The sequence below is a fragment of the Hoplias malabaricus genome, chromosome 13 (genome assembly GCF_029633855.1).
Source record: "Hoplias malabaricus isolate fHopMal1 chromosome 13, fHopMal1.hap1, whole genome shotgun sequence".
Taxonomy (NCBI): domain Eukaryota; kingdom Metazoa; phylum Chordata; class Actinopteri; order Characiformes; family Erythrinidae; genus Hoplias; species Hoplias malabaricus.
Window position 1 is genome coordinate 38,013,678 of NC_089812.1, and position 144,179 is coordinate 38,157,856.

The 144,179-nt window shown below is 41.7% G+C and overlaps 1 protein-coding gene across 2 annotated transcripts; it reads right to left on the reverse strand.

Moving 5' to 3' along the window:
* Positions 1-27,847: 27,847 nt before the first annotated feature.
* plppr2a (phospholipid phosphatase related 2a) lies at positions 27,848-115,833 on the reverse strand. 2 transcript variants are annotated; one of them, XM_066642147.1, is made up of 8 exons: positions 115,675-115,833; positions 108,941-109,068; positions 74,563-74,751; positions 41,222-41,342; positions 38,832-39,082; positions 37,422-37,598; positions 31,493-31,620; positions 27,848-30,542 (listed from the first exon to the last, which is right to left on the reverse strand). In XM_066642147.1, the coding sequence occupies exons 2-8, from the start codon at positions 109,007-109,009 to the stop codon at positions 30,434-30,436; spliced, it is 1,044 nt and encodes a 347-aa protein (XP_066498244.1). In that variant the 5' UTR covers positions 109,010-109,068; positions 115,675-115,833; the 3' UTR covers positions 27,848-30,433. The 2 variants fall into 2 exon arrangements, with proteins under 2 accessions (XP_066498244.1, XP_066498245.1); XM_066642148.1 differs by having other exon boundaries at positions 31,477-31,620.
* Positions 115,834-144,179: the final 28,346 nt, after the last annotated feature.

The following is a 144,179-nucleotide window of genomic DNA, read 5'->3' on the forward strand; positions in this document are numbered from 1 at the left end:
ATTACCCTTCTCTCTCTCTCTCTCACACACACACACCCTTGATCAATATGAATGTAATAGAGCAAGGAAGGAGTTCAGAGAGTTCATCTTCACCCTGCCATGCCTACAGGCACACACACCACCACACACTGTTCACAACATGTCGCCCTCTCCCTCTCTCTCTCTCTCTCTCTCTCTCTCTCACATTTTCATTTCCCTTCTCTCACACTCTCTCTCTGGATATTTCCACTATTCTGTTCTTTTGTGCTGTCTCTTCATCCAGAGTCCGGACGGAGCCTAGCAGGAAAACAGAAAAAATCAGACTAATTCAATACTACTCCGTCTCAGCGATCTGAACACACGCTTGACCATCTGCTCTGTATCCATGTCATAGGCCACCGGTAACATGATCCGTCCACCCTCTCTTCTGGACGCTTCCAGGCTCGGGCCCGCTGCCTTCCTTATCGCACAATCACACGCTCACACACTCGCTTACTGAGCTGGATTTTCAGAAACAGGCCATTGCTCAGAGCTCATTTAAATGACATTAACTGTATATAAACTCCTATCTGCTTACAGCAACCAACCAACTGCACCCCCCTACACACACACACACACACACACACACACAATAAATCTGTGAAGTAAATTAGTGGGAAAAATTACACAACCACTGAATATTTAAAAAAAAAACAAGGACACACACAGAACATGTACAACATTCAGTGGACACTGTATCTACACACGACAAAATGCCTTGATTATAGACGCAAACATGTGCCAAGACTTTATTCTGACACACACACACACACAACAGGAACCATGCGAGATACATTTGTCATTCAGCAGTGATTTGATAGTTCTGTCACTGAACCCTAGGAAGAACCACTTTGTTTTAGGGTGTAACTCTAAGGATGCACCACCGTGGGAAGTCTGGGCCGATACCGATTCATTTCCTGTTTGCGTTCGCTGATACTGATGCTTAAACAGTTAATACAGATGTGTAGTGTATAAAAATGTCGAATGTGTGAACAGATCCATCTGGAATAAAGAGAAATGTAACAGTGAAGTAAATACAACAGAGACGTTTCAGCACAGAACACTGTAAAACAGGAGTCACTGATCTCATCCACATAGAGCTGCTGTTTCTGCACCTTTTCATTCCAGTTAAAGCAGAAGCACCACTGATTCTACTCTTTAATCAACTGGTCTCAGTCTCTGAGCAGTTGTAGTGTGTGCTCCCCCTGTAACCACCAGCATTTCATGGATGTGATTGGTGACCCCTCTTTTACATCCATTAAAAATCATTTCACATTTTACAGTCGGTCACAGGGGGATATATTTATTCATTTTGACTGGACAGCGTTAGACAGCGGGTCCTGGTTCTGTTTAAAGCCATTCACATCTTTAAACACTGAACCCAGCCCTGTGCCGAACCTTCTGGAGGCCTTAGTCCACAGAGGTGACTGGACCCAGGCTTTGTTTCACACTGCCCCCCCCCCCCTCTGTGAATATGACAGGTGTCAACACCGTGTTCATCTCCCTATTCTTTCATTTCCACGTTAAAAAACTTGGATTTTGGACACTGGAGTTTGGCCGCGGGGGTAAATCTGAATCCTTTACGGCGTCTAAAGTGATTCCTAAACACTACAGAGCGGCACGGCTGGGAAAAGCAGTTAGAAAACGGAGAATGTGAGCGGGAAAAAAGAGAAGAATGAAAAGGCAGAAAAAACATCTCGCGCTTGACACACGGCGCGCGCTTCTTCCCACTTGATGGACGCTTTATCGCGATAAATGAAGTGTGAGCTCAAACCACGAAGCAGAAGCACACAACTGCACACACACACACACACACACCGTAGTAACAGAGGAACACAGTAAATGGTGGCCGAGTCTTTTTGTTCCGCACACATCTGGACCCACAGAAGAAGAGAGAGTTAAAGGATGGAGCCGGGATCAATCCCCGTGTTAGAAAACGTTTCATCATCTGGAGTCTTTTTTTTTCTTAAATGAAACACACGGCGGTCACGACTGCGTTTAAAATAGAAAACATTTACTCACCGCTCGGTTTTTAAAAGAAGAACCGCCGGAGACGAGAGGAAGGTGGATGGAGACCACAGAAAATCCACATAATAGCCATAGTGCGGGAAACGCCCCCTCCTACCAACTACAGCCTGCCTCTGCCTCTCTCTCTCTCTCTCTCTCTCTCTCTCTCTCACACACACACACACCCTGAAGAATACGAAAAGGAAGGAATGGGGGAGATCTGTGTGGCACGAGACTAACGCTTACACCCTTTAGCCCTTCATCCTCTCTCTCTCTCCCTCTCTCTCTCTCTCTGCCCATTGTTGAGTCTAACGTGGTCCAAAGGGGTGCGGTAGAGAGCGAGAGCGAGAGAGAGAGAGGGAGTGAGAGAGAGGGAGCGAGAGAGAGAGAGAGAGGGAGAGAGAGAGGGAGGGAGCGAGAGAGAGAGAGAGAGCGAGAGAGAGAGAGAGGGAGCGAGAGAGAGAGAGGGAGCGAGAGAGAGAGAGAGAGAGAGAGAGAGAGAGAGAGAGAGGGAGGGAGCGAGAGAGAGAGAGAGGGAGCGAGAGAGAGAGAGAGAGAGAGAGAGAGAGAGGGAGGGAGCGAGAGAGAGCGAGAGAGAGGGAGTGAGAGAGAGAGAGAGAGAGGGAGCGAGAGAGAGAGAGGGAGCGAGAGAGAGAGAGAGAGAGAGAGGGAGCGAGAGAGAGGGAGTGAGAGAGAGAGAGAGAGAGGGAGCGAGAGAGAGAGAGGGAGCGAGAGAGAGAGAGAGAGAGAGAGAGAGGGAGCGAGAGAGAGAGAGAGAGAGAGGGAGGGAGCGAGAGAGAGAGAGAGAGAGAGAGCGAGAGAGAGAGAGAGAGGGAGCGAGAGAGAGAGAGGGAGCGAGAGAGAGAGAGAGAGAGAGAGAGAGAGAGAGAGAGGGAGGGAGCGAGAGAGAGAGAGAGAGAGTGTATTGGTTGTTGGCACAAATTCGATTGAAAAAGCGAGAGGTAGAAGTCAAACCGATAGCATTTAATTGTCATGTGCCATGTCCAAAAAAAGTATTACTAATATTGATAGTATTCATCATAATATCACGTGCCAGCTGTCAATAATCACCACGGTGCATCCTCAAGAGTAAACAGATTACACATGTATTCAGCGTAGGGCAGAAGCTGTGTGAATGGAAAGTAATTAAACTGGAGTAATATTGTCAAGAGGCTCCCCCCTTAAAGCATGTGGCCCGTGACAAGACAGTTGTATGATTAATTAATTTTCTCATCATTATATTTCTAAAAATAGATCATGAGCCAAGTGGCCTTTTGGGCTGCTACAGGAGCTGAGCTATGGAAAAGATTGGAGGTGCTATTTTTGTCCATAAAAACTCATAATATTCCACCTTGCATCATGGCCCTTATCCCTAGGGTTAGCTCCTCGAAGCCTGGACGTTTGTTGAATTTCAAAATAAGGGTCAGGCCACGCAGGACGTTTTAAAATCCCCGCTAGAAACAACTACATGAGCTGTGTGGACATATACACTTAGTTAATTACACAGTGTAATCCCCGGTGTTGAATTCACTGTTGGGGCGCTCATCTGTGTCCGACTACAATTAAATGAACACTGTAGGTGTTAATTCAGCACTCGGGGCTTTGCTGTGTAATATGACGAATGTTCCCTAATGTCTTTAGCCAATTTGTGAAGATGTTTTAATGACCATTTAATGAAACTAAAGTGAAAAAAAATGTCCCATCTCTCTCATTTATAGATTAATTCCAAAATTAGCTCACTACTGGACTTCAAAAAAATCTCTGAAAAGTGAAGGTGGCTAACGGTGGAAAGTGCCTAGCAATAATTCAGCTAACGTAGCTAAGCTAAACTGTGTATTGCCCAGTAAACAAGGAACGTCTCTGGATGTCTGTCCGTCAAGTACATATTTTAAACGTCAATGGACGTCCAAAATCCATCTTAATAAGTTAGTTAAGTGGTGACCAATTAATAACGCCAATGGACGTCCAAAATACGTCTAATGGTCGTCTTTTCAATGTCTGTGTTTGGACGTCTTTTCAACTTTCATTTTCAACCTTAAGAGAACGTTGATTAGACAGCAGTCATTACGTTATTTCAACGTTGAATCAACGGCTAAATGTTTACTGGGGTTGAATTGGAAGCTTGTACTTGCTAGTTTTTGACCATTCTGAATACACATACAAGCACAATGCTGAAATGTGGTGTTAAAAACTGCAGTGAAATGGTATTTTTCCCAATAATTAACAAAAAAATAGAAAAAAATTATTCATTCATTCATCCATTATCTGTAGCCCTTATCCAGTTCAGGGTCGCGGTGGGTCCAGAGCCTACCTGGAATCATTGGGCGCAAGGCGGGAGTACACCCTGGGGTTTGTGTCTGTGTAGCCCTGCTAAAATAATACTGACTCTAGAAAGTCAAAGGCAATACACGCTCAGTGTCCACAGAGTCTCTCTCTCTCACTCGCGCTCTCACTCTCATTACCCCCCGTTTTCTTCCCTCGCTCAATTTTGGCAGCCTCTCATATCCCCGGCGACACAAACACATTTCTCATTCCCTCTCTATCTCTCGGTCTCTCCATTCAGACTTCTGTCTTATTAAACAGACTTTCTTAAACAGACTATCTTTCAGATGCTATCTTTTATCCTTCTCCCTGTGTTCTATTGCATTTACTGCTGTTCTATTGCACTCTCATCTTCCCCAGCTATCTCTCAAAAAACCTGAAACACACACACACACACACACACAGGACTACAAAAAGCTGGTGACAAATACAGCACGAAGAGGCACTGCCATTCATCTGCTATTTTACAGTAATAACCTGGAGTCTTGGAAAACCTCATGCAGCACAACTCCGTGATTTGAAATTCTGTGAGAAAACCACGGGCCAAAAGCCATCAGTTTTGTCCCAGTACACTTTCTCAGCGCCGTGTAGCACTGCATTCACTCTGTGATTTGTTGAAAACCAGATATTATAAAACTTCAGAATCCATAAACACCCTGGAGCCGATGCTGCACTTTAAAACACAGAGAAGGAGGGCAGAGGTGACGAGCGAGATTTGTACTGATGGAGAATATTGCTTTTTATTTATTGTTTTGCTTCACTTTATATATTCATTTGAATAAAAACACACATGAGAAAGAAACAGCGTCTGTTTATGAGAAAATAACTATTACATTAAAGTCCGTTTGAACCATTTCTTTGGTTACGTTTGAAAGGTTTTAAATTTTGACACGGTGTAAATAACAGATTGAAGACAAATGACAAAAATAAATATGATGTTTGTATTGTATCTGTTTATTGTAGTGATATTTTTTCAAAAGCCATTGGCTGAGATATTAATTCTTGCAAAAATTGCTCTAAAGTAAAGGACCTTAATATTATACAAATTTTCAAGGGAAATAAACAGGATCCTTTTTATTTCTCAGAATGAATACAATTTTATGTAATTTTTGTTTTCTTTTTCAGTTTATTTTTACAGAGTGCTCAGGTGCAGATGGACACTTATTACGAAGTTGTCCTATTGGAGCAAATGAGCAAATGTTCTAGAGAATCTACGATGAATTTGTGTGTTTATCACAGACACAGAGTTCTTTCATCCTTCCATCCCTTGCTCAGGCATATACAAGTCTCTCTCTCTCTCTCTCTCTCTCTCTCTCTGTAGCTATATTTAGTGGCAGGTTAACTGCCCTGTCAGAGGTGTGATTTGTATTCCTGGCATGGCTCAGTGTCTGAGCGTGCAGCGGGACTGAACAAAAGGAGCCGTTTGAATATGTGTGGCTCTGAAGGCCCAGAGAATCACCATCCTGTTCACTAGCCCCCCTCCACTCTACCGCCACCTGCTAATGGAGGAAGAGAGAGAGAGAGAGAGAGAGAGAGAAGTGGGGTTGGAGGTCCTTAAAGACATTCAATCCAAAAAAAAAAAGAAAAAACCCCACTGGAACACAAGACCTTGTGTGTTAGCACTTACAACTGTTCGAATCTTCTGCTCGCTCCACAGTGGGGGTTCATCAAAGGAAACGTAACTTTGATTAATCCCAACTCTCTCTGGGGTAAATTTCGCATTTGTAAGTCAACTCCAAGCAGCGAGCGATTCGCACAGGCGACCGGGCTGAATGTCAGTCGAATTACACATCATTTCCCCCCCAAAATCATGTTTGATTTCCAGATAATGAGTGGAATACTGATTAATATTCCTCTGCTGCATGTACAAATGAGGTACCCTGAGTTTCTGAGTATTGCGAGTAATCATCTACATGTTTCTGAAGGGAATTGTGGTGCACGAATGGCGCCTTTCAGTAATTGGATCTTCTGGAACATGATGCTTTTGAAAAACAGCAACATAATAATGTGGATGATTTGCCCTGGGGGGCTCTTATGGCAGTTCTGGAGACCCCTTGGCTTTGCACATTTTTCTATTTTACCTGCGTTAACACAGCAGCTACCACCACAGCTCATCGAGGGGGGGATCAATAGCTGATAAACTGAATCGCGTGAGCTGCAAACATGGACATTATATGGAGTTTTCTAGCTTTGGGACATATACAGCATTCTTGACATTGAAGTGTGGCACCAGAGAAATAACAGCGTGAGGAATCAGAGGAAACACGAGTGTGTTCATCTACACTCTTCATTTACCAAAAATAACCAAAGTGACTAAACCTATAAAATAACTAGAATGAACTGAAACACCACTTGGTGCTGCCAGACGATGCCTATGTGGACAGCTTTATACTGAATGTGAAGTTCAGTGTTACAGTTGAATCTGTTCTAACAGTTATCACACTTGAATGTAACAACAGCACAGTACGTGTGGGGATTAGTACCATGTCCCATATTGTGAGGCTGAAACTGCTATTAAAATGTAGTCTTTTTTTGCTCCTAAAAGTAAAGGTTCTTTTGCATGGTGGCTTAGTGGTTAGCATGTTCGCCTCTCAGCGCTGGGATCTTGGGTTCAAGTCCCATCTGGGTGGAGTTTCCATGTTCTCCCTGTGTCTGCGTGGGTTTCCTCCGGGGGCTCTGGTTTACTCCCACAGTCCAAAAACATGGAGGGTAGGTGAATTGGCTTCTCTAATAAATGTCCTGGTTTGTGAGTTAATGAGTGTGTATGTGAATGAATGTCTGTATGTGTGAGTGAATGTGTGTGTGCCCAGATATGGATCGGCGCTCTGTCCTGGGTGAAACCCTAGTGCCCGATGCAGTCCTCCAGGTGGACGGTCATTCCTGGTCGAGAGTACGCTGTGTGTGTTTGGCTGCCGCTTCTCGCCAGTGTGTGTGTGTGGATTGAGTGTTCTGAGAGTTCTGAGCAGTGTGGATTGTAAAGCGTCCTTTCTAGGTCTCTAGAAAGGTGCTATATAAGTGTAACGTTAGATAAAATCTAAATGTTGTGGTGATGCACATGAACATTGACCATTGCTAGCACTCATATCACAGCTTCCTAAAAATTTTTAGTACCCTTTCCATTCCTGTTCTGTGTTCTTAGCAATAAGAGGAGCTCAAAAGCTACGTTCACATTACCAGGCTGAAGTGAATTCATTTAAACGTGACACCAATCAGATTTTTCTCAGGACTGTGTGGACAAGTCAAATCCTATCTTTTCAAATTAGATTTCACTGTGTGCGTCCATTTAAAGCTGTCATCATCAGCCAGCACTGCGCAGGCGATGAAACTAAGACTGAAACCGCACCTAAATAATGCTCAAAATGATTTCAAAAAGAAAAAGGAGACGTGCGTGAGACAGCTGAATATAACTGGGTTTGTGTGTGGTACATTGCGTAGTACTTGGGTGTAGAAGCTGTTATTTAAAGGAACACTATGTAATGACAGCTTCAAACAGATTGTAAGGCTCCTCTGACCTGTAATAGGGAGAACAGTGCCTCTCTCACCGCTCCCAGGGCTTCTCCTCTAAAATAAATGTGGTCATGTAACTACAGAACCTGAGGGCAGACATGTCTCGCGAGAAGTGCGTGATGCTTTACGGCACATACCTCCTTGGTGTTTACCTCGCTACAAGAAGAATGTGGCTCAGTTTTCCCGTTACAGACATTACAGCAGAGAGAGAGCAAGGAGGGCAAAGCGTGAGAGTTAGTACTGGACGGACTTTACTCAGTAAAGTGAGCTCACTTTACATACAGAGTTACTCTTTATGTCAGTGGAACCCAAGCTATGTTAATGACATAGTGATAGAAGCCGGTTATTGAGAGTTACTGATAAACGAGGGCCAGTGGTAGCTCCTGATAACTTTAGCCAAATTAGCTCACTTTTTAGCATTGGACACTGAAGTGTTTTTCAGTCGGTTGCTGTGTGGTTGTCGGCTACAGAAATACCAAAGTTGCATTTTATGGTTGTAATAACATAATCCACTATATATTATGAGCGATATATGGGGTTTATCATGTAGTCCGCATCATTTTATTCGCTTGCACACGTTTCCCATTGAGGTAGTATGTGTCTGTCAGTGGAAACATATCAGTTATCTGTGCTTATCAGTTTAAGCCCAAGAGCTGTTGATGACCGATGTGAATATTCCTTGGCTCAGAAGGTGTGTGTGTGTGTTTGTCTGTAAGAAGTGAGAGAGAGGTGTTTGTGTGTGTGATACGTGAGACTTGTTTTTACGACTGTACTGTAACCGTTAATAACACCCAGCAATGGGTAGGGGGCAGTCAAGAGACAAAAACAGCCATTTCTTACATAGTATTTCTTTAAGACCTAAATTGTGTAATACACAAGGCTTAGGGACCCATTTGAGACAGTGTCACATACATTTACTCATGGTCGAATGTGCTTTTTTCAGGGACAGATTCATTCACATAACAAACAGATACTGAACCCTGTGAACCATTAAAACGGCTAAATCTAATCTGAGCAAAAAACTGAAAATGATTCATGAGGCTTGTAACGTGAAAATAGCATAAGAAGCTGTGAACAAGAAAGGGAAACGTTTTGTATTTTCCCACACTGCAAAAAAATGTTGGTAAAACTTTAAAGTACAGCCTGCTAATTACTGGGTAAGTACCTAATAAGTACGCCCTAAGGTAAAATGAGTACTCAGTAAGTAAGGGTATGACACTAGAAATATGTGGTTATTACTGAGTCTCTTACAAACACTTTACAAATAAAGAAGAGCAGAAGAGAAACACCCATGTCATCATTAGTCAGCTTTGTACATACAGTGTCTTCATACACAGAGGCTAAACAGTGTCAAATATCTCCAGAGTTTAAGATGACATCCTGAACCCAATGAGTACAAAGCACCATGAAACTCTGCTAGTGTCCGTGATGAAAGTAGCTGACCATGTCCTTCTCTGTAGGTGCGCTGTAAACAATTTTAAACATCTATAATTACCTTCAGAATTTATAGTCAAATCAAAAAAGAAGCTGATTCCTTATTTATAAAACAATGACCGTAACTATTAGTTACTAACAGTTACTGGGGTGTGGTGATGAGCTCTCGCCCCTCGCTGCCGTTATATTCTTAGCTGAACCTATGTGTGCTTTTAGCTTTTAGGTCCTTTACACCTTAATTCACTACACAAAACATGGGAATTTCTTTTTTAATTAATCCGAGAACTTACATTTACATTTCGGCATAGCTGCTCGAGATGAGGGTGGGTCCATGAGCTTTGCCTGACGTAAACAAGGACTACTGACGTGCAGACTGACCAATTAAATGTTTACAGAGAAGGTTACCGACCAATAACGGTAGCTCTACAGTCAGACCGTCCAATCAGAAGATTCTAGGCTACTTCACCACGCCCCCTTCTCACTCAAGCGAACCAATCGGAGTAGGGGAGGGCGGGACTAGTTTGTGAACGAAACTTCTCGAAGTTCTATGTAAGCTCTAGAAAAACAAAATCCCGGACGTTTGTGAAATTCCGCCCAGACATTTTTTTAAATCTAAAAAAGAGGACATGTCCGGGTAAAAGAGGACGTCTGGTCACACTACACAATGTTTAAGCTAACATAACTATTCTAAATCAATTGAACATATTCAGTACTTCTCCTTGCTAATTAAACGTTAACTAGGATTCCTCCGTATCACAGTGTTACCAAGCTATAAATGGTGAAGGTACACACTTGCACTTAGAAAATATAAAACCAAACACCCTTCTTTTCAGAATAACACTAGATAGTTCAGCATTGGAGGGGGGTTTAACTGCCCATAAATATTATGTTATCCGATGCCTCCATTTTGTTGCATCATGCTGAGATACAGAGGGAGAGGTAGCACCATCCAACCCACCTACAGAGAGTGCTGTGATAGAGAGTGCTCCCAGTCACAGACACCTGAGGAATCACTGAAGATCCAGTTACTCTCCCAATAATTGGGCCAATGCTTTGTTATAAGAATTTATCAGAAGCCACATTTATAAACTGTGATTTCAGACAGGCCACCTGTATTCCTTCATGTCATTTAGTAAATCAAGGCTCCTGAAGGTGTTCTCCATTAACAATGAACCATTACAATTTTTTTAACTCGTGCTAATTCTTGCTTAACAATGTGAGCAAACAAATATGAGGCAAAATATCTAAATTGTGTCTAACTAATGTGTCATTTTTTGTTGGCTTTATTGACTATCACTTATCAGTGGTGGACAAAGAACACAGACCATGTACTGAGTTAAAGCACAGATGCTGAAGATAAGATATTACTCCAGTAAAAGTAGACGTCCTCGTTGTTGATCTCCACTTGAGGAAAAGTATAAAAGTGTTTACCTTCAAATGCACTTAAGTATCAAAAGAAAAAGTACTATGACGTATTATGGCTCCAATGTTCTATTATAATATTCATTACAATGACTCTAGTGTCACTCTTGGTTCCTCAGTGTTTTAATAGAATGTTGTTAATGAGTCTGACACTGAACTCAGCAGAAACAGCCAAAGACTGAATACATTGAATGATGTTATTATCAACTATTACCTACACTCAAGGTGCTGCCCCTCCAAACCAACAGAGGGCGCTGTCTCCTGAGTATTAAGCCCATTTTAATCTTCTGTGTTGAACCCAGTTCTGGTTGAACCTGTGCATGGCCTGATGAGCGCTTCTCCAGAAATGTATTGAGTCAACACAAATGTATAAATTGGCCTTTAGTGTGTTCTCTTCACCAGGACACATTTATTAACTCATTAATGCCAGGATCAGTCTTCACAATATTTTTCACTATGTTCATTATGTCAGATTAGCGCTGTAAATTCGAGACGTGTGTTGGTCGGGAGACTGGCAACACTTCACGTTTGACACGGAACGTTTTTCATTCACGTCATTGCGTGAGTTCAGAGTTTCCCAGAGAGAAGAAACTGTCAGTCATGGCTACAGAAGCGCTGTGTGCTGCTGGCGGTTTTGTGTTCCAAAAAGAAGAAGAAGAAGAAGCAGAAGAAGAAGAAGAAGAAGAAAACACAAGTGTGGCCCCTTTCCTGTGTGTTTTAAAGAGGAAAGAATAGACTGTCTGTCCTGCAAAGAGAACTTGAGGTAATGTGTTAACATGTAAAGAGCATTTCCTCAGGTTCGTTTTTCCACCTGACAGCTGCAGTAGCAGCCTCCCTCTTTCTCTTCTCTGTGTTTACAGATGTGCGCCTCCTATTGGTCATCACCAAGGAACATGCTGTAGACTTGGTGAAAAGATTCAAAAAATTCTAACATGACTTTTTGTTGTGAGGTGTTTTAGACGCCACATCGCTGATCTTTGATTATGTCACACTACACTAATATTTGATCCCGACACTTGAAATTTGTTGGATGCGACAAAAATGGGCCAAAATCTGACTAAAATACTGTAGTCTGATCCTGCCATTAGAAACACTAGGTAATATTTATGTTTTTATTCCTGCTCCTGGGGCTCCCCTCTAGTGCAATTAACCTTTACAGCACTCTACTGAAATTGGCAGGGACAGAGAGGGAAGTGGTGGTTTCCTACCCATCTCCAAAAGTTACATAGTGCAGTTTCTGCAGTGGTAAGCAGAGAGGAGCAACGACAGAGGCACTGTTCTCCTGATTACAGGTCAGTGAAGCATCCCAATGATTTTGAAGCTGTAATTTTAAGGTCAAAATATTCCATAGTGTACCTTTAAGCTCTGTTTTGTCGACATAGTTGCAGAGTGTAGTTTGAGCTATTTCTGCAATTCTGAGACATCTATTTCTTAAACAGGTTATGGTTTTGGTTTTCTGACTTTTTTTTCCTGATTTTGGATTTGTACAAATCATTTTGAAATATTTTCACTTCTTTTAGTGCAGCGACTGTGTTCGTTCGTCTCCTACCAAAGGTGCCGCTGTGTGAGATTTGCTCAGACATGCCTTTGGGTGGCACGGTGGTGCACCAGGTAGTGTCTCTGTCAAAGCACCAGGGACCTGGAGATTGTGGGTTCGATTCACGCACCGGGTGACTGTCTGTGAGGAGTGTGTTCTCCCTGTGTCTGCGTGGGTTTCCTCCAGGTGACTGTCTGTGAGGAGTGTGGTGTGTTTTCCCTGTGTCTGCGTGGGTTTTCTCCAGGTGAATGTCTGTGAGGAGTGTGGTGTGTTCTCCCTGTGTCTGTGTGGGTTTTCTCCAGGTGACTGTCTGTGAGGAGTGTGGTGTGTTCTCCCTGTGTCTGTGTGGGTTTCCTCCAGGTGACTGTCTGTGAGGAGTGTGGTGTGAATTAATAATGTAGTGAAGTAAATTAGCAAGCAAATGATATTTGACTTTGAAATGTAGTGGAGTTAAAGTAAATAGTCGCCCAAAATGGAAATACTTCAGTAAAGTAAAGATAAACAAAAAAAGTACTTCAGTACAGTAATGCGTGAGTTCAGAGTTTCCCAGAGAGAAGAAACTGTCAGTCATTTACTTTGTTACTGTACACCACTGTCACTTATTCAGCTGACATCTATAGACAGCTGTGATTAACTAAAGAAGAGCTAGGCAACTAGAAATGTGTCATTGGTTTTCAAATTGAATTAAACCGGAGGACAAAGATTTATTCATTAGGATTTTTGTTACCTTGTAAACTTGACTTATATAAACTACACCCGATAGACATGTGTTCAACACAATGGCTGAACATTTCTGTTTCAAACTCCAGAAATGTATTGAGTCAACACAAATGTATAAATTGGCCTTTAGTGTGTTCTCTTCACCAGGACACATTTATTAACTCATTAATGCCAGGATCAGTCTTCACAATATTTTTCACTATGTTCATTATGTCAGATTAGCGCTGTAAATTCGAGACGTGTGTTGGTCGGGAGACTGGCAACACTTCACGTTTGACACGGAACGTTTTTCATTCACGTCATTGCGTGAGTTCAGAGTTTCCCAGAGAGAAGAAACTGTCAGTCATGGCTACAGAAGCGCTGTGTGCTGCTGGCGGTTTTGTGTTCCAAAAAGAAGAAGAAGAAGAAGCAGAAGAAGAAGAAGAAGAAGAAAACACAAGTGTGGCCCCTTTCCTGTGTGTTTTAAAGAGGAAAGAATAGACTGTCTGTCCTGCAAAGAGAACTTGAGGTAATGTGTTAACATGTAAAGAGCATTTCCTCAGGTTCGTTTTTCCACCTGACAGCTGCAGTAGCAGCCTCCCTCTTTCTCTTCTCTGTGTTTACAGATGTGCGCCTCCTATTGGTCATCACCAAGGAACATGCTGTAGACTTGGTGAAAAGATTCAAAAAATTCTAACATGACTTTTTGTTGTGAGGTGTTTTAGACGCCACATCGCTGATCTTTGATTATGTCACACTACACTAATATTTGATCCCGACACTTGAAATTTGTTGGATGCGACAAAAATGGGCCAAAATCTGACTAAAATACTGTAGTCTGATCCTGCCATTAGAAACACTAGGTAATATTTATGTTTTTATTCCTGCTCCTGGGGCTCCCCTCTAGTGCAATTAACCTTTACAGCACTCTACTGAAATTGGCAGGGACAGAGAGGGAAGTGGTGGTTTCCTACCCATCTCCAAAAGTTACATAGTGCAGTTTCTGCAGTGGTAAGCAGAGAGGAGCAACGACAGAGGCACTGTTCTCCTGATTACAGGTCAGTGAAGCATCCCAATGATTTTGAAGCTGTAATTTTAAGGTCAAAATATTCCATAGTGTACCTTTAAGCTCTGTTTTGTCGACATAGTTGCAGAGTGTAGTTTGAGCTATTTCTGCAATTCTGAGACATCTATTTCTTAAACAGGTTATGGTTTTGGTTTTCTGACTTTTTTTTCCTGATTTTGGATTTGTACAAATCATTTTGAAATATTTTCACTTCTTTTAGTGCAGCGACTGTGTTCGTTCGTCTCCTACCAAAGGTGCCGCTGTGTGAGATTTGCTCAGACATGCCTTTGGGTGGCACGGTGGTGCACCAGGTAGTGTCTCTGTCAAAGCACCAGGGACCTGGAGATTGTGGGTTCGATTCACGCACCGGGTGACTGTCTGTGAGGAGTGTGTTCTCCCTGTGTCTGCGTGGGTTTCCTCCAGGTGACTGTCTGTGAGGAGTGTGGTGTGTTTTCCCTGTGTCTGCGTGGGTTTTCTCCAGGTGAATGTCTGTGAGGAGTGTGGTGTGTTCTCCCTGTGTCTGTGTGGGTTTTCTCCAGGTGACTGTCTGTGAGGAGTGTGGTGTGTTCTCCCTGTGTCTGTGTGGGTTTCCTCCAGGTGACTGTCTGTGAGGAGTGTGGTGTGAATTAATAATGTAGTGAAGTAAATTAGCAAGCAAATGATATTTGACTTTGAAATGTAGTGGAGTTAAAGTAAATAGTCGCCCAAAATGGAAATACTTCAGTAAAGTAAAGATAAACAAAAAAAGTACTTCAGTACAGTAATGCGTGAGTTCAGAGTTTCCCAGAGAGAAGAAACTGTCAGTCATTTACTTTGTTACTGTACACCACTGTCACTTATTCAGCTGACATCTATAGACAGCTGTGATTAACTAAAGAAGAGCTAGGCAACTAGAAATGTGTCATTGGTTTTCAAATTGAATTAAACCGGAGGACAAAGATTTATTCATTAGGATTTTTGTTACCTTGTAAACTTGACTTATATAAACTACACCCGATAGACATGTGTTCAACACAATGGCTGAACATTTCTGTTTCAAACCTGCAGTGTTCCAAAGAAACAGTCTCAAACTGATGGATTCAGAGAGGGTTTTTTTTACATAATTAACCTAAGAAATCAATCCTTGTGATCAATCAACTTGCGAGTGGTGGCTGGGTGGGTGGAGACGGAGGTGGGGCCTAATTTTATGTTCATAGATCTGCACTTCTGAATGAAGGTGAAGATATCAAGTTAAATCTTAAACACATTACAGACTTTAGGGCGTTTTATTTTTTCAGAATAACCTCTACATCTGTCATTGAGACGATCAGACATGAGGTTTCAGGGAGTTCTTTGATGAATTTCCCTACACTTTTCTTTTATGGAAAATGGACCAAAAGATGTGGCCTAAAGGGGTATGTACTTACATCACTAACAACATACATTAAGGTAAAAAGGTTTTTGTCTTTGTCTAAAAAAGTCCAACATTTTGAAGCGTGATCTTTTTCCTGCTGCTGTTCACACAAAGTCACTGGACGGTTTGGAGGAAAGCAGTATGCGCTCCGTTGTGTTTACGTGACCCAGCAGATGCCCTTTATTGACCAGCAGCACAATGTATCGACAAGAAGAGGAACTAGCTCTCCGTGCCTCCATTTCCACACAAATAGACTATATCCAGTCAGACTCTGATGATGTCCCAGCCACAGACACTTGTGCTATAACTGGGAATCGATTTCAGATTTTGTTCATGTGGCAAAGAGTGGGATATTGTATTAGGGAGGAAACCATTTCAGCACTGTATCAAAAATCTGAAAATGAACACTGGGAGAAAAATGGAAATTTAAATCTACTGGTCTCTTCAGAGAGCCTTTTATTTTATGAAACCGGACACGACTGAAGAAACGTGGTCATGCATCGGTGACTCAAACAGCTCAGATAAAACATCTTCTGATCTCAAACGTAACGATGATTGGCTTGTCCCTTCTGTGCTGTAATTGCATCCTCTAATCCACTAGGGTTAGGCTTAATATAGACGTTGAAAATTTGTCTGTAAGGATTTGATGGCATTCAACCACAATAACATTAGAGAGTGGTCAGGTACTGCTGGGCGATTAGCTCTCAAAAAAAAACAACAATATGGCATCTCTCTACTAAATAAACACTGCTCAACAACACACACTCAGGACGTTTACAGCCCTCTAGCACATGCTTGGAGATGCCTTAAGTGACTGTCACAATGAGTGCATTATAAAGTAGCTAAATTAATTCATTCTAACATTAATCTAATATTTTGAGTGTATCATGGCAAGGCCTCATTCAGAGAAAGTTGTAAGAATGTTATACGATTATTAAACTGTTTGAAAATGTTTTTAGATTGAGTCATGTTGGTAGATATTAGGTGTGTAATTCAATTTTACAGCCTTTATTTTATTAACAAATTATTGTAATTAGAATTTCAGCCATTCTCCCGCTCTTTTGTCATATTTTGGTATCTGTTGCGTAGTATTAAAAATGACAATCATCATTTTACAAGTAAGAAATAAAAAAAATGTTCTAAACCTGAAGTAGCCTGAAAATAACAAGTGAGAAGAATTTATTCATCACTATATTTTTAATTAGTTCCATCATGGAAAAAACATTGCAAAAGCTTGTGCATGGATTTGTATATATATACAGGAGAGTTTTCAAGGTGGGTGGTGACAATGGCAGCCATTTTGAAGTCGGCCATTTTGGATCCAACTTTTGTTTTTCTCCTGCATTTCTCCTGTGGTGTTGCTATCAGTGTGTGAAGAGTGAGAGAAGAGGGTTGCATTGACAATCAACACAATGGGCAGCACATTGAACACATTTTATAAGTGGACAGAAACTTGTAAATAACTCATGAAAGAATAAAGTTACGTTAAAACCAAGCACACCATTGTTTTTCTTGTGAAATTCCCAATGAGTTTGATGTGTCACATGACCCTCTTCCCATTGAAAAAACAAAAGTTGGATCCAAAATGGCTGACTTCAAAATGGCCGCCACGGTCACCACCCATCTTGAAAAGTCTCCCCCCTCCCATATACTAATGTGCCACAAACAGGAAGTTAATATCACCAACCATTCCCATTTTATTAAGGTGTATCCATATAAATGACCCACTTTGTATTATATATATATAGTGAGAAACAATCAAACAATCAAAATTGAAACAATAAAAATGACATTTCAGATGGTTTTGTTTATTTATTTTTGTCAGTGTTTTGAAATAAATAATACATATAATGAAAATGTGTGTAGTTTCCCTCATATTTTATTGCTTTGTATGTACTGTGCATAGCGTGACTCCGAACAACTGGAGCAACTAAGTGCCTTGTCCTGACTTCAGCTTGTGAAATAGTTGAGAATAAACTGGTAATCTAGTCATCACGGCCAAACGACGAGCCAATGTCAGCAGGGCTAGCCCTGAAAAGTCAAAGCTGGCCTGACTCTAAAGACAAACTCATAAGTGTTTGGTGCCTGTAAATTTGCCTTTGGGTCAAACCTTAGTAATTCATTGTTTCTCTCTCTTATGTCTGCTACATAATGGCTGGCAACAGCAGAATGGCTTTGAGTTCTCATCGCACGAAGTGGGATAATTCCTCTCTAAACATGACATGACATTGGTGACACTTCACGTCAGTGCCTGACAAACTGCCTGCCAGCCTCTCCCTCAGTGAGAGCATGATGCAAGCCAAGCATCGCACACTGCAAGAGCGAGAGAGAGAGGGAGAGAGAGATATATATACACAGAGAGAGAGGGAGGGAGGATCAATCTCTCCATTAAAAGTCTCGTATTAAAATGGGCAAAAATAACCTGAACTGTACTTCTGTATTTTAGAATCCTGATGAATTGGCTCTTTACTGAGCCTTCATTCTTTGGCCCCCATTTACAGTAAACAGTTCAGAATGAACTTAGGGAGGTTTATGACATCTCAGGAAATCACGGGTGCCTTTTTGTATTGTCAGTATGTCTTACTGTTATTTACACTCACTCTCTCTCTCTCTCTCTCTCTCTCTCTCTTTCTCTCTCTCTCTGTGTGTGTGTAGCTGAGTGCCTGTATTCAGATGGACTCTTATGACATTTTGTGATGGTGATATCATGGTATTGATTTGAGAAAGACTTACTCTACACACACACACACACACAGAGAGAGAGAGAGAGAGAGAGAGAGAGAGAGAACACAAGATATTGCACATGAAGGTGATGTTTTGCATCAGTCAAAGTTGTACACAGGTGAGAGAAGGAAAGGCAGGTAAGAGGCTCATATGAACATTACACACGGTCTCTCTCTCTCTCTCTCTCTCTCTCTCTCTCTCTCTCTCTCTCTCTCTCCCCAGGTCAATTCAATTCAATATATTTTCCTGAAAATAAAGCTGAAAGAAAATGTCAGTCATTGACATGTGTTGTCATGCCTTTCACATAAAATATAGTGTGTGTGTGTGTGTGTGTGTTTGTGTGTATATATGTACTTTTCTCCAAATATGTATTTTGTGTCCATGTGCTCTTTTGCATTCCAGGTTTTCTTTGTTAGTGTGTGTGTGTGTGTGTGTTCAGTTCTCCACACTGGATTGGCTAGTAGTGTTTGTTCTGATTTCATCTGAGGTATTGATGTTTTTGTGTCTTGTTGAACCGTGTGTGTGTGTGTGTTTTGTGTGGGGACTGTTTACTCTCATTGATTCTCAGAGAGCAATGTTATACCTCTTTCCTCACTGACACTCCTCTCTTCTCATCTCACCTCTTCTCTTTTTCTTTTATACTCTCACCTCATCTTCTATTCTTACTTCTTTTCTTGTCTCTTGTCTTTTCTTCTCTGCTCTTTTCTTTCTCTATTCTTTTCTTCTCCTCTTTTCTCCTCTCCTCTCCTGTCCTCTCTATTTCTCTTCTCCTCTCCTCTCCTCAACACAAGAGCAGTTGGAGGCCAAGGGCCTACTGGAGAGCAGGGTAATGGTCAGTGTCGAGGAGGGCTAATAACATTATGGAGGCTTTAAAGAAAGAGGGAGGGGGCTGGTGGGGGGTAGGTGGAGGGGGTTGTTGGGTAACGGGGGAGGGGCAGGTGCAGCTCTAATGGCTTTTTAAAAAGGTTACAGCATGTCTCTCTGCTCTCATAATGGGGCCCTGGCTGCGCTGGAAATGCAATTTCCGGGAAAGATAATGTTGGAGTGAGAGGGGGGCCCTGAGTACTGAGAGAGAGAGAGAGAGAGAGAGAGAGAGAGAGAGAGAGAGAGAAATCAACAGAAAAAACTAAGAGCAGAGCAAGAAGTGAATAGATAGATACACAGACAGAGGGGCAGATAGATAGATAGATAGATAGATAGATAGATAGATAGGTAGAAAGACAGAATTGGAAATGGATCTGGAGTGAGCACAGTGAGGATATATGGTGGGTTTGAGGAGTGTGTAGCAGTGCAGCTGAGTGCAGTCGTGTTGTGGGTTTCTGTGTATTAATACTTAATGACATATTATCCTGGGCCCCTGCGCTTAAACGTCTAAACATATCTCAGAGGCGCTGAGGCACACGCAATCATTATCCTTCCACTAATATTTGAGAGAAGTGTAGACTCAGCCGCAACATGATTACATTTTTCATCCATTTTTAAGAGCCACTGTTACAATCACTTATATCAACTCGCCATTCGGGAGAGAGTTTTGGCTCCTGTGATTTATAATGGAGAGCATGCTCCTTGTGGATTAGAGAGAGAGAGAGAGAGAAGGATATATAAGGCTATATTTTCCTAATCAAAGCAAAAGATGATCAATAATGCAGTAGCAGTCTTGTGATCAACTGTCAAGTCCAATAAACAAATGTTCAGAAAAGAATGGCAACATTTTGTGGGATATTTTCCTCGGATACTGCGCTACACACCGCGCTACAGTTCCTACATTTGAAATCTCCCAGAATTCCTTTGTTCCCTGTATAGTTTGGCGAGGATGTGACGGTGTCTGCTACAACCAAAACAGAGCTGAGCACTTCTATCATTTACATACTCAATAATTCAACCCCCTTCTATGATAATATTCAGGCAGTGTTCAAGCAGCAAAGAGGCATCATGGCACACTGCTGGAGACTTTGGAAAAGGTAAAAAAATGAAAGGGTTTAGTAGATTTGAACTTTTCAAACAGCGAAAAGAGAAACATCACTGCACACAATGTACAACCCGGCTGTGGTAAGCTATCTGTAGATATTAAAGACGCCCTTCAAAGATGATTATTTTCAGAAGACAAAGGCAAATTCAGACAGCCTGGGATTTTAAAGTCGTAAACCTAAGAAACCAAACCTGTTTGTAGGGCAGGGCAGGGTGGAGAGAGCCAGATGTTGGGGCTAATTATGATGAACTATGAATTATGAAGGGCTTATCAGTGAACCGAGGGGGACTTTAAATTAGCATTGTTAACCTATGGTTCTTAACATTTTACACCAATTACCACCCATGATCAAACTAAAACATCAAAGAACAACACACACACACACTTCTACACTTTAGACACACAGAAGTATTTACCATGCCATGCAGGTGGATGGACTATGTCTCTGAGCTTTAAAAACAGATCTGGCTCCAGTTTGTTATGGACCTTGTCTTTGGCCGCTGGTTCTTCACCAGATTTGTGTGTCTTACCTGCTTTTGTAATCCACAAGCGAGCATTGTAAGATGTTTTAGACACTGGGTGGCGACATGCTTTATTGTGGATGTGCACTGCCTCTGATCTGTAAGTTGATGTTTGCCCACGATATGTTTTTAATCCAAACACACATTCATCTTGTTAAAACACAATTATGAAAAGTGCATGAAGAGACTGCTTAATTTACTCATGAATACTTTAGATTTTCAATTATTCAATAATTCCCCTTTCAGTGAATGTAGTAAATTTTCAGATGTCATCTGGTGTACCACCTCAGGATGCTTTACCACCAGTGATACACACACCACAGTTTGAAACCACTGAACTAGAGAAGGCATATATCTGACGATTTAGTGTCCAACAGTTTAGCACTGATCCTTTCATGCTGAAGTGATGAGGAGTGTTTCAACACTTGCTGCTTTTAAAATGACTGCCATTGTTTGTGCTTCAAAGAGTAATGAGCATATATACAAACTACTGTATGATTTAGTTTAATTTTAGGGCTACAATGACATTGAAAATGGTAATGATTACTTTGTGATATAAAACCGCATGGAATCTACCCAACTCAACTCAACTCGGCTCGGCTCGGTTCTTTTGCTTTTCCACTATCCATTCATTATCTGTAACCCTTATCCAGTTCTGGGTCGCGGTGGGTCCAGAGCCTACCTGGAATCATTGGGCGCAAGGCAGGAACACACCCTGGAGGGGGCGCCAGTCCTTCACAGGGCAAACCTTTCCACTAGCCAAATCTTACTTTTTAAATCCCTGCTTGCTTACTGTTCCAACCGATCCAAGTATGTACTAAGTTGTGACCTGTAAACCCTACAGAGTACTGATTGGCCAGAAAGACCTGTTGATCACCATGAAATGCAGCGCTCCACCACAAACTAAGTTCCTGAAGTTACAGGAACTTACACATTTCTGACTCACAATGGGGCGGCACGGTGGTGTAGCAGGTTAGTGTTGCAGTCACACGGCTCAAGGGACCTGGAGGTTGTGGGTTCGATACCAGCTCCGGGTGACTGTCTGTGACGAGTGTGGTGTGTTCTCCCTGTGTCTGTGTGGGTTTCCTCTGGGTGACTGTCTGTGAGGAGTGTGGTGTGTTCTCCCTGTGTCTGCGTGGGTTTCCTCCAGGTGACTGTCTGTGAGGAGTGTGGTGTGTTCTCCCTGTGTCTGTGTGGGTTTCCTCCGGGTGACTGTCTGTGAGGAGTGTGTAGTGTTCTCCCTGTGTCTGTGTGGGTTTCCTCCGGGTGACTGTCTGTGAGGAGTGTGTAGTGTTCTCCCTGTGTCTGTGTGGGTTTCCTCCGGGTGACTGTCTGTGAGGAGTGTGTAGTGTTCTCCCTGTGTCTGTGTGGGTTTCCTCCAGGTGACTGTCTGTGACGAGTGTGGTGTGTTCTCTCTGTGTCTGCGTGGGTTTCCTCCGGGTGACTGTCTGTGACGAGTGTGGTGTGTTCTCCCTGTGTCTGTGTGGGTTTCCTCTGGGTGACTGTCTGTGAGGAGTGTGGTGTGTTCTCCCTGTGTCTGCGTGGGTTTCCTCCAGGTGACTGTCTGTGAGGAGTGTGGTGTGTTCTCCCTGTGTCTGTGTGGGTTTCCTCCGGGTGACTGTCTGTGAGGAGTGTGTAGTGTTCTCCCTGTGTCTGTGTGGGTTTCCTCCGGGTGACTGTCTGTGAGGAGTGTGTAGTGTTCTCCCTGTGTCTGTGTGGGTTTCCTCCAGGTGACTGTCTGTGAAGAGTGTGGTGTGTTCTCTCTGTGTCTGCGTGGGTTTCCTCCGGTTTCCTCTCACGGTCCATCCACCCATAGATTGGCCACTCAAAAGTGGCTGTAGATGTGAGTGTGTGTGTGTGTGTGTCTGTAGGTGTGTGTGTGTGAGTGTCTGTGTTGCCCTGTGAAGGACTGGCGCCCCCTCCAGGGTGTGTTCCTGCCTTGTGCCCAATGATTCCAGGTAGGCTCTGGACCCACCGCGACCCTGAACTGGATAAGGGTTACAGATAATGAATGAATGACTCACAATGGCAGCACACGAATACCCAATGAGTAAACTGTGCCTAACTTACCTCATTGTTCTGGTTTTCAAAGCATGCGGTTCAAATTAGAGACAGGGTTTGGTGATATCATAGACTCCATTTTGTGGGAGGAGCTTTACTAGTGGAAGAGTGACCATCTAAAAGTGAGTAGAGCCAAGCTGAGCACACGCAGTGGAAAAGCACCATATTGCCGAAAGTGTTCGCTCACCATAAGAAACAAGTAGCTCTCCTAGCAACCGCCAAACCCAGACTAGCCCGGAGAAATGTGATTTGTCACTCCAGAGAACACATCTCTACTGCTCTAGAGTCCAGTGGTTGCATGCTTTACACCAGTGCATCCAACACTTTGCATTGTGCTTGGTGATGTAAGGATTGGATGCAGTTGCTGGGAAAAGAACGCTCTCTGCTCACTGTCCTTGAGCTAATCTGAAGGCCGGGTCTGAAGTATACACGTCTGTAGTGATTGACTCTGCAGAATGTTGTTGATCTCTGCACACTATGTGCCTCAGCATTTGCTGACCCCTCTCTGTCGTTTTACATGGACTACCACTTCATGCTGTTGTTTCCAATCGCTTCCACTTTGTTATAATACCACTGACAGTTGGCTGTGGAATAGTTGGTAGCGAGGAAGTTTCACGACTGGATTGTTGCACAGGTTGCATCCTATTACGGTGCCATGCTGGAATTCACCGAGCTCCTAAAACGACCCCTTCTTTCACAAATGTTTGTAAAAGCAGGCCTCATGCCTAGCTGCTTGATTTTATACACCTGTGGAGATGGAAGTGACTGGACCGTCTGAAGTCATTTGGATAGAGGAGTGAATACTTTGGCAACACAGTGTGTATACAGTTCTTTTCAGTACAGTAGAGTATGGGCTGGGGACACACTACGCACCTTGGTGAACGATTTGAGAAATTCAGGACTATGGAATGAAAGCATCTTGTTCAGATTACAGTGCATGTCCCCAGAAGGCATATTAAACACGTTACCTGCACTATTGGCTGCTAAACCCAGTCATAACCTCCAGCATAGAAGTGTGTGTGTGTGTGTGTGTGTGTGCACCTGCAGTGTAAATCAGTGTAAATGGAAGTGAGCACAGGCAGAGCAGGAGGGCTCAGTATTTGGACGGCGAGTGCTCTAGCGATGCAGCAAAACAAGTGCTTTATCAAAGCAGATGCAATGTCGATGACTCACACCAGCTTCACTTCTGCACCTCGCCCTAAATGTGAATGATGCTCATTAATTAGCTGTGAACTCACCTTCTTCAGCTGGGGTCATGACACTTACCAGGACAGGCACTTAGCTACTGACCCTTTCAGGAGGATCAGTGGACACACAGAGACATAATGTATGAATTTACAGTGTCTGACATTTGGAACTTCAAAGTCTCAGGAAGGAATTACAAGTGATGTTAAATTATTGAAATTAAAGGGAACATCCCTCAATGTCATTCCAAATTTAGCCGGTCAGACAAACCCTCTTTGATTTTCTTCATGTTTGGTTTGATAGTTTTCACTGGAGCTAATGCTAGTGCAGATAACAATGGACGATTCTATCCCTCCAATTAGCACAGCAAACAATGTACAAGGGGCATCAACTTTTTCTGATTTACTTCTCATTGCATCTGTTTGAACTGTTGCTGACATAACACTGGACATTTGGAGGAGAACTCTAACTGCCTGATAATGTTATATGGGTGAACAGATACGTGGGTACACATTGAGTACTCTTGGCCTAGGATGAGGCTCAATTAGTGATCTACCGTTTTTATAATTGAAAACAGAATCCAGTAAGTAGTAGCTATTGATGGATGTTTACACTAAGTTAATATCATTGAAGATATTAACACAGCAGGTTGATTTTGATGCAGTTTAATATCTGTCGGTTCTGCAGACTAAGGAAAGTGGCAGCTCTGACAAAGGCCAGTGGGGTGAGAATTGCTTGTGGCAGTGGAAGTAAACTATAAAGACCACCTGCTCTTTGACAATTTGAACATAAAGCCCTATATTTGATTGATTTTACTCTTACTGCTTCTGTAAATATTGATGATTTTTTGCTTCACATATTTTTCCCCCTAGACCCAGCTGAACAAGATAAAGTGATTAAATAAAATGAATAAACAAATGAATGCCTGTTAAAGGCTTAGTTCTCAATCCATAAAACACTAGTGAAACCCCTTATCACCACACACTCCTCACACTTTAAACCGACTTAAAGGAGCAGTCTGTAGGATATTTACTGGACTTAGACATAAAATGTCCAGGGTGTGATCATAGATTAAAGAAACAGTCAAAGCTAAAACACTGCTGCCTCTCACAGCTAAAGCAGTATATTCTCTTTGAGAAGTGCCCAGTCCGGAGTGGAGCTCCTATGACCCCCCCCCCCCCTTTTGTCCAATCATTTTACAGTCCACTGTGTGGCCAGGTCTACAAACAGAGTCTCACAGCCATGAAATGACCAAGTAATCAGAGTTAATGTTATATTTCACCAGACCCATAAAGCCTCACTGCCCTTCTACACATCTCCACGACCAGAGACAGAATAAAATGAGAGGAAACATTGGCCCTATGTTTGGAACAGAGCCAGCGCTGGCTCATTTCCTCCTGAAGGATAATTTCTGAAACATATATAGAAATACAGATGATTATGTATAGATTAAAAGGGGTAAAGGCCATAGGTTGTGTGTTTTATTTAAAGAAAGTGAGGCATAGCGACATTTGAAAAGTGTTAGGACTGTGTTTTGTGTGTTTTATTCGAAGAAGGTGAATAACAACACAGTTGAAAAGTGTAAATACCATTGTTTGTTTGTTTTAAAGAAAGAGGCAGATTCATGTGTGTGTCCCCATAGTGTGTGTGATTTAAACAAATTAAGGAGTAAGAATTGTGTTTGAAAGCCTCACATATTCACCTTTTTAAGGTGGAACGGAGAAATCAAGCCTGGTAGCACACAGCAAATATAAGTGTTTCACTAATAGGTAGATGTTTTAGTGACATGATGTACACTTGGTGGTGTGTTTTAAATGGATACAATGGGAAATTAGAAGTGCTTCAAATGAGTGTTGTTTATAAAAACTAGCGCTAGCTTTAGCTTCACGTAGCTGTTTAAGGTGGAAATGAGTATTCAAGAAGAAGCTGGACAAAAACGCAAATAAGACTCTTAAACTGACCCATTTAAGGTGGAATTAAACACTTGAAGACGAAAACTGTGAATAATTGATTGAATAATACAATTGTTGGAGTGTTTTAAATCCATAAAGTGGAATAACAGTTGCTTCAAAACGTTTCAAATGCTAGAACGCTAGCTTCAGCTCTTACGCAAGAACCAACTAAACGGACACGTAAGGTGGAACGAAATGTTTGACTATGAAAATTGTGAATAAGATCTGCCTCCTAAACATTTGTGGTAGAAAGGTAAATCGATGAGTAACACCAGCCTTGTCTAGTCTAAATATTTCAAGTGGATTTGGACAGTAAAGACTTGTAAATGCAGGGAAATGGCGGCCGCATGTTCACTTTTTGCGTAGATAGATGTTTTAGTGAAACGATGAACACATTTCTGTGTAAATGTGTTGATTATGGCACATTCTTCTTAGCGATTACGGCCCGAGTTCTTCAACTCGTCTCTTGTTCGTTCAGTTTTCCTCAAACCGGCACCTGCTCGAGCTTCACTTCCGGGAGGAGGCAGACAGCTCTCTCCACTGTTTTGAAACTGTATTGTAGTTCCGGTTTTAAACGCTTGGTGTCAGTATTACACATTGTTCAATTAACAGTTCAGCTGGAATTGGGGTAAAAAAGTAAGAGATTGTTGCTCAAGTAGGTTCTGTTCTGTTTGTTATCATTTAGCCTTGAAGACTTTAAAAACTAAAAAATGGAAAGGTTTGGAAACTGCATGTCTTTGATGGATTACATTTAAAACTAGAAGGAAAACCAAAGAATCATTTTTTGTCACAAAAAAACAACAACTGTTGAGCATTTAAATAAACAAAACGTATTTGATTTTTTGTGCTTTATTGTGCTACAGACTAGAGCCAAGGCTGAACAACCAGGCCTGATTTTTGCTTGGAATATTTTTTTACAAGATGTAAAAATGTGAAACTAGAGTAAGATTTACTAAATGGAAATAGGAGATGCGCACTGCTCCTTTTTTACTCACCCTTCTTCCAATTCTGAAGGTTTATTCCAAGAAGGGCAGGTTAATGCATATTCCAGGCCAAGCCCAACTCTGGATCAAAAGACTAGCGCCCTCTTGTGGCTGTCTCCGAGCACCTCCTTATTTCTACAATCACTGTCCTTTCTCTCAGCTCCACTGACCACACAGGAGCACTTTGTAACACTACGATTACACACTGTAGTCCATAAAAACAATACCTGTCTTGTGGTGAGACTGATCATTGAAGGACAGGGTGAAAGGGGACAAACAAAAGTATGCATAGCAACAGATGGACTGCAGTCTGTAACTGTCAAACTACACAGTGCTCCTCTGTGGTCAGTGGAGCTGATAAAATAGACGGTGAGTGTAGGAACAAGGAGATGGCCATGATGTCACGGCTGACTGCTGTTTCCAGTTCATTTGTGTTCCTGACATCAGTTGTGGCACTTTCACATTTCACTTTCTCATTTAATTTTTGCATCATTCTTCCCACCTACATCACTCAGCAGGTGAAGAGCTGATATCCATTGTCCTCAATGTTCTCACAGTTGTTCATCTTTTGTTTTTTAAAGTAGTATGAGAACTACAAGAACAAATGGTTTGAGATAAAAGGTTCCACTAGATATATATTTCACATTCTGCAGAACCACTGAACATTAATATACACCCCAATGACTTTGGTGAAACTATAGTTTTGCCTAAGCACTAAACAAAAAAAGAAAAAGAAAAACAGGGCCTTGATGTAAACGTTTAATCTTAGATTTTGTTCGATGACCACATGGTGTCGCTGTAACTCAGTTATTTTATTAAAAAACAAAACTAGCATCCATCCGTACTCACTCTACCTCGTCACTTGAGTGTTTTCAGTTTAAAAAAATGCAATGAACTCAAACAAAATTCTCTTTAATATTCTAAAAACTCTAATCAGTTCCTTTTAATGAGAAGCTGTGATGTAGAAACTGCGGAAAGAACTGGAGCCTGGAACAGGAAAATGCAGAAAACAGCCATTGTGTATTGCAATAACCATTTATTGTTCTCATCAGACAAATCTTTACAAAACATGGCGTACATACAACATGGGAGAAAAAGTGACACTTTCAAAACAGCTCAGCTGACCCTTGCCATCGCGTCTGACTTCTAACATCTGGACTAACTTCCCCATCCTGTAGAGAAATATAAACGTGTGCGACCCTTTCCACAAAAATAAATGTTCCTCTCACTGTTTTTGGACCCGTCTATGTTCCTAGGCGCCTGTGTTTCCCCCTCGAGTTGTAACTTGCACTGAACAGGACTTCAAATTAACCATGTCTTAGTTTGAACTTCACAATATTAGCAACATTGCATAGCTCACTGAGGCTAAGCTAACCACGGGCGGGTGCATTCCTACTGAAAAATCTCTTCCTCGGTCTCATCCGTACAGGCTCTAGGAACACATATGCTCTGTTCATCAGACTTGGGATGTACTGAGGACCTCTCAACACCAGTTGACTTTATAAAATGAGTTGTGGGAACATTGGCTGGTATTTTAAGGAATAGTTTTGTCAAACGTGACACCTGCTGTATGATGCCAGCTGAAGGATGCTCATTAAAACCTGCGCATTTAATTACAGACCTGTGTGTTTGATTCACAGCTGTGGTTTAAGATCACCCCGAGTTTAAAGACCAGTCCAATGGCCTTGACTAGGAGCAGTTTGAGAAAAATGACATTTCCTGGGTGACTTTCACAAATGCATCAGAAACCAAGCATTCAGGGCTGTCCACCTTTAATATCAAACCTTGATGGAAAGTTTGTCTGACTGAGGTCTCAGATCAGACGCGTCAGACACTATCATGTGTGTACAAGACATAGGAAATAGTCCAAAAGCCCTAAAATGGCCCCTTTTTCTGTTTTAATCTGAACTCTGATGTGATCATGAGTCCCAATGTAAGAATAAGTAGTGGGTCACTATGGTAACAACAGTGGGTGCACATAGGTGCCAGTGTAAAACACATTTCTTTTTCTTCTTGCTTTTTTTTTTAAATACAAAAAAAGACATATTTACAAAACTGTACAAACACGGTTCATGTACGAAAGTGGAGACGGTGAGGGGGGGGGAAAGAATTACAGAAATAAATGAGTACAACAGCACAGCTGAGAATATGAAGAAACTAAAAGAGGACCCACTGAAAGATGTTGGGGAAAGCAGTGGATGAAGCTTTGTGCAAATCAAAAGCAGCAAAACTGTCACTAGATGAAGACTAGTGCTGTTCAGTGAACACTTAATATCAATCACAAGTGAATTCAAACTTCTTTTTGAACCAAACCAAATAAGTAAAAAAATAAACAGGATTATGCATCAGAAACCTCATGAACCAAAAGCTAGAAAATGGCGTTAATCAGTTCCATAACAACCCAGAGTAACCACTGAGAAAGTTTAATTACATGACACTGGTTAAAAAATAGGATCAAAAAGTACAAACAGAATTAAAAACGGGAGAAAAAACCCTCCTCTAAACAAAATAATCCACATATGATTTGTAATGTCTGACAGATCCTGGCGTTTTTAACCACAGCACATGACACAAACAATGGGTTAATCGAGAACTATACGTCGTTGCTCTCGGGTTTGTTGTGTTCTTCTGAGGAACAAAGGGTTTTTTCCTCTGATCTTTGAAAACTGGCAGTGGGTGTTGTGTCTGACAGCGAACTGTTGTGTCTTAGAGAAGCTTTGTTTTTTTTCCCCCCTGGGAACAAGGCTGAGAGAAGAAGCCATTTTGCGTCAGAATGCTGTCACCGCTGCTAACGAGCTAAATCTGCCAAGCTCTTGGGGCTGCTGGAGAAATCCCTCTGAGGAGAACTGGGCCCGTGGTTGCTCCATATGCTGAGGTTCTTCCTGCACGTGTATGAGTGTCATATGTGCCTTTGAGCTGCCTGTCATCGATGGGGAGGAAAGTCTGGGCACTGATCTGTAAGCTATCAGCAAGTGCTCAAAAGCAACATACAGACCTAGTTCCTTTCGAAGTATTTGTCAGGTGTGTGAACTAAAAATAGTGTTCATTTGATGAGAGATCGGTGTCTCCAGGTATTCACACTAAGGATTGAGGAACACTCCAAATAGGGAGTTTTCCAATTCAAATATGCTGGCATGGTTGTTCAAATAATAATTACATTATGTACAATGACACAAAACAAGTTTGACTTTAAAAAACAAGACCTACAAGACACTGTCTTTATTTGGTTTGTATTTTTTTTTCAGGAGTCCAGCAGATGGACTCCATCGGTTCCCCTGGGAATAGGTCAGGTTGATCTAGACTGCGTTGAAGGTCTAAAAGCTTCTACACACTGCTCAGACAAACTAATGAACTCATATGACACGTCGAGCACTTACTGGCACATGCTGGTACGTTTCTGCCTACCGGACCGAGCTTGAGTGAAGCTCTTTAACTGAGCTTTCCATGGATTGTCACTTCTCGTTTGTTGGAGCAGTGCGCGGGAGCCCTGAGGGCGGCATGTAACAGAGGGGTTCATGGAGTGGAGTGAGGAGGAACGTGTCTAGACCTGTGTTGAGTAGGAGCGGTGGAGGGTGGCGTAGCGTCCGGCGGTGTGGGCAGCGCACTGGTGAGTGTGCGGCTCAGACGGCTGGTCTAGACTTCGCTGGAAATGGAGCGAGACGGTATGAGGACATCGGGGGTGGCGGGGAACCGATAGGGCTGATGGTCATGTGATCTCAGTGAATGAAGATCCCCTTGGAGTCTGTAAGGGTGAAGAGAGAGAGCGTGAGAAAGAATGAGAGAGAGGTAGAGGGAGAGACATAGAGAAAGACAGAGATCATGGCCGATAATAGAGGCGACCAACAGACAAATGAAATCGGTGAGAAAAGAGTGCGATGGCATTTGACAAGATGATCAAATCAAAGGCAAAACTGTGGGACAGAGACAGATGGCTTTATGTTCAGACAAAAAAAGGGCCATAGATAAAGAAGGAACAGAAAGAAAAGATGGTGGTGTCTGAACTGTGGACGACACTAATAGCCTCAGATCATTTTAATTAAAGCAGGCCACCTCCAGACACTCACTACTCCAGACTCTCAGGGGTGCTGCATCAAGATCAGCTGAAAAACGCTGACTCACCCTGCTCATACCAGAAAGCCAATCAGCAAAACAGTGCTGATTTACGCTAGCTGATGGCAGAAATGAATCAAGTCTCCATGCTTAAAGTCCTCCATGATTACCATTCATTTCTCAGGCTCCTACAGTTTTGGGCCTTCTGCTTCGATGACATATGTAACACAGGCCTGGCTTTAGTTTCCCAGAGGGCCGTTTGTAAGGTTTATGCACTGGTAGTCATTTTCAGGGCTTAAAATGGTGCCCTACTTTGAAATCAATTGCTTCTGAAACCCCAGCACTGCTATTAACAGAAGCAATTGTAGCTATCTCTGAAGTCAGCTGAGGATTATAATACCATAGGTTTCCTCCATTAGTGAAAGACAAGGAGAGGTCCGGGCTATACAACAAGGCAGTGGGGTGGCAGGGTTGGTTTTTTGGCGGTCAGGCGGGGGCATGGGTGTGCAGGAGGGGGTTAGCGGATCTTTTTGGGTCCACTGGGTCAAAAACAGTGGGGGACAGGGGGGTCGTGTTTGGCCGCCCTGTGTGTGCAGTCCTGCCTCTCACCCGCCCCCACCCCTTACCTGAGTGCCACTTAACTTTTCGAGTGGACTCTCCACACAGGGCAGCGCCACCATGGGCATACCCAGCACAGACTCAGGACGCTGTGGTCGCACTGGCGGTGGAGGGGGTTTTGTCTGCTGAAAGTTGTTGATCACACAGGTCACCTTGTAGTGAGAGAGAGATAGAGAGAGAGAATTTTTGCAAATAAACACATGATATATATGAACAGAACTACCAATAAATGCACACATTTTGACCTCCTACATTTGCTGAATAAAAGTGTGGAGTGAAGATTTAAAAATGTAACCGAATTCTCCCCACAAACACAGAGCAGGGCAGAGTCACACTTGGACAATGAGTGCAGATACACAGTATATGTTCCTAATCCAGTGATCGTTTAGTGTATTATAGTGGAACAGAATACATCGTGCATTTATTAAAATCACTCATTCATTCATTTATCTGTAACTGCTTATCCAGTTCAGGGTTGCGGTGGGAGCCTACCTGGAATCATTGGGCGCAAGGCGGGAATACACCCTGGAAGGGGCGCCAGTCCTTCACAGGGCAACACACACACACATTCGCTCACACCTACGGACACTTGAGTCACCAATCCACCTACCAACGTGTGTTTTTGGACTGTGAGAGGAAACCCACACAGACAGAGAGAACACACCACACTCCTCACAGACAGTCACCCGGAGGAAACCCACGCAGACAGAGGGAGAACACACCACACTCCTCACAGACAGTCACCCAGAGCGGGACTTGAACCCACAACCTCCAGGTCCCAGGAGCTGTGTGACTGCGACACCTACCTGCTGCGCCACCGTGCCGCCCTTATTAAAATCTGAATCAATCAGAATTATTTTGCCAAAGTATATTGGACATACAAAGAATTTGTCAAGCACAGAGGCTACTAACATTTATCAAACTAAAGATACCAAGAATATAGAATAAAGAAAATGAATCATGTGCAAGGGACTAAAATGTCATATGTCATAATATATACAGGGTGGGCCATTTATATGGATACACCTTAATAAAATGGGAATGGTCGGTGATATTAAATTCCCAATAAGTTTACTGTGTCACATGATCCTCTTCCCATTGAAAAAACAAAAGTTGGATCCAAAATGACCGACTTCAAAATGGTCACCACCCATCTTGAAAAGTTTCCCCCCTCCCATATACTAATCTGCCACAAACAGGAAGTTAATATCACCAACCATTCCCACTTTATTAAGGTGTATCCATATAAATAGCCGCCCCTGTACAATATAAAATATTATTATATATGCTCCTGCAAAGGACTGGCGCCCCCTCCAGGGTGTGTCTCTGCCTTGCGCCCTGTGATTCCGGGTAGGCTCGGGGCCCATCGCAACCCTAGACTGGGTAAGCAGTTACAGACAATGAATGAATGAATGAATGATATATGCCAGTCTCTGCACTCATACTATGAAATGTGCTATAAAAACTATTATATAAGATTTAAATACTGTACAGTTGTGCAAGTATGCAGATATTACAGAGCAGATATAGAGATATAGGTTCTCAGGTTTAAGTTTAAGGTTTAAAGTGTAACGTGTCCTCTGTTGCTGATTAGTGCTTCAGCTTTGGGAAAGAACCTCCTCGTTTTGATGGTCTTCTGCCCGAGGGAAGTGGCTGGAAGAGGTGATGTCGTGGATGAAAGGGTTCAGCTATAATCTTTCCAGCATGCTGAATCACTCTGCTGTAGTAGATGTACTAAAGTGTCAGCAGGCTAAAAACCAGTGATCCTCTCTGCTGTTTTGATTATTCGCTGATATTTGGCTCGTTCCTGTGAGGCGGAGGAACCAAACCAGATGGTTAGAGATGTGAGGATGGGCTTGATGAACGCTCAGTAAAACTGATCTGAATCTGCAGCTGAGGAAGAGCATACTTTGCTGTGTTTTCTTGGGGATGGAGATGACATTCCTCTCACACTTCAGGTCCCCAGAAAAGGTTGTGCCCAGGAACTTGAATGACAGTCACAGTGGAAGGCACAGATCCATTGAGGTTGAGGGGGTTTCATGGGAGAGTTGTGACTGAAGTCCATTACTGTCTCCACAGTTTGAGTATTTAGCAGCAGGTGGTTGTTGCTGATCCAGGAGACCAGCTGCTTAATTTCCTTCATGCAGGCCGACTCATCACCCTTGGTTATGAGACCCACTACAGATGTGTCATCAGCAAACGTCAGGATATTCATTAATGGCTCATTTGAGGCACAGTAATTTGTGTAGAGAGGACACAACGTCGTGGTACTCCGATACTGAGGATCCTGTTTGGCAGGAAATCTATGATCCATTAGCAGATGGGATCATGCACAGACTCTTGAGAAACTTTGACCTACAGTAGCTCTGGCAGTATGGTGTTAAAAGTTGAGCTGAAGTCCACAAACCGAACTTTAGCTATGTTCCAGGACTGTCGAGATGCTGTAGAGTGTAGTGCAGGACCAAGCTGACTACTACATTAACCTTTTTGGCACCAGTTGTTTTTCTGAATTTCCGAAAAATAGCTAATTGCCAAATTTGAATGATTATTGCTTTCTAAATACTTGGAATACATTAAAATAATTGGGTTGTTTTTGTAAAAGGACACTTTAAAAAGTATAAAAATGTGTTTTTTGATCCTAATAATTTACATATGCTTCCAATTAACTCCTAAATGTCAAAAATGTAGACGCTCACAGTTTTGTTTTGTTTTTTCACCTTAAATGACTCTAGAGACATCAACAGTGATCCACATGTTGATTTATTTATAGAACTTTACCAGAAAAGGTTCTGAGTGTTCCCAATATATTTATTTTGATATTTATTCAAGTCTAAATAGAGGATCACGTAGTATTTCATAGTAATTTTGGGATTACGTGGTATTTTGGGAATCGAAATTTGTTTTTTCATGTTTCATGAATTACTCCAAATACACATTGCATGGTTTATGTTTGGGCCATTAAAAGCCATTTTGGGCATTATTAGGTTCTAACAAGCAGAAATTGACTTATTAGGAATGTATATATTAGTCCTTTTTGAAAAACTATGGTAATAAATATCCAAAGTGTTAAAAATGGTGTCAAACAGAGCTCAATCACCTTGAATAAGGCGTTAAATGAATGGTTAGGCAGGTATTGCCTGATAAATGTGCATTTTCTATTATAAAACAAAGTAAACTTCATACAATATATATATTTTTTAAATAAGGATTGCACATGGTTTTCTTGTGGCAGATTTCTCATCATCTGTCTTTATGTTTACATACGTTACACTTCAATTGAAAGATCACAGTTCCAGCTTTCATTCATGCAAATATCTTAAAAAATTAAAAAGTTATAAAGCAGAGAATGTGACAATTACTGCAGAGGATCCAGCAAATTTTTAGTAATGCTTAGGTTTGATTGGACCAAATGTTTGAAAACCTTCTTGACTACAGAGATATGGGCTACTTGTCTTTAGTCATTTATTCCATTTATTTTGGGAGATATTTTGAAGCATGTAGGAACAGAGCAGAGTTTCAGTGATTTGTTAAAGATGTTGGTAAAAACTGGTGCAGTTGGTCACAGCAGTATTTTATGGTGCTTTTACACGGCATGGATCCTACTCAACCAGGCTCGGCTCCTTTGCTTTTTCACTAGCCAAAATTTGGTACCTGATACTTGGAACCAGGTACTTTTTTCTAGTCCCTACTCACTTACGGTTCCAACCGTATACTAAACTGTGACGCATGAACCTTTCAGAGTGCTGACTGGCCAGAAAGACCTCTCAATCACCATGAAATGCAGAGCTCCAGCACAAACTATCCACTAGTAAAATCTCTGAAGTTACAGCAGCTCTCACATTTGCTTTTATCTGCCTCAAAATGGCAGCTCGTAACTTTACCCCAAAGTGTTTTGAAAAAGTGGCAGGCGAATATCTACAATCAAAAGCCAAACATGCAACAAAGAAAACTGATCTGTGAGAATTGGGGCTCAGGGCCATGTTCAGTCCAAAAAACAAGAACACCACATGGTTTTCAAAGCATGCGGTTCTGGTGAGGGATGGGGTGTTGCGATTCAGACCTGCAGCAGAACTCATTCAGGTTGATGGTGAGCTGGCGGTCATTCAGAAGGAGGGGAGACTTGCTTAGGGTGACCAGATCTGAGATGGTGGAAAAGAGGACATGTCTCCGGGGGGAGGTGATGATGAGGTCTCACCCCTCGCTGCCGTTGTATTCTTAGCTGAACCTGTGTGTGCTTTCAGGTCCTTTACACCTTTATTTGCTACACAAAACATGGGAATTTAATTCATCTAAGAACTTACATTTCCATTTAGTCATAGCTGCTCGAGATGAGGGTGGGTACATGAGCTTTGCCTGACGTAAACAAGGACTACTGACGTGCAGACTGACCAATTAAATGTTTACAGAGAAGGTTATCGACCAATAACGGTAGCTCTACAGTCAGACCGTCCAATCAGAAGATTCTAGGCTACTTCACCACGCCCCCTTCTCACTCAAGCGAACCAATCGGAGTAGGGGAGGGAGGGACTAGTTTGTGAACGAAACTTCTCGAAGTTCTATGTAAACTCTAGAAAAACAAAATCCCAGACATTTGTTAAATTCTGCCCGGACATATTTTTAAGTCTGAAAAAGAGGACATGTCCGGGTAAAAGAGGACGTCTGGTCAACCTAGACTTGCTCTCTTTTTAATCTGTGATATCTTGGACACATTTCCAGACGGAAGCTGGGTTGTTAGAAAAGATGAAAAGCCAAGTTGCTGCTGAGTATTCCTTTTCTCTGCTTTAATCTATTTCCCCATCTTGTATTTGGTCTCTTTAAAGAGAATCCTGTCCCCACTCCTGAATGCTGCATCCTTTCTCCTTCAATGCTGTCAGAGTTAAACTGAAACCCATGGTTTGTCGTTGCTGCATTTCACCTGTGCAGTAGTTGTCCTTGCTGAAATGCAGTTGTCCTTGCTGAAACTGATGTATGACATCACTGTGTGTGTATTCATCTACACCGTCTGTCACTTTTTAAAGGCCTTTTGTGGATTCAAAGCAGTCCTGTACCTTTTCAATGTCTCCAATGGTCCACCTCTTTACTGTTGTGTGGACAGGCTTGTTGGTCTTGAGTTTCTGCCTCTACGTGGGGATCAGGTGAAGGGGAGTGTGGTCAGAATGACAAGTATTGTGCACAATAGGCATTTTTAACAGAGGTGTAACAGTGGTCCAAAATGTTCCTTTCTCATGGCACAAGAAACATGCTGTAGGTACTTGGGGATTTCTTTCGTTAAGTTGGCATTGTTGAAGTCACCAAGAATGACATTCTCTCTTTACTTCTACTGTCTGATCAGCCAGCTGTTTCTGTGCATCGCTTATGTGCAGCATTCACTGATGTAGATACAGAGTCCTCCCCCTCTGGATTTATCAGTGAGCTGTTCGTCTCTGTCCGCCCTGTGTCCACATTTAGAAAGCCAGGTCTCCATGAAGTAGATGTCTACCTCTCTTCCGCCTCCTTTTTAAGTTGAGCAGGGTAAGCATTCCCGTCAGGAGGATTTCCAAATATTCTGAAGGTTTTCCAATAAACTCAGGAATAATATCAGATGAAAGTTGTCCCTGAACGCGAGCAACTGTTTTCTGCTCATACTGACTGAATTAGGTGTACAATAGACACCATTAACAAAAACGTGTCTCACTGTAGCTGCCATCTGTGACGCCATCTTGGAAAGATTTACCTTTGTGGTTAATAACTCACTGCTTTTTCCAATGCTGATAAAGACTAGTCTAATATTTTACATATTCCTCATTGAGTAAAATCAAATGTTTATAGTGCTGGCAGAAACTAGCTTTGACACTTTGAAAACCATTAAAAGACCTTTTCTGATAGTGCAGTTAGAATGTAGGGCATGTCAACAGCAGGCACTGATCCTCTTTAAATTCCACTTACACCCTGCCACACCAAGAGCTGCTCTCACCAGAAACACAGCGATGGCTCCTCCAGTGAAGTAGCCAGCTAGGACATCTGCCCAGTGGTTGCGATATTCAGCCACCCTCACCACTCCCACCAGCATGGCTAGGCATAGCAGGGTCAAGCTGAGTGTTGGCTTTGTCAGGCGAGTGCCCTTCGTCCTGAACACCAGTGTCACATACATCTAAGCCAAAAGACACACATTATTGTCCATGTAATCTATTTACTTTAGAAGATTCATCTCTGAACATAAGCTTTAGTCTTATTTCCTAATACATTTTCCAAATATTCCCCATCCATTCCCCAATCATTCCACACCTGATCCAGCTCATGATGGGCTTTATTATTATCAGTGAGGTAAATCGAGGATATAGGGGCATTGAAAACTGGAATTTCTTAGTTACTGCATTCAGAATCCCTGGAGTATTGTTTAAAGGACCACTGCGTAATATTTATTCTTTAAAGCTTCAAAGTCATTATGATGCTCCACTGATTTGTAACAGGGAGAATAAAGTCTCTGTCATGACTACTCTGAGCTCAGCACCACTGAAACTACACTATGTAACTAAGAAATTACCCCCTCCTCTTGTCAGTACAGTACTGACAAAATTAGTGACACTAGGTGGAGCCCCAAAAGCAAAATAACCCAACAACAAAATAGTACCATGGTGTAACGGGACGGCTATGTACAGGGGAGACTCTGATAGCAGTCCTGGTAGAGCTTACCAAGAGGAAAGACTTAAGGGCAGAAAAGCATGCTTGGCACACGGTGGGAATCGAACCGGGGTCTGATTCGGGGTGAGTGTACCAATGTACTATGTAGGAGACAGTGGTGCTTGTGACTGTACGTTATAAACCCAATAAAGGCAAGAAAATAGTAGAACTTCCAACAAAAAGTTTTTTTCCTAACAACAAAGGAGAAAGCAAGGCAGTGAGACCAAAGTCCCAACAGGAAAATTCTCTCCAGACTTCTGGAGAAACGAGAGAAAAAGAGCTTGTGAGTTGATTTAACTCAAAGGGTAGAGAGTTCAAAAGGAACCAGAAAGATTCCTTCTTGAGGAAAATACCAATTTACCAGTGCAGTCTGGTTCAGAACAAACTCAAGACTCTGCACTGAAAGAGCAGCACGGAGGGCTTATGAAGTGTCAGCACCAGCTGTTCTCACTTGGGCTGATTACTAGGCATCCTGGAGCGTGGGCTCCCTCTAGAGGTGGGATGACCACAGTGCAGGCGGTCCCTTAAACTTGGAGTGTTATTGTACCACGTAAAAGCCTTAGGTTTCTCAAATTTGGGTTTTTAGCATTATAACATTTAAATTTAAATCGATCTAAGTACACCATCAATGTTCATAACTCATGACAGGAACTCTACGCTCTTCCACATAGTCAACTAATACTGACATGCACACACCACTTACCACAGTGTACACTGCCGAGTACACGCTCAGTGCTGCATCCTTGGAAGGGAAGGATTTGCGGGCAGATGCCACTATGAGTGGGTTCCCTGTGCAGGCCCGGCGCTCTGTGATGTACTGGAGATTTGACTGGCAGCCCAGCGCTGTGTAGTTCGGTCGGCAAGCTGAGAGGAAATGAGGTGTCTGGTTACCTGTGACCACTTGCCCAGCATTTGCGAAAATAGTGGTGGTGAAAAGACCAAAGGAGTAGACGCCTAAGAGAATATACATAAAACACAAAAGGAGAAAATTAGAATATGGCGGTGCATCGACAGTTCACATTTGATTTTGGTGCTACTGCTCCTGCTGTTGAAGAAAAACGAATTTCTTTAGGGCAGGTACTGCAAGATCAAACTGGGGACCACAGACATACACCGATTAACCATAACATTATGACCACTTCCTTGTTTCTACACTCACTGCCCATTCTCTCAGCTCTACTGGTTCTACAGGAGCACCTTGTAGTTCTACAGTTAAAGACTGTAGTCCATCTGTTGATCCGCATACTTGTAAGCCCTCTTTCTTACTGTTCTTCAAAGTTCAGGACCCCCACAAGACCCCCACAGAACAAATTTAAATTGGGTGGAGAATAATTCTCAGCGCTGCAGTGACACTGACGTGGTGGTGGTGTGTTAGTGTGTGTTGTGCTGGTGTAGAGTGGATCAGACACAGCAGTGCTGCTGGAGTTTTTAAACCCTGTGTCCACTCTCTGTCCACTCTGTGAGACACTCCTCCCTCGTTGGTCCACCTTGTAGATGTAGAGTCAGAGACAGTAGCTCATCTGTCGCTGCACAGTGTGTGTCGCTCGTCCTCTAGTCCTTCATCAGTGACACAGGACGCTGTCGGCTGGATGTTTTTAGTCGGTGGACTGTTCTCAGTCCAGACACTGAGGGGTTTAAAAACTCCAGCAGCACTGCTGTGTCTGATCCACTCTACACCAGCACAACACACACTAACACACCACCACCACGTCAGTGTCACTGCAGCGCTGAGAATGATCCACCACCACATCACACCTGCTCTGTGGGGGTCCTAACCATTGAAGAGCAGGGTGAAATGGGGCTAACAAAGTATACAGAGCAACTTGCAGACTCCAGTCTGTAATTGTAGAACTACAAAGTGCTCCTGTATGGTCACTGTAGCCGAGAGAAAGGACAGTGAGTGTAGATTGTGAACTTGATTGTACTGTATTCAGAGAACACTAGTGAGATCTGGTAGTGTTATTGTGTTATTGAATGATTAGCTCTGGATCACAAACTCCACTCCAACTCATCCCAGAGGTATTGCATGTTGTTCCATTAATTCAGCACAGTTCCGCTGCTACACAGCCCAAGTGCTAGGGGCTATACCCCTATATACCCCTTTAGCCCAAACTTGGCACTGGGTACGATGACCTTAGGCTAAGGTGCAGTTGCAGAATGGCCATTTTCATGTCATTTTTTTCTATTTTTATCTTTTAATTATGAAGCAAATTCTTTGATTACAGTGGATGTCTTCAAACCTATGCACATTTGCTACATGGCAACATTTTTTTATACTCTCATAATCAGTCCCTTTTAGTCATTAACTGGTCAGTGACCCCCTTCTAATACATTTTAACACAACAGAATATATCACTGCATTTCTTTAGATTACTAGAGACAGGTATTTGAAATCATTAGTGCTTCATAGTGGAATAAATTAACTGGTCATCCTGATGATGTACTTTGGCCTTTATTTAATCAGAGTAAGGTCAATGATCAGGGTAAATCTCTGTCATGGACACTACGCTGGAATAAGGAGTAGCAGACTGTCATGGATCCCGAGCTGCAGCCCGCCTAGAGCAACATGTCATTTAATACCATGTTCAGGACCACAAAAGCACCTGTCATGTGACAGCAATGGATATGAGGCTCTCTTTCTACCCACATAAGATCCACGTAGATAAGAATCTTGCAGAACATTTTTACCAATAGTGGCTAACACTATTGAACACAACATAGAGCTGACACTGTCCCTGTTACTCTATTAACAGAGTTACCAGAGAAAGGATTTTACTTGGTCATACAGATAAAACATTTCCATTTCAAATGTTCTTCTACCAACTGGCCACAGAAGCGCTTATTTATAAATGTACACTATCATTTATCATCAGAGACATGGAGGACAAACTGAATCTTTCTAAATTCAACTAGCTTCAGTTTTATTTAAAAAGAATACAGAATCAAAGCATTTAGTTGATGCTAATTATATTTGCAGACAGACTTCCTGTATTGTTATGTTAGTAGGAGATACAAACATTGACCTTTGCTGAAGAATGTTTCTAATTCCTGATCAATGACATTGCCATTCTTGCTTTTATGTTACTCCGTTACCTAGGAAGCGTATGATGCGTCTCAGTAATGGGTTGAAGTAGCAGCAGTCCGCTGTGACGATCGTCTTCTCTTGTGTGCCCTCTGACTTCAAGAAAAATGCCATCAACTCACCAGCTAGTATCTGCCAAAATAAAAGAGAACGTCCATTTATTACTTATTAAAAACTTTTTGTTTATTTACGTATTTGGGCAACTGCAGCTAATGTAGCTTTAAAGCTGTATGAACTTTCGACTTCCCAATTAGTGGAAAAAGCACACCCCAAAACGTGCTAAAAGACATCAACTTGATCAAATATGTGAGTCTTGAGTAGCTAACGACCATTCAAATCCAGTTGGCTAACACACTAACAACAACCTGTCAGCTCCTCATTATCCCAGAATGCACTGGGAGTGGTCAGACCCCTCCGTGACGAGTAGCAGTTCATTAATGAGGCTAAAAATAACAGGAGTGATGTGGAGACCGTGTCAGTCGGGGAGGAAAAGATTGGCTGGAGAGGTGATGACACGTTGTCATAGTCGATTGTTGACACATCCAGAGTGGCAAAGCGGAACATGGGGAGATGTTTGCACTCGGCTGGAACATTGCATTCTGTTACTAGCTGTTTGACTACAGCACAGAGGACTTTCAGTATGTTTTCATTGAGTTACCAGGGTTTTTCTTTCTTTTTTAACTAGATTTGTCCAGATTCTAGTGCTATTTTCTGTGTCTCAAGGCCATCCATCTGCAGTTGAGAATCGATGTGGGCTGACATTCACTCTCCTGTAAAAGGACAGATGAAAGACTGTCTAATGGTTCATGTGAACCAGCGAGCAGAACGGGTAATCAAATGAGAAAGAAGCAGAAGAAAGAAGAGAAGTTAGTATACAGTTTGCATCTAATAGAAAATAGTCTTGAAGGACAAAGAGACGTGATACTTCTCCACTCCTCTGATGTCCCAAGTGGTGTCTCTCTCTCTTTTTACAGTGTAAAAGACCTTGGGTATTAGAAAGGCGCTGTATATGTGCAACTTATTATTATTACTAATGGCTACTTTTTGCTTCAGCAAATTGTAATAGATTCATACTTCTTTGTTCCAACAACTAACAGAACCTTCCTCTCAAAAAATGCTCAGATGGAATTGATTTATTCTTTATCTAAAATATAACTAACAACGCGCTTGGCTCTATCTACCTAATTTTCTTTTAGATCGTTTAGAAATTTGTACTATTTGTTTCCAAACAATATGTCATTTTACAAGTATTTAGATAAACCATAACTGATGGTTTTATTAAAAAAAAAAATGAACTAAAAGAGGGCCCAATAGGTCCTTTCCCTTAAAGGTGACATTTACGATTGTAATCAAAAAACACTTTTTATAAAATTCAGAAGATGTTTCCTCGCCATTCGCTAGTGCTCCAGTCTGTGCTGGAAACCAGTCTAATGTGTTTACGAAGGACCCAGTGTCTGTAAATGAGTTTAAAAAAAACAAACTGGCTTGGCCCTGCATGCTAGGCTTTCTCTCTCCATCTCTCTGCTCATGGCAGAGGCATCTGGAGTGTTTTTAGACATCGGAGAAAGCTCCAAACATTAAAAAGCATGAACTGAAATGCTCATAACTTCTTTATAAGTGGGTAATATTGAGTTATTTTTGCTGTTTTGGATCACTTAAGAGTCACTGCTGTCTAAACAACTACCTGCATTACTGAAAGGGCCACAAAACGAAACAGCTTGAGTTACAAATGAGTTTCTGTGGTAATTCAAACAGTGAATTAAAAACTTACAGACTTTAAACTTCAGCCACAAACATCGTTATGTTCCCCCTCAAACACCACCTTAAAAGATGCTTAGCTCCTGAATGTAAATATCCAGAGAGAACTATGTTTACCCACAATCATAGACATTCCCTTTAAGTTATCACACTGCCGATAGAAAAATGTTACATTGTGTATTTCACGGTACATTTACACTCTTTCTATGGTTGTTATTTTAGAAAGTTTCTTTTACTTCTATTGCTACCATTTCATTTTCTTAGAGGAGGGGTTACGGAAAGCCTCTCCAGTTCTGCAAGGCAACCACAGGCATTTACTGTCACACACACAAACATAGACACATCATTGATGTCTGATCTCATTTAAACCTCTCTGTCACCGACTCAGCTGTTAACACTGTAACCTCAGCTGACAGTATTTTGGCTGTAGGCTAATGCAGCTCCTAGATCAGTAACTCACCATCACTATTCATCTTCAGAATGTGACTACAGGCTCAGGAGGCATCGTCATAGTAACGGTGCCAGGACGGGGCATAAAATCCGCACTGACATCAAACACGCTACCTGAGACAAGGCCAGACGTCAGAGATGAGACGGCAAGAGACAGAGATGCGGCGCTCGGTTCACACGCAGGCACAGCACACACACTAACACATCTAAGAATAGAGCTTGACCACTGACTCAGGCTGACAGACTCTGACATCGCCGCTGAATGGAGCTGGAGATGGTTAAAAGGTTACAGATAGAAGGATAGAGAGAAAACGCATGGCTCCAGTCTTACTCAGGGCCTAGCACTGAGTCAGTCAGAGGTTTTCACTGCGCACTTGCAATCCTGTACTTGTGAAGACATTTTGTTGTTAGTTCCATTCAGTTCTATATTTATGTTGATTTTTTTCCCCGAAAAATGATGCCCCAAAGCAGTTTCAAATGTGGATCCAAACTTATAACGAGCCGAGGGCAACAATGGCAAGAAACACTGATTAGGGAGACTTCTACACATGATTTACACACCTTATTCTCTCCAGAAATGTAAGCGTAAATATATTTTCATTCTTAAATATACTGAAAACTGATACTGTATAATAATTGTTGATATAAAAAAACCTTATTTTTGCACAGTTTTGAACAACTACTGCTTTCATATGTAACTCTCCACTATGAGTCAATGTCAAAGACTGCTTTTAACCTTAAACTTTGTTCATGAAATGGTGCAAAACTGGGCTTTCTGGCATGAAATGATGTTTACAACCATTTCATCTAATATTCTGTGTGGGTGATTTTAGAGGTGTGGTTACAATCATCACCACTGTGAGAAATTCTGACTTGGCGAGGTTTTACTTCATTTCACACCACTCTAAGTGACTTGGTATAATGACGTTATTCAACAGCTATTTATAAATAAACCTGAGGAATTCCTCTTAGAGCTGTCATTCACAAAACCTCAGCTGAGCTAAAAGTGAACAACACAGAGTTTCAGTATATCAGTCACACAACTTCAGAGGAAGGGATGCAGTCCTAGTTTTCTACAGAAATCAGAGCTCCTTTTAACATTTTAAGTGAAGGTTGTGTGTCACACCCTGGCCCTGTTCTGTCTGTTGTTCCCACCATGTGCTTATTTAGCACATGGCTCTGTTTATTATTGTTCATGTCTCTGCCCTAGTCCCGCCTTAGCTCCACCCACTCATCGGTGTCTCTGCTTGTGATTGTTGTTCCCAGGTGTTTTGTATTATACTCTAGGTTATAAGCCCTGGCTTGAGTCTTAGTGTTGGTCAGCCATTTGTAGTTCACGTATCCCTTGGTATTGTAGTATTGCTGTTATTCTAGGGCCTTCTGTTTCTTTGTATCTCTCTGTCTTGTTCTCTAAGTATGTCAGTTTAGCATGAGCTCTGTGTTTAGCTTTAGCATGAGCTCTGTGTTTAGCTTTAGCATGAGCTCTGTGTTTAGCTTTAGCATGAGCTCTGTATTTAGCTTTAGCATGAGCTCTGTATTTAGCTTTAGCATGAGCTCTGTGTTTAGCTTTAGCATGAGCTCTGTGTTTAGCTTTAGCATGAGCTCTGTATTTAGCTTTAGCATGAGCTCTGTGTTTAGCTTTAGCATGAGCTCTGTGTTTAGCTTTAGCATGAGCTCTGTGTTTAGCTTTAGCATGAGCTCTGTATTTAGCTTTAGCATGAGCTCTGTATTTAGCTTTAGCATGAGCTCTGTGTTTAGCTTTAGCATGAGCTCTGTGTTTAGCTTTAGCATGAGCTCTGTGTTTAGCTTTAGCATGAGCTCTGTGTTTAGCTTTAGCATGAGCTCTGTGTTTAGCTTTAGCATGAGCTCTGGGTTTAGGTTTAGTATTAGCTCTGTGTTTAGCATTAGCTCTGCATAGGTCTGTTCAAGTTAATGCTTGGCGTTTTGTCTTTAAGTTTTTGTGTCTGTTAAGTACTTGTTTTCTAGTTTTAGTATTTTTTTTATTTTATTTTTTTTGTTATAATAAAGTATTCTCCCTGTGTTTACCTCTGCCACCCCGTGACAGTGTGTTCACTTTGTAAAAGCAAATGTTCCAGCTCTAACTCTAGAAGTGTCACATACAGTACCAGTCAAATATTTTGACATGTCCACTCAGGGAGGGCTTTCTTTGTTCTGGGCCATTTTAAACATTGTAAATGTACAGCCAAAAGTTTGAACATCTCATTTAATTTATTTATTTTTTTGGTAAATCAATGTGGACGACATTTAAAAATATGAAGGAACATGCATGGAATTATGTGTTAAACAAATATATTTTAGATTACTCAAAGTAGCCCCCTGTTGTTTTGATGACAGCTTCACACACTCTCTCCGTTCTCTCAGTCGCTTCATGAGGTCGTCACCTGGAACGGTTTTCAGTGAACGGCTGTGGCCTCGTCGAGAGTTAATCTGTAGAACCGCTCCCTTCTGAATGTGTCTGAGACTGTAACTGGGGTGGTGCAGAGGTAGGGGCTGGTACACAGCTCTATACAGTGAACAGCCCTATGCCACAAATGACTCATGAGAAATAGTCCAAATTGTTGCCTGGTACTGTATGTATTTTTGTGCATATCAATAGGAAAGCAATAGGTTTCTTCATCATTGCTTTCAATAGTGTAACCTGGAAGGGCGTAAAAACATAAATGAGCATAGACTAAAAGCATGTTGCATAGCTAATAATAGTAGCAGCCACATTTTGAACCCTGAGTGAGGTTTGTCCAGTTTCAGAGATATACATATATAATATTTACATTATTTTTATCACTATATTTCTCAAACAAAATTGTGAACAGAAAACTAAAAATGATTCATTCATCTGTAACATGTTCATCTTAATGAGAGTTACAGGGTAGGTCCAGGGCTTATCTGGAGCCACAGTGCACAAGGTGGGAACAAACCTTGAATGGGACACCAAAAATGCAAATTATAATAGCAGCTGTGACAGTTTCAATTTCCAAGTCCATAAACTGTTCTGAATGGCTAAGAACTTCGGGATGAAACTGCACAGAAAATCTGAGAGAGATCATGGAATGTTTGGTGAGCAACAAAAATCGGGGAGCTAGCAGTACAAATCTGAGCAAGCTCATATTTATATTTCAACAGCAACCAAACTCTGAGAGGGCTCCATTAATAGTGATTTCACTGTTTAAAAAAATACTTTTGCCATTATAGTAACACCATATAGCTGATGCACAATTTTAGGTGGAAGGAAATGTTATTTTTAAAAGTGGCAAAATATATTTTATGTTTATATTTATAATGAATTTCTGTGGTTCAGATTTTATTTATTTCAAATTATATTCCTATAAACTGTTCTCACAGTGTGCTATTACCATAATAATGAATATAAGTTGAGATTCAGGTGGCTACTAGGACTACTTTTAGCTATGCAGCCCACTTTTTCATTTTCAGTCAGGGGCTTTGATAATGAAATATTTTACATCTAGCTGGTTTCATCCTTCTAAAATAACAATTGATCTGAAGCTTTGGAGGCTGGAGATCTGTCATGGAACAATTGTTAAAATGTTCCATCAAATTGTATATATCTCACTGAGGCCTGGACTGTTTGCTGGCCATGTCATTGCTTTAATATGCCCATGTTATCACCGAACCTATTTCCTCTTGACTGAACGAGTGTCCAAAATTCAATGTACACAATTACAGTTTTGGTGTTAGTGCTGGTTTTTGTTTGTCTTCTCTTTGTGTAAATCCCATTTCATTCAGCTGTTCTCTTACAGTCTTCTATTTTCAAGACATTTTGCTTTGATTTGGGAAACAATACGCCAGTTCTAATTTAACTGGATGTATTTGTGATAGGGATGCACCTTGGAGTAGCCGATACCGATATTAACAACCGATAATTGTGTCTTTTTGTAAATAATCCTTTTATCTTCAACATAGAAACTTTACATGGGAAAGAAATCTTGTTAATTTTGATGATGTCAGGTCACTGGCAGTTTGTTGGTGGCTGGCTTCAAACATATCAAAAGAAGCATGTGCTAGTCTTCACAGTTTGTCAGCATGGTTTTGAAGGTAAACTTATTCCCGGATAGCAAAGAGTATTTGGTCCCAATCTGGCCCATCTGCTGTTCCTTATGGCCCACATTTGGCTTGGAATTACAGCAGTGACTCATGGTGAGTCTGGCTACCTGAACTCAGCCGCAGCTTCACTGGATGTCAGCTGGATGTCGATACTGGGACAAGTCTATTCCACACAACAAAACAAAAGTGTCTGTTTTCTGGGTTGCTATTTACTTTAAGCTTAGTTTTATTGTACAGGTATTTATATTAGGACTTGTCACTCAGTGTATTCTAAAAATGATTAGTATCTTCTTTGAGTGTGAAAGATATGTTGTGATGAGTGTGTGGAGGTGAAGTATCGAGGCCTTAGGGTTTAAGGTGTTAAAGCAAATTCACATTGAATTAAAGCAAAACATTTTTTTTATCATAGGTTGTCATAGGACAAGCCTTTTCTTCAGTAGCTGTACATTTCTGTATTTATAATTTTCTATTTTAAGTATATTAATAGTAGTCCATGTATATTTTCATCAAAGATTTACTGCTGGTGCCGCATTAATGGTTTCTATGGGGCGCTAATTAGTGCAGCACCGGGTTTGTTTTTGAGAGCTAGGGCGAGAGCGGCTCTAAAGAGGCTCTGAGTGAGTGAAGGAGAGTGTTTGAGCGAGGGTTTGTACTTGTTTATCATCGTTTCAGTAATAAATTCAGACGCTGAATGACTCTGAATATCTATTTTCTGGCACTGTGGTGGTTGAGAGTACCTTTCTGTCATTTAACCGTGTGTGTGTGTGTGTGTGTTTACACCACTATCTGTGCGTGTACTGATCTTCGCTGATATTATAAAATTAGTTTTCACCACAGAGACATTTAATCCCAGAAACTGTGGGAACAAAGAAGTCCACACAGCAGACACAGTTGTGTATTTACAGGCTTCAGTGCAAATGCAAAGCACAAAAAAGGCACCAAGTTATCGGCTAAAATTCCGATATTTGACCGATAACAAAAACCCAAAAAATCCACATATTTGCAAATAATATATCGGCCGCTGATGTATCGTGCGTCACAAATTTGTGGCATTGCTTGCGTTTCCTCTCCCACAGCCAGTCCATTATATGATGACATGTAATGGACTGGCACTTATCCAGGGCATGTTGCTCCCTTGTTCCCAGTAATACAGACCCTGACCTGTATTATGGTTATTAAGAGGTTACAGACAAGAGATGAATGGGTGGATGGATGTTTACCGGATGCTTAAGGATCCGAAAATATTCAGCTGTTTAACCCAAATTGTTTTGTGTCATGTTTGATTTGTTTATATGCTGCGAAGTATAAAAGCTGAGTGAACATTCTCTTACTGCGGTGAATCTGTTATTTCTGCCAGGAGTAGTGAGATGAAGGTTTTTGACAGGTGCGTGAGTGAGTGTGTGTGTTCATGTCAGTGTGAAAGATTTTCCTTGATGTGTGCATGCTTAATGAAAGTGTCAGGGTTATGTGTGTGTGTGTGTGTGTGTGTGTGTGTGTGTGTACTGTTTCGGTGTGAGTATAAGTAATGTGGATGATGATGATGAGATAGATCCTCAAGCTCAGCTCTGAGTCAGTCTAATGGACGGTCAGGGTCATGCCACCATCAGAGATCTCTAATGCAGGGCTCTCTACAGCCTGATAAAAGCTGCCTGTTCAGACCTGATCTTGAGCTCCAGTCAGGTCCATGCCTCTGCTGCTGATAACGCTACATCACCACAAGCTTTGTTTTGCCAGTGGGGGGTTCAGGAAATCCACATTTAGGGTTCTGATTGTAGCTGCGGTATGTTCTTTAGGGGCTGGAAGGCAGATCTGTGATGACAGGGCCCTCCCAAGCTGTTCTGTGATGTAAATCAGGTTCTGCCAAGTGAGACCCTTGGTCCAGGCGCAGTAATCTTTGCGTAAACTCTGTATACTAATGGAGTCAGGGTTGGACCAAAGATAAAACTACTTTAATAATTAAACAGATGTATTAATAAAAATTATTGTAGTTATTTATTTAAATTATTTATATTTATGAGTTAGAATTAGGGTCATATTCACACACATGCACTCTTTACTCCACGTGGTACAGTGGTTCTCAGTCCTGGGCCTGTGCGCTGATGCCACTACTGAGCTAAATAACAACCCCTTCCTTAGTTGAAGGTGTGTGTCGGTGTGAGGGGGAGAACTACAACACGCAGGGCAGAGGCCACTAGCACCAGGGTTGAGAACCAGTGTTTTAGTTTAACGTTTAATAACTAATTATTTGAAATCTTAAAATATTTCAAAAAATGTTTTCACTTCTTTTTATCTTTCAGAGAAATTGGATAAAATACGAGATTTAAGAACAAAATACGTTTTTATTAACGTTTTGTGTTGTTTTAAGTTAAGACGGTAAATATTAGACTTAAGGAGCCATACTCAGGTTTTTAAAGAACATATTTTTCAGTTCAAATGGTGTCTAAATGTTGTTTGCTACGCACCATAATTTTGTTCCGACAGCGGGAAATTGTGTAAAAAAAAATAAATTTGGCTCAGTTAGGAAAGTCAAAGGCAATGTTGAAGGGAGTTTTTAAAACCCATTAGAGCCTTAGGGGATTACAACAGAAATTAAGGTTTTGTTGCCATAATTGTTTCCATGGCAACTTTTTTTTGTGTTCCATTTTTATAGATGTAAAGCACACAATGGAACTGGCTTGTCATTCACTCACACACTCACAGTTAGGCATTGTACTATATACAGTGGAGGAAATAATTATTTGATCCCTTGCTGATTTTGTAAGTTTGTCCACTGACAAAGATATGAACGGTCTATAATTTTAAGGGCAGGTTTATTTTAACAGCGAGAGATGGAACATCTAAAAGAAAATCCAGAAAATTACGTTATAAAATATATACATTTATTTTCATTTTGCAGAGAGAAATAAGTATTTGACCCCTCTACCAAACATTAAGAGTTTTGGACCAGTTAGAAGCTCCTAATCAACTCATTACCTGCATTAAAATCAGCTGTGTTAAACTGTCACCTGTTCACAGACTCAATTAATCAGTCAGACTCTAACCTCTCCAACATGGACAAGACCAAAGAGCTTTCTAAGGATATCAGGGACAAGACCTTAGACCTGCACAAGGCTGGAATGGGCTACAAAACCATATGTAAGATGCTGGTGAGAAGGAGACAACTGTTGGTGCCATAATAAGAAAATGGAAGAAATACAAAATGAATGTCAACTGACATCGATCTGGGGCTCCATGCAAAATCTCACCTCGTGGGGGATCCTTGATCATGAGGACAGTGAGAAATCAGGCTAAAACTACATGGGGGAACCTTGTTAATGATCTTAAGGCAGCTGGGCCCACTGTGTAGTCAGAGGAGACAAAAATTTAGCTCTTTGGCATTAACTCAACTCGCTGTGTTTAGAGGAAGAGAAATGCTGACTATGACCCAAAGGATGCCGTCCCCACGGTCAAGCATGGAGGTGGAAACATGATGTTTTGGGGGTGTTTCTTTGCTAAGGGCACAGAACTACTTCACTGCATCAATGAGAGAATGGATGGAGCCATGTACTGTAAAATCCTGAGTGACAACCTCCTTCCCTCCGCCAAGATGTTAAAAATGGGTCGTGGCTGGGTCTTCCAGCACGACAATGACCCAAAACATAAAGCCAAGGCAACAAAGCAGTGGCTCAAAAAGAAGCCCATTAAGGTCATGGAGTGGCCTAGCCAAGATCAAATAATTAGGAACACACACAGGAGAGGGCACCAGTCCTTCACAGCACAACACACACACATTCACACCTATGGACACTTTTGAGTAGCCAATCCACCTACCAACCAGAGCACCTGGAGGAAACCCACACAGACACAGGGAGAACATACCACACTCCTCACAGACAGTCACCCGGAGGAAACCCACGCAGACACAGAGACAACACACCACACTCCTCACAGACAGTCAACCTACAGGACCCTGGAGCTGTGACAGAGACACTACCTGCTGCCCCACCGTGCCGGACATTGATTGGCAAAAAAGCAAAAACAATCAGTACAGACTTTAAACGGAATCTAAAGTTAATATATAATTGATTACGCAGCAAAGTGTGTAATTGTTAACATATATAAAATTATATTTGAAGTCCATTAGAAACCATAATGCATTTTCTTTCCATTCTATGGCATATGTCAGTGTAGTGGATATGATGAATGTGTATTAATTTCTAATACGAAATTGTGACTTTCTGAAGATGTGATTTGATATACCCAAACTTTAGCTCGTTTCAGAGACATCTCTAACCAAGATCGTAAGGTGAGATAAACCTCCAGAGCAGGCCCGTAAAACCCCCTCCAAAGACCCTTTTTATGAGTTAAGAACCCCCAGGGTCAAGGAAAGAATGCAGAGAGACACAGAGACTCAATCTTGATTGAAACCCACAATGCCCTCTTTAAAGGACACCTTTTTAAAGACTGTTAACTCTAAAAGACTCAAACATCCCAAAGTTCTTACATGGAAAACAAGTTGTATATGGGCACAACTGTTTGAAATTAATCCCGTTTTGACAATCAAAATAGGTGGAATTAATTTACATGTGTTTTAAGTCATTTTTGTTTATATGAATTTATGTAGAACCAAGGTAGTCACATACTATGTGTTTAGTTAATAATTATAAAGAAACATGGTTATCTTTTTCTTAATTATATTACTTTGTGTTAACATATAATCTTTTATATTGCAAAGTATTCACTCAGGGATGGTCAAGTCTTTGTCTTGTCAAGTGTCATAAATTCTATGTGATGCCACTCCCAAGGTACAGGAAACAGCCAATCAGGAGCAAGAAAAGCTCCAATTCTCCCTCATTGAGGACGAATCAGGTATTCGGGGCGGGTTTTCTAAACTCTAGTTAAAAACCTGTGGCGCCAAATGACACAAGCTTTTTCCAGCTTTTGAGCTTTGTAAGGTTTTTCGAGCTTTTTGGGCTTCTGCCCCTTTTTCTCCGATGTTCGACTCTTCACTTGAAGGCTCCAGACACTTGGGGCGTTGTCTCTTTTAGCTTTTTCAAGGCTAAAAGAGTAAAATGACCTGAGTTTTGGAAATGACTCTGCAGGCGTCAGACTCATGGCTTTCTTAAACAGTCTTGGACCTTTAAAGCGTGGTCCAGATAGAAACTACAGATTAAGAAGAGCTATAGTTTAACGCTAGCAAAATTTCAACGCCACACCCAGAGCATGAAAGCAACCTTAGACCTCTGACCCTCCAAACGACGACAACGCCACGAAGAGGACTGCTGCACGCACCCTCAGAATGACCCTCTGAGATGTGGAAACCTGCACAGGAGAGACCTGCATGGACGTGCCTCTCTCTCTCACAAGGCAGCAGATCAGCGACGACGAAGAATCCCTACAGAGACCTTCAGAACACCACCAGCTCCGACGGCTGCGTCTGAAAGCCTCGGGAGAAAATGAACGCCCGCGGTTGCAACCTACAAGGCCCGCGTCTGCAATTCTCCAGGAAGTCGTGCCGGAAGGCACCGTCAGCGTCATGCTCCCCGTTCATCTCCGGATACGTAAGGTCACATGGTTTCATGTCTCTCACGGCTCATGGGTTGGTACTGAAAGTTTGCTGGGATAAACAATTGCCTTTCTTAGAACTTAGGACAATAATTATCATAGAGAAATTCCCTCACATATTAATCTCCCTTTTCCCTCATATATCGCTGTAATCCATTTTATTATATGAATGTCTAATCAATATTCATTATTTGATATTATTATTAATAAACCAGTTGTGTGATAAAACCAATCCTTGGTTATTTGTTTGTGTGTGCACCTTTCTTGTATAGAATTTTAACTTCTAGTTCAGATTCCATTTCAGAGTCAAGAACCCACGGCGGGTCAATGAGCATAATTCATTAATAATAGTTAATTCTAGCTACTTTTGCTGTATAATATGTGAAGATGACCTATTTGTCTAAGTTAAAATTAAGACAGGTAAAGACACTACATATTAGTTAATGGCTCCCAAACATGGAGCTTAGCAAAATGAATTAAATAATTAATTATTAATTAAATAATAATGAATTATCATTGACTCCGCTATGTAGTGCAAATGCCACAGCAATGTGTGCATACTACTTCCACTACATCAGAGTGAATTTCTTTGCTTATTTTGTATTTCATTTATTATTTACATTTATTGTTCTCTCTTGCTCTCAGGTTTGTCTTGGTCTAAGAACCCCCTGGGGATTGAAGCCCTGATTTCTGATGAGAGCAACAACACATAGCTCACGGCACCATTTGGGAGCCTTTATATTGCATGTTCTATAATGTCGCTTATGTGTCACCCTCCCGACTCTTTCTCTGTCACATCCAGCTTTCACCTGTGATCTTCTACAGTCCCTGACATGTGTTTGTTTGTTGTGGGCTTCTTGACTCAGCATGTAATACAGCTGCTTCTGAAAGTATGCTTCTCAAAGCAAGTAAACAACTCAAAGGCTTACATTACTGAATAGAGAGGGTGATAAGAAATTAGCAAAGAGCTCTCTCTCTCTTCCTACACACACACACACATATATATATATATATATATACAGAGTTACATAGCTTTATCTGCCCCAACTTCAAGGATATTTTTCCTTTGGGTGCTTTAAAATACAAGAATAATGCAGCAAAAATGGTTTCATTTTTGAGATTTCTAGGGCATTTTTTTTCTTGTCTTTTTACACCTCTCTGCTGATGCACATTAAATGTATTTGTTTTAACAACTGACTGAAGACAAATTTCACACAAGGGTGAACACATATGAGTTGAGCATGAGACTATTTAGGACAGACATCTAGAGGGACACCTGTGTACGAAGAATAAAACCAGGCTTTGCTTGGCTGGATAAAGTGTGTGTGTGTGTGTGTGTGTGTGTGTGCGCGTGTGTGCATACTTGATAAATGTTGCCACACATTTGCTGAAGTAAAAACACAACGATCATGAACTGATGCAGAAAAGAACTCCCTCTTTCTTCCAAATGAACAAATCAGAAGTTCATAAGCATAAAAATGCATTATGATCGTGTCTCAAGTCCAGGACACAGGGCAATCCCAAAGCACACAGTGGTCATTTACACAGAGCCTCTTTCTAACTCTGTGTATTCATAACATGATAGATCACTTACTGCATATGTATTTAAAAATGTTTATTAACCCCATCTAGCATTTTTAAAATCCCTTTCCTGAACCCTAAATTCATTCAAAACACAGTGTGCTAATAATACTCTCTCAAAAATAAAGCTCCTAAAAAAACTTTAAACTTATTTACATTTTGTGTTCTATATAAGTTCTGGGCGGCACGATGGGGCAGCAGGTAGGTGTCGCAGTCACACGGCTCCAGGGACCTGGAGGTTGTGGGTTCAATTCCCACTGTCTGTGAAGAGTGTGGTGTGTTCTCCCTGTGTCTGTGTGGGTTTCCTCCGGGTGACTGTCTGTGAAGAGTGTGGTGTGTTCTCCCTGTGTCTGTGTGGGTTTCCTCCGGGTGACTGTCTGTGAGGAGTGTGGTGTGTTCTCCCTGTGTCTGCGTGGGTTTCCTCCAGGTGCTCCGGTTTCGTCCCACGCTCTTAAAACACACATTAGTAGGTGGATTGGCGACTCAAAAGTGTTCGTAGGTGTGAGTGAATGTGTGAGTGTCTGTGTTGCCCTGTGAGGGACTGGCGCCCCCTCCAGGGGGCAGGAGCCTTGCGCCCAATGATTCCAGATAGGCTCTGGACCCACCGCGACCCTGAACTGGATAAGGGTTACAGACAATGAATGAATGAATGAATGAATGAATGAATGAATATAAGTTCTGTTTTAAGTTCTTTATGTCTACAGGATTTTGGCAGGTGCTCTTTGTAAGTGTGACTTATAGTTCTATGTAAACATAGTGTTACGAGTCTTGCCCAAGGACTCTCATGCTGTTTAATGTTGCATGCTTACCTGAGCAGGTAATTGAACCCTGGTTTTAACTGTAGAAGCTTTAGTGCTACGTTTACATTTAGAGCAAAATGCTCTTATCCAGAGCGACTCACAAAAGTGCTTGGTGTTTTATAGAGTGTGCTTTGATCTATTATAATTATCTAAATGGATCTGACACTATTAGAGATGTTATTAACCAATTAAAATGATGTACATCAAAGTATTTATTGAAGTTAATGTGACATATGTAAATATAAAGTAATTCTGAAGCATTTCTATTGATGTCTCCCAGAAATTTTCACATGGTACGAAATGGAGGAGTCTGTAAAAATGGGGCCGGGGGGGTTCCTCATTCTCTCTGAGTGAGTAGGATAGCTGTACCCCAATCATTAGTGTTATGCTAATGAAGGCGTCTGTTAGTTGGTATAGCAGACAGCGTGGAAATCCCAGGAGATTGGTAGCGAAATAAATTTGCCCTACAGTTGTTTACTCCACTGCTTTCACTACCATCACAAACGTTGCCAGGTCCGTGTGTTGAAGCTAGATTAGTAATTAATCATATTTCATTTGCTTAAAGATGTTAGTAGTCACACATGGCTTATTTGGACTTGCTCACAGGTCCTGTCTCTGTCAAATATACCTGTTTAATAAAGCTAAACTTCTAGTTTATCCTGCTGTTTACACCCCTGATAGCAGACCTGGGCAGTGTTCGGATGTCCCGTAGTGTTGAGGTGCTTTTCCACCGCATGGGTCCGTCTCTACACGACTCGGCTCGGCACGCTTAAAGCTTGTTGCTTTTCCTCTGGCAGGGCTCCCCCGCGAAATGGAGCCAGTGATGTCACAAACCCTGTCTGTTACAGGAATCGCTGTCTTTGAAAACCACAACAGCGGTGGCAGTAAAATCACCGTTCTCATTGCCATTCGGTAAATAGTCGCTGTTCTCATCGTGTACTCACGTGGTGTTTTTGTTTTTTGGACTGAACACAGCTCTGCGCCCCAGTTCTCACAGATCAGTTTTACTTGTTGCACGTTCGGCTTTCATTGAAAATTTTAGTCTCCCATCGACCAAGGAGCATTTAAACCTCTTCAAAACACCTCGAGGTAAAGTTACTAGCTGCCGTTGTGAGTTTGATAAAAATAAGTGTGAAAGCTGCTATAACTTTAGAGATTTAACAAGCGGCGGTTTGTGCTGGATTTGAATGAGCTCTGCATTCCGTGGTGATTGACATGTCTCTCTGGCCAATCAGCGCTCTGCACGGTTTACACCTCACCATTTAGTACCTAATCAGCACGGGTGGAACCCGGAGTGAGGTGGGACTGAAAACGTACCCGATTTGGACAGTGGAAAAGCAAAAGCGCCGTGCCGAGTCGAGTAGGTGCCATGCAGTGGAAAAGCAGCATATTAGAGGCATTTAACATGTCTTTATTGTGACTCTTATCTAATGGATGGAACTGCCATTGACTACATAGACTAGAAAACTGAAGTTTTACTAAAGGTTTTACAAAATAATAACAATAAAATAACAGATACCATTAATTGAGAAATCGGAGCGGCACATCTCTGACTAAAGTTGTAAAAGTAGGTTAACATCTCTTCTCTCTCCCTCCTCCACTGTTGTCCTGTTTTATTACATTCTTTCTTCTTCTCCCTCTTTCTTGTTAAACCCCTGCTCCGCTGGTCGAACAGCTGTATGAAAGTAGCTGAGAGGGTGAGCCATTTTCAGCGTGATTGTGTTCTTCTTTATTCTCTGCTATCTCCCTTTGAATCGCGCTCAATCAGATGTGCTCTAAAGAGGAAGCCGCTGCGTTTGTTGAGGTAGCGCAATAGCTAGCGTGAGTCATCCGAGCACACGCTTCTCTCAGTGGAATTTCTGTTCATTGACGAGGAGAGAAACTACACAGAGAGATAGAGAAACAGAAAGAGAGGTAGAGATAGATAGGGAGAGAAATACAAGAAAGAAAGCAGTAAAAAAAGAAAAGAAGAAAAGAGATTGAAAAGTGGAGGAAAAAACAGAATGTGAGAAAAGAGACAGTAAAAATTGAGAGAGGAGAGAGAACAAGAGACAGAGAGAGAAAAGTTACAAATCCAAGAGACTGAGGAATTATTTTGTGACTCTTGGGTACATGACAAAAGCATATTTTACCTTTGCGAATCTGCACCTTTTCCTTGATTAGAGGTTGACAGTACACATCAATCAGAGATAATATTATTAAAGAACACCTTATTTCCACACCTGACTATACAGGAGACGTTTGTATTTCTGTAATTACACACTGTGGTCCATCTGTTGGACTGCATACTTATTAGCTTTATTTCACCCTGCTCTTCAATGGCCATGACCCCACAGAACCACCACAGAGCAGGTGTGATGTGGTGGTGGATCATTCTCAGCACTGCAGTGACACTGACGTGGTGGTGGTGTGTTAGTGTGTGTTGTGCTGGTGTAGAGTGGATCAGACACAGCAGTGCTGCTGGAGTTTTTAAACCATTTAGTGTCACTGCGGTGTGGACAGTGAACAGTGAGTGTACACAATGATTAAAAACTCTATCATCACTGCTGTGTCTTAATCACCTTCATCATGCGTTTTGTGAGTGTGATTAAACCTGGTTCGATTCCAGGTCTGGGTGACCAGTCTGTGCTACACCAATAGCACAAGTCCTTGGGCAAGACTCCTAACACTGCACTGGCATACCTGTAATACTCTGGATAAGAGTGCCTGCCAAAAATGCCAAATATCGGATTAGTACATTACATTCATATACAGGGGGTCCTCGACTTACGACGTTGATCCGTTCCTACGTCACGTCGTAAACCAATTTTTGGTGTAAGTCGGAACATACGTACACACTGTACGTAAATAACATACTGTAAGCACTTATCCTATCCTCACACCTATCCTCCTCGGTCCCGAGCCGCGTAACCGTGTATTCTTCCGCCACGCCGCACACACCACACACAAAGTTCACGTTATGATGTTTACGACGCAAAACCACTTAAGTCGGAACAAGGCTTTATACAGTGAATGGGAGATGGGTCGTAACCACGAAACATCGTAACTCGGGACTGACGTAACCCGAGGACCTCCTGTGTTCAAACAGCTAAAACGCCTCAGTTTTGCAAGGAAAGATATGAGACTAAGGAAATATTCACCTTTCCCTGTCAACTTTTTTGCTGTTATTTGTCAAAAATGTGATCTCACAAAGCTAACAATGTGTGTATGTATATTTTACTTAGTACCTGAAATGCATTTCTGAACAAGAAACAAATACATAGAACATTTTTTGTTACTCTAATTGAACAAAATATGCATTCCAAAGAGTAAATCTGACTTGCAGCCAAACAATAGCTTTAACTGAGTGTGCGCTCATGGATAACTGTGTAAAATTACAGCGTAGACCCAGCACGCATACAGTCGCTGTCCAATTAAAAATATGTATCCACCAAAATAATAACTTTGCATTAGAAGGATAAAACCTTCTTAACTTTCAGTTGAAGTCAATGTAAGAAGTCCAAGTAATTCTGGAGCACTACATAAACTAAAATTCCACAAAAATGGAGATACATGTTTTTAATTGGATACTGATGATATGCAAAAATGTAAACACTGTTCCTATTGGCCTGGGGAAGGAAGCAGTGCTGTAGAGATGGTGAGATGCCAAGGGTGACATATGCAGAAATGCCAGTGGTCCCTCGCCTCAGAGCTGCCATCTGCCTCACTTGCCCCAGGTGGAGTCACTCCTCCACAGCCTGCCCCCCCCCCCCCAAACTGAGGGCTATCTCTCTCTTTCTTGGACCAACAGAGGGATGTATAGTCACTGTGCACTAGTGATGTAATTCTCTAAATTCACTATTATTCCACTGATAGGGGAGTACACATAATAATTTTTTTGAATAATACACATTATTCAAAAATAATTTGAAATTATTTTTAAATTAAATATTACATCTGAAAATGGCCTATTTTTTCAATATTTATAAAAGAGTTGTGAGCACACATTAGAGATATTGCACCTTTGGCAAGAAGCACCTTGCTGTTGTGATTGGTGGCCAGCTTTAGGACTGACCCACCACAGAAATGACAGGGAGGTGACAGCTATTATTCATGTGAACAATAAGGTCATTTAATGCTCCCACATTCACCACTAGTTCAACCAGCTCACACACATCTGTGAAGTGCAGGGGGCATTATTCAGTTAGATAAATGACTCTAGGCACTGACGGGGCTAAGCACAGCCTCTTGCAGTATGCAGATGAACCGAACACAATGCAGTCACATAGGTCATCTGCCATAAACGTACAACAGTCGATTAAAACGAGGCAAAAATAATCCACATGCGTTGTCACAGACCAACCCTTGTTTACAGTAGACACCATCTATCTGTGTTATGCAGTATGACTCTAAATAGGAAAATAATTCACACATTAGAACAGGAATAAGGAAAATGTAGCCAAAGAATGTATCATCGTCTATAAAGTCATAATCATTTCATATGAAAATAATTCACATGCCTTTATCACTTTAGATGGACTCTTTCCAGACATTGGACTGACTGATACAAACAGAACAACCATCTTAGCATTCTTTTTTTACATAAACAGTCAACAGTCTTTCTGAAATCTCAGGTGTTACTAGGGAGGTTGTTTCCTTTTACTGCAGTCATCGCTTCTTCAGTCTTCAAATATTTCTGTGAGCATTTGATGGCATGAGCCGTGAGAACATTGATGAGATCAGGTTCAGATGTTGTATAATTTGCTCCATCACCCCAGAGTACACTCTGCCTCTGCTCCACAGCCCAATGCTGGGGGTTTTATAGTCCTCTACCTTACGCATGAAGACTTCAGGTTCATGTGCAGCTGCTCCAGACAGAAACACTCTGAGAATCTGTTGAATATGTTTAAATCTCTTTAAGACCTTTGTGGTTTATTTTCTTTAATCTTTGGATTCAAATACATTAGGATTGTGTCTAATGAGCCGTGACTCGTGTGGTAAATGAAACTATTAACTGCAGTGTGTCGTAAGCATGGCATGAAAATCAAGACTATTTTTATGAGGCTTGCAAATCTCCATACATCTTTAGGGCAAGAAAACAGAACTGAGTCGGATTCAGTAGGCGCTCATTCATGAAGAACTCGGAGGCGCTGCTGTCTGCACGGGAGCACTAATGAGTCTTCTAATGGCTGTTTTCTCCAGAGTGATTAATGAGATTTGTTATTCGGGTGGAGGGAGATGCCAGGCTGTAGACTGAGGGGGGTAATTGTGGAGACAGGGCTGTAACCGAAAAGCCTTTATCATAAGACTTAACTACACGAGATACAGAAATAACACTAAACACACAGTAGAGGGCACAGCGTAGTGCTTTGTCTGTACCTGATACAGCTAATGAAGGACTTGGCTGCTGCTGAGATGAATCAGATTTGTAGCAGAAAGTAAAACACTGGATATACGTAGATAGATAGATAATGGCTTGAGAGTCTCTTAACGACAAAGGGATAAAACTGATGAAGTGTACTGTTAAGATCAGAATTAAGATATTTTTGGTTTCTAAAGTCTAGTAGTTTTGCAACACATATACAAGGCTAATTTAGATATTAATTTTAGTAAATAAACCATATACCAAAATATTAATGTCTCCTTTTGTATTGTATTATATGTAGATATTTTCCAACAGTAGATTCATGACATACAAATGGATGCTGGAGCCAACATTGAGAGTGGGATCTGAATATATATGTTTTTGGGTTGTGGGAGGAAACCGAGCACCTGGAGGAAACCCACGCAAACACAGGGAGAACACACCACACTCCTCACAGACAGTCACCCGGAGGAAACCCACGCAAACACAGAGAAAACACACCACACTCCTCACAGACAGTCACCCGGAGGAAACCCACGCAGACACAGGGAGAACACACCACACTCCTCACAGACAGGATATAATAATTTATATAGTTCATATAATACTTATATTAACATTATATTCTTCTTTTTTTAATTAAACATATTTTACACGTCCTGAAATTTGTCTGATATCAGAAACCTTAGTGTTTGTTTGTTTTTTAAATATATGTTATTGGCTTATCTACCACTACTGTTACTGGGCAGCTTTCTGACAACGTCAGTTGCCAAAGAATAAATCTGAAGTGATTGTTTGATGTACGCAGCATATCTACATCACAGAGTAATGCCCAAAGTCTCCCCAGGTTCATTCAGCCAGCAGGGCGCTACAGCTTAGAAGACTTTAAGTTGCCATGGCCTAATCATCACATCCATGACTTTTAATTTGACACTGGGTGTAATCCTTGGTGGATTGGTTCCATTACCCTCTCTGTTCAGTGTTATATATAACAAACATGTTTTAGTTAATGTGCTCTCGCTAAAAACACTTAATAATTAACAGTTCAAAACCATTGCTGATTGGCTACATGTCCTGAGTTAAGCTTGTAGTAATATGGCTAACTTTTTTACAATCCATATAACAGTACAGTGCCTAGTAGGGTGTGAGCTTTTTTAAGGTGACATTTAACCCCATGGCTAAGAGCTTTAATATACGTTTATGTTGTGCCTTGAGTTCAGAAACATGCAGTTTAACAGTCAACACAGACAAGTATTTGAGGCACATGGTATCATTATTTATGAACCAATTCCTTTGAAACATTTGACTTTTTGATCTGATTCAGCGCTTTTTGTGGTCTTTGATCATGCAGTGATATGACGTTTGTTGCCAAGGTGTTGAGCTATCGTATCTTTCATCAGCTCACCCACTCATGCTAATGCTGTTCCTCCACAATCAGCTACATCAGTCTAATTAAACAGATATAAGTGCTAGCATAGAGACTCTTTACAGCAGACATTTCTTACGCTCATTGTAAAAAGTCATAGACTATTTTTTATATAGCCATTCAGCACAATTTGGTCAATTTTAAGCACAAAGTTATATTTTGCTTTGTTCCATTGCACATTTGCTTTGTTTAGTCTATTTTCTTTTCACAGTGACAGTATTTTCAATGCTACACTGTGTTTTCTACAATGTGACTCTGTCACTCAGCTTTTCACAGAGGATCAATGGACAGAAATATTTCTCAAGTCTTTTCAGATCAACAAAATATCATGTCTGTTAAAAATGAAATATTTAAGTATGTTAAATGTGATGAAAGCAGTTTGAGGGTCTACCTTCCTCTGTATTATTGTTAGGAGTCTCAGGTTTTATCTTTTTTTATTGATTCATTACCCACGCAGACACGGGGAGAACACACCACACTTTTCACAGACAGTCACCCGGAGGAAACCCACGCAGACACAGGGAGAACACACCACACTCCTCACAGACAGTCACCCGGAGGAAACCCATGCAGACACAGGGAGAACACACCACACTCTTCACAGACAGTCACCTGGAGGAAACCCACACAGACACAGGGAGAACACACCACACTCCTCACAGACAGTCACCCGGAGGAAACCCACACAGACACAGAGAGAACACACCACACTCCTCACAGACAGTCACCCGGAGGAAACCCACGCAGACACAGGGAGAACACACCACACTCCTCACAGACAGTCACCCGGAGGAAACCCACACAGACACAGGGAGAACACACCACACTCCTCACAGACAGTCACCCGGAGGAAACCCACGCAGACACAGGGAGAACACACCACAGTCCTCACAGACAGTCACCCGGAGGAAACCCACGCAGACACAGAGAGAACACACCACACTCCTCACAGATAGTCACCCGGAGGAAACCCACGCAGACACAGAGAGAACACACCACACTCCTCACAGACAGTCACCCGGAGGAAACCCACGCAGACACAGAGAGAACACACCACACTCCTCACAGACAGTCACCCGGAGGAAACCCACGCAGACACAGAGAGAACACACCACAATCCTCACAGACAGTCACCCGGAGGAAACCCACACAGACACAGAGAGACACAGCCGGAAGAAACTCATGCAAACACAGGGAGAACACACCACAATCCTCACAGACAGTCACCCGGAGGAAACCCACACAGACACAGGGAGAACACACCACACTCCTCACAGACAGTCACCCGGAGGAAACCCACGCAGACACAGAGAGAACACACCACACTCCTCACAGACAGTCACCCCGGAACGGGACTCGAACCCACAACCTGTGACACTACCTGCTGCGTCGCCCTCTTTTTATCTTTAGAAAAATTGTAATAATTTTAAAAAACAATTTTAGAAAATTTGCTGTAATTTTATTAACATATGCTTAGTGACTGAATACCCTTGTTCATATGTTACATCCCTAAGTTACTTTCTGTATTATATCTTTTTCATATAAAAGCTATGCAAAGTGCAAAATTATTTACTCGTTTGGAATATTATTATTTTATTCACAATTTCATGATTTAGAACGACACAGTGGCACAACAGATGTGTAGCTGTCACACAGCTCCATAGTCCTGGGTTCTGGGTTCAAGCCCTGCTCCAGGTGACTGTATGTGAGGAGATTGGTGGGTTGTCCCTATGTCTCCATGAGTTTCCAGCCACGGTCCATGAAACATGTTGGTAGGTTGATTAGCTACTCAAGAAGTGTATATAGAAGTGCGTAAGTGCGTGAGTGTGTGTTGCACTGCAAAGGACTTAAGCACACACTCCAGACAGACCCACCGCGACCCTGAACTGGTAAGTGGTTACAGACAATAAATGAATTCATGCTTTACAATACAAATATGTTAATGCTTATCACTGATGTACAAGATTTTAATGGTAAAGTTAAGTAAAAAGAAGATACATTTGTGCTAACAGTAGGAATAGAGTCGTTACTACGCTGGGTTCCTTTGGATGTTTAAGGAGTTTCTTTCAAGAAAGTTTCAATGAGTTAACAGCCGGTGTCCTTTTACCCTGATACTCCACTGTATGATGTATAAGCTTCAATTCTCTATACAGTACACTCCCACAAGGCAGATATAAGACTTTCATCAAAGCAATGAACCTGCCAAAAAAGCTGTGATGGGTGGGATTTTCTCTGACAGTGTTGATGTATAATACAGCATGTTTCCTCAGAATATATGCTGTTACTCACCCTTTGTCCTGATCTGACCATCTTTACCAACCACAGGTGGGATGCCATAAAAGAACCTCTGTGGATTCCTTAAAGAACCTTTCCACTGATTCTTTAAAACAACACACATTATGTCCTGATTTTTTATGAAAATAAGAAAACTTACATATGACAGCTACCTGTACATATAAAGGAACTTTTGTACACTGCATATCCCCCCCAAAAACACACTCATATTGTCCTGTAACACTGATGTAATAATGTGATAGTAGAATTGTCTAACAAACAAAAAGATAGGTCCTGCAAACATGTATGGAGGATGCAAGGATGGCTGACAAAAAATGTGCCTTTAAATAGTGGATTCACAAGGTATTCATGTCTAGTTTAAAAGCCACTGAGGTGGCACAGTGTTTAAAAGCTACAGCAGCACTGTGTCTGATCTTGCAAAATGCACACACACACTATCACTACCACGTCAGTTTCATTGCAGCACTGACAATAATCCAGCACCCATATCATACCTGCTATGGGTCTATGGGGTTTCTGAGCATTGAAGAACAGGGTGAAAAGAAGCGAACAAAGTATGCAGTGCCAAAGATAAACAATAGTCTATAACTGTGAAACGGTGTGTATCTATTGGGTAAAACTCTTTACTTCAATATTAAAAATGTGCACTTACTTTTTCAAGTTTATAGCATAAAGACTTCCAAGAAGTGAGGAGGCTGTTACTGCAGTGAAGTGTGTGACCTACATAAAGAAAGAAGGAATACTGTGTAATATGTGTGACAACAATAGAGCTATAGAAGCTATATGTGTGTGAACACTCCAGAATTAATGTCAACACAACAAGAGCCTAAGGGACGACAGCTGGAAGACTAGCAGCCTAACGTTAAGACAATGCAGCTGTGGAAAGTTCATTTGTTTTAGGGAATAATTGAACTGACACAGACACAGAAACATGTCAAAAGCCAAAAAGTGCTTCTGATTCAACTGCTACTGACAGAACAGGGCTGGACCACAATGGAAGTTTGACCACCTGGCGGTTCAGAAAGGTACAGAGCTCTGGAACATTCCAGCATGAATGACAACCACAGCCCCTGCTGAGCCAAGCATTAACACAAGAGGAGGGACACAAAAAAAATAGTCGATGACAGGAAGGCATTTAAAAGCTATTGCTTTTTAATGTTTTTACATTTTAACCCTCAGCTTTTTGTGTTTTTCCCTATTTCGCATGAATATTTTAAAGTGCTGTTTGAACCTGTTGTAGCTTTTGAATATTTTGTTGTATTAAAGTGCAAACTGCAGAGTATTTACATTTTTTTAATGGACCCATATCTACAGAGGACCACAGGAAACACAAGCATTTTGTCTAATTGTTAAAAACATGCGGAAGGAGAACTGCCTAGATCTATTCTATCAGCTGACAATAGTCATTGCTAGGTAGAGCTACGAGATGCACACTCTGCTTCTCTTTATGATAGAGCCAAAGCTAAAACCACTGCACCACTCGAGAGCCCCTGGAATCACAACCATTTCATGCACATTGTCCAGGGAACCATGAGTAACTGAACTCAGCTGAAGTTATTTCTTGGTCATCTGTGAACTGTTGTTTTATTAGTTCATGTAAAATAGAGCTGACGAAGGGTATATGTCACTCTTTATTTGATTATGTCTGTCAACATCAATGATCTACGAAAATTAATCTGCAACAATGAGAAATATCTCCAGACACTAACTCGCCCAGGTTTTCTTCTAAAATAAGGGAGGGTCCTGATGAGTCAATTTCTATTACAAACTGCAAATTATAAAAGTTATAGCCTTCTTTTTTTGTTTGATAACAGTATGCCCTACAGTGAGGATTGAGAAAGAAAACAGAGCGCAGGGTGTGAATGTATCACTTGTGGATGTCTAAAAGCTAGTGCCAGCTTGAGAATCCACGGGCTGAAACACAATTATACCTCATACATAATGCATGAGGGGAGTTTAAACGAATGGTCAATTGTCCTACTGTCTACTGGCAGAAAAGGTCAGGAGCGAGTGCAAGAGGAGAACAGTGGAGAAGTGTGGGCCTCGTCAGTGGCTGAAAAGTGTTGGAGGACTTCATTTTGCCACTTAATTTGCCCTCTGTCTTCTATCCTGGTGGGTGATAAAGAGCTCTGGCTTTAAAGTATGAAAGCTATATTTGATGGGAATAATTAGTGAGCCAAATGTGCCCCTAAGGTTTAACTGGGAGACACAGTGCCCTCTGGTGCAGATGGAGAAATTGTGTACGCTCGCCCTGACAGAACAGGTGTTCGCTAGATAGCAGTTCGCTTAGACAACAACATCAAAAAATAATATTAATGCTCTATTTTTGGCCAAAGTATCTCAGTGATTATTGTATCTAGATACAAAGCAATGGTTATTAAGCAAACTCCAGGAAATCTATTTTCTGCATGCTTTATCACCCATTGCTAACCACACAACATTATCCATTATCCAATTACTGCCTTTTAATTAGAAGGGGGGTCCGACCCTTGAAAACCCCTAAAAAGAGGGTAAAAGCAATCGTTTTTGGGGGTTGAAACATACATCCTTCTTATCCGATAATGATAAAAATTTTCTATAAATTTACAATACCCATGCCTGGGAGAATCTTGAAATACGATTTCACGTGGGTTGCGTCCTCATTAAGGCAGCACCTGCACAGGCCAGAGAAGGCATTGTGTGTACGTAGCTAGCTACATTTTTAAAAACACTTTCTTCATTCATTCATTGTCTTTAACCACTTTTCCAGTTCAGGGTTGTGGTGGGTCTGGAGCCTAGACGAAATCATTAGGTGCAAGGCACACACAGGGCCACACACATTCACTCACACCTATAGAAACTTTTGAGTAGCCAGTCCACCTACCAACGTGTGTAGCTATGAGATTATCTGTGTTTTTGGACCGTGGGAGGAAACCAGCGCAGCCGGAAGAAACCCATGCAAACACAGGGAGAACACACCACACTCCTCACAGACAGTCACCCGGAGGAAACCCACACAGACACAGGGAGAACACACCACACTCCTCACAGACAGTCACCCGGAGGAAACCCACACAGACACAGAGAGAACACACCACACTGCTCACAGACAGTCACCCGGAGGAAACCCACACAGACACAGAGAGAACACACCACACTCCTCACAGACAGTCACCCGGAGAAAACCCACCGAGACACAGAGAGAACACACCACACTCCTCACAGACAGTCACCCGGAGCAGAACTTGAACCCACAGCCTCCAGGTCCCTGGTGGTGGACCTGCTACACCACTGTGCCGCCCCAAAAACACTTTATTGCCTTCAGTAAACGACTCACAAGTTTCAGGCTGAAGATGTGTTTTTTAGGTGCTTCGAACACTACATTTAATGTGGAACAGAACATACAAATAAGAAGTTATGTTTATTATTAATGTGGACTGTATTTTCTGTACAACACAAGCACAAACGTATGAAACTCATCAGGAACTTAACATCAACTACAAGCTCAAAGTAATGTATGCACTATTTTAATGTGGAAGGGAAAAATTGACCAAGAACCTGAAAACTTCATAATCTAGTGGCTGTAGTAGTGAGGTATTAGTTGCTGCTGTGAGTGGTTCTACAGTAAACACAAATATCACTGCAGTGAATCAATACATTCATCTAGAAACTTAAAGCACATGGCTGAGGCACATTGGATTAAAAAAGAGAGTTTAATTTGGAGACTAACAATAGCCAAGCTTCTGTATAAAGGCCTTCCACCACTCCTCCCTTCACAGTTCACACTGTAGACGCTGTACTGGTCCCAGTGTGACTGACTGAGATAGAACCCAAGCCTAAACTACAGTGACTTTCAGTGACTTTATTCCAGTTTATTTAGAACTAAGTCACACATGGTTCCTGTGGAAGAGACTCTGTAAAATATGAGTTTAATTTAATATAATATTAATATAATATGGGTGGTCTATGCCTTTAATAACAGTCAGGTACAGGTCTAAATCCTGTACGGTGGTGAGAACCAGTATCATTGTGTGATTGTGCTCTACACTACTGTCTATTGTTGGTGACTCCTGAATACAGAGGCTGTGGTGTGGTATGTGACACAGTAGCTGGTGTAATGGAGTTATCATTAATGTACTGCAGACTTTACAGTAAACAAGCAAGACTCTGTAAGGACTTCAAGACTTCAGTTTACTGAAGCATGCTCCTGCACTGTTCTGGTTTATTAGGAGCTGAAGAACAAGTTTGATCCCCCAGTTGTCATTGTGTAATTCGCACCTTGGTTAGAAGGACTGTAGTTTTGTGGTGAAACTTGAAGGAAGGTAGATTTCTGTAGAGATTTCTGCTCTGTGATGTATGTGAAACATCTATTTAAGCAATAGATCACAAGAGGGTGTGTATTATCATGAAATAATACAGCTGTGATTCTGTAGTCCATCTCAGTTGTTATTTCGCAATAATACACAACCTCAAGTGTTCTATTAGTTTTATACAAAGTTTGGGTAATAAAGTATGAAATAAATAAAAGTAGCTGTGAAGGTGGCATCAGATATGTTTATGAAATGTATTAATTCTAATCCTAATACAATCTTAACAGCCAAAGTTCCACAACAAGTAGCTTGTCACAGTAATGTATTCCACTGCACTGCATTCACTGCTCAGATTGGATCAGCCTCAATTCACTTACTGCACCTTACTACAATATCAGTGTCACTTACCTGCTGAGTAAATTAGCCACACCGCTAATCTGCAGAATAAACTACTTCAGATACATTTCTTCTGCACAAAAGAGTCTTTCTAGCCCAGTCAAAGAGTGCATTATATTTATTTTCTACAGGGTGGGCCATTTATATGGATACACCTTAATAAAATGGGAATGGTTGGTGATATTAACTTCCTGTTTGTGGCACATTAGTATATGGGAGGGGGGAAACTTTTTAAGATGGGTGGTGACCATGGCGGCCATTTTGAAGTCGGCCATTTTGGATCCAACTTTTGTTTTTTCAATGGGAAGAGGGTCATGTGACACATCAAACTCATTGGGAATTTCACAAAAGAAACAATGGTGTACTTGGTTTTAACGTAACTTTATTCTTTCATGAGTTATTTACAAGTTTCTGTCTACTTATAAAATGTGTTCAAAGTGGTGCCCATTGTGTTAGATTGTCAATGCAACCCTCTTCTCCCACTCTTCACACACTGAGAGCAACACCGCAGGAGAAATGCTAGCACAGGCTTCCAGTGTCCGTAGTTTCAGGTGCTGCACGTCTCGTATCTTCACAGCATAGACAACTGCCTTCAGATGACCCCAAAGATAAAAGTCTAAGGGGTCAGATCGGGAGATCTTGGGGCCATTCAACTGGCCCACGACGACCAATCCACTTTCCAGGAAACTGTTCATCTAGGAATGCTCGGACCTGACACCCATAATGTGGTGGTGCACCATCTTACTGGAAAAACTCAGGGAACGTGCCAGCTTCAGTGCATAAAGAGGAAAACACATCATCGTGTAGCAATTTAACATCCAGTGGCCTTGAGGTTTCCATTGATGAAGAATAGCCCCACTATCTTTGTACCCCATACACCACACCATACCATCAAGACGTGCAGCATCTGAAACTACGGATACTGGAAGCCTGTGCTAGCATTTCTCCTGCGGTGTTGCTATCAGTGTGTGAAGAGTGGGAAAAGAGGACTGCACTGACAATCCAACACAATGGGCAGCACTTTGAACACATTTTATAAGTGGTCAGAAACTTGTAAATAACTCATGAAAGAATAAAGTTACGTTAAAAGCACACCATTGTTTTTCTTGTGAAATTCCCAATAAGTTTGATGTGTCACATGACCCTCTTCCCATTGAAAAAACAAAAGTTGGATCAAAAGTGGCCGACTTCAAAATGGCCGCCATTGTCACCACCCATCTTGAAAAGTTTCCCCCCTCCCACATACTAATGTGCCACAAACAGGAAGTTAATATCACCAACCATTCCCATTTTATTAAGGTGTATCCACATAAATGACCCACCCTTTAGAACAGTTCACACAACCTGATTGGGTGAGAAGTGTTCTATCCATGCTGATATTCCATAATAACAGCATGTTTTTATCACAACCACCATATGACTCCTCTGAGCCATTGTTAACCATACTGTTAACACAAAATATATTTTATTAGAACGCTTCTCTACCAATCAGAGTGCATGACAGGAACTAACGGTTGTATAATGCATCATAATATATTTTTTGTACATTTTAAACTTTAAAAACAAAGTAAAACCTTGTAGATACTCAGGGTGACTTACTGTACTGTATTCACATGTCACTAAGAATATATCACTGGGGGTAAACTGGTAGATATAGTTAGATGTTGCCAGTTGTTTCTGTAACTTTGTCGTTCTGCTGAGGTCACATCGAATGCACTAATATAGTGGTGTTTCGACCATGTGGCAATGCCCCCAGACACAGCCGAATAACAAGGACAGGTGAAACCATACGGATCACTGCAGGGACCCTAAGAACCATTGCACCACTACGTGAACCTTTTGAAGACCCCTGATGTTGAGTCTAGTTTAGATGGCATCTGAGCTTTGTTTTTGTTGGTCTGAGTGTGGGGCACCTGTTGTGTCTGAGCGGTTGAATTCAGGTCAGGCTTTGTGTTCTGTTTTGATTAGAAGAGTGTAAGTTACGTCTGGTTCTGTGTTTCATTTCTCAAGGTTGAGTCAGGCAGAGTCTAATTGTTTGAATCTGAGGCTTGTCAGGTTGGGCTGTGTGTTTGGGTTTAGTTTAGGTCACGTTTTTCCTGCAGTATCTATTTGACTGAATCTGGGTCAGGTTCTGTTTTGTGGTCTTTTGTGGATTGGTTGAGGCAGAGTCACATTGCGTCTATGGGTTTATGAAGACAGTGTATCTACAAAATTTGTAATTCTGGGAGAAACATCCCTAAAGGGCAGGGTGTTTGAGACAGTATCTTAAACCTGTCGGTGGATTTAAACGTTATAGACAAGGACACACCCCTGCAATCTTTGCTGCAGAAACTACATTATTACATTAAATTTTCTGTAATAGGGCTTTACACATTTTTAAAACATTTCTATGAACATTTGATGACATTCAGCCATGAAAACAATAGTGAGGTCAGGACTGATACTGGATGATCACAAATACCATCCCAACTCATCCTAAATATACTGAATGTTATTCCATCACTTTAGAGAACACTGAAGAGAGCTGCTGCTTCTCACAAACCCAGTGCTGGTTTGTCATTGGCCATGGTGGTTTCTCAGTAGCAAGAGCACAAAGAATGGGTTTGTGTTTTGTAGGAAAACATTCCTCAGCCGTCACCTCGGGCAGGCATGTTCGTGATGCCACAGAGAATGATGGGACATTCTGATCGTTCTTGTCGGCAGGTCATGAACCGAGGCGTCCTTGTTAATGTGGGTGGAGCAAGAACCTTTTCTTTTTTTATTTAAAAATAAAATAAAGTTGACCATTTATACACATTTTGGACATTGGTGTCGTTAAAAATCAATTTTCATTTTCCTTCACAAGCTGTTTTTACTACTACTTAATAAGCAAAAATGTGACCTGAGTATTTTTGTTTCTGCTCAAAAACACAGTGCTCAATTAGCCTTTTTTATTTTTTATTTTGTGGGTCCCTGTCTTTGATTGATTCACTTTGACTTTTTTTGTGAATGCCCTTGCAGACATAGAGTTTGCACCAGGTGCTGCATATTTTATGCTCACTGACTCTCTCTCTCTCTCTCTCTCTCTCTCTCTCTCTCTCTCTCTCTCTCTCTCTCTCTCTCTCTCTCCTCTCTCTCTCCCTCTCTCTCTCTCTTTTTCACTCTCTCCCTCTCTCTCCATCTCTCTCTCTCTCTCTCTCTCTCTCTCTCTTTCACTCCTCTCTCTCTCTCTCTCCTCTCTCTCTCTCTCTCTCTCTCTCTCTCTCCTCTCTCTCTCCCTCTCTCTCTCTCTTTCACTCCTCTCTCTCTCTCTCTCTCTCTCTCTCTCTCTCTCTCTCTCTCTCTCTCTTTCACTCACTCACTCACTCACTCCCTCTCTAGGCTAACTTTGACAGTGTCCATGTCCAGTTCTGTTTTGCTATTTATGCCCCTAAGATATCCACACGACTGATGTTTTAATTTGTCCTTTACTTTTCTCTTTACGTTATCAGGAGCTCTGCTTCTTCTCGGTTGTGCTCTGTCTGTCAGTATGTTTTCACGTTGGCTGCCTGTGTGCATTCACACATTTAGACACAACCACATGCATCATACATACACACCTCTCCTCAGGCTTTAGCACTTCTCTGGCCAACTCACTCATTAGCATACATGTGCACGCCACACACACACACACACACACACACACACACACACACACAACCAAGTAACACATCCTGCAAAAGGCAGGTGGTAAATCCATGTGGTTTCACAATCTGTTACCTGCAGTTTTCTACAAGAAATAGGGCACCATTTAAAAAGGTTTACACCATTAACACTGTTTTTATTATTATTATTTTTTTGCTAAGCATTTGCTAAGGTGTGCAATATGGTTATAATTAATGAAGTGATATGATAAATATCAGTGAATGATAACTACTATATTCTCAGCATATCGTGCGATGTAGAAATGTTGATATCATCAATGTTTTGATGATAATAGAAAAATAATGCATGTTTAAATGATTTAATCTAGTTCAGTACGTAATGATTTGCAATATGAGTAATATTTATGCTAAATATTAGAGAGGCAATCATATGGCGATGGGTAGTCACAGATGATATCTAGTGTTTTTTCTGTAGGTATTTGCCAGGTGCCAGTGCATAAAGATTTCATGACTGTCCAGAAACCATCTAGAATACAGTGACTTAAAAGGAGGTCAAGAAAATATTTAATAGTCAAAATAAATACATCAAATACCTGTCAACAATATTGGCCATATCTAAATGTGTCTCTGATTGATTGGTACATCTCTAGTAAATAAAGTTAATAATAAACCATTGGCCTTGGTGTAGTGTGGTGTGTGTAACACCACTGACTTTAACACAACAGACCGGGGTACAGTTCTGGGTTTGCACACCACACACCGATCCTGGGACACGACTCGTAAAAATGCAGTTGCTTCTGTAACACGACTGGAGTTGTGAATCACCCTGGATTAGAGCTTTTGCGTGAATGTACATGAATGTAATCCTTGATTCCCGAGACATGCTGCTCTACTGATTACTTCTCAAATGTAGGTTGATTGGTCTGTTTGGTTTTGATTTTGGATTCTTAAAACATGGTTAAATTCACTAGCCCCTAAGATGCAACCTGATTGGTCGGCTGATTTAAAACACACACACACACACACACACACACACAAACCATGTCTTTGTTTTCCTAAAACACTTTCTTAATTCTTGAAAATCGTCTGATGGCTGCTTCCTGTGGTGTCACATGCAAGCTACATATTGGCAGTTGAGGTTATCAATATCTTGGTGGGGGAAATATGCCAGAAATACAGCCATAATAATTAAAGACATTATAGACCATATTTCTGAGCCATATTTACAGATGATTGCAAAATAAATGTGAAGACAAAGGTGCTTATTTCTCCTGAAAAAGACCCCAGTGATCTGTAGTGTCTTCCAGAGATTTAGTAGAGATCTCAGTAAAGTCTCACAGCATTCTCAGATTTGTCATCAAGGCTCTTCTCCTGTGTCATGTATCAATTTGCCTTATGCTATTTCTTTCATGCACAGAACTTTTTGAGAATAACCAAGTCCCCCGACTCATTAAAGAGCAACACTCAACAAACTGAAGAAAAAAACATAAAAAAAGATAATTTTGACCAGAAATGTGCAATTTATACATATTCCTTTGTATCAAAGCAGTGACCAAGAGCCTTTTTCTTCACACACACACACACACACACACACACACGCCCCCTCGCAAAAAAAGCCGCCCACCTACTCACAAATACAAGTCTCTTCTTTTATCCGCACTCAACCAGCAGCATCAGCACCCACGCACAAGTTCACTCTCCTATCAGCACGGAACACCGGGCGAGCGACATAGAGAGAGAGAGAGAGAGCGAGAGAAAGTACTCACCGTGATGGTAGGGATGGCAGTGACCAGCGAGTAGACCAGGACCGGGGGCACTTTGCTGTTCTCCTCAGGACCAGGGTATGGCTTGGAGAAGGCTTTGTCAAAGCAGAAGAAGCCCTGGACGTGGACGGGGAACGTGTCCGTGTACTCAAAGTAATACGCCAGCAGCACAGTACCCGCCATGATCACCAGCTGGAAATAGAACATGATCCTGCCTTTAGAACCGAGAAGAAGAAGAAGGAAGAGGAGGAGGAGGAGGAGGAGGAGGAGGAACACTCCAAAGCCTGCGCTCCACTCCCCTTACTACCACCACACACACATAGCACCGGCATAGAGAGAGAGAGAGAGAGAGAGAGAGAGAGAGAGAGGGGAGAGAGAGAGAGAGAAAGAGAGAGAGGAGAGTCGAGTACCAGAGAAAGACAGGAACAGAAAAGAGGAGGAAGGAGAGAATGAGAAATGTGAGATACGCTCCCACAGAAACAGGAAAATGTTTCTAGTATTGACGAAAACCATCCAGTGTATGAGAAGGACAGAGAGAGAGAGAGAGAGAGAGAGAGAGAGAGAGAGAGTGTGAGACAGTGATGGAAAGGAGTAAAAAAGGAAAGCAGAAAGTGAGGGAGAGATTCTGAGCAAAAGAGAGGATGCAAAGGATGGAGGGGGGGCTGCTTGAATGTGTGTGAGCTGGCACAAAAGAGTCTGCCATGTGTAGATCTTCGTGTGTGTGTGTGTGTGTGTGTGTGTGTGTGTGTGTGTGTGTGTGTGTGTATGGATTTATTCTATGTGTGAAGTGCAGCGTGAGTAGATGTCATGTGTGAACATGATCATTAGTACATTTTAATGGAGGCTTCTTGCCATCTTGCTTTCAGAAACATTCCCAAATTCGCGAACACTGGAACACACACACTGAACACATTCTCTCAGGGGAATAGCTGTGTGTGTGTGTGTGGGGGGGGGGGGGGGGGGGGGCATTGCACAGATGAGGGTCACCCTGAGGGTTTTTTATTCACACACATACACTTGAGTGCGCGCGCACACACACACACACACACACACACACACACACACATTTCATACATTAAATGAACAATGGGTCCTGCATACGTCTCAAATATATTATACATACCCCAACATTTTAATACGTATATCATATTTCATATGTGTTACACATTGTATTAATGTATAATAATAATAATAATAATAATAATAATAACATGTACTGTACGGTACTGTGTAGAAACCACCCTTCATTTAATTTCCAGACGAAATGACACATAACACACTTCTGAGTGATGAAATGATCTGTGCCTTGATCCGATTATTGGGAAATCGCCAATTCAAATCCTCCGTGGCATCTCAGCCCTCCAAGCCAGGCGTTAAAGAGAGCACAGCTAGTCTCATTTGGTCTCAGTCGGTCCCCCAGACATCACACAAGCGTAGTGCAGTCAGCTGATGTGACAGGTCTGGGCAGTTATTGTTCCCCTCCAGTGCACTGAACTGTCCAGTGGTTGTATGTTAGCAACAGTTCTTCCAAAACAACTAGCGTTCAGGTGGATTTGGTGATGACTAAATATTGGGATGAATATTTGAATGAAATTATAAAATAACACATTTTAATTACAAACATATACATATATTTAATATTTAATTAAAAACAATATAATTTTTATTTTTTATAGAATTCGTATCCACAACTGTAGCTTAAATTCAATTTCTAATTCGCTAAATTTCGCTAAATTTTGTTTTTCAGAGACGTTTCTTCACACCTCTACATTCAGTTCACTACTCAAAGTATATTCAGCGGCTTTCTTTAATTTGCAGTTGTTTCTCAATAACAGCATGTTGACAGCTGAAAATTCCTTCAGACTCATAACAGCCGTGTGTGTAGCTGTGGTACCGTTTGTTAAAACAGATTGTAAATTCAGAACTATGTTGCTGCAGTTCCCTCTCTTATTGCAGCAAAACCAGGACAGCTTCATCTCGGAAATGTACAAAAGCGCACGCACACACAGGCCGAGATATTTATAAACTTTGTGTCAGTCAATCTTTCAGACTTGTTTGGAGATGTCCTCCCTATCCATCTTTCCCGGGAGAGAAGAGATTGTTTGGCACGTCATTGTGTAGAAAACTGTACTGTTCAGATGTTCAGAGGAAACAGAAAGCATTTACAACAGGCCGTATTCAAACCCCATATGAATAACAGGCAAAATGAAAATGCCAGCAGTTATTTCTGACTTTTTCTTTTAATGTAATTATTCTGACAGTACTTTGGATTGGTTAGAATGTGTTGTATAATGTCAAAGGGACAAATATAATAACAAATTATATTTTGGGTTTTATTTATTTATTTGTTTTTCAGTTTGATCACAGGCCTTGGAGCTGTTTTACACCAAAAGTATTAAAAAAAGAGAAGATTAGAACCATAGAAACCATGAATCTCTTTCCAGTGCTGAGAGTCCCGGAGTCTCTAGCTGAATAGTCTCTCTGATGCTGAATGGATAAAGAGTTTACTCTCAGATGCGTTGAGCTGCTATGTATTTCCTCATATTAAATTTGATGCCAGATACATTCCAAAAAAGATGGGACAGGGACAACCAATAAGAGGTAAAATGGCTAAAATAGGTTCATTGGCCCTGGCCCTGTCCTGTTTGTCCCACCATGTGGTTACTTAGCACATGGCTCTTTGTTTTGTTTTGTTCCTGTCTCCCTTGTTTCCTCCTTAGCCCCTCCTTGGTTTGTAGCTCCACCCTCTCATCAGTGTCACTTCTTGTGATTGTTGTTCCCAGGTGTTTTGTGTTGTCCTCTAGTTTATAACCCTGTCTTGACTCTCAGTGTTTGTTGACCATTTGCATTCCACATATCCCGTTGTGTATTGGTATCGATGTCATTCCAGGTACCGCTGTTTCTTTGTATCTATGTATTTAGGCTTAGCATTAGCTCTGTAATTAGGTTTAGCATTAGCTCTGTGTTTAGCATTAGCTCTGTGTTTAGCATTAGCTCTGTGATTTGGTTTAGTCTTAGCTTTCTGTTTAGTTTTCTGGGTATTTCTGTGTAGTTCTGTTCAGGTTAATGTTTAGTGTTTTGTCTTTGTTTTTATGTCTCTTAATTACTCATTTTCTAGTTTGCATTTTCCTTTGTTATAAGAAAGTATCCTCCCTGCATTTACCTCTGCTTCCCTGAGTGCACAGCCTGACAAAAGAACCTTCAGAGTCTTTCTGAAATAAAATTGTGTAGGCCCTCACCATTCTGTGAGAGACTGCGTGGACAAATATGTAATTATGTAATTTAAGAATATTTTTTCTCAGTGTAAAATAGGAAGGAACATTTTCGTTTGCAGTACATTCATTCATTGTCTGTAACCCTTATCCAGTTCAGGGTGGCGGTGCATCCGGGGCCTACATGGATTCACTTGGCGCAAGGCAGGAACATTCACACCTATAGACACTTTTGAGTCTCCAATCCACATACCAGCATGTGTTTTTGGAGCAAGGGAGGAAACTGAAGCACCTGGAGGAAACCCATGCAGACACAGGGAGAACACACCACACTCATCACAGACAGTCACCTGGAGGAAACCCACACAGACACAGGGAGAACACACCACACTCATCACAGACAGTCACCTGGAGGAAACCCACACAGACACAGGGAGAACACACCACACTCATCACAGACAGTCACTCGGAGGAAACCCACACAGGGAGAACACACCACACTCCTCACAGACAATCACTCGGAGGAAACCCACACAGACACAGGGAGAACACACCACACTTCCCACAGACAATCACTTGGAGGAAACCCACGCAGACACAGGGAGAACACACCACACACCTCACAGACAGTCACTCGGAGGAAACCCACACAGACACAGGGAGAACACACCACACGTGTGTGTGTATGGATTTATTCTATGTGTGAAGTGCAGCGTGAGTAGATGTCATGTGTGAACATGATCATTAGCACATTTTAATGGAGGCTTCTTGCCATCTTGCTTTCAGAAACATTCCCAAATTCACGAACACTGGAACACACACACTGAACACATTCTCTCAGGGGAATAGCTGTGTGTGTGTGGGGGGGGGGCATTGCACAGATGAGGGTCACCCTGAGGGTTTTTTATTCACACACATACACTTGAGTGCGCACGCACACACACATAACACACACACACACACACAGACAGTCACTCAGAGGAAACCCACGCAGACACAGAGAGAACACACCACACTCCTCACAGACAGTCACTCGGAGGAAACCCACGCAGACACAGGGAGAACACACCACACTCCTCACAGACAGTCACTCGGAGGAAACCCACGCAGACACAGGGAGAACACACCACACTCCTCACAGACAGTCACTCGGAGGAAACCCACGCAGACACAGGGAAAACACACCACAGTCCTCACAGACAGTCACCCGGAGGAAACCCACGCAGACACAGGGAGAACACACCACAGTCCTCACAGACAGTCACTCGGAGGAAACCCACGCAGACACAGGGAGAACACACCACACTCCTCACAGTCACCCGGAGCAGGACTTGAAACCACAACCCAAGGACCCTGGAGATGTGACAGAGAAAATACCTGTGCTGCTCATTTGCAGTAAATTATATTATTCCAATATTCAGAGAATCTAGAGAAATCTATATACCAGGGATAAGACTCAAAACAAATATTAGCTCACTGTGGTTTTCAGGCCCTAAGGTGGCACTGATTTAAAAACAGCTATGTTTCTCTGGTGGACATCACTACATGGACTCAACAATTCCCAAGGCCACTGTCTGCAAACACACAAATGCAAAGCAGAAACTTGCAGACTTCTCCAGGCCCAAGCTCATTTAAGACAGTCTGAGGCAAGCGGAAAAGTGTTCTATGGCCCAACAAATTAAAATTTGAAATTCCTTCTAAAATCATGGATACCGGGGGTCTGTCTAATGCTCCTTTTGAGTCAGATTCTGCCAGAACAAGATCCAGAACCTCTTGTATTTGAACGGGTTTACCGCCAGCCAGCCAGTGTCTTTTTCTTGGAAGGCTTTGCTTACTGCATGGATTACAAAATCATGGCTCCTTAGTAAAACAGTCAGGTGCTAAAATGAAAAGAATAGGTGCCTTATAAAATGATAAACACTATAAAGGAGGCTCCAAGTTGTTTAGCAGCTGAAATCCTACAAGCAGCAAGAATTGGGAAAATATTTTACTTTCCGAACCACAGCAATTGGTCTCCTCTGTTCTCAAACATTTATAGAGTGTGGTTAAAAGCAGAGGTGAAGCAACACAGTGATAAACAAGATGCCATTTCAGATTTTTCCAACATTCTGCTGATATTTGGACAGCACAGTAGCAGTAGTCACCTCAGATGACTATCTGTGAGGAGCTTGGTGTATTCTTCTCGCATCTGAGTCGGTTTCCTTCAGGTACTGTTTTCTTGTCACAGTCCAAAAACACGTACTGGTAGGTGGAACAGCCATGCAAATGTGTTCATCGCTGTGAATGTGTGTACTGAGGTTCAAGAAGTTATACTGCTGTGGCAATTTCATGGTCTGCCTCAGCGCTATTTCTGGAGCATGAGGGTACACCTACCTTCCTTTGTCAAGCCCAGCACAAAGAATTTACCTCATTAGGTCAGATTACTCACGAGCAGGCTCAAAATACGCAGCTTTATTTCACTCTCCGCAAAAAATCCCACTCTGTCCTAATCTCATCATGAGTCAACGGCACAGCAAAGGCATATGCTGAGCCTCAAGGGAGAGGCTAATGCCGAGATATGCCTGAGCTCCTGGAGGTCTTAATAACCATAAAAATCCAGGACATGATGACTCACATTAACACTGCCTTCCAAAATAACATTTCTCTGAGGCGTGGGATTAAGTTGGAGATCAGCTAGTTCTGTAAAGTGAGCTGAAGAATGAAACCACAGGCATAGTTCATTTAAGCTTATGAGGAGGTCCTTCTGCTCTTCCAGAGTCCAGAAAATACATGGATATAATACTATTTTAAAGCAATTTACTACTGAAAAACATGTGATTCTGATATCATCACACAATTATATACACATGCTAATAATGCTAAAACATTACTTAAGGTTTAAACACTGCACAACTCCACACTCTGAGGTTGTGAAGCAGTTACTAAGTAAGCATTTATTGTTGGATTATTTTCAACATTGATACAAGCCCTATATATAGCCTTCGAAATGGGCCTAAATTTCCATAGTGTCAGCATTGACAGATTTTGATTATTTAGGATGCACTAGAGCATGCTGTTTAGATTTGGCGAGCGATGGAGGCCCACATGGTCCTGTAACCCACAGTGCCAGAATCACGATGTGGGTCTCTGCTCACTCAAAGAGCTTTAATTCACTGAGGGAGGAAGAGGAGGAGGGACTATTCCATATGGCACCAGGACTATTTTCTACTGCTACAAATTTAGCTCTCGCTAAAGAAGCTCAGTTATCTGTTGGTTTAGATCAGATATATTTAGTTTAAGTGTATGCAGAATTGAATCTGTTCTTGTCTACATGAATCTGGCCTTTACCTACAATTGCAGTCATGGGTTTGCTCCTTACACTGGCTCAGATTCTTCTGTTCCATTGTCAGTCACCCATACTATTAGACATTCCACAAAACAAGCCAGTTAAAGGTAATATGAGACTTATTATATCTCCTGCCAGACAAGCTGGTAAATGGTTCTCTCTAATGTGAAGCACTCGGTGGTTTTTGAATACAAAGTAAAGTTAATTAAATAAGCTATTATGTAAAATCAGACGAGATGGTAAAGCTTCTGAAAACGTTTTTGAAAAGTTGTTAGAAATGTTCTTTTAACATAGATATGACATTCATTCATTCATTGTCTGTAACCACGTATCCATTTCAGGGTCGCGGTGGCTCCCGTGGGCGCAAGGCAGAAACACAACCTGGAGGGGGCGCCGATCCTTCACAGGGCGACACACACTCACACATTCACTCACACACTCACACCTATGGATGCTTTTTTTTAGTCTAGATATATGACAGTATAATGTAATACCCACTGCTTGTATGTCCCTTTGAAATTACATTTCTATATGTATAAAATATTCTATACACTCACTGGCCACTATTAGGTACACCTACCTTGTATCTAAACTGTGGACACAGTGTTTAAAAACTCAAACAGCACTGCTGTGTCTTATCCATTTGTATCAGCTCAGGACACCCTCCACACCACCACCACATCAGTGTCAGTGTTTAGAGCTTAGACTCAGTGACCAGACAAATAAATCCTGCTCTGTGGTGGTCCTGAATGTTGAACAACATTGTTGATTACAGTCTGTAATTACAAAGTGCTCCTGTACAGTCAGTCGACCTGATCAAATGGACAATGACTGTAGATACAAGGTGAATGTAGGGTGACCAGACGTCCTCTTTTACCCGGACATGTCCTCTTTTTTAGACTTAAAATAATTTCCGTTCGGAATTTCACAAACGTCCGGCATTTTGTTTTTCTAGAGCTTACATAGAACTTCGAGACGTTTCGTTCACAAACTAGTCCCGCCCTCCCCTACTCCGATTGGTTCGCTTGAGTGAGAAGGGGGCGTGGTAAAGTAGCCTAAAATCTTCTGATTGGACGGTCTGACTGTAGAGCTACCGTTATTGGTCGATAACCTTCTCTGTAAACATTTAATTGGTCAGTCTGCACGTCAGTAGTCCTTGTTTACGTCAGGCAAAGCTCAGGTACCCACCCTCATCTCGAGCAGCTATGACTAAACGTAAATGTAAGTTCTCAGATGAATTAAAAAAGAAATTCCCAAGTTTTGTGTAGAAAATAAAGGTGTAAAGGACCTAAAAGCACACATAGGTTCAGCTAAGAATACAACAGCAGCGAGTGGCATGACCTCATCACCCCCCTCAAGACGTGTCCTCTTTTTCACCATCTCAGATCTGGTCACTCTAGATGTATTAAATTTAGTAATTCTGCAGAGTGTAGTATGAATTTATAGGGAATCCTAAATTCTCTCATCTGATTCGGATGCCTCCTGGACGCCTTCCTGGTGAGGTGTTCCATGCATGTCCAACGGGGAGGAGGCCCCGGGGCAGACCAAGAACACGCTGGAGAGACTACATGTCTCGACTGGCCTGGGAACGCCTCGGTATACCCCCGGAGGAGCTGGAGGCAGTGGCTGGGGAGAGGGAGGCCTGGGTTTCTTTGCTCCGACTGCTTCCCCCGCAACCTGGACCCGGATAAGCGGCAGATAATGGATGGAAGGATGGATGGATAAATTCTCTGATTTTAAAATAGCACTCATGAAATGTTTGATAATATACTGGCGATATGAATCTATGAGTTCTGGGTGGCCATGGTGGAACTGGCTTGTTTCTGTGTGATTTTTTTTTTTTGTGCTGTTAATTATGTTAGGGCATTTTAATTGGGCTTTATTTGGCCCTAATATTAATTTCCTCCCTTTGTACAAGAGTCAGATTCATGCTTGAACATGACTCTGCAGCTGAAGCTCTTTAGTCATCACTTCAGCTGTGAGTAAAGCAGATTTAGAGCTGCAGCTGGATGAGCAAAGCACACAGATGGTTACAGCTATTTTAAATCTAACATGTACAGATGCTGGCAGCAGTGAGACCAGAGTCCAGAATGCACGGAGCAAGAAGCATAGTCTCAAATCTTCTGGTGAAGTTTTGCTTTAAAGGCGATTTTTACGATTGTAATCCAAAAAAATTCTTTTTATAAAATTCACAAGAGGTTTCCTCACCATTTGCTAGTGCTCCAGTCTGTTTTTGTGCTTGAAGCTTTGTGTTTGCAAACACCAGTGTCTGTAAATGAGTAAAAAACCAAACTGTCTTGATCTGGTATGCTGGGGTTTTTCTCTCTCTGCTCATAACAGATGCATCTGGACGTTTTTAGACAACGGAGAGAACTCCAAATGTTGAGAAGCACAGACCAAAATGAGGATGTCGCTCTATTCTTGGTAATAATTACTTATTTTTGCTGTTTCAGATCACTTAAGGTGGAAATGTCTCAAATCACGGGGGACAGCTAAGTGCATTACTGAAAGTGATACAAAAATAACTTACAAATGAGTATTTGTGGTAATTCAGACAGTGATAAAAGCTAATAAACTAATTAAACTATAGCCATGTCCCCCTCAAACACACCGGTCCACCTTAAAAGATGCAGTGCTTCTAAATGTAAACAACCAGAGAGCTGCATTTGCCCACAATTGTAGATATTCTCTTTAATATCTCATTGTTCATGCACTTTTAGTATCATGAAATTAATGTTATACCACACACAGTTGCCATTGTAAAACATTTTAAGTGAATATTAGTCTTAGCTTATTGATTTAACTGCTTATGTGTCCATAATAAACATAAAAGAGCCAATATTTGCACAGATTTTATTTCCAGATAATTAATTCATTTGGGCAACTGTATAATTGATGTCTCTAGCCACCTGCCACTAGTTTATTGGCATCTCGAACCAATTCTGGACACTATATAAGTTTATTTTAGCCCTAGACCTAAAATTATAACACAAAGTGAACTGCAAAATTACTGTAACTAACAATGCTCCACCCAAAACTCAAAATGCATGTTATAAACAATCTTTTCAAGTATAGTGGAGACTGGGGTAGGCTCCGGACCCACCCTAACCCTGAATTGGAAGCAGTTACAATGAATAAATGCGTGTATATATTCGTTATCTGTAACATGTGTTTGGAGGTAATTTTACAAAACCAAACTGTCTAGTAGTTCCTCACTATGTTAAATTAGATGGATATTTCAGATAGAAAACCATAGATACTTCAATAAACAATTGAAAACCTATACATTTTAAGGCATCCCTCATCACATTAAGAATTCAAATACTGCATAGGAATTAATGGAGTATGGCATTCTCTGTCTATTCTCCACTAATCTACTAACAATCCATTAATAATCATTTAGGGTGCAGTCCATGAATCAATCACCTAGAGAAATCAATCACATAATGACTTGACCACCAGACTGCTCAGAGAAACCCAAGTCAAATATTCAAATGTATAACATCCAGTCCCATGTCCTTTAGACAACGCAACCTGATACAATGACAGCTCCCTGCTGCTCTATCATGTCCAAACTTTAATTAGATTTTGAACCAGGCTCATTACCCATAGAGACCTTGTGAGGTATATTCTTGACTGCTCTTTTACATGAAGGTGGACCAGAGCCATTGGACATGGAGGTGATGCAGTAATTTGACTGACAGATTTCTTTATGTATGCCTTGCTCATTACAGAATTTAATTCTGACTGACAGATGCACCAGAAAGTGGACAGGACATTGCATGCACAGCACTCCTGGTGTTGATGCGGATGGATTGATGGATGGACATGAATATAAAAATCAACCTATATATATATATATATATATATATATATATATATATATCACCCTGGGGTCTGAAGTGTGTTTCTTTAGTTTTATAATGAAGCTACAAGGCTAATGTAGCTAACATGTAATGGACGTTTATATAGAGTTATCGTTATCAAACTACACTGACCTGAAGGACTATTTTTTATGTACTTATGTATGTGACATACTATTATGTATGAAAATGAACAAAAACATGAAAAATATGGAAACAGCTAAATAAAGTAGTGGCAGCCATCTTGAATCTAGAATTCTGTTTGTTTGTAAAGCACTACTGTATTCTCTGTACATTTTTTATAGATAACATTATGTCAAACAGAGTCAAAAATCCAAAGCACTTAAATTAGCATTGTGGTTAACAGCTTGAATGGGATTCATAATAGCGTTTGTGATGACTGTTGCATTCTGTTTGTCTGATACTAGATATCGAGGTGCTAATTTCCATTACAGCTCTACCACACAACTAAGGGCTGTTCTGCCAATGCCTTTACAACTTCTCTCAAGCAGGGGATCTAGCTGTTTACTGTTTGTCTGGAAGGCTTTACACAAGATGTTGGAACATTGTGTTGAGGATATTGAAATAATCAAACTGTGGACACATGAAAACAGCTTGAAAACAAGGTGGCCATCTGTAGAAGTCAAGTACATTTACATCATCAGAAATTACCATATGTGTGTATGTGTGTGTTCATTCAGTGCCAAGTTGACCCCCAACTTTGTTATACTACTGTCCAATAAAAGGACATTTCACATTTAAATGCAGATAAATGTTAGGAGACTTGTCTAAAGTCACATACATATATTGTGTTCTGTTTCCGCCCACCGTAGTAATAAAACTAGACTGTGGTGTACAGCTGTACTTTCCAAAACCCTACACCAACCGCAAGTGATGCAATGTAAATTGGATTTTAAAATACTGTGATGTGTGAAGTATTATGAAAAAAATTATGGCCATTATCAGCACATCCATCATTATATATCTCTTTCTCTCTCACCATGAAACATGCCCTCCATGCTGGCACTGGACCAGCATAACTGTCCACCAAGCTGTGTGAATGAAAAATGGCTGCCTTTATTGACCTACAGTACTTGGACAGCAAAGAGACAGATTAGCCTCTCGTTAGGGCTAATGATGTACAGTAACACAGACAGAACAATCAATACCAGCTCTGAGCAACTGCCAGATGTTCTGTAAAGTTCTGAACAGCCAGCCATCCACAATGCTGACAAGAATGTTCTAGTTCAATCCAATTAGCCTGATGCTAGTGTTGCTATGTTACACGTCAGGGAAAATTCAATTAAGTAGAAGGGTGTAGTCTAGGGAACACACTTGAATAAAATTCAGAATACAAATATCATGCGTCTCATATAAAATGGCCAAACAAACGTGTACGCCGGCTCATTCCACAAATCTTCTGAAATCAAAGGTATTAAAAGGTAAATTAGCTCATTTGCTATAGCAGCAGACTCTACTCTTGTAGGTAGGCTTTAGACTTAATTTAGGGACATATCTGTGAGTGTTCAATTGCATCCAACCATGAGAACATTAGTGAGGACAGGTTGGAATATCGTTTCTCGATCAAAATGTCAATCAAAAAGGTGACTTTCAAAGACGTGGTCCTGTTTGTGGTAATTTGCTTTAAGCTGCTAACCACCAAAAGCTAATTAAGTTTTCTAAAAATTCTTGTTTTGGAGCAGTTTGTTCTTCCTCCAGGACCCGAAAACTATCCACCAGGAAGAAGAGAATAAACAATATGTCATGATCTGTATTTGTTTAGGATCTGTCTCCTGTGTTTTGCTTAGATTTACCATAGTCACATGTTCTCCTTGTGCTACCTCAGCCTTGCCCTGCACCTGTGAGTTATCACTTTCATGTGACCAGCTCACGGGTGCAGATACTTGTGTTGCTCTTTAAATGCTCAGTGTGTTTAGTTCTGTCTTGTCGCACGTTGTCGCACGTTGTCGTGCTTGTGTTTAGTCTTCCGTGTTTAATAAATCCTTACTCGTCTCAGCATTAGCCTCCATTTCTTGACCTCTGAGTCCAAACACAATAACACAATGGGAATACAGTGACCACCAAAATGAAATGAAGCTGTCTTTATTTTGAGAAAATTGATGACATCATTTGTGACTATTCCTTTAATGTGTCATTAATTTATCTGATTATAATTTATTATGCAAACAAAATGGGAAGCTTTAAAATAATATAATAAAATATAAACCTGACTCGCCTATAAATCACCCTGCATGTGATTAGTAAAGTGGACATTTGTAAAAAGGTGAACTTCCCCTTTAAAGAAGCCACTCATGATAAGGAGTCTGTACATATTTCTGAATAATGTCTATCTTTTTTTCACAGTGTAAGTTTGTAATTGAATGTGTGCACAGCTATTTCCATTATTATTTTTATTCACTATTATATTTGCAGCTCAAAATCCTGCATCATATATTAACATTGTGGGGAAACAGCTTGAGGTGTGAATTATTTAGAGTTGTATGCCTTTGAAAGAGACTGCTTAATGCACTTACGACAGGAAAAACATGTCTAGTCAGAATGTGTCAACAGCTTTTCTCTGAGAATGCTAAATGAGACTTTTTATCTCAAGAACCTTTCTTCCCATGACACCTACCACAGCAAAAAGACAACTAGGAAATTCTGTATTCATACTCTGTGAATGTAATTGGAATGGCTTATGTTCTATAGTATATATCAAGTTAAGTATTTATAATTTCACATACACTTATAAATATACTTTATAAAAATATGTCTATGACTTTACTTTGTCAAAAATATAAAAGTAAATATCAAAGCTGTCAAAATAATAGATTAGCTACTTCCGTGCTGGAAAGGCTGTGTTCTCTTTAAGCCTGTTTATACCATGAACCTGCATCTGAATTTCACTCGAGCCCATACAACCCATTTTAAACCAAATTCTGAAGTGGTCAGACACAGCTAACACAATTATGTTCTAAGAAGGTCTCCCTTATGTTCCATTTTGGTTGTGGAAATGTTGAACTGGAAAGTTCCCTCAACGTGAAATTACCGTTTTTTAACTTTCTCCAGGGACGTTACCTCAACTTTATTTACACCAATAACATTCTAGGAATGTTGTCTTGGAACATTCTTAGAAAGTTGCAAAATTATGTTCTTAGAACATCCCCATAATGTCCTATTTTGGTTGTTGGGAATGTTGCAAACTTATTTACATCAATAAATTTATATTCTAGTAACTTTGTCTTGGAACATTCTTAAAATGTTGCAAAATTATGAACATCCCCATAATGTTCTATTTTGGTTGTTTGGAATGTTGCCTGGGAATGTTCCCTCAACATGAATTTGTCCAGGTTTTTTAACATTCTCAGAAAGTTTTCATAAATCTGCTTTGGAAGTAGACTCTGAAAAAGAAAAAAAGTCTTTCCCCTGAATGTTACCTCAGCATTATTTACCCTGACAGAGATTTATAGTTCCAGATTTCTTGTTCTTTATTATTCACTCATTACTAGAATATATACTAGTTTTCATATGAAAGTGCCCTTAGTGGAGTTGTTGAGGGTGGTGAAAATGGACAGGGGAAGTTCTGCACCTGAAGTTGTACCAGACATAGGAGTAGAAGATGATGACCCATAAGAACATTTGCTGAAAAAATAGCCGTGTCTGTTGTCTGGAGGTACTTTGGGTTTAAAGGTCAGACGTGGACCAAACAAACACTTACTGCAGATGCTGCGGAGCTGAATTATCAATAGCATTATTGCTGGGAGTTGCACATTGTTGCTATTTTGAATTATTGTTATTATTTTTTTGTTTAAATGTTGTTATTTAATGAAGATACTTAGGACTTCTTCAGTGCAATACAACCATTGTCAAGCAGCCCTGGCTACTTTATATATAAATATCTCGTATTTGTTTAAATATGTTGTAAATTAATGAAGATAAAGTTTTCTAAAACAAACAAACAAAAAAAAATACAGTGATATACAGTAGAATGTACACTATAGCATATCTTTTGCACCTTGTGTCAGATACGAGGAATAGTCAGTATTGCAGTGTCAAAAGTTGAGATTTTAATATTCCATTAATTTTTCGCAGTATGTAGTTACATTGATCCCCTTAAGAGGCAAACATTCCTATTTGTTAAAAAATAAAATCATTGTTATGGTGGGCTAATTCAACAATGATAAAACTCAACTGCTACGATTATGACATACTGTGGCAAATCAGTGCAAGGTTAATGAATTTAAAAAGAGAGACGAAAATGAAATTACTGAAGTATTTAGTAAGAACACAATCTGGTAGATCTTTTTGTGCGCTTTTGATAGTTTATGACTGGACACGAGTGATGTCCGTTTACTTACGAATCTCAGAAAAAATGTCGCAGGATAACGTACTGTCAGAGTGAACAGGTGGCTGCTTCACATAGCTACTGCAGAAACAATATTAAAATATTAATGTAGTACGGCATAACACTTGGTGTGACCAGACGTCCTCTTTTACCCGGACATGTCCTCTTTTTTAGACTTAAAAAAATGTCCGTTCGGAATTTCACAAATGTCCGGGATTTTGTTTTTCTAGAGCTTACATAGAACTTCGAGAATTTTCGTTCACAAACTAGTCCCGCCCTCCCCTACTCCGATTGGTTCGCCTGAGTGAGAAGGGGGCGTGGTGAAGTAGCCTAAAATCTTCTGATTGGACGGTTTGACTGTAGAGCTATCGTTATTGGTCGATAACCTTCTCTGTAAACATTTAATTGGTCAGTCTGCACGTCAGTAGTCCTTGTTTACGTCAGGCAAAGCTCATGTACCCACCCTCATCTCGAGCAGCTATGCCGAAATGTAAATGTAAGCTCTTGGATGAATTAAAAAAGAAATTCCCATGTTTTGTGCAGTGAATAAAAGTGTAAAGAACCTAAAAGCACCCCCCCCCCCCCCCCCCGGAGACGTGTCCTCTTTTTCACCATCTCAGATCTAGTCACCCTAATAGCACTCCAACACTGAGCTACTACAACCATGACAAATAGAATCAGAAGTGAAGACAAGCATTTAGCTTAGAGCTAGAATGTTGTATGGGTGGAGTAGTCCTGTTTACTGCTGTTACAGCTACTCCAGCTATAGTCGACAGTGAGCTGGTGGCCTCTCTAAGTGTCCCTTTAGAGTCTGTAAAGACCCCAAGCTCTCCATAAATCTTTTATTAAAGATTTAAAAATCTCCTGTATCTCCATTTTTGTGGATATTTAGTTTATTACATCATTTGAACACAGCAGCTGTCCTTCACACTGTGTAAAAGTTCATGATGAATGAACCAACAGAAATGCTCCAAAATGACTCTGAATAAAAGCTTTTTATATTGACTTCCATTGTAAGTTAAGAAGGTTTTTCCTTCTACTGTAGCATTGTTATTTTGGGAGATATGTGTTTTTGATTGGGTAGCAAATATCTACACCTAAGTGTCTACACTGTTTTTCTTTACTTTCCTTGAGAAATTAGTCTCATGCACCTCTCCCAGTTGTGTTTTACTCTCACTAAACAGCAAAAGCCTTTAGTTATGGTGTATTTTATTCTGATTTACCTAGTTTAATTTTGATGTTTACACTTGTTTCTAACCCAGTAGTGTTCCTTTAAATGCCAGATGTGTTGGGAGGCGGAAGCTTCACCCTGATTGGCTGTAGAGCGAGACAACCTCCCTCACACACCTGTCCTGTATTTAAATGCCCTCAGTGGGTGAAAGCCAGCTAGTAAAAGAAATATAAGCTTTGAAAACATGTTTTAAATAAAGCCATTTATATATATATATATATATATATATATATATATTTTTTTTTTTTTTTTTTTTTTTTTTTGACTGTCTGTAATGGACCTGTATTACTTGAGACACTGATGAAATAAACAATGATTGTATTTTTTGTATTTTTTTAAAAAACAGTGCCACATACCAGAAAACAGCTTGGAAATGAATAACTTATTCAGTAACATTAGCGGGATGATCTAATATACAAGCCTATACTATCAGTTTTACCTCGAGTTTAATGCTGAGTTAGCTAGCTAGCTATTTAGCTAAATAACCTTTAACCTATATTTGCTCTGTTAAACTGAAATCTGTTAACTAGAAGCTATTAAACCCATGAGATGTATTTATATAATGTTATATAAACCTTACAAAACAGGTGGCAATATCAAAAATATTATTTTATTACTTACTTACCTTGTCAGTAGAGTGCCCCATCTAGAATAAAGCGACAAAACTGGCTCCATCCGGATTAAACTGGTTCCCCTAACTGTCAAATCCCTGTAACCTTGGTAACAATATGCAAAATGGGCTGCATTTCTCCTAACAGCAGTGTCATGCAATTTTTATGAAATTTCAGTTTGGAAAATTAGGAAAAAGTAAAATATAAAAAGTAAAATAATATCTTAAATACATTATTGAACAAACTCCATGGATCCAGATCTTTCAATGGTGTACATTATCTCAAACACTGATGTAAAACAGATGACTTTTTCCTAATATGTGTCTAAAGAATACCGTACATACTCCTTTAGACTTCACATGGAACATTTCAAACTAACATTGGGAGAACTTTTATCAAGGGAAAGTAATGTTCCACTGACGTTTCTGTCAATTAGAAGAACCTTTACATAACATTAGCCAAAATTATGGGAAAGTTCCCTCTTAGCTGGCGAGACGGAGCTCTACCATATTTAATATAAGTGTAAAAGAATGAATCCTCTACATCAGTACACAGTTCTGCAAGTGATAATTCATTAAATGTCTGGTGTTATACGAGGAAAAACAAGAATTTTTAAAACCAGACACAGTGGTCGATCCAGTCCAGATATGTCTCCTGTGTCCAAAGGGTTCTGTGGACAACAAAAGCACTGACCGCTATAGACATTATGGCAGCTGAACACAAGCCTTTTTCTGCACTAAAGCAGAAGTGCCCATTGCCTGTTGTAGATGATGTTTGATAGTGTTTATTACTCTGTTTACAGCCTGCGAGAAACAATTATTTTTAGCAGGTTTCAGGAAGTAAACCAGAAACTGAATGTGCTAGGGAGCTTTTTATGTGGGAAAGTAAGATCAGATCCAATCTGGCAACTGGAGATGCATTTTAGTGAAAAGTGTAAACTGAATTGAGCCGTAGTGTTTTCAGATAAATTCTGCATATGAAACACATGTAAATGCAGTGAGTAAACAGGCTCCTTGTGAGAATAAAATCAGAAAATTTGGCTTACAACAGTGCAAGACTCCTTACAATGGGTCCAGCTCAAATTGGAGCATTTTCACCTCCACTCTGCATTATCCTTTCATCCCTCTGTTCATGCTTTGTGTCCCTTCAGCACTGTACCTCCCGCTCCTGCTGTTATTTAACTTAGTGGGTTTTAGCTTCGCTGAATATTTCATGGAACTGCCAATGTAGTTCAACCTCAGCTAGCACATGACTGGCACAAATACTTCACCATCACCCAGCAGCAGTGCTAAAAACACAAATCACCGCTCAGAACCACAAAACCCCAGATTACAACTGGTATTAAGTTTTACAGTCACACTCTGAACTGTAAGATACGTGTTAAATTATAATGCTAATACTGATGCTAACTCCAACTCTAGGCAATGCTAATCTTCATTGTTGGTTTAATCTCATTACTGGTATCCAGGGGCATCATTAGATCCAATTTACTGGGGCTTGTGTCCTAGTAAAATGTTGCTGTGCCCCACTAAATCACAGCAGAAGAAAGTCAATTTTACGCTGAATTGTTGAGACAGAACTACAGAACATGCTAACCAAATTCACCACAGACACTACATTTCCCATACAGGTGGTGGTCATAAAATTAGAATATCATGAAAAAGTTGATTTATTTCAGTAATTCCATTCAAAAAGTGAAACTTGTGTATTATACTCATTCATTAGACACAAAGACTGATATATTTTAAGTGTTTATTTATTTCAATTTGATGATTATAACCAACAACTAATGAAAACCCCACATTCAGTGTCTCAGAAAATTTAAATATCGTGAAAATGTTCAATATTGAAGACACCTGGTGCCACAATCTAATCAGCTCATAATTAACTCAAAACACCTGCAGAGGCCTTTAAATGGTCTCTCAGTCTAGTTCTGTAGACTCCACAATCATGGGGACTGCTGACTGACAGTTGTCCAAAAGACGGCCATTGACACCTTACACAAGCAGAGCACGACACAAAAGGTCATTGCTAAAGAGGCTCTGTGTCCAATCACGTTAATAGAGAGGTGAAGGGAAGGAAAAGATGTGGTAGAAAAAAGTATAAAAGCAATAGGGATAACAACACCCTGGAGACGACTGTGAAACAAAACCCATTCAAAAATGTGAGGGAGATTCACAAAGACTGGACTGCAGCTGGAGTCCGTGCTTCAAGAACCACTACCACACAGACGTATGTAAGACATGGGTTTCAGCGTCGCGTTTCTTGTGTCGAGCCACTCTTAAACAAGAGACAGAGTCAGAAGCGTCTCGCGCCTGGGCTAAAGATTGGACTGCTGCCGAGTGGTCCACAGTTGATGAAAGTAAAATAAGGTCCCAGAGCATGGAGGACGAGAGGAGAGGCACAGAATCCATGTTAACTGAGGTCCAGTGTAAAGTTTCCACAGTCAGTGATGGTTTGGGGCGCCATGTCATCTGCTGGTGTTGGTCCACTGTGTTTTCTTTGGTCAAAGGTCAACACAGCCATCTACCAGGAAGTTTTAGAGCACTTCATGCTTCCTGCTGCTGACCAACTTTATGGAGATGCAGATTTAATTTTCTCACAGGACTTGGCACCTGCACACAGTGCCAAAGCCACCAGCACCTGGTTTAAGGACCATGGTCTCCCTGTTCTTAATTGGCGAGCAAACTCACCTGACCTTAACCCCATAGAAAATCTATGGAGTATTGTAAAGAGGAAGATACAATACGCCAGACCAAACAATGCAGAAGAGCTGAAGGCCACTATCAGAGCAACCTGGGCTCTCATATAACACCTGAGCAGTGCCACAGACCGATCGACTCCATGTCACGCCGCACTGCTGCAGTAATTCAGGCAAAAGGAGCCCCAACTCAGTATTGACTGCTGTACATGCTCATACTTTTCAGTCTGTCTGCGTTTCTAAAAATCATTTTTTGTCTTGGTCTTAAATAATATTCTAATTTTCTGAGAAAATGAATTTGAGGTTTTCGTTAGTTGTCAGTTATAATCATCAAATTAAAAGAAATAAACACTTGAAATATATCGCTCTGTGTGTAATGATTAAGTATAATACACCAGTTTCACTTTTTGAATGGAATTACTGAAATAAATCAACTTTTTCATGATATTCTAATTTTATGACCAGCCCCTGTATGTAATTGACATGTAAAAGTTTCAAAGTAATGCATAGCTTATTGGTGGGCTACAGACCTGTGGGTGGGTGGTGGTGGTGTTGGGGGGTGGGGGGGGGGGTTCTCCTTGTTATTATGTAAATGCAAAATGGAATATTATTCAGAAAATAGTATAAATTATTCAGTTCCTGCTCTGAAACTAATATTTAAGTTATTTGCTTTCTTATGCAAAACTTTAACACCGCTGGCAAATTTATGTTTTGTTGATTTTCTAAGTGAATTAATTCATTAACACACGCTCTGTGCAACTGTTAAATTCAGCAAATGCCGCTGTGCATTACAATGCAGTGTGAGCTCTGTAGAGGATGTGGTAAGGTATATTTACTTGTTTAAAAATGTAATTTGAACAGAGCCGTCCACATTTTCTGTAGATCAGGACATGTTTATGTGCAGATGGGGTTTAGGGGGTTAAATGTTTTATAAGCTTCCATTCTCTTAATAACTAGGAGTTTAAAGACAATTTAATCTAGGAAAATACATCCCAGTGAATTTGTGGACAAACAGTAAGTGCACTATGTTTAAAATGTAATTAATATAAATATAAATTGAATAATTACATTTACCTTAGTTTCACATAAACATTCATTTTATATTCAGAAGTCACACCATGTATTAGTTATCTTTGACTTATCCTTTCACTGTGTGTTCATGTAGAGTTTAAATAAAACATTACTGAGATGTCGAGGTCAAAGTAAAGTCCTGTTTATTGTAATGACCTCACTACAGCACCAAAAGTCCCTGAAAAATGAAGTCACATTGATTAATACATTAACAGTACACCACCCCAACACTGCCACCTGTGTGTCTCTCTGATCTCATTTCTCTGTATCATCCCTTAACTGTGTATCCTCACATCCTTTCTTCTGTTCATCAACTAGACACTACTTTTTCTTCTTTAGATTCATCGCAACCCTGTCCTCTTCCTTTGTAAAGCTTCCTTGGGTTTGTGAAAGGCGCTGTACAAATGAACTTATTATTATTAATACGGGTACATCCCATACACGCTGTAAATCTCCCCATCCTTTCATTGTGTGTTCTAGTCTCTCTGCACATTGCTAATGTTCTGTGGATCCCACAGGGTGTTAGTGTTTCACGGCTGTGTTAGTGTTTTACTTGCTCTAAGAGCACTTCTGTGTTTTCAGCAGTGCTGCTGCAGGTCGAAAGAGCAGCACTGGGGCCTGCTTTCAAAAGCATGTTGTCCATTAGAGGCTCCAAGACCACCTCCCCACCACACACACACACACACACACACAAGCACACACACACAAGCACACAGAAACAAGGTTACAGAGAGTTACCAGGACACATTAACCTACACACACGTGGCACACGCAAACACTGAGTTATAGGGGTATTATATGAACAAATACTGGGTAACAGTGGGTCCAGAGCCTACCCGGAATCACTGGGCACAAGGCAGGAACACACCCTGGATGAGGCACCCAGTCCATCACATGTCACCACACACTCACACATTCATTTAACACCTATTTTGAGTTGCCAAGCCACATACCAATGTGTTAATCAGTGTTGCTAAATTGCTTAATGTGCAGTTAAGACACTACCCTGGTCCTCTGCTAATATGTAAATAAAATAGTAAGACAAACATTATGAATAATATGAAAAACATTGGAAGTTGTTATATCTATGAAATGGTAACTTTGCAGCAGACACAAAAAAAAACACACATAATAAATTAGAGTACATCAATCTAATCCAAGGCTTTCTATTGAAATTTCAAAATGTTGATCATTTCGATTGGATAATTCATTCATTCATTATCTGTAACCCTTATCCAGTTCAGGGTCGCGGTGGGTCCAGAGCCTACCTGGAATCATTGGACACAAGGTGGAAATACACCCTGGAGGGGGCGCCAGTCCTTCACAGGGTAACACAGACACACACACACACACTCACACACACACACACCTACGGACACTTTTCAGTCGCCAATCCACCTACCAACATGTGTTTTTGGACTGTGGGAGGAAACCGGAGCACCCGGAGGAAACCCACGCAGACAAAGAGAGAACACACCACACTCCTCACAGACAGTCACCCGGAGGAAACCCACGCAGACACAGAGAGAACACACCACACTCCTCACAGACAGTCACCCGGAGGAAACCCACGCAGACACAGAGAGAACACACCACACTCCTCACAGACAGTCACCCGGAAGAAACCCACGCAGACACAGAGAGAACACACCACACTCCTCACAGACAGTCACCCGCAGGAAACCCACGCAGACACAGAGAGAACACACCACACTCCTCACAGACAGTCACCCGGAGGAAACCCACGCAGACACAGAGAGAACACACCACACTCCTCACAGACAGTCACCCGGAAGAAACCCACGCAGACACAGAGAGAACACACCACACTCCTCACAGACAGTCACCCGCAGGAAACCCACGCAGACACAGAGAGAACACACCACACTCCTCACAGACAGTCACCCAGAGGAAACCCACACAGACACAGAGAGAACACACCACACTCCTCACAGACAGTCACCCGGAGGAAACTCACGCAGACACAGGGAGAACACACCACACTCCTCACAGACAGTCACCCGGAGGAAACCCACGCAGACACAGGGAGAACACACCACACTCCTCACAGACAGTCACCCGGAGGAAACCCACGCAGACACAGGGAGAACACACCACACTCCTCACAGACAGTCACCCGGAGGAAACCCATGCAGACACAGATTGGATAATTCATTATAAAATAGGTTTTGATTCAGTGCCTGAATGGACAAATGAGAATGAAGACAATCAGAATATGGTTTAGTTATTTATTAAAATTTTTTTTCAGTGTTTCAAAATGAATACGGCAGAAGCAAAGGCTTTTTTTTTCATTTTTGTTCATTTAAGCGAGGTCATTGTTTATGCAGGAATGCATTTTTTCCTATCTTTGTCATCCTCTCTCTCTCTGTCTCTTTCTTTCTTTCTTTCTTTCTTTCATTTCTCTAGAGCAGATGTGGGGATGGGAGGTTTTAGCCACTGTGGTCAGCCTGAGGCCGTGGCTCAATAAGGTTCAGCAGAGCAGAAATGACCAGGCTGCAACTGGGGAGTTCATGGAAGGGGAAATCCATGTGTGTAAAGGTGTGTGTGTGTGTGTGTGTGCACGTCCTGTATTTTTGGAAACAACATTAAACCTTCACAAATTGAAGATTTGATAAAGTACTGAATTATTTCCATAAGATGTACCCTCTGAATGTGTTACACTGTGGTAAATCAGTGAGGTGAGAGACATCCAGCTGCAGGTTTGGAGAAGAGACATCTGAAGAATGAAATGAAGAGGACAAGTGAAATGGAGGTGTAGAGAGACTTTGGGAAAGGGCTGGACACTGCCTCTTCTTTTCTGTGGGAGGCAGAAAAGCAGAGAGTGGAGGAGGAAGAAGAGGAGGAGGAGGAGGAGTGTGGCTCCAGAGGAATGGGTGAAAGCATAGAAGTGTGGCCAACTGAGAGAGAATTCGGGCGGAAGAGTGTTGGCACACAAAGGCCTTCATTTGGGCAGTGTGGACTGGAGTGTGGTGATTTTTTTTGGAAGCTCTTTGTGTGTGTGTGTGTGTTTGGGTACCAGAAAAATATAACTTTGCGGGGACCAAAATCTGTTTACAAACTAACATTGTGGGGACCCCTTGTAGCTGGCAGACTCCAAACTGGAGCCCAGCATGATGCCCTGCAGTGGACTGGTGGCCTGTATAGTTCCTGCCTTTACACCAAGTAGTTATTCTGGGGAGGTTCCTGACCAAAACTGTGCAGAAAATACAGTTGACGGCACTGATTAAACACACACACACACACTATATATATATATAGACACCCCACTTTTTCCATATTTTTTACCATACATGGTAATAAAATACAGTTGCAAGTTTACAATTGTCTAATTTATTTAAGTAACATCACTTTCTACCTTTAAATCAGTAGCTTAACATTGTAACACCAGAGACACCATTAACATCATTGTTCAAAAATAAATAAAATTGGCCACTAATTAAACTGTGCTTCAGTTTCTCACTTTTCAATCAGTGCAGAAATGAGCGAAGGCAGGTGCAGGGCGTAGGGGTAAGTTTGAGAATGGCGGGTCGTGGGGGGGGGGGGGGCATTTTTGCTGAGTCTAAATATTAGAGAGCTATAAGCTGGTTCCTGTGTAGATAAGGCAGTAAAATACTGAATTTATAATGACGAGGAACAGTATTTGATTAACATTAATGTTAGAGAGTGAGGCTGTGTCCCAAACCACACACTGTGGAACTGTACACACTGCACTACAGAGAGCACTGCTGAGGGTGGTGTATATATTCATACTTTTCAGTGCAGCAGGGTGCAGTCTGGGACATGGCCAGAGACTAACGTTAACTTGCTGCATGTTAAGAGCACTTTCTCACGCCCTGAACACAGCTAATATTAACATTCACTAATTCTCAGATCCTCCCCTGTTTCCCTAACAGTTAAATACACACTGCTTTTATACGCTCTCGTTATTAACCTCCAGCCCAGAGCTGGTTAACACTAACTTCATAAACCAGACTCTTCATTATCAACAAATCATTTCATGCTATTTTCCATCAGAGATAGATATATGAGAGCATGTCATTATTTTATCTTTTCATAACTACATGAAACAATTACAAATATTCAGTGTTCTCTCTCTCTCTCCCTCACTGAGTCTCTCTCTCTCTCTCTCTCTCTCTCTCTCTCTCACTGAGTTTCTCTCTCTCTCTCCCTCACTGAGTCTCTCTCTCTCTCTCTCTTCATCTCTCTCTCTCCCTCCCTCACTGAGTCTCTCTCTCTCTCTCTCTCTCCCTCACTGAGTCTCTCTCTCTCTCTCTCTCTCTCTCTCTCTCTCTCTCCCTCACTGAGTCTCTCTCTCTCTCTCTCTCTCTCTCTCTCTCTCTCTCTCTCTCTCTCTCTCTCTCTCTCTCTCTCACACACACACACACACACACACATAAGAAAACAATGAAGCTGCCTTTAACAGATGGAAATCAAAGAAGCACTTATTCAGGGTTGCCTGGTTGATCAAAGCACAGAATGGTGTGTGTGTGTGTGTGTGTGTGTGGACACATCTTCTGTTAACCGACTTCCTCTCTGCGACAGGTGCGAAAAAACAAGTGTTAGCCTCCGTCAGACGCCTGATATTTATAGGGACAAGAATGCCAGCCAAACACACACTGTGCAAGGTGTGTGAGCCCTCAGTGTGGTGCTAATGAGCCTCTGTGTGTGTGTGTGTGTGTGTGTGTGTGTGTTCTGTGTCTGTGTAATACAGCCAAATACATGCAGTCACAAACAGATCATTCTGAGGGTCCACGTTAGCTCACAATAACAGGTTTAAACTGTGAAAGGAAATAAATTCAGGGGAAAAATAATGCAGTGAGATGGGTTTATGGAGAAAAACACACTAGTAGAGGGCCACCACAACACAGTGGACAGAAGCGGTACTGCAGCCACGACATCCAGAAAATACACACTGCTACAACAGCGCCTCCTACTGAATCCTGCACACAGTACAAAGCACTTTCTCCCTCAGAAATATGAATAATTAGCATTGCTGACTACTGACCACACACACACACACACACACACACACACACACACAGTTATTCCACACTCTAGATTACATACATATTATAAACACATTTGCATGTAGGTGATTTCTGGGTGATTTTTTGTGACAACAGCAGGTGAAAAGCAATACTGAAAGCCTCATAAATATATATTTTTAATTTACAGTTCATTAAACTGCTTGTGAAATAGTATTAATTAATAATTTAGCACTGTATTAAACAGACCAATCACAGCCGGTTTCAGTCTGCCACAGTGTGCTATCACTGACATAGACTCATAAAAAGGGAGTTAGTGGTGGTGTCAGTGTGGGAGGAAGAGAAAAAGGAATAATGTCAGAACAAGGAAGAGGAATATGGGCCAGGACAAAGGAGAAGGAGACGGCATGGTGGTGTTCAAAGGAGCGTAAGAAGCAGTGTCACTGATGAAATAAGAGCCGCCATCATGCACCACATGATAAACCTTGGTCTACCTCTAAAAGGGGCTGGTAAGAGTTCAGCTCAACCTCACAGATTGGCTTCCATTATCCAGCCTTTTCAACAAACTAGGAGTAGGTAAGTAATTCATTTCACAAGGGCCTTGTCTGTCCTCAATGATGCTACGTTCCAGACGAGTGGCCACCAACCATAAGGTTACCTTTTGAAATCTAAATATATATATGAAAGATCTACCAGCATCAATGTCATGCTAAAACAACTGTTTAAACGCACTGTAAAGGCTAAACAGGTGTCATACCCATTGATACTTATCCTATAGCAGCTCTGCACATGCTCAGACCCACATTTTGAATGGTTTTGTGTTTTCTTTAGGTGCATTATACAATCTTAATTTATTGTTATTTGCTTAAGCATTCCAAAAGTCTACCTGCTGAATCAAGTATGTAAATTCAAATTTTAAGCCATTTATTATCACCGTAAGGCGGCACGGTGGCACAACAGACAGAGTCACAGGTTGTGGGTTCAAGTTCCGCTGCAGGTGACTGTCTGTGAGGAGTGTGGTGTGTTCTCCCTGTGTCTGCGTGGGTTTCCTCCGGGTGACTGCCTGTGAGGAGTGTGGTGTGTTCTCCCTGTGTCTGTGTGGGTTTCCTCTGGGTGACTGTCTGTGAGGAGTGTGGTGTGTTCTCCCTGTGTCTGCGTGGGTTTCCTCCGGGTGACTGTCTGTGAGGAGTGTGGTGTGTTCTCCCTGTGTCTGCGTGGGTTTCCTCCGGGTGACTGTCTGTGAGGAGTGTGGTGTGTTCTCCCTGTGTCTGCGTGGGTTTCCTCCGGGTGACTGTCTGTGAGGAGTATGATGTGTTCTCCCTGTGTCTGCGTGGGTTTCCTCCGGGTGCTCCGGTTTCCTCCCACAGTCCAAAAACACACATTGGTAGGTGGATTGGCGACTCAAATGTGTCTGTAGGTGTGAGGGTGTGAGTTAATGTGTGTGAGTGTGTGTTGCCTGGTGAAGGACTGGCGCCCCCTCCAGGGTGTATTCCCGCCTTGCGCCCAATGATTCCAGGTAGGCTCTGGACCGACCGCGACCCTGAACTGGATAAGGGTTACAGATAATGAATGAATGATCACTGTAATTATCTTATCTTTCCCTTCATACTGGGGTTTATACTCCTACTTATACTTCTACACTGTGGTAGCACATTTCAACAGAACATGGGGGTACAGTGTGACTCTCGCTTGTGTCATAATTTGTCATTTTTGTCATTTCTCAGACTCTGACCAAACACAGATTAGAATGAAACAGCTGTACACAGTTCTTCCTTCACATGTTAATACGAGTTACAGTACACAGAGAATTCATTCATTCATTATCTGTAACCCTTATCCAATTCAGGGTCGCGGTGGGTCCAGAGCCTACCTGGAATCATTGGGCGCAAGGCTGGAATACACCCTGGAGGGGGCGCCAGTCCTTCACAGGGCAACACAGAGAATGACAGACTGAAAAAACATGCTCACAAACTGTGATGGAATTCTTTTAGAGACATGGCACTGGCAGCTGATCAGACCTCACACTGATGCAGACGAGGCAGGATTGAACTTGGCCGTTGATGTTGATGTCACAACTTGTGCCGCAGTGTCACGTGCAGAAATGTTAGATTGGTGCCTACAATACTGAGTTCCTTCACTTGTTTTTGCCTGACCTCTACTGACAACGGGGGCCAGCAGCACACTGGAGGTGAACGCTTTACCAAATGGATGCTAAGGCTGCTGGCTCCAGAGACATTTCAGCTGAAGACTGCCTGGGGTTGATACAACACACCAGTCATTTCTACAGCAGGATTCTATTAGACGTAATGTGGCAAATTCAGAAGACAATACAGATTAAAACAACTATGAATTTTTGTGCTTTGTTTATTTATTTATTTCAGGGGTTTTTTTTTAATGGCTGTAAATATATATTGAATTTTTTGTTGCATTTGGCAGCAATTTCATGCCCTTAATGTAATAATACGTTTACTGCATTTCCGTAACACGTTTAACGTTTTTAAAAAATATCTTTAAGACTTGTGAGCATTTGTAAAATACAGTAATGTGTGTAATATGTGATCTATAACATTGTTTGTTTGCATGTTCATACGCTCGTCTTTCATCCTGATCCACTAAACTATTTATTTATTATTTAGTTAAAAATGTACCGATGTAATTACGTTAAACTGAAATGTAAAATGTGAGATTTCCTAAAGAACCCTAATGAATCTGAATCCTTGTCTGAGATTCACACCCTGAAGTGTTACATCATGTTTTCTCTTTGTAGAAGAGAGAGAATGTTAATCACGCTTTCATCAATTCAAAGACAGTGTGAAGCTCGACTACACACAGAATGTGACAAGAGCAGGGAGTATGTGTGTATGCGTGTGTGTGTGTGTGTGTGTGTGTGTGTGTGTGTGTGTGTGTGTGACAAATGGATATTACATAAACACAGAGAAAAGCATTTGAAAGACGCAAAAAAAGATGGATGAAAAACTGATGGATGGAGAGATAGACGCATGTGCAGACACACGGACGAATGGCGAGAAATCCAGCTGATTGGTCTCCATAGTAACTGCAGCAGAGCTACCAGAGTGGGAATTTGTGTGTGTGTGATTTTCAGTTCCAAAAGCACCCAGTTCCAGCTACTAACACAAAGCAATCTTTACACGAGAAAAAATATATATATATGACCAATTATTTCATCATGCTCTCACTCTAAACAACAACGAAAATAAAACTCTCTACAGACGTGTGAAGACTAATGGACACGTCCTAACATTTGTAAACAACAGCTTTTTAATATGTCACGTTTGTGGGCACCAATCGTCCAAAAACAAGATCTGACCTCTCTAATTCTCTCTGTGCGAATGCTATCAAATTCTCACCGACATTTCATTCATTCATTGTCTGTAACTTTTATACAGTTCAGGGTCATGGTGGGTCCAGAGCCTACCTGGAATCATTGGGCGCAAGGCGGGAATACACCCTGGAGGGGGCGCCAGTCCTTCACAGGGCAACCCACACACACACACACATTCACTCACACACTCACACCTACGGACACTTTTGAGTCTCCAATCCACCTACCAACGTGTGTTTTTGGACTGTGGGAGGAAACCGGAGCACCCGGAGGAAACCCACGCAGACACAGAGAGAACACACCACACTCCTCACAGACAGTCACCCGGAGGAAACCACACAGACACAGGGAGAACACACCACACTCCTCACAGACAGTCACCCAGAGGAAACCCACGCAGACACAGAGAGAACACACCACACTCCTCACAGACAGTCACCCGTAATAAACACTTGAAGGACTACTTTTTAAGGGTGTAATAAGAACACGTATAGTACACTGGTAGAGACAGAAACTGTAACATAGATTCCATATAAACATACTAATAAACCCTTAACCCAAGACTGGTCTAACTGACCACAGTTATTAGCGTGTATAATTATGTGAAAGCCTCGGTTCATCGAAACACCCTTAGAGCGTCTTGAACATGTATGAGTGGTCTGCAAACTTGCAGAACTTTATTACTTGAAATCATCTGTCATTGTACAACATATAACGAAATGTGTATTCCACATTTAACCCATCTGTGGGGTTGAACACACACACACTACTGAACCAGAGCGGCGTGCAGCCATCCCCACGTGTGGGTTCAGTGCCTTGCTCAAGGGCAACTCAGCAGTGGATAGAGGGAGGAGGACAGTACTGTTCCTTCACTCCCAGGGCCCCCAGTTTTCCTGCCTCACCCAATAGGCCTCGATTTCTGAGTGGGTATGACAGTCGTCCCTCTGTCTTCATCACAAGCACAATGCTAGCCACCGCAGGCAAGTTGAGCTACTCCAAGTCTGTTGAACTGTCCAGTGCCATTGTGTTAGCAGCAGTCTGAAAAGTGCTTGTGGGCATTGTGTATATATCTTTACACTGGAATGCAGAACTATGATTTACTGGTTATGGAATCACATACTTTAATGGTTTTCTTAGTGTTATACAGAGATCTGATGAAATACACTCTACACCTGAGACCTCTGCTGTTTGTTCTGCAACATGCGACTAACTTCAGGCAAAGGATCACATAACTGCACTGGCTCATTAAATCAAATACATATTCACTGGTTTTTGGTGTTTAATCTGTTACTCATGAGCGAATTACACCCCGTACTTTCACTGTGCACTTTTCAATTAGGAATGACCCATTAATATGTCACTAGGGCCTCGGCCTGAACCTCGATGAATTCATTTAGATCCATGTCTTTTGAGTTATTTTGTACTGTGACCCACCTGTGGGAGTTTAATGCATATTTTAATGTTAATTAATCATTTTACCAAATTTGGCCCCGATTTCCCCCCGTCACTTTTCCACTGAGCATCGTGACATACTAGCACTTTATTTAGCTCTGGAAACAGGGTCAGTACTGCTGAGTTCAGAAGGTAGACTACAATTTATTTATGTATTAGATTATCATAACTCACTCTTTCACTTCCTCCTCCCCTCTCTCTCTCTCTCTCTCTCTCACTCACACACACACACACACACACACACAGACGGAGATTCTGTTTCATGTTCTACCAACACTACCTTGAGCTGCGCACAGTTAAAGCTTCTGTGTCCCATGCCAAAGTTATACTCAGCAAATTAAGAGATTTAAGATGACTTTGTAGTGGGATGTGCATGACAAACTGAAAGCATCCTTTCTGTTTTTTTCATTCATTCATTGTCTGAAACTGCTTATCCAATTCAGGGTCACGGTGGGTCAGGAGCCTCCCCGGAATTAGTGGGTGCAAGGCGTGAACACAACCTGGAGGGGGTGCCAGTCCTTCACAGGGCAACACACACATTTACTCACACACTCACACCTGTGGACACTATGGACTACCATTGTGTGTTTTTGGAGAGTGGGAGGAAACCACACAATCCTCACAGACAGTCACCCGGAGGAAACCCATGCAGACACAGGGAGAACACACCATACTCCTCACAGACAGTCATCCGGAGGAAACCCATGCAGACACAGGGAGAACACACCACACTCCTCACAGACAGTCACCAAGAGGAAACCCACGCAGACACATGGAGAACACACCACACTCTTCACAGACAGTCACCCGGAGGAAACCAACGCAGACACAGGGAGAACACACCACACTCCTCACAGACAGTCACCCGGAGGAAACCAACGCAGACACAGGGAGAACACACCACCCTCCTCACAGACAGTCACTCGGAGGAAACCCACACAGACACAGGGAGAACACACCACACTCCTCACAGACAGTCACCAAGAGGAAACCCACACAGACACAGGGAGAACACACCACCCTCCTCACAGACAGTCACCCGGAGGAAACTGATATTACAATTATTCTTTTATTATACATTTAAATATCCATAATTAAAATGGGACAATGCAATTAATCATGATAAATCCAAGTTAATAGTGCATTTAATGATTTTTTTATCTTTTTAATCGAGCAACAGCCCTACTTTATTTCCTTCAATATATGACTCAAGAGTAAAATTAATAATAGTTTCTTCATAATCTTATTTTGTAGATGGGTTGCAACTCACTCATGTTTAATAAAATACATGACAGACACAGAGAGAACACACCACAGTGTTCAGTGCCACTGTTCCCTTTCTCCTACGTGTGACAGAGACATCCTAGTGGTGCAGAGCTCCTGTAATGATGCTTTTACACTGCAGCAAAATGAAATACTTTTCCTTTAGTTCTCATGCACTTTCATGGACACAGAAGTCAGCTGTGCTAACACATTATGCTATGTTCAAACTACACCTTGACTTTAGTGCTGATGGAACGACCAGGTAATTGTAACTTTAATTCATTCATTCATTCATTCATTCCGGGTCATGGTGGGTCCAGAGCCTACCTGGAATCACTGGGCACAAGGCGGGAATACACCCTGGAGGGGGCGCCAATCCTTCACAGGGTGACACACACTCACACACTCACACCTACGGACACTTTTGAGTCACAATTCCACCTACCAACGTGTGTTTTTTTTTGGACTGTGGGAGGAAAAAACTGGAACATCATGGACATGGGGAGAACACAACATTAATTCAAATATTAAAAATAATCCTTGACCTTCACTGGAACACACACCTAAATTAAACCACTTCTTAGATATTTAACCAGCTGCATTAACATTTGTGGTTATATTTTGCTGTACAATATCATTCATTAAATGACGGGACCCTGACACAATCATTTTGTGACATCTACAGAGTCTTATTCCAACAAGCTTTAGTTGTCACAGACTCTATTTAACGCTACAAAGTGGTATGACACCTGATGCTTTTTAGGTTGGTATCAAATATTTTTGTAGTGCAGTCTATAGTTTACTTTCAAATTCTTACTGAAATATATAACAAAAGCAACGTGTTATTTAAAAGTCCAAAATAATACTGATTAGCTTCAATGATTATTGACATATTCAGACATTCTGACCCATCAGTAAGCACATAAATATCTGAATATTTCAGCACTTGTGTGGACACAGAAGCATGTCTGGCTCTGAGTAAAACCTCCCACGGACAGAGGAAGCCCCTTACGCTCCAGCAGCCACACACTGGCTTGTTCCTCCAAACTCAGAGCAACAGACGAGACAAGAGCAGAGAGGGAACACACTCCCTGCTCACTGTGATAAATACTGCTTCCTTACGGCGCTGAAATATTTACCACTGCTGCCGAGACACTGAGGTAAGCTTTGATTCCTGAAGAAGCTCAGAACGTCCCACGCTAATCGCTGAGTTCACTCTTTGGTCACGTTGCAGGTTATTTTCATGATTTACCTGAGTTAATAAGTGATAATTACAGCACAAAAAGATTCTGTAACGCCTAGTGGGTTAAAGTGTACCGTGACATTCAATCAAGCTACAAAACCCAGTAATATAAAATTAACACTCCTTATTGTGTTTATGTGACTCTTCTAATGAGTGCAACCACTTAAAATGTTGCTCAGAATTACAGAGGTGAGCCATAACACTACAATTTAGAATTTAGGTTTAATATATGGCTGGAATTTACAGGATCACACATCTGCCCTGCACGTCTGACACTTTCCACTTCATGGCACCCACACAGCCTGCTCACACACGGCTCCATGTAAGCCTAAAGACTAAACTGTTATATGTAAACCTTGCACAGAGTTGATTGGCCAGAGAGACCTGTCAATCATGAGCAAATGTAGACCTCCAGCACAGACTAAGCATTTGAAAACCATCCAAGCTACAGTTAAGATCCCATTTGCTTTTAAAGGACTCACAACAGCAGCTTGTATAATTATGCCCTTTGCATTTGTGGCTGATGAAAGACTCCAGCCAGAGCTGGATGGTGCAACAAGAAACGAGAAACAACATTGATCAATCTGAACTAATGTGGGGAACCATGTTGAAGCCCACGAAACCACACATTAATACACAATGAGAGAACAGTTTTAACGTTACCACCACCAAAGCCCACTGCTCTGTCCTCAGTCGAGACGCGTCAGGTCGGTGCTCAGGTGAATAGACTCTGAGAAACTGTTTCAGACAACTTTTAAAGTAAACAAATCTCTTATAAATAAAGCTTTCTTTTGAGGGATGCTTTAGAACAGAGTTATTCTGATCCAAAGCGTTGATCCAGGTTCCAAGTCAGGATTTTACACTCGCTATGTGGTATTACACTATACCTGGCCAGTTAGGTGCATTACCAGTTGCATCTATAGTGTCGTATCAGCTGACCGGTTTAAACTCCTGGACTGGTAACTGGGAAAAAGGGCCAGGTTTGAAAACCTCTGCTTTAGAATGTAGTTGAATGGTTGAAAGGGTCTTTGAAAAACTCATTACTCTATGGACAGAACCACATACAGGGGCTCACAGTAGAGCTTCATGCTATGGAAAAGATATGATCATTTAAATACGAGTGCATACTGCAAAAGCAATATACACCATTCATCCAAAATGATGTAGCCACCTTTTATGAATATTCAGCTTCTTCAGGCTGAACCCATGTCACAGATGTTCAGCTGGGGATGTACATGTATAAGTGTTATAGTAATACAGGAAATCTAATGGGACACAGCTCTGTTTGAGTCTAAACTTACCATTCTTAATGCCAAGCATTGGCCAGCGGTTATAAAGCTCTCCACCATTGATTGTGGAGCAGTGAAGCTATGTTTTTTAGAGGTGATGGTGCTGAATACCACTGGGTTGAGTGGGAGAGGAGTTTTCATGATCCTGAACTAATCGTCCAGCACCAGTGACCTCACATATTTTGTGAAGGCTGAATGCAATCAGATGCTCACAAGAGGGTTGAAAAAGAGTTGTGTCTGTGATCAGTTCACAAAAAAATATCCTTAATTTACAGAAAATGTACAGAAAATGAAGCCGCCATGATTTATAGGATGCTGCAACCACATTGTGATGCAGCTTTATTCATCAAGAAACAGTAAAGTCATTTGGGGCATCAGCGATCAAATGTTCCCCAGGGTTAGTTTCAGACTCGTCTGTTGACTCACCTCCACAAAGAGGAAGCAGGGCAGAATGGAGGTGCTGCTTTTCACGCCAGGCTTCTCTTCAACCGCCATGTTGGATTTCCCTTACTGTTCCTCCCGGTAGTTTCTTCTTTTCTTTCTAATACTCACACCTGTTGGAAAGAGAACAGATGACTTCGTCTAAGGTCAATGAACATAACACGGTTCAGCACTGTCACCTGCTAAGCGTTAAATATGCTCTTATGTGCATTATTCATAGGATAGGTCCAAAAAGGATTCAGACTGCTGTGTAGACACCCACTCATCCAACATTTCTTCTGACATCCAATGATTTAACAGGGAGATTGTACATTTTTGCTGGAGGAATGTGTTACATTCTGCCATTAGTGAAGTCTGGATTTTGTGCCCAAAGCTGGATGGCTTTACACCCCTTTACCACACATTTGGCATTGGGCACAACAATCTTATGCTGCCCCAGAGCATACCATTTAATTTCATGCATATCAATGGAGATAATGCAAGCTGTGCAGCCACCCACTGGCTGAATTCTCTTTTAAAACCTATGGTTATACAAACCCTATTTTCAGAAAAGTTTGGACACTGAGCCAAATGTAAATAAAAACAGAATGCAGTGATGTACATTTATTTATACCCTGTTTATAAATGAAAAGAATACAAAGACAGTATATCAGATGTTAAAATTAAACATTTTTACTGTGTTTTTGAAAAATATTTGCCCATTTTAAGAAACTCCGACCAATTCTCTGGGCCTGAGCTCATCTAAGATGGAATGAGATGGAAATTAGTGCTGCCTCTGGGCTAAAGAGGAGGGCAACCACATTGTTATGAGGCAGCATCCATGACTGTATAGGGTGCATTAGTGCACATGGCATGAGTTTATTGTGCATCTGTGAAGGAACTGTTAATGCTGAGCATTATATATAGTTTTTTTTTTTTTTGCTTATTTCAGTAAGATGAGGCCAATTCACATTTGCCTTGCATGACTTCTTAATAAAAGAGTCTGGGTGTCTAAAGTAGTCCAGAGTTTTAATGAACATCTGGTGCATTATGAAACAAAACACTATAACAGAGACCATGCATTGCTGAGCAGTAAAAACAGGAAAATATTTCACTTCAATAAAGCTATAGCAATTGGTTTCCTCAGTTCCCAAACGTTTGCAGATTTTTCCAACAGCACAGGCTGGGGCTGAACACTTCACTGTGCAACTGGCAACTGTTAGACTTCCTGACTGGAAAACCACAGGCAGTATGAGTTGGCAATAACGCATCCAGTATCATCACACGCAACTCAGGGGTCCCCCAAGGATGTGTGCTGAGCCCCCTACTATTCACCCTGCTGATGCATGACTGTACACCGTTGCACAATTCCAACCTCTTCATCAAGTTTGCAGACAACACAACTGTGGTGGGCCTCATCAGAAACAACGAGACAAATTACAGGAGCGAGGTGAGCCGGCTGGCCTTGTGGTGCAAACACAACCATCTCTCTCTCTGAACGTTGATACGATGAAGGAGATTTTTGTGGACTTCAGGAAAACACACACACAGCATGCTCCTCTGAATATCAACGGTACTGCCGTGGACAGGGTGAATAGCACCAAGTTTCTGGGAGTGCACATCTCAGAGGTCCTTTCCTGGAGCATCAACACAGCATCACTGGCCCCTCAGCGCCTCTACTTTCTCCGCAATCTGAGAAGAGCCAGAGCCCCAAACCCCATCATGTGCACCTTCTACAGAGGTGCCATCGAGAGCATCCTAATCAGCTGCGTCCTGCCACAACATCATGAGAGCAGCTGAGAAGCACCACTCTCCCCTCCCTCCATGACATACACAACACCCGCCTCACTCAATCAGCCCTCTGCACGGCAGGTGATCCTTCCCACCCACTACAGAGCTTCTTCAGCCTGCGGCCCTGCGGGAGGAGACTGCGGAGTCTCAGGACTAGAACCAGCAGACTGAGGGATAGTTCTGTCCACCAGGCTTTCGGGATGCTCATCTCTCTCATTGCTGCACCATGGGTCTGAGACTAACGCAATTTCAATCCTCTGTATGTCTTGTACGTATTGGGATATTGACAATAAAGCAGACTTTGACTTTTGACTTTTGGAAATGTGCACATTTTTCATAAAAAAAATTTCTCAATTTTAACATTTTAAATATTGTCTTTGTACAATTTTCATTTCAATAAAGTGTTTAAATCTTTTATTTTTAAAAACATATCACCCACAATGCCAACCTTTTGGGAAATATGGTTTGTAATTTAATTTATTGTGAATATCATTGCTGTAAATCAAATTAAAATCATCTGTTAGTGAAACGCAAAAATGCTTCCAGAGGAGTCTATTATTCTGTACGTCTTCCTCTGTGCACAACAGTTTGGTCTGGTGTCCAGGGCTTTGGTAAATAATTAAGGCATGAAGAGAGGCTCTCAGGCTTTTTAGAACACGCTTCCCTTGAGTGGTGATGCAGGAACATGTTGTAGCTGTCACACACCCCTCAGGTTAAAAAAAATAGAGCCGTGAAAGAGAACCAGAAATTACCACCACATACAGAGAGAATGTACCATCTACTGCCAGAGCCAGGGTGTGGATTTGTAGCTGTAGCTCAATTACTCGATTCATATGTCAAGTAAAAGGGGAATTCCTTTAGAAATTGAACATTTATTTCTCATTCAGGGTTGTTCTAGGTTAAGAAAGTTATTTTATATAATCTTATCCTTACCAGATCCACCAGCGCTGATGATAGAATCAGACGTGTGCAGCATTTAATGCCTCTAAAATTCACATAATGTGAAGCTATTGCAAAAATCGATACAAATAAAATCTCTTACATTTAATTCATGATTGAGATTTACCTGCATTACTTTGTGAAACATAATAATACCTAATAAAACCTTTGGTTCTTTGCCTTTACCTGTGATCAGAAGTCTGAAAACACGTGCTAGGTTCACTGATCATTTGTGGATAATGAATACAATGGCAGTGTGAGCCCTGGTCCCTAAATTAAACATCACAACTGACATTTTCAAATGCAGATTTAAATTCAACTTTCTCTCTCACCATCAATTTTCCTCCATTTTCTCAATAAATACGACAGTGCAATAACAATAGGAGGATGGCCATGAATAAGTTGTCAGGCCATAAATGTGGACTAGTTTCTTCACAACGTGTTTATATTAATACACCCACAGAGATCAGTCACAATCACAATACATTAATAAATACAGGTCAATCAGGCCACAAGGCATTTATACACCATTCACCTGTTTATATACATGCAAGTAAACATGCAGGATTTTGTCAGTTCATCAGTTCTTTAAGGGGTGGTGTAGTTATTAAAAATTATATAATCATTTATGAATATACAACATAAAATATATAAACTAAAGATAGGGTGACCAGATCTGAGACGGTGAAAAAGAGGACACGTCTCGGATGAGCTCTCCCGAGAACTTACATTTCCGTTTCGGCATAGCTGCTCGAGATGAGGGTAGGTACATGAGCTTTGCCTGACGTAAACAAGGACTACTGACGTGCAGACTGACCAATTAAATGTTTACAGAGAAGGTTATCGACCAATAACGGTAGCTCTACAGTCAGACCGTCCAATCAGAAGATTCTAGGCTACTTCACCACGCCCCCTTCTCACTCGAGCGAACCAATCGGAGTAGGGGAGGGCGGGACTAGTTTGTGAACGAAACTTCTCGAAGTTCTATGTAAGCTCTAGAAAAACAACATCCCGGACGTTTGTGAAATTCCGCACGGACATATTTTTAAATTTAAAAAAGAGGACATGTCCGGGTAAAAGAGGACGTCTGGTCACTTGAATTTCCCCTGGGGATATATCTATCTATCTATCTATCTATCTATCGAGCCCAAATTAGTCAAATAGCACGCCACAGTGGAGTGACTTCATTGTGGCTTAGTACAAACTATACAACCAAAACTCCACACCTGCTCATCTAACATTCATTTTGAAATTAAGCAGGGTGTCCTCCTTTTGCTGCAATCAAATCCCTTTCACCTTTGGGACGTTTAAGGCTAGATATTGGAATATTTAGTGAAGTTAGGTACTGATGATGGATAAGCTCTAGATTTGTAGCGCCACCCCAATTCCGACGGTATTAGGACATGGGATCATTTCTCTTTAGCTTTCTCTCAATCCAGATGGGTTTCTGTTTAATCCAGTTCTAGTGTGAATGGAAGTGCCAGTGATCTAACGTTCAGCCAATCCATCAAGACACCCACAAATACCGAGTGACAACATTAGCCATAGCAGCTAACCTACATCCTCTCATCTCTGTCAAGAAAGATGGATGGAAAAGGAAGGGGAGGAAGTAAGCCAGGGGCAAAGAGAAACGATTAAGAAGACAAAGAGATCAGCCACATGTCTGAACTACTGAGCATCTGCTAAGCTAACAGATTAATGCTAATGAAAATGCTAATTGGAGTTAAATACTTAGCATTATCACAGTTACAGCTACATACACATGTTCCAGCTGACACAGAGAGTGACTTACTCTCTCAGTCCCTTACACAGGCACTTTCACACTCACACTATCCTCCCGTGCCCCTTCTATCCTTCTTTCTGTCAAACTCAATGAGCAATGGACGAGCTTGAGCTTGTAATCTCCTCTTTGCTGTACCACCTGGACTGGGTGGTGTATGTGTGTATGTGGATGCCTATGTGTTGTACTGCTACTTAGACTTTTGATTAGTCATTCTTGTCTCCCACTGTTTGATGAAATTAACAAGGGTTCTTTCTTTACTGTAAAAAAACAAAAACAAAAAAAAAACAAGGGCATAAACAAGTGTGTTTTCCGTTGCTGCAGTAACAGATTATGCGCTTCTGGAAAGATTTTGCACTTGATGTTGGAACATTTCTGTGAGGATTTAATGGCATTCAGCCATGAGAAAATTAGTGAGGTCAGGCTCAACTGTGGAAGATGCAGTTTCATTGTTCCACATCAAAACACTGAGGGATGTATACCCTTCCAACCCAAGCTTGTCTTTGAGCATGGGGACCATAGGTGTGTGTGTGGCTCCAGAGTGACCTATTAAATTTCATGCCTTTCTATAGAAATTATACAAGCTGTACAATCTCTACAAATGTCTGCACATACACGTGTCCATACAGAATGTAAACCGTCACTGTCCCAAAAAAAAATCTCCAATTAGTCACTTTACAGGTGAAGAGGGAAAAAAGCTTCTTACGTTTAATAAAAAAAGAATAAAAAGGGTTTATTCAAAGTATTTTTGGAGCATTTCTATTAGTTTATTCATCATGACATTTTCACACAACATGATGGACAGCTGCTGTGCTCAAATGATGTAGTAATTAAAAGTCCATCTATGGATAGCTACAGTTTTCCAAACAATAGACGCTTAGTGAACCCTCTGATTGATGTTTTATTTTTGTTGTTGCTTTAGATAAACGCTTCTTTTCTGTAACAGAATACGTTCTTAATAAAAACCTTGATTTTAAAACTTCACATTTTATAACTGGAGATTAATCTATAAAGGTTTCTTAGCACTTCATACTTACGTTAAACATCGAAAAGCTAATATTAATATGTAAATATCTGCCATGCTGACATGTCCATAGGTTAAATGTTAACCCTTAAACCCTCTGGATTTCCACATCCTAAAGCCTAGTATTTAGTAACCATAGGGTAAGGATTGCAAAATGATTGTGTGGTTCTATATTTATGGGAATGATGATGAAAGTGTGTCCTGCTGGCTTGTGCATACATTTTAAAGGGTCAATGTAAACAAACAAACTAATAAAAACATAAATAAATACCACAAACAAAAACATACACAAGCATTCCCTTACTGGCCATTTTACTTCAATCATGAATAAAATTTGAATATATTTATGGCTTATTGACTGATTAAAGGGTTCGTGTCTATGGATAAACAAATGGGTTACATTCATTATCTTTACACACAGATCATTTTTGCTTTTAGTGAAACAGACACAGTAACAAACACCCATCTATTAATAGAGGTCAAAAGAGCGAGTCACACACACACACACACAGAGAGAGAGAGAGAGAGAATGAGAGTAAAATCATAATAGGATTTTTTTTTTGGCCTTGTAACCTAATTAGAGCACGCACTTAGGGAATTCATCTAAAACTGCTTTTTAAAGGAACATGTTTGTCATACATTACTGAATTTATATACTGTCCACATTAACAGGACTTACTATGCTCTCATTTTAATAAAACCTCTATATTCACCACAGGCAATAGCCACAATCTTTCAGAAAATATTATTTATTGTCGTTTGCCCACCCTCCGTTTGTGGTGTGATTTGTGTGAAAGGGAAAGTGGAAGTGCAGGAGAGGTCCTAGAAATGACATGGATTGATGTATAAATAGAGAACGAGAGATGCCCGCGTTTTAAACGTACCAATCAAGTGCAGAAATGAGTTAAGAGACTAAATGCATTGTGTCATTATTATCAAGATCATCTTTGAGTATCATGATATGGTATTTCTGCCGTATCATCCATCCCTACCACACCGACACACAGACAAACACACACACACACCCACACACACAAAAAGAAGCCGTGCACAGCACACAGATGGCCACCTCTCGTTATGGTCATCAGACAGCAGCAGTGTAAGAACAAAGCAAATGCACACTGAACAGCTGCACGGTGCAGACAAGCACATGAGCCAATACAGAGCCGATATAACAGCATTATAGAGATGTATAGCCTCCCTCACCTCATGCACACTGCTGCCGTGGCGACAGATTCCTATGCAGTAGCCATGGTGGAGGAGATTCAGTGTTGCTTCAGTTCTGGCTCTGGCTCTGAGTATGTTCTCTCTCTCTCTCTCTCTCTCTCTCTCTCTCTCTCTCTCTCTCTCTCTCTCTCTCTCTCTCTCTCTTCTCTCTCTCTCTCTCAGAGGCTCCCTTGCTGCTCTCCTCCTCTGCTCTGCCCACACGGGCTGCTACCCTGACAGAAAGATGAGCGAGTCCCCTTCCTTCCTTCCGTCCTTACTTCCTTCTTTCCCTATCATGCACAGCAGCCCCACTCACTCACTTACACACACACACACACACACACACACACACACACACACACACACAAGCAGGCTAGTCCGTTCTTTAACGAGCCTCTCCAGACGGCGGCTGATGCACTGGGAAAAGTGCCACCTCTTCTGCTGCAGGGGATGGAGTGTGTGAGTGTGTGTATGTGTGTCAGCAGGAGTGCGTGTCCATGGGTGTCCTTATGTGTGTGTAAGTAAGTGAGTGAGAGTGGGTGTGAAGCTGAGGGCAGGGCAATGGGAGGATGTTATTTGTATTCAAAGCCAGCCAGCCTTTCTTTACCCCCCCCCCCCCCCCCCCCACCACCACCCCTCTCTAAAACCCTTCCTCTTCCTCTTTTTTTAGTCCTCCCTAACACACACACACACACACACACACACACACACACACACACACACACACACACATACACATACACACACACACACATACACACACAATCAACATGAATAATAAATACCAGTCTGAAAAAGTGTAAGACCACTGCGTCTCTATAATCGGTTAATATGGAGTTTATTGATTATTTATTCATTTTAAGATTTATATTTCTGGGGAGATAATTTATTCACGTAATCCAGGGGAATAATTTGAGTCCCACTCCGGGTGACTGTCTGTGAGGAGTGTGGTGTGTTCTCCCTGTGTCTGCGTGGGTTTCCTCCGGGTGACTGTCTGTGAGGAGTGTGGTGTGTTCTCCCTGTGTCTGCGTGGGTTTCCTCCGGGTTGAAAAAATACATGTTGGTAGGTGGATTGGTGACTCAAAAGTCTCCGTAGGTGTGAGTGTGTGAGTAAATGTGAGAGTGTGTGTAGCCCTGTGAAGTACTGGCGCCCCCTCCAGGGTGTATTCCCTCCTTGTGCCCAGTGGTTCCAGACCCACCGCAACCCTGAACCAGATAAGCAGTTACAGATAATGAGTGAATGTATATTATTGTTGAATGAATAATAAATGAATAATATTATATATACAGAAACTATCTGAAGCAGAATGTGCTAATGACTTCCTGGACTGAGATTTGCACATGCAGTAAAACATCTCTGCAATCAGAAACCACTTTTCCTGTAAAGAGTAGAAGCTACTTTCCAGGTGGTGCCATTAAACACTGTAAATGAAATTTTTCAGGGAAACTTTTTCTTCTTAATATATCTTTTCCTGAAACTGAAAAATGACATGTAATGACCATTAAATAAATGAAATGTTATGTTTCTAATTTTGCTATGCGCTGTACATTTGAATGAAGTCTGAAGTCTAGAGAGCGAGAGAATGAGAAAGAGAGGGAGGGCAAGATCTAACCCCCCCCCTCCCCCCACCTTGACCGAATGTGGGTTAATGATATATCAGTATGGATCTTCCTTTCATCAGCTTTCTACAAACAGGGCAAAGATCAGGTCTGATAAGAGTGTGTGTGTGTGTGTGTGTGTGTGTGTGAGAGAGAGAGAGAGAGAGAGAGAGAGAGAGAGACGCAATAATAATTGTCTGGAAAGGAAATCATGCCTGAGATTTACTGTCAGAGAATTCCACATTTCTCTGCTATAATTCTGCACCTTCAGATGAGACAGTTATGACTTTCTACTAAAATATTTGACATTCCAGAGTGCAGAGGAGGTAACTTCTCCAAATATAACACTATCTTTAACATGCCTCTGATACAATGAATCTATACTTAATCCTATTTATACCCAACAGAGTGTGATGGCAGTATGAAACCCCATCACAGGAATCAGTCGGCATCAGGATCCAGTGAGACACAATCCAGTTTCATTAGGTGCTTCACATCTAAAAAAGCAAATAATGCATGTTTTCTCTTTCCCTGTTCATTCTGTCAATTTTTATGACAAAGACACTGTGGCCAGTTACACTCAAGTCGACACAAAATTATACCAAACTACAGTAAAGAAGCAGAGGACAGGTGTATCGTTATAATGACCTGATTGTGATAAAGGCTTTCCCAGAACAGCTATTTATTTAATTATTTCATTCATCCATTATCTGTAACCTTTATCCAGTTCAGGGTCGCGGTGGGTCCAGAGCCTACCTGGAATCATTGGGCGCAAGGCGGGAATACACCCTGGAGGGGGCGCCAGTCCTTTACAGGGCAACACACACACACACATTCACTCACACACTCACACCTACAGACACTTTTGAGTCGCCAATCCACCTACCAACGTGTGTTTTTGGAGCGTGGGAGGAAACCGGAGAACCTGGAGGAAACCCACGCAAAAAACACACCACACTCCTCACAGACAGTCACCCGGAGGAAACCCACGCAGACACAGGGAGAACACACCACACTCCTCACAGACAGTCACCCAGAGGAAACCCACGTAGACACATAGAGAACACACCACACTCCTCACAGACAGTCACCCGGAGGAAACCCACGCAGACACAGGGAGAACACACCACACTCCTCACAGACAGTCACCCAGAGGAAACCCACGCAGACACAGGGAGAACACACCACACTCCTCACAGACAGTCACCCGGAGGAAACCCACGCAGACACAGGGAGAACACACCACACTCCTCACAGACAGTCACCCGGGAATCGAACCCACAACCTCCAGGTCCCTGGAGCTGTGTGACTGCGACACTACCTGCTGCACCACCGTGCCGCCCTTATTTATTTAATTAAGTGTCTCCTATGTATTTTGTTAAGTGATGTATCCAAGCTCTATCCACATATACTTTCACAGCATTCAAGCTGTGAACCAGCATCAAAAAACTCAGTCCTAATGCCATCTGGATCTGACGCATTTATTTAATTTAATCACCAACATTTATTTCCACCCTAAATTGGTTGCACCCAGCTCAACAGTGCACTACCAGCTGAGAACAACGTTTTTTCAAGGTTCCAAGCAAAAATTAAATTTTGTCACAATATAACAGCAGATGCCACGTTTCCATTCATATAAACAGAGACAAAAATACATAATAAGTGTGAGACGTTTTTGGCCAGTGTTAGAAATGCTGCAGTCTCATTCCGTAATCTTTCGAAGGTCAAGTGATTCATGGCTAGTTTGCTAGCTCACATTTCACTGAGGGCCATTTAGCCTCTCTTTGGTAATGATGAATTAATACAGATTGACACTGCAGAGAGCTACAGTGGAAGGATCACACACAGCTGAAAGTCTGATCATATCTACGATGGTCTGTTTTTGACCTTCGTTACTGGGTGGGATTCCACTGATCTGTAATGGCCTTATCGTTCAGACGGCCTTAATGGTTGTGATATATTGTCAGAAGAAGTCCTCATATAGTACGAAATGTCCACAAATAAACTGGAGCCAGTCTAAAGCATGAAACTGTTATCAATGTTATCCCTGTTTCAACCACAAAAGTGTTCTCATCACATGTTACAAAGTTAAAGAAGATCAGGAGAAACTGCAGCCCAATATTTACATGGTACCTATAAATATGGAGGGTCTTCTTTTCCAAATTATCCAAAAATAAATAAATAAATACAATAATGTTTTGTCCTGGCAGTGACAATGTGTGAGCAAATGGAACAAAACCATATTATAGCAATGATACAGTATATTACCAAGGTATTCACCCATCTGCCTTCACAGGGATATGAATTTCAGTGAAATCCCATTTTTGACTCCATAGGGTTTAATATGATGCCGGCCAACCCTCTGCAGCTATAACAGCTTCTTCTGGGAAGGCTTTCCACAAGGCTTGGGAGTGTGTTTCTGGGAAGTTTCCATCATTCTTCCAGAAGCGTATTCCCAAAGATGTTCAGTTAAGTTGAGATCAGGACTCTGAGCAGGCCAGTCCAGTTCTTAAACACCAAACTCACTCATCCATGTCTTTATGGACCTTGCTTTGTGCACTGGTGCACAGTCATGTTTGAACATAGAGGGGCCATGCCCAAGCTGTTCCCACAAAGTGTGGAATATGAAATCTCTTGGTATGCTGAAGCATTAAGGGTTCCTTTCACAAAAACAACCCCACACTATAATTCCCTCCACCCCAAAACTTTACACTTGGCACAATGCAGTCAGACATGCCCTAGAGTCCAGTGGTGGCGTGCTTTACACCACTGTATCTGACGCTTTGCATGCGATTGATGATGTAAGATTTGGATGCAGCTGCTTGGCCATGAAAACCCATTCCATGAAGCCCTCTAGGCACTGCTCCTGAGGTAATCTGAAGGCCATATGTAGTACAGAGGTCTGTAGCGACGGACTCTACAGAAAGCTGGCGACCTCTGCACACTCTGCGCCTCAGCGCACGTCGTTTTACGTGGCAGTCAATGATTCTGATGGGTTAGTGAACAATTTTGGTAATATAGTGTCAAACCCTCAAAGATCTCCTCAAATCCAAGTACATTTTAAAGGCAACTGTTACCATAAGCACTGAGGGACTAATTATCTGAAATCTTAAAAGACCGTTCCCACTCATCAAAATTACACTGCACAGTCCACAGCATTGTTCCTACACCTACAGAGTCTTATTTCATGGGGATACAGATTTACCTTAAGATCTACCCAGATACTTTACATTCTGCTGCAGAGTGATGTCTATGGAATAGAAAATTATTACCAAGAAAAAAAGCTCATGGGTGAGTGCAGGAGAGAAAAAAGATGCATTACAAACCCAGGAGAATTCTCAAATTTCATGCTGAAAGTGCTTTTACCTTCCCACTATAATTACAAGCTATGACTGTCAGGAGGCCCCTAAACGACTCCATTAATATCACAAGCAGAGACTATAATAAAATGTTCATATAACATCGAGTGGAGTTTCTTCAACTTGGTAACAGTTTGCCAACGTGGCCCACTGTGTAAACTTCTCCTGTGCCCTTAGGGTCCTATATTGCAGGGGGTTTGTTTGTGTTATTGTACCGCATATTACACTGCAATCCCCTGAGTCGCTCTCCTCCAGTCAACCAACACTACTGACAGACCATTACAAGGGGTGTGTGTGTGTGTGGAGGGGGGGGGGGTGCCTGAGTAAGGTGGCGTAGGATGTGAATTTATGTTACTACGGCAACCTTCCATCCTTTGTAGCCTCAAGCTTCAGGGCATAGTGATACAAATGGTAAACATATTGGGGACCCAAATACAACCATAGACGTATCAACAAAGACACACACACCCTCTTCCTTCCGAGGATAATTTTGTGTTGCAGTGTAATTTGTGGTAATACATTGCCGGCTGTGGCTCCATTTGTGCTATTCAGTGACACAGATTCATTAGCAGTAATGGCCTCTGAACACGCACTCCTACAGTTCACTGGTCTAGACATAATCAGCCTCAAAAGCCTCTCCAACCATATTCACTTTACTCATGAATATGCTTCCTACTAAGCATACAGCTTAGCTGGAATTAAAAGGAAATGAGGAAGATACATATGCTTTCAAATGCAAGCTCACTCTTTTGATTGTCCCCTGATACACACAGACGCACTTACAATCCTTACTCAAAGCAGAACCTCATAGATTTTTCAAAATATTGCATAATTCAGCCATTAAAGTGTAAACAGTCTTTCAAAGTCATTTAATGTGAAATGCTCCGTTTGAGAGAAACTCACAAAACCAGAAATGTTCAGAAAGGGTGGCGATGAGAGTCAGGGGTCTGAAGGGTTTAATGCTTGTAAAAGCTAAATCTGAGAAAGCTATTACATGAAAAAGTTATGAATACGTTGCCTGATATATAAGACACTGCATTATGATAATTTAGAAATAAACTTGTGTTTAAAAAACATTAAGAGCCTACATGTTGGCCACTTACAAACAGGGTTTTGGAAGGAAAAGTAGTGCAAAGACATGTTTGTGTTTACTCAGTCCCATTTAAACTGTAAAAAAAAAAAGAGTTAGTACATTTCACTATAAAACATTAATTGTTTATGTTTTAGTTTAAATCACAATGTTTGAATGTTTAATTACCCCATTTCAATAAGAAATCCAGGATATTATGCTCTAGTTTATTTCTCACACTGTTGTTCACAGAGCTATAGAAAATAACAAATATTGTTTCAAAATAAGAGTCACAATCAATACTGCCTAAAATAAACTTTCATGGTATAACAAGAAAAGAGGCCATGAGTTGGCATTCAGTGCTGCTGACCTACGTAGGCATGGCTGGCCTTGCCTAATGCAATGCAAATGAAAACGTGGAGCATGCTCTTTTGTATGCAACATATTCTAAATTATTCAACCTCATTTCATTCGTTTGCCTGATTCAAGCAGGCACCATGTGACCGTTCCCACTCTCAGACAAGACCCTGATCAAAGCTACATTGCTTTGCATTACGTGGGAGTCTTTTTTGCAGCAGCAATGGAAGAAGATCGCCCATGATGTTCAATCAATACAAAACGACTCATTTAATTATAGCCTGCTTGTTTTTTTTTTTTTTTTTTTTTTTTTTGTTTGTCCGTGAGATCTTCAAGAACCTCTTGTTCGAACACAAGCGCTGTGAATATTTTTTTTTCTTTTCTTCTGCCCAAGGGAAATGAGGCATACTATTTTCTACACAGAACACCAGATGGGGAACTGAGACATAACGTACAGAGAGCCACAATTTAAATAACATGCAAATCTATGCGTACTGTTATTCATTACAATTCATGATGCAGCAAGGTTTCAAGAGTCAGGACAAAGAAAAATCATCGGAGACAGGTTGTGCACCTGAACAGGCAGATTTCACTTCCACCACCTGGGGGTGTACATTCTCTTGAAGGACTATCTGTCTTTGGAATTCTATAAAAGTTCAGGATAAAAGACTTGGAATGGAAAGCAATAATGGATCACATTGTACTGCAATCTTGAGTTGCATCACCAAGGTGCTTTAAATTAAATTGCTTTTAATTCAACACTAAAGCCCTCTTGTTTTATTTTTTGTACACGCTCTTACCAACAGTTACATTGAAGTGTGTCATTAAACTTATACTGCATTTTAATTTTTGATTATTACAGCTTGCAAGTAACCTCTTATCACTTGTGAGGACACTTAATCTATACACCTATAAACCCTGGGATTTGTTAAAAGTCTTTGTTCTTCTGGGGGAATATATATATATATATATATATATATATATATATATATATATGAATAATTCATACAATACATGGCCTGTACTCATTTGCTAGCACACAGTTCTTAAAATGGCAGAGAGGACAGCCATGTGGCCTTTTTTTTTTTTTTTTTAAGAAGGAAGCTCTTCCTTGATCAATTAATTAATCTCCCATTAATTAAGTGGGTCATTAATCAGACGAGCTGAATATATATGTGTAAACGTATTACTCTTTGTCAGTGTGGTAGCACCAATAAAGAAGCTAACGCATAGCCTTCAATCAGGGGTCACGAAGATAACGCCAGGAAGTGATACACTCGCACTTTTATAAAATAAATGCTTATCGTGTCCAGTTCCCGTCACACTGAATTTACCATGAATTAACTATCTTCTTATTTCTGCCTGCCATTGAGCTTTTCAGTCCAAACTGTCAAGTTTTAATTAATTAATTAATTTATTTATTTATTTAGTTAGTTAGTTTATTTATTTAATTTATTTATTTATTTATTTTATATTTATTTATTTATTTATTTTGCTATCTATTTATTTATTTTATTTTATTTTATTTTATTATTTATTTATTTATTTATTTATTTATTTAGCAGAAGGTGAATTTGTTACCGTTCAGCAGATTTAAAAAAAAGTGTTAAGGCGGGCTCCAGCTAAAGACAGAGATCGGGGCTTTTAAAAATGGACACTCCCTCCCCAGAGTCACTCGTACTGTCCTGGGCGTGTTATTGAGGGGGTTTTACGGACTCTGAGCTCTAAACACCGCTGAGAAACGCAGACGTGTTTGAACGGTTCAGGTGTTGGTGAGAACCGAAACGTTTATTTTCTCCCGGTGAAACAGCCACAAACACGAGGTAAGACGAGAGGGTCCTGGAGTTTGCTCTAAAACCCTCTTTTTTAATGTTGTGTGTGGTATGTCTCAACTTTCAAGGTTTCAACAGGAGAACAGCTGCGTTTTTGTGTGTAAGCAAGACATGCTGCTGTTCTGGACTTTGGTGTTTGCTTTTCGTGGAGCATTGGTGATGTTTTAAACGCTGTTTTAACGCTCACATTAACGTTTACCTCATATTTCCTGATATTAACTCTGTCTGCTTTCCAGTGTGTTTGAACTGGATGAAATCTATCACACTTTCATTGCTGCCTCAGTGGAAGTTTACAGTTATAACACAGTTGAAGTCAATCTACTCAAGCCTCACAACCAGTGAACTTTAAACAATAATTCATTCCCTTCACAGTTTTAACACCAAGCACTAGTCCAGGTTAAATATAACCATCTGCACTGATAATGAGTAACGGCACTGGTCTCAGCCGGAACAAACTCTCACCAATAAAACAGCTTCCCACCCCTACAACCCCATAACATCAGAGCCATTATTGGACCCCTCTCTGAGGGCACAGGTCTTGTCTTAAATATTCTAACAGTTTAACTTCAGATACAGTGCCCTGTACCAGGCGGTCGGTCGTGTACTGGGACACAAAATCTGTCCGCCATCACAAGGGGCATCAGCAGTAACGCCACTTCACTTTTTAAAAACATTGTGATTACTGTGTCAGTCATCACATACACTGGAAGTAGTTTATATTTTAAATGACTTATTTTAAATTATGTTACTCTCCTGTGTCACACCTGTCTTTCTGGATTGAAATGAAGACATCATTTCCTGAACTTGCCATGGTGTCACTGTATAAGTTCAGGTTTTAACGGCATACGTTACTGTAATTTTCCACGTATGAGCACGGTGGTGCAGCAGGTAGTGTGGCAGTCACACAGCTCCAGGGACCTCTGAGAGTGGTTGTGGGTTCGATTCCCGCTCTGGCTGACTGTTTGTGAGGAGTGTGGTGTGTTCTCCCTGTGTCTGCGTGGGTTTCCTCCGGGTGACTGTCTGTGAGGAGTGTGGTGTGTTCTCTCTGTGTCTGCGTGGGTTTCCTCCGGGTGACTGTCTGTGAGGAGTGTGGTGTGTTCTCCCTGTGTCTGCGTGGGTTTCCTCCGGCTGACTGTCTGTGAGGAGTGTGGTGTGTTCTCTCTGTGTCCGCGTGGGTTTCCTCCGGGTGACTGTCTGTGAGGAGTGTGGTGTGTTCTCTCTGTGTCCGCGTGGGTTTCCTCCGGGTGACTGTCTGTGAGGAGTGTGGTGTGTTCTCTCTGTGTCCGCGTGGGTTTCCTCCGGGTGACTGTCTGTGAGGAGTGTGGTGTGTTCTCCCTGTGTCTGCGTGGGTTTCCTCCGGGTGACTGTCTGTGAGGAGTGTGGTGTGTTCTCCCTGTGTCTGCGTGGGTTTCCTCCGGGTGACTGTCTGTGAGGAGTGTGGTGTGTTCTCTCTGTGTCTGCGTGGGTTTCCTCCGGGTGCTCCGGTTTCCTCCTACAGTCCAAAAACACACGTTGGTAGGTGGATTGGTGACTCAAAAGTGTGTGTGTGTGTTGCCCTGTGAAGGACTGGCGCCCCCTCCAGGGTGTATTCCCGCCTTGCGCCCAATGATTCCAGGTAGGTTCTGGACCCACCACGACCCTGAACTGGATAAGGGTTACAGACAATGAATGAATGATAAGCGGTCTGTGATGTGTATATTTTAGAAACATTCCCTAGAATAGTACATTTCACATGAAATCACTCCGTAGGATTTTAGCAAGTAATAGAAGTTTATCCACTCATCTTTGCCTCAAGCATCAGTTTATGTCATTCCAGATAAACTTGCTAATGGACAGACTGTACATTTCTTTAGCCTGTGTTATCATTGTAATCTGTGTGATCTATCTGTATCTGTACAGCTGCTGGTGATAAAGATAGAATATCATGAAAAAGCTGATTTATTTCAGTAGTTTCAGTCTTTTAGTTGTCAGTTATAATCATCAAATGAAAAGAAATAAACACGAAATATATCAGTCTGTGTGTCATGAATGAGTGTAATATACAAGCTTCACTTTTTGAATGGAATTACATTTTCCCCAGTGTAGTATCAGCAGCAGTGTGAAGACTCAAGGTATGGATATTTCAGGGCCACAACTCTGAGATAAACGGAATGGGCAGCTGTGTGAGAAAATGAGAGTGGGTAAATGCACGCTTCACTTGAGTGGGCAGCTTTAAGAGACAAGGCCACTGCAGGCTTCAGCTTTGCTAATGTTAGATGTGCGTTAGTCCTACTGCCCTATTTTCCCAAGTCTTCCCCATTCAGCCAGCTCAGAAAGCACTAACACTTTTGATTGCCACAGGAAATACTTGGGATCCTTCATATATGTTTACAATTTAAAATATTCATTTAAGATGTGCATTGGCTTAATTTGTAAACTGTGTTTTTAATCACATTTTAAAATTACAATTACAGTAAAGGCTCCTAAATGATTCTTGGCTTCGGAATACACTTTATCACACGGTGGATACAACTAAAGCTCTTTATAGTGGCTCTTTCCATCTTTTCATAATTGTATAGCTTCTTTCAAATTGTCAAAATATCAATTTTTACATGGGTTTTTACATTAATATTTATGATTTTTTTTCTCTCATTTTGATCCTGAAGTATGTGGCACTGTGACTCAACAGGTAGTGTCACTGTCACACAGCTCCTGTGTCCTGGCCTTGTGGGTTTGAGCCTGGTGACTGTCTGTGAGGAGTGTGGTGTGTTCTCTCTGTGTCTGCGTGGGTTTCCTCCGGGTGACTGTCTGTGAGGAGTGTGGTGTGTTCTCTCTGTGTCTGCGTGGGTTTCCTCCGGGTGACTGTCTGTGAGGAGTGTGGTGTGTTCTCTCTGTGTCTGCGTGGGTTTCCTCCGGGTGACTGTCTGTGAGGAGTGTGGTGTGTTCTCTCTGTGTCTGCGTGGGTTTCCTCCGGGTGACTGTCTGTGAGGGGTGTGGTGTGTTCTCCCTGTGTCTGCGTGGGTTTCCTCTGGGTGACTGTCTGTGAGGGGTGTGGTGTGTTCTCCCTGTGTCTGCGTGGGTTTCCTCCGGGTGACTGTCTGTGAGGAGTGTGGTGTGTTCTCTCTGTGTCTGCGTGGGTTTCCTCCAGGTGACTGTCTGTGAGGAGTGTGGTGTGTTCTCCCTGTGTCTGCGTGGGTTTCCTCCAGGTGACTGTCTGTGAGGAGTGTGGTGTGTTCTCCCTGTGTCTGCGTGGGTTTCCTCCAGGTGACTGTCTGTGAGGAGTGTGGTGTGTTCTCTCTGTGTCTGCGTGGGTTTCCTCCAGGTGACTGTCTGTGAGGAGTGTGGTGTGTTCTCTCTGTGTCTCTAAAAAGTATTGTTTTTGGGAAACTAAAGTTTTTTTTTCTTCAATTATTTCTGTTCAAATACTGTTTTGAGGACAGACGCATGTGAAGCTCCTGTTCACTGCTACTGTGAAGGAGGGCAGATGTGGAAAGATGTGGCACGTTAGAAACCCCAGGGCAGATAGGGTTGTTATGTATACAGCGTGATAGAAATCACAGGAGCTGTTTGAGTCATGCTTTTGCTAAACTTGTCTTTTCACAAAAATGGCACGACAGCAAACCCCCAGTTTGTCACAGGCAAAGATTTTCTAATACTGCTCTTTGTCTAAACCATTATTTGTGAATTATTATTATTTTCTGCCCAGCTCTTAAAGGAATCATTCTGGGCCACATCAGTCGTGTTGTGAATGAAACCACTGAGGGGCGTCAGATGTTTCTATGTTGTAGCAGTAGCCTATGATTGAAATTACTTCAGATCTTTCCATGTTTCCTAAAATACATTGTGAAGGTTGCTGCCTTTGTCCTATGAGCTTGTGCTTTTTGTAGATTTCAGAAGTCAAACGTGTTTAGTGCTTAGCTTATATCAACTCTTCAAAACACTTACAAAACTAATGAGTATTACATGACATTACATCATTTATTACATGTGCTGATACTGCCTGTCTATTTTAGGGTTTAAAGAACAAATCAACTGCCTCACCACATCTTTTAGGGATGTTGGGCATAAGTATGACTCAAGGTGCCCCCTCCAGGGTGTGTTTCTGCCTTGTGCCCAGTGATTTCGGGTAGGCTCCGGACTCACCACGACCCTGAACTGGATGAAGGTTACAGACAAAGAATGAATGAATGACTCAAGGTTTCAGACAATCCATGATGCATGATGGTGTTAATACATTACATCCATTCATTCAATCCAGTTCAGGGTTACAGTGGATGGGAAACCTACCCAGAATCACTGGGCACAAGGCGCCAGTCCATCACAGGGCATCATTTACATATCCATTCACACTTATGGACACTTATGAAAATCCAATCCACCTACAAACGTGTTCTTTGAATGTGGAAACCACGCAGAAACAGGGAGAATGCACCAAACTCCTCAATGTCAATGACCTCAGCTGAGGATTGAACGCAACCCTCCAGAACCCTGGAGCTGTGTGACAGCAACACTACATGTGACCTTCATTAATCCAGTTAAAAGATTTATAACATCTGCAGCAGTACCTTGTGATATATTGTCTCTGAAAAATTCCTGTTAATACACAGGCCAAGTAAGAATGCTAATGCTAAAGAGCACAAATAAAATCTGGAAAGGGCAGTGTGCCGAGTCATTGGTTCTGACTCAGCGTGACTCATGGCTGACTTTAACAGAGTAGCCACGATCATGTTCCTGTGAAGGGTCAGCTCTAGTGAGAATATAAACTAAACAAAATGGTCTCCGCTGGCTGTTTCGTAGCTGTGCTTTCAGCTAGTTCATTATTTATAGGCCTCAGCAGTACTGCTAACTCACCCTTTACATTCAGGTCGGGGGGAGATAAGAAATTGTGAAATGAGTTCTTCAGCAATTAATATTGGTTTGTGAATGCAATAATGAAGAAGTCAGCTTACATAACTTACCATAGTCATTACACTGAGGGTCTAAAGATTTATAAACACTTTTAATTAGTGAATTCGGCTAATTTAGAGTTACACATGCGTTCATCTGGTAAAGCATTGATCAATAAACCAGACGCTCTGGAGAAGCTGCTTAACTAGGGTCCGACCACATGGGCAAAATTTATATCATGCTATATTTATTAATGGTAAAAACAGTGGAACCTCTACCTACGAACTTGATCCGTTCCGTGACCCGGTTCGTAAGTGGAAAAGTTAGTTTCTCGAGTCAATTTTCCCTATTTAAAATAATGGAAAAGCAATTAATGCGTTCCAGCCCCCACCCCGAAAGTCACCCTTTTTGCACTGATATATGTTTACAACACTCTCAAATTAGTAAAAAAATACATGTAGCGTTACTAAAAATAAAAGAGAAATACAGTGGTAACAGTAATAAAAAAGAAATAATAAAGTTGTAAGTGGTTACACATCGCTACCTTGAAGACGTGACGACTGGCTGGAGGAGTAACACAGGCACTGGCTGTATGACGGGAGGTGGGGGGTGGGGTGGAATAACGGAGAGTAGGTGGGTGAATGTGGGGAGACGAAGCGTAGATACGGCTTAACTTAGCACGAATTTCAGTGTCTGCTATTTACACTAATGCTAAATTGCTAAAGCTACAATGTGCTAATCTTACAAGCTCACTCAAGTCTGGGGGCGCTGGGAGACTCGCCTATTGGAGTCAGTGGCCATTTCCAGCCGCCGGCTCGGAGGAGGCTCGGGTTCGTGTCTAGAGTCATGGTTCGTTGGTGGAGGCAAAAAATATTCAAATGCCCGGTTCGTATCTGGGAAAGTTCGTTATCCACTGAAACAAACAGGAAACGTGACATACACCTATTGGCTTTGTATATATTAATATTTTTAAACTGAGTGTGCTAAACTGATGACTCTGTAATGGATGTCAGTCAGTGACAGATGTTGTAAATGTATATTTAAATATTGAAAACGTGTTTGAAAATCATATAATTGTTATTAAAACATTTTATATTGCAATATATATTGATATCGAATTATTGTCCAGCCGTAGCTGCGTGTGCGGCTAGACATAGGCTTATAAAGAGAGTATAGTATAAAGGTGTGTTATAGAGGCATACAAAACCCACATTTGTGTTTCTGACCTCACTCATGTTTCTCCCTACTGAATGCCATTAAATCCTCACAGAAACGTTCCAACATTGAAACCCAAACCAAACACTCCTCTACAGGGTGACAGTTCGTAATAATTCACATTCTGTTTCTGGGAGGGTGCTTCCAGTTAAGAGGAGGATCTACAGGGGTTGGACAATGAAAGTGAAACACCTGGTTTTAGACCACAGTAATGTATTAGTGTGGTGTAGGGCCTCCTTTTGCGGCCGATACAGCGTCAGTTGGTCTTGGGAATGACATACACAAGTCCTGCACAGTGGTCAGAGGGATTTGAAGCCATTCTTCTTGCAGGATAGTGGCCAGGTCTCTACGTGATGCTGGTGGAGGAAAACGTTTCCTGACTCGCTCCTCCAAAACACCCCAAAGTGGCTCAATAATATTTAGATCTGGTGACTGTGCAGGCCATGGGAGATGTTCACCTTCACTTTCATGTTCATCAAACCAGTCTTTCACCAGTCTCGTTGTGTGTATTGGTGCGTTGTCGTCCTGATACACGGCACCGCCTTCAGGACACAGTGTTTGAACCATTGAATGCACATGGTCTTACTGGTGCAGTGTGGAGTTAATGAAGATTGTCCACCAGACTGCTCCAATTTAGCCATGACACCTCCCACACTACAATGACAGGTGTTTCACTTTCACTGTCCAACCCCTGTAGATTCAGGGGCAAACTTTGGGACGCCCTCTTTTCTTTCAGGTGGAAGATGTTTCCTCCATTCTGCTTTCTTATTTACACTTCTGGGGAGTGTAGTCGTTGAGTGTGCACCGGTGCTGACTTGCTGTTGACGGCTTTCAGAGCCCCAACCCCTCACCCCCCACCCCCATTAAGTTTGGGACAGCTCTTTAATATGGTGATCCCTGAATAATACGTGAACCAGCAGTTGAAGGTTGATTGAGACTGGGGGCTAGTGTAAAGATTTCCAAGGAGAAGAGGCTGTTACTACAGGAACAGTGAGTACCAATGAGTACTCTTGATTTCTGAAGAAATGTGGTGTCCACAAACACGTGGTCACGGTCATCTTTGAGTTCTGAGTATATCTGTTTTATTTAATAAGTAACTTCTCAACTAAAGTAGAAAATATAATAATAATAATAATATATTAAAAATGTATTGGAACTTTGGTGTTTATGGTCGTAATTCTGTATCTGGTTCTGTCTTACATCTAAATTCTCATGTAAACATGGCACACCCTTCGTTTGCCATCAGTGAGTCAGCCGTGATCATAAACTGCATTTATTCCTCTGGCAGAACACGTAAATACAGAGTCTCCTGTTAAAGTCAAAGGAAAAGGTATTTAAATACCGTAGACTGAAAAGGAGGGTTGAGAGACTACACCGACAGAACAGATTGACATAGACACTGTATTCTTTTTTCAATCCTTTCTGTTGTTCTTTTATCTGTTCACCTTCTTTTATACCACACGCATCTAGTCGAATGGTTTATGATGCAGTTAAACAAGAATGAATTCACCATTGTTCAGTCCAGAATGTAAATGGCCTTGTGCTTCAAGAGCATTACATTCCCCAACACAACAGAGGTCCCTTACAAATCTTAATATAATACAATAAACATTGCTAGGTAATAATATGTCATTAGAATAAATGAGTAGGTTGTTTTCCTGTATGTCAGGACATGGTTTAAAGGAGTAGCTTTATTTGCTTTCTAAGTAAACTGTGTACATCTGGTTCATCTCTAAAAGAATGCTAATTCATGTTTGACACATGTTTGGGATGTTATTTTGGTGCCAGACTAACCTCGGTGTGCATTAGGTTTTTAACAGTTTGAACAACTTATGTTTTATTTTTATTGTGTGATTTACCATGGTTCCTTTTGTAACTAATAAATTATTAGCGTGTTTATGTAAAAATACTATAAATAATGTATAAAAAGCCTGTTAAATAAGGCTATGCATCCACCCCCCCCCCCCCCCCCAAAAAGAAAAAAAAGGTTTAATTGTCTTTTTACAGGCAGTCAAATTAAATCGTGTTAACATATAAAGCCTCAAAATATATAGAACACTTTGCTAACTGTGTTGCATTGCTTTTTTTCGACAGCCTGTTAGCCTATATACAGTTACAGATAACAGAACGCAGCAGCATGGCTGGTCTTATGTGTGCAGGTCACTCCAGTGCTGCATTCCCTTCACTGGCTTTAGTAGCTGCCTACATTAGATTTAAGGCCCTGTTGCTTGAATACAAAGAGAAGAATGAATTTCCACTGGGCGTCTTAACAACAGACTCCCTCACGGTCTTCAGATGCAGACTGGAGACTCAACTTACTGTGCACTGTAAAGGAACACTAATCATACACTTACCAAGCCGCCTTGACGTGTGTGTGTTGCCCTTATGTGCATGTTTCTATAAGGATTGACCTTACTCATGTATCTAGAGGTGAATTTGGTACAATAGCGTTTAGACTCTAACTCTGTTTCTACTGGTGAGGAGGTGTCCTCTGAACTGGATGAGAAAGCACTTTTGTAGGTCACTGGATACGAGTGTCTGCTAAATGCTGTGAAAGTATATAGAGAGAGTATAAACCCCTAAAAGAGAAAATGGATCCTAGCATACAAACATTGTTGCTATGTTTAGCACAGGTTAGCGTAGCGTAGCTGTTGACTGATTTGGCTTTTTTAAAACTGATGAACAGTATTTTTTTCTGTGGTTTACATCGCACGAGGCTAGACGTCTGCTGTCAGTAATGCTGTGGCATTTTCACCACGTGTCCGTACAAACTGCCATATGAATTGGTACAAATCTCAAGTCACGGATGATTTATGACCCATAGCTTTACTGCAGAAAGTGCCAATCAGGGGGCAATGACACGGCACATTTTCACTATCAACACTGTAATCCCTTTCACAAAATGTGGAGCGAGAAAGCAACATGTTTCATCTGAACACAGAAGGATTAAAGGGGGCTGTATGAGGAGGAGGAGAGAAGTAGGACAGGAAGAGGGTAATGAGTAGGTTAATAAAACATTAACTGAATGTCTCTCTAATTTAACTCACAAAGTAAAGGCAGCACGGGAAGTCAAAGGCAAAGCTGGATGGATTTCAGTGCAACGGCATTCATTTGACACTTCTTTAATGCTCTCCTTGTTTACATCTTTTTTCCAGTGTGGATGGGGGTTTCTGTGAGTGTAGTGTTGTTTCGTTACACTTGGCCAACCACAGCTGACGGCATTAGGAGTGAGTTCCATGACAATGAACAGATCTGTGTGCTGATAAAGGACAGGGAAAACAGCACGATGCAAATGAATGCCTGATACAGTCAAATGAACAGATCTAAATTTACAGAATGTAGGCAAAGCTTCATGGAGTTTTGATAGTGGCCCTTTATTGAAAGTGACAGTCTGGGGTAAGATCATTTTCAGCCAAAAAAAAAAAAAGGTTTAGGATCATCATTCAAAGGGCATTAATGAAAATTGTATGTGCAGGCTTTTTAAGTGGAAGCATAGGGATAGAGAATAAGGTGTTATTGTACTCTTACTGCGATGAACAATTGTTTTCAGTGCTGTCACATTTAGGGAGCATGCTCAGTTATGAATGATGCATGTAAATTAGGATCAGGACACGCACATAGTCCCCATATGGCGACAGTCACCCGGAGGAAACCCACCCGGACACAGAGAGAACACACCACACTCCTCACAGACAGTCACCCGGAGGAAACCCACGCAGACACAGGGAGAACACACCACACTCCTCACAGACAGTCACCCGGAGGAAACCCACGCAGACACAGGGAGAACACACCACACTCCTCACAGACAGTCACCCGGAGGAAACCCACGCAGACACAGGGAGAACACACCACACTACTCACAGACAGTCACCCGGAGGAAACCTACGTATACACAGGGAGAACACACCACACTCCTCACAGACAGTCACCCGGAGGAAACCCACGCAGACACAGGGAGAACACACCACACTCCTCACAGACAGTCACCCGGAGGAAACCCACGCAAACACAGGGAGAACACACCACACTCCTCACAGACAGTCACCCGGAGGAATCCCACGCAGACACAGGGAGAACACACCACACCCCTCACAGACAGTCACCCGGAGGAAACCCACGCAAACACAGGGAGAACACACCACACTCCTCACAGACAGTCACCCGGAGGAAACCCACGCAAACACAGGGAGAACACACCACACTCCTCACAGACAGTCACCCGGAGGAATCCCACGCAGACACAGGGAGAACACACCACACTCCTCACAGACAGTCACCTGGAGGAATCCCACGCAGACACAGGGAGAACACACCACACTTCTCACAGACAGTCACCCGGAGGAAACCCACGCAGACACAGGGAGAACACACCACACTCCTCACAGACAGTCACCCGGAGGAATCCCACGCAGACACAGGGAGAACACACCACACCCCTCACAGACAGTCACCCGGAGGAAACCCACGCAGACACAGGGAGAACACACCACACTCCTTACAGACAGTCACCCGGAGGAATCCCACGCAGACACAGGGAGAACACACCACACTTCTCACAGACAGTCACCCGGAGGAAACCCACGCAGACACAGGGAGAACACACCACACTCCTCACAGACAGTCACCCGGAGGAAACCCACGCAAACACAGGGAGAACACACCACACTCCTCACAGACAGTCACCCGGAGGAAACCCACGCAAACACAGGGAGAACACACCACACTTCTCACAGACACTCACCCGGAGGAATCCCACGCAGACACAGGGAGAACACACCACACTCCTCACAGACAGTCACCCGGAGGAATCCCACGCAGACACAGGGAGAACACACCACACTTCTCACAGACAGTCACCCGGAGGAAACCCACGCAGACACAGGGAGAACACACCACACTCCTCACAGACAGTCACCCGGAGGAAACCCACGCAAACACAGGGAGAACACACCACACTCCTCACAGACAGTCACCCGGAGGAATCCCACGCAGACACAGGGAGAACACACCACACTCCTCACAGACAGTCACCCGGAGGAAACCCACGCAAACACAGGGAGAACACACCACACTTCTCACAGACACTCACCCGGAGGAAACCCACGCAGACACAGGGAGAACACACCACACTCCTCACAGACGGTCACCCAGAGCGGGAATCAAACCCACAACCACCAGGTCCCTGGAGCTGTGTGACTGCAACACTAACCCTGCTGCTCCACCGTGCCGCCCGCCCTCAACACATGAAAACATTTATGTGATGTTTAACAAATACACAGTACTGTGCAAAATTTTAGCACCAGAGATTGAGATTTAAAAAGCTATTTATCTGAGCAGTAAGTGTTTTTTTGCTAAAAATTAAACAATATTAGAATAAAACCAAATAACATTCTGTGTGAATGTGTTTAACTTTGTCCAAATCTCTCCTTGTGTCAGTGAATATTGAGGTGATCATCCAGTGTCTAGTTTTAGTGGTGAATCAATAATGATTTTAAATAATGTGCTGTGGATTTAACAAATCCATGTAAATCAAGGAGAATCTGAACAAACATCGTTCTTCAAACTTACTCTCACCTACTGCTTTATAGAAAATAATCATTTTTTATTTGTTTTATATTGTTTCTTTTGTGTTTACTGTGATTATATATAACTTTATACCAGCCCCACACTCACTGAGAAGACATTATTATGTGTGGTGTCTAAGACCTCTGCACAGAACTGTATACATTGACAGGAGCAAACAAAAACAAAATCATGGAAATACACATTCTATATGCTTTTGAAGAATTATTGATCTGATGTTGAATGTATTGAACCTAATAAAGGAACAGAAAACTTAAATCCCCACTCCCTGTGTTCAAGGTATAATTTTAGAACCCGGAAAGTAGAACGTACCGAGAGCCCAGTCTAATTTTAAGATGGAGATTTAACTCTCAGTGCTGCAGTGACTGATGTGTACGTGACTTACTTCAGAAGCCCTGAAGGATTAGTGGTTTATGTCCAAAATCTAATAAAGAACGAGTGCAAATATCAAAGAGAAACGGCTGCGCTTTTTGCTATAGCCCACATTTTAAAAGTGGCAGAGATGTAGCACTACACCGTCGCATTCGTTCAGGACGCACCAACCAACAACCTACAGATGGAGCTTCTCTGGGAAAACCCCACCCTGAAAGTGATGGGATTGCTTCCTTAGGTTTATGCTGTAAACCGTCTATTCATGTAAACACCTCACTAACATGTTAACAAGGAAAAAACAAACACTGAATGGATTCTTGAGGCTGTGATGCCCAGCCACCTGTTAAAAAAATAGTCCTCAAACAAGTGTGTATCCAAAGACCTTTTTAAGGAGCAGGTGCTTGAAAAGAGATTGAAGAAAACGCTGCCAGAACTGTCAGAGCGCTTCAGAAGTGTGACAACACACCATTTGGTGTTTCAAAACCTGTCAGGACGCACACATCAGTGCCCTGTCAGATGTGTGGTATTTGAGCACTAGGTGTCTTGAGAAGTGCTCATCTAAGATCTGCTCCCAGCTGCTCATGTGCTCCCACCGGACGAGATTTGGACTTAACGGAGCATAGCGAGAAAATCTGTCCTCTCCGGGGCTGAAAAAGAGTGTCACAGAACCCAATACCCTTATCTCCTCCCTGTCCCCTTTTAATTTTGGACTGGCTGCATTTGTGAAACACTGGTTTCCTTTTGGGAGAGGGATTATTCATTCATTCCTTCTCTGTAACAGCTTATCCAACTCAGGGTTGCGGTGGGTCCGGAGCCTCCCCGGAATCGCTAGGAACACATCCTGGAGGGGGCGCCAGTCCTTCACAGGGCAACTCGCACATTCACTCACACTTTTGAGTCGCCAATCCACCTACCAACATGTGTTTTTGAAACCGGAGCACGCAAAGGAAACCCATGCAGACACAGAGAGAACACACCACACTCCTCACAGACAGTCACCCGGAGGAAACCCACGCAGACACAGAGAGAACACACCACACTCCTCACAGACAGTCACCCAGAGGAAACCCACGCAGGCACAGAGAGAACACACCACACTCCTCACAGACAGTCACCCGGAGGAAACCCACGCAGGCACAGAGAGAACACACCACACTCCTCACAGACAGTCACCCGGAGGAAACCCACGCAGGCACAGAGAGAACACACCACACTCCTCACAGACAGTCACCCGGAGGAAACCCACGCAGGCACAGAGAGAACACACCACACTCCTCACAGACAGTCACCCGGAGGAAACCCACGCAGGCACAGAGAGAACACACCACTGTCCTCACAGACAGTCACCCGAAGTGGGGCTCGAACCCACAACCTCCAGGCCTCTGGAGCTGTGACAGAGACACTACCTGCTGCGCCACCAGTCTTTTGATTATACAAAGAGTGAAGGATGGCATTTATTGAGTGAAAAAGGTTTCATTTTGAAGCTTGAGGGAGGCACACTGCTCCCATTTATCTTTTACATGAGTACTGCTGAATGCCAAATATTAATCCATGTTAAAGGTAATATTAAGTATGTATAATATAAATGATAGGGCTTTGCACCCAATGATTCTGGGTTGGCTACGGACTCACTGTGACCCTGAGTGGGATGAAGCAGCTACAGAAAACGAATGAATGGAAAACAATGGTGATATGAAATATATCGCCGTAAGCCTTTGAGGCATGGAAATAATGCAGTTATTAAAACAATATATATAACAAATCATTAAACATATTTAGCAGATGAAACATAAATAAATCATGGTTCGTTGTTATTATTTGACATCGCAAGGTTGCATCGAGCAGTAATATATATTCATTTTTATGAAGAGGAGGTCAATTCATTCACCTCCAACATTGAGGGCGAGGTGGGGGTGGGGGGAGGAGCATGACCCATCCCAGTTGTTCAAACATGGCCCTGGGTGTATGGTTTTATAACCAAGGACACGGTATGTTTGTGTGAGCCCAAATCAGTGAGGTGCTTCACATCTAAAAACCTTTGTTTAAAAGAACCATCCACTGAAAATGTTTACCTTGTTCCTATTTTGAAGTGCAGTCATTTGAAATGCCTTTAAATCTCGCCTGTGGTTTAGAGTTAATTTTGCACACCATCATCAGCCTGAATGCAGCCGGGGTGAGAGGGAGGAGGTCAGTAAACGAGGACTGGTGCGTTTGAGCTAAGATGATTTCATTTCAGCAGAGCAGAGATTAATGAAGCTCTCCTTCAGTCATCCTTCAAATGTTTGGCGTTGATACTGAGCCAAAGAGTAAAAGTGAATGGCTCGGAGAGTGAGAGTGAAAGAGCAGATGATTTGCCACGGTGCTGAAGTGAAACGTTAAATGAGCTGTGATAACACTGGCTCCCTGAGAGGCTGTGTCTATTATTGTAATTACTTCGGTTTTGTCAAAGAAGATCAGTCAGACACAGAGAAACACACACACACAGTGCATCTCCTCAGCCTCGTTCTGTCTGTAGCCACCCAGGGCTGAGCTGATTGGCTGTGACACTAACACCGAAGCTGCAGGAAGAACATCTAAACATGATTCGGAGTCTAGTTCTAAATGCACAGCTCAGAGTAATGGTCCTAAACTTGGGGGGGAAAGAACAAAGTGACCCACTGTGAAGTGAGTGTGTGTGTGTGTGTGTGGGGTTTGGCGGCATCTGCACGACTGACATGATGGAGTAGGGTAGGCAGTATTGGCTCGGAAATGTGTATCTCCCTGTGGGCATCTCTCTCACACACACACATACAAACACATGCCTGCAGGGTATGTGGACCTGAGTGAAAGCTGAAGTCTGGTATAATTTACAGAGTGGAATGTGTGTGTGTCCAGATGCCAGCTGAGGGCTAGCGTTCGGCCTGCTGTCTTGGCCTACTTCAAGCCATTTACTGCCAAGGCTCACTGGTTATTTGGCCTCTGAAAAGCTCCTGCAAAGTGCACACCAGCTCTTTCACACAAACATAAGCTTAGTTTGGCTTGTTTGTTTATTAAAAGTATTTCTGAAAAAAAATATTTAAAACATGGCTGTATTTATTGCGAATAACAGAGTGGGATGTTAAAAGAGAAATGGGTCCTGTTTATTTTAAGGGAGGATCCGGCTGTAATGAGTTTGTACGTGAAGTTAAATATATACAGTTTAGCTGTGTTAGGATATCAGCCCAGATTTGTCTATACCTTCTGTCCTTCAGGTCAACAATAAAATACATCATTAAATATATGAGATGCATCATAAACAAAATCTAAATCTGTCCGATGATCATTTTTATTGTACCTGCAGATACCAATAATAATGACCAGTCAAATGTATGTATGAGATAAATATATGTAAATGCTATAATGGCATTGTAATGAATCCTGGAGGTTGTGAGTCACCTCTCCGGGTGACTGTCTGTGAGGAGTGTGGTGTGTTCTCCCTGTGTCTGCGTGGGTTTCCTCTGGGTGACTGTCTGTGAGGAGTGTGGTGTGTTCTCCCTGTGTCTGCGTGGGTTTCCTCCGGGTGACTGTCTGTGAGGAGTGTGGTGTGTTCTCCCTGTGTCTGCTTGGGTTTCCTCCGGGTGACTGTCTGTGAGGAGTGTGGTGTGTTCTCCCTGTGTCTGCGTGGGTTTCCTCCGGGTGACTGTCTGTGAGGAGTGTGGTGTGTTCTCCCTGTGTCTGCTTGGGTTTCCTCCGGGTGACTGTCTGTGAGGAGTGTGGTGTGTTCTCCCTGTGTCTGCGTGGGTTTCCTCCGGGTGACTGTCTGTGAGGAGTGTGGTGTGTTCTCCCTGTGTCTGCGTGGGTTTCCTCCGGGTGACTGTCTGTGAGGAGTGTGGTGTGTTCTCCCTGTGTCTGCGTGGGTTTCCTCCGGGTGACTGTCTGTGAGGAGTGTGGTGTGTTCTCCCTGTGTCTGCTTGGGTTTCCTCCGGGTGACTGTCTGTGAGGAGTGTGGTGTGTTCTCCCTGTGTCTGCGTGGGTTTCCTCCGGGTGACTGTCTGTGAGGAGTGTGGTGTGTTCTCCCTGTGTCTGCGTGGGTTTCCTCCAGGTGACTGTCTGTGAGGAGTGTGGTGTGTTCTCTCTGTGTCTGCGTGGCTTTCCTCTGGGTGACTGTCTGTGAGGAGTGTGGTGTGTTCTCCCTGTGTCTGCGTGGCTTTCCTCTGGGTGACTGTCTGTGAGGAGTGTGGTGTGTTCTCCCTGTGTCTGCCTGGGTTTCCTCCGGGTGACTGTCTGTGAGGAGTGTGGTGTGTTCTCTCTGTGTCTGCGTGGGTTTCCTCCGGGTGAAAAACACACGTTGGTAGGTGGATTGGTGACTCAAAATTGTCCGTGTGTGTGTGTGTGTGTGTGTGTGTGTGTTGACCTGTGAAGGACTGGCGCCCCCTCCAGGGTGTGTTCCTGCTTTGTGCCCAATGATTCCAGGTAGGCTCTGGACCCACCGCGACCCTGAACTGGATAAGTGTTACAGATAATGAATGATTATTTGTTAAACGCTAAAACTAGGTATTGGATGATAACCTCAAATAATACAGACTGCCACGAGGAGAGATTTGAAAAAGTTAAATTGCTCATATATTTATGTCCTATTATCCACTCTTTAAGTGAAAATATGTCGCATTTCAAATACGCATCTACATCCACAACGTCCTAAAACGCACATACCTCATAATCGTCATCATCTGGAAGGACATCTCCCTCTAAAATCAGCTCCTTTGAGCTCTCTCAGCTTCAGGGTAAGTGCAAAGCTCAGACCTAACAAGGAAGAGAGTGGCTTTAAAAAGAGAACAGCCTGAGGTCAAAGAGGACTGTCTGCTCCTTCCAGCTGAATAATTTATTACTAAGAACCTTGGTCCGACACAACAGCATCATCCAAATACAGGCGGTCTGAGACACAAAGGTCCACTTCTAATCCCCGTTAGGGCAAACCATTCCTTTGAAAGACATAAAGTGTAAATATCTACGAGCTAATCGAGGTGAATGAAGTAGATCTGAGGTTAATTGAAGGCCATCTAACCCCAGCTGATGATGTCTGATATAATCCGAACTGATCTTATGACTGGGAGGAAGGGTATGGTGCAAAGGCAAAGATTCACACTGCAGGGCGACTGTGATTTTTAGACAGTCCACATGTCCTCCTACAACTGACCACATTAAACATATTAGTATTAGACCCTTTTGCTGTGTTGTGACACAGACCCGAGTCTAAATCTAAATAGAGTCGCACTGATCCAGTTTTCAAAGATCAATTTAAAACTACGTACCAATGTGAAGTATTTTTGCTCGTCAGACTGTAGAATCGGATTTTAACTTCCTGTTTGAACCAAAATGTGCTTGGGCTTTTCATGGTATGTTTTACACACACACACACACACACACACACACACACACACACACACACACTGCCATGTGTGGAATGTACAATGAAGCATGCGCTAAATCAAAGAGACAGAAGAGAAATGTCACGTCTCAGCGTGTGAGAAGACTCTGGGTGACAAATCACTCGCTGTCATTCACAACGAGGGTGATGAGGGTTACCTAGACTACACACACACACACACTTTCATTCATTGTGGGGCCACTGCATAGACTTCCATTCCAAAGTTTAAACCCCACCATAACCTTTAGATTAGATCAAGCTTAAACTAAATTTAGAATTAAAATACAACTTCACCTTAAAATGTGTGTGTGTGTGTGTGTGTATGTATAAAAAGAGGGACAGGCTCTCACACAACATAGAGCACTCACTCATGTCGAACTGATGGCTCTCCAGCTGTGAGACACAGAAATCACTCGTGTGTGTGTGTGTGTGTGTTGGAAATGGTGAGAGAAATATTGCAGAAGAAATATAATTGGGGTCGAGGATGAAAAAGGTAGGCAATGACAGACGAAGGGTAATGAAACCCAATTTGAAAACCATTCTACACTTTAAACCCATCATTTCTGCTGGGGGTGGGGGGCATGCAGCAGCTGTTTAAGACACTTTTCCAAGGGCTCAGGTTGCTACCTGGCAGAATATAAACTTCTCAATGGGGGTCTTCATCTAGGAAATGTCGAGAAAGGGTCTTGTTAGTGCAGCTTTAACTCTGTACACAGTGGGGACCTGGTCACAGTCACATTCTACAGTTCTGCATTAGACAGTTATTAAGATGTAAAGTAACTGATTGGTTCCGTGTGAAACGATGTGGAAAATGTTACTTTACAGAGCTGTTAAGTGTAATATTTTAATACCATTTTTAAGATAACGTTTTCGGCCTTGAATGTATTTATTAATGTCAGTCCTTTGCCAAGGTGTACAGAGTTAGGGGATGTAATGCGACGGTTCTCTGATTATTTTGGAGGGTAAATAAAGTGGCTAAGTTTGTGGTGTATACCTCGTTACCCCTGGGTCCTATTTACCATTTAAACTAAAGCATCTAAAAGTAGCCACTATTACTCCACAGAAAGACGTACACCGTGTCATTACGATGGGCTTTATCATGGTTTATTTATTATTAGGGGTCCAAGCACTGCAAGTGCTGGAGCCCTATTGTTTTTGTTCCGTTTTTTCCGCTTTTTTTGTTTTTTTTTGTTTTTCTTCTTCTTTTTCTCCGATGAAACGCGATGGGCAGCCCAAACCGTAGGTCCTACAGACTTGTCATTTGGTCAACTGGTAGTAAACCCTCCCGCTACTCAGGCGCAAAAAATCAGCCCAATCAGCCTGATGGTGGCGCTATAGCGACGCGGAACGCGTCGCTCCCTATATCTCCTACCCCGTGTGGCGTAGAGACGAAATTCTTTTTTTCCCTGATTCCTCAGGTCAGACCCTACAAAAAAGCCTCAAGAACCCACAAGCTCCGCCTACTTAGATTTTGAGCTAATTTGCATAATATGTAAAATCGCACAAATTTTTGAGCGCGAACTAGTCTCTGGAAATGTACCCAATATGGACATATATGGTATCAGCAGAATCCTAAGAACCTGAACTTTAATAATTATCCAAAAAAAGTTGGAATTTCATCACTGCTTTGCTTCCAGACTCCGCCCAAATACAGGGGTAGAGCTCGTTCTCCAAAAATCAGACAAATACAGCTATAACTCGCAAACGCTTTCTCCGAATGTTACGATACTTCACATGCTTGATCCCTATAAGGGCTGGAAGACATGAGTACTTGGTTGTGCAACTGCAAGCCTAGGGGGCGCTATAACAACAAAAAATTTGTTACGCTTCACAGGATTGTCCCATTGACATGCCGCTTGGTATGCATGTAGTGTGTGATGAGCTGACTCAGATTATATGACGATGATGTCATATTCGAAAAAACGTGTCTGCCATCGGCCAATCAAATTTCAGCAGCTGTTTCATGACCTTAACAAGGTCCTATCATCATGACACTTGCATGGTATGTCCATGGCCCCACTTCCTGAGCACATAAAAAGTTTCATAATGATAGCCACTAGGGGGCGCAATGCAAATTTTCAACATGCAAATATGGAATATCTCAGCGAAATATAAACATATTGACAAGCAGTTTGCTTTACTTCATACTCTGCAAATTGCCTTACAACTTTGCAATTCCAACTATTGTCAAAAAATGTATACTTTATCCACAATAGTCAGGTATGTGAAAATGGAGCTTTTCGCACTCCTCCCTGGAAATTTGTCTTATCAATAAACAACTAGTATTTTTGAAGTCCGTATAGACTGTAGGTAAATAATTATCAAAAAAATCTAGAACTTTTGACATGCTTTTGTGGCAGTTATTTAACAAATATGCATGGGCAGGGCTCGATGCACTCTTTGAGCTATAACTACAACAAACTTCACCCAAATCAAACACAGCTTGGTACACATATGTACGTCATTACTCTGAAGTAGTGTGCCAAATGTGACAACATTGAACAGAAAGGGGGCGCTACAATTAGACAGCAACTGGTTGCACAGGTTATTAATTGATTACACCGCCACCTAGAGATGCAGTACCAGCAAGATGAGATAGATTTATTCTGAACATCATGGGAAAGGACCTTGTGCATTTTCATAACATATGCCTAAAGCATTTTTGAGTTACAGCTGTTTTTTATGTGATGTTTCAACGGCAAGCTGCACATCTCTATTTAAGCAGAGGCTGCAATCACACAGTAATGAAAGTTCCACATTTTATTGATAATTACTAAAGTTCAGGTTCTTACGATTCTCATGATACCACATATGTCTATATTGGGTTTTGATCCAAGGACTAGTTCTTGATCAAATATATGTCC

Excerpts from the sequence above, each read along its gene's own strand:
- plppr2a (XM_066642147.1), bottom strand. The coding sequence starts at position 109,009 with ATGGCGGTTGAAGAGAAGCCTGGCGTGAAAAGCAGCACCTCCATTCTG. Across the intron at positions 41,343-74,562 it reads CTGCCATCCCTACCATCACG|ATACTAGCTGGTGAGTTGAT; the intron begins GTGAGTACTTTC and ends TTATTTTGGCAG. Across the intron at positions 31,621-37,421 it reads GAGCCATCGCTGTGTTTCTG|GTGACCTGTGTGATCAACAA; the intron begins GTGAGAGCAGCT and ends TCTCACTACAAG.